General features: G+C 39.4%; 4 protein-coding genes across 24 annotated transcripts in view; 1 reads left to right on the top strand and 3 right to left on the bottom strand.

Annotated features, from left to right (window-relative positions):
* The window catches only part of CAMKMT (calmodulin-lysine N-methyltransferase), a 221,406-nt gene extending 188,367 nt beyond the window's left edge, over positions 1-33,039 (bottom strand). For all 3 annotated transcript variants that reach the window (XR_011738221.1, XM_071806088.1, XM_065833393.2), the window contains exons 1-3: positions 32,912-33,039; positions 27,247-27,410; positions 11,085-11,149 (exon numbers count right to left, since the gene is read on the bottom strand). Coding sequence is in view for 2 of the 3 variants with exons in the window: in XM_071806088.1 (XP_071662189.1) it covers positions 11,085-11,149; positions 27,247-27,410; positions 32,912-33,010 (328 nt within the window). In the remaining variant the exon portion in view is untranslated. The remainder of the gene's footprint in view (positions 1-11,084; positions 11,150-27,246; positions 27,411-32,911) is intronic.
* Positions 32,699-57,244, top strand: PREPL (prolyl endopeptidase like). Of its 14 annotated transcripts, none has more exons than XM_071806082.1 (16): positions 32,699-33,121; positions 34,056-34,298; positions 37,000-37,200; positions 37,718-37,784; positions 38,455-38,661; positions 40,621-40,744; positions 43,127-43,343; positions 43,901-44,086; positions 45,541-45,744; positions 46,487-46,662; positions 48,087-48,303; positions 48,486-48,635; positions 50,037-50,163; positions 51,192-51,298; positions 54,889-54,983; positions 56,506-57,244. In XM_071806082.1, exons 2-15 carry the CDS (start codon positions 34,080-34,082, stop codon positions 54,973-54,975), a joined length of 2,289 nt encoding a protein of 762 aa, XP_071662183.1. In that variant the 5' UTR covers positions 32,699-33,121; positions 34,056-34,079; the 3' UTR covers positions 54,976-54,983; positions 56,506-57,244. The 14 variants fall into 14 exon arrangements, with proteins under 14 accessions (XP_071662183.1, XP_071662179.1, XP_071662182.1 ...); XM_071806078.1 differs by having other exon boundaries at positions 32,700-33,121; positions 34,026-34,298; XM_071806081.1 differs by lacking the exon at positions 32,699-33,121 and adding an exon at positions 33,179-33,295.
* SLC3A1 (solute carrier family 3 member 1) lies at positions 53,964-69,579 on the bottom strand. The gene is made up of 10 exons (XM_065833391.2): positions 69,068-69,579; positions 67,600-67,779; positions 66,438-66,592; positions 65,146-65,271; positions 61,539-61,658; positions 60,434-60,558; positions 58,867-59,065; positions 57,876-58,022; positions 55,437-55,553; positions 53,964-54,628 (listed from the first exon to the last, which is right to left on the bottom strand). The coding sequence occupies exons 1-10, from the start codon at positions 69,492-69,494 to the stop codon at positions 54,188-54,190; spliced, it is 2,037 nt and encodes a 678-aa protein (XP_065689463.1). The 5' UTR covers positions 69,495-69,579; the 3' UTR covers positions 53,964-54,187.
* A 12,850-nt stretch (positions 69,580-82,429) lies between these two features.
* Positions 82,430-142,936, bottom strand: PPM1B (protein phosphatase, Mg2+/Mn2+ dependent 1B). Of its 6 annotated transcripts, none has more exons than XM_065834377.2 (9): positions 142,847-142,930; positions 125,996-126,111; positions 123,714-124,063; positions 118,672-118,816; positions 106,154-107,017; positions 104,427-104,544; positions 96,127-96,238; positions 92,590-92,647; positions 85,100-86,123 (listed from the first exon to the last, which is right to left on the bottom strand). In XM_065834377.2, the coding sequence occupies exons 5-9, from the start codon at positions 106,997-106,999 to the stop codon at positions 85,827-85,829; spliced, it is 1,431 nt and encodes a 476-aa protein (XP_065690449.1). In that variant the 5' UTR covers positions 107,000-107,017; positions 118,672-118,816; positions 123,714-124,063; positions 125,996-126,111; positions 142,847-142,930; the 3' UTR covers positions 85,100-85,826. The 6 variants fall into 6 exon arrangements, with proteins under 6 accessions (XP_071662176.1, XP_065690449.1, XP_065690451.1 ...); XM_065834379.2 differs by having other exon boundaries at positions 123,714-123,825; XM_065834378.2 differs by having other exon boundaries at positions 123,714-123,810.
* Positions 142,937-144,179: the final 1,243 nt, after the last annotated feature.

Here is a 144,179-nt window from a genome sequence, read left to right as displayed (position 1 = left end):
TGCAGATTTTCCTTTCTCTGGTGCAAGAAGCACAAACACATTCAAGTACTTCCAAAGTACCAAAAAAGCCCCCTCCCAGTCTTCCCCCCCAAAAAACCCAAACACCCAAGCAACAAACCAAATAAGCAAACAAACCACAACAGCAAAAAAAAAAAATTGTCTTGCATTACTTTACATTCCATCACATTTACAGAACCCTGGGACATGGGAGGTAGAGGATATTAGAGTAGAGGGCTATTACAATCCTATTTTAATTTTTGCTAGACTACCAAACATGTCACAAAACCAGTACACATCTCAGTGTAGCTGGAGTTCTCCTTCAGACAAAACAGTGCATAGAAACTTAGATACAATACATCTGTAGTACAAATTATTAAAACAATGGCTTTCAGGAAGTGAATGAAACTATAAGACAAAAAGTCATCAGGCAACTTTCAGTGCAGAAGACAATGTATTCTATGATCAAGTGTAATATTTCATTCGATTCATCCTCTCTCTCATCTTCACATAATGAAAAACTCAAGAAAGATTCATGTTTTTCATTCCTTTGTTGCATATTCCATGATAAAGTATAACAACAAAAAATAAATTACTTGGTTTAATTTAAAAAAACTATTCGCCAGAGCAACTATATAAGAGGCTTGTGTAGAGGGTAGAAGCAGTAGATGTCTTATAGCAAAACTTTAGAAAGTCTTTCGATAATTTCTTGAGAAACGCAGTCTAAAAATTTGGTGAAGACAGGTACAGAGCCGATAAAGAAAACAGACTCCGGAGAACAATTCTCAATTGTAAAAGCAGGTGATTTTATCAGGTGGAGTTTCCATAAATGCCTACAGCAGACTGTGCTCTGTTCAGTGTCTTTACTGATCATCTAGATGGAAGGAATTTGCTTATAAAATTAGCAAGATATCAATTTAGGAAGTCCAGTATGTTGAAAGATAGACTTCAAAGGACAAAAGCAATGAAGTGGGAGAAGTCTGGAAACAGAGGAAGAAGTTCAACAGGGACAAGTAGTAGGTATTGCACTTAGGTAAGAATAATCTGCTACTTAAATACACAATCAGCAATAACTGATCCCTTCTGAAGAGGACCAGGATCTTATGGCAAGTTAAAAGCTTAACATGAATCAGAGTCCTGCTGTTGTAAGAAAGGAAAATACAATATTTGGGTTACAGGCAGTAAAATACAAAATCACCTGGTTTACTTAGCATTATGAAGGTCTCAACTGGACTATTGTCCCCAGTTTTGACAAACACTCTTAAAGAAAGATAGAAACCAAATGTATAGAGTCTAGAGAAAAGTCAGAATCTAGCAAAAAGTGTAGCTTAAGAAGAAATTATAGATTCGGCTTGCTCAACATATGGAAAATAATATATAAGCAAGGACATGTGATGACTTCAAATACCTAAAAAGTTATTACAAAAGAAAATTTCATTTTTGCCAATGAGCAAAACAATAATAAATTTAAGCTTTAGTAAAAAAGACTACCATTAGATATCAGGAGATATTTTCTATCAGTAAGGAGAGTAGATATCAAATCACCATCACTAGAACCAGTATGTTCCGAATCTCTTTTTATGGGCTAGTCACTCAAGTCCTTTGCATGTGGGCTGCGGTCTCAATTTAAAACCACAGGACTGCGCCTCCAGTAATTAGTACAAACATACAGTTGCACACATGTTCCTCATACATTTTCCATTTACCAAACCACTTGTACAGGAGGCTCTCTTAATCCATCAGGTTTACCAAATATTAGCTCTTTAAACTTCAGGAGTAATGCCTTGACTATTTCTTTCCACGTTATTGAAAATATTTTGAAAAATTATTAAAAATTCTATTCAACTGTACTGAGACACAGTCCCTCACAGCATCCTCACAGCTAAACTGAGGAGGTGTGGTCTAGACAATAGAGTAGTGAGGTGGGTTGCAAACTGGCTTAAAGAGAGAAGCCAGAGAGTGGTGGTCAATGGTGCGGAGTCCAGTTGGAGGCCAGTATCTAGTGGAGTGCCTCAGGGGTCAGTACTGGGGCCAATATTATTCAATATATTCATTAACGATTTAGACGAGGGAATTGAGTGTACTATCAGCAAGTTTGCTGATGACACTAAGCTGGGAGGAGTGGCTGACACACCAGAAGGCTGTGCTGCCATCCAGCGGGACCTGGACAGGCTGGAGAGTTGGGCGGGGGATAACCTGATGGAATTTAACAAGGGAAAGTAGAGTCTTGCATCTGGGCAGGAACAACCCCAGGTTCCAGTATAGGTTGGAGAATGACCTATTAGAGAGCAGTGTAGGGGAAAGGGACCTGGGGGTCCTGGTGGACAACAGGATGACCATGAGCCAGCACTGTGCCCTTGTGGCCAGGAAGGCCAATGGCATCCTTGGGTGTATTACGAGGGGGGTGGTCAGTAGATCGAGAGAGGTCCTCCTTCCCCTCTACTCCGCCCTGGTGAGACCACATCTGGAATATTGTGTCCAGTTCTGGGCCCCTCAGTTCCAGAAGGACAGGGAACTGCTGGAGAGGGTCCAGCGTAGGGCAACAAAGATGATTAAGGGAGTGGAGCACCTCCCTTATGAAGAAAGGCTGAGGGAGCTGGGGCTCTTTAGTTTGGAGAAGAGGAGACTGAGGGGTGACCTTACTAATGTTTATAAATATATAAAGGGTGAGTGCCACGAGGATGGAGTCAGGCTCTTCTCAGTGGCAAACAATGATAGGACAAGGGGCAATGGGATCAAGCTGGAACACAAGAGGTTCCACTTAAATTTGAGAAAGAACTTCTTCTCAGTGAGGGTGACAGAGCACTGGAACAGGCTACCCAGGGAGGTTGTGGAGTCTCCTTCCCTGGAGACATTCAAAGCCTGCCTGGACACATTCCTGCGTGACCTCACCTAGGCGTTCCTGCTCCAGCAGGGGGATTGGACTAGGTGATCTTTTGAGGTCCCTTCCAATCCCAAACATACTGTGATACTGTGTGATATTGTGAGACTCACTAAGAGTATTTAATTTGTCAAGTTAAGTACATTAATAATAGCACTACATTGGATTTTCATCTGTTCACTGATACGGAGGTTCATTTTCATCATATTTTTCAGTCAGAACTATCATGAGATAAAAAAATTTTAAATGGATATATTTTTCAGCAAAGGTTTCAAATTATAACTTCCAGAAATATTTTACTCAAAATACTTTTGTTTGATGCAATTCTGTGAATTAAGTTGAAACCTTTCACCCCAACATTTTAAAAAGATGACGAGTTCACCCATTTGAACATGGTTTTTAAAATTAAATACTGTGCAGCTTTTTAAAAGATCTCTAAAAAGACTTGAAACAGAACTAAAATAACATGCAAGTTATGCCTAACATTTGTATGGAGAAAACGAAGAACAGGGACTGCCCCAGCTACTTCCACAGTACAGCCACTCATGGACCATATTACAATACAGAGAAATGCCTTATCTGACATGTAAATTCGATCCCACCAGCAACTTGGCATGGTAGCAAACAGAAGTTAGCTACTCAAGGATATACTCCAAGCATGGCATTTCTTGAGCATTCTTTGCATCTCATGTCTGGACTTTTGTGGAGAGCAATGCTGAAAGCATAGCTAGAACATGGTGGGTAAAGGGAATGGTGAAAACAAGATGAACAATTACAAAGAAACATGCAAGTTTCACCCAAACTGCAACAACCTAGTTCACATGAAGCTAAATGCAACTCATTTGAAACTATTTATTCCAATTATGCTCAAATTTGAAATCTTTTAAGAGAAAACTCCATGATGCATTAAAAGACTAAGCCTAATCAATAGCATAGTACATCTTAAAGGGACGCTTACCATTGTTATCTTACTCTATCTCTATTAAAAAGATGATTAAGAGAAGTTATCTAATGTAAAAGCCATTAATTAATTAAAATAATTCACAGTCTTTTCCTTCCACCAATCTAATGTAAGGTGTTACACCCTATCTTCAAATTCTTTTGAATATTTTAAACAAAAGGTCCAAATTCTCATGACAATCCATTTAGAATACACAGAATACTTCCAAAAAAGCTTCAGCTTATAGAAGGTCAACACCAGTGCATAAAGTCATACTAGCACAAGTAGTCCACTTAGAAACATGCTTATGCCAGCAATTTCTATAAAGGTTAAGACAGCAGATCTGATGCAAAAATCCAGCTCATCAGAGTGCCAAGGTACAAAACACTGCTGAGCAACACAGAAAAGTAACTGCAGTTGCTCTAATAGATTCATATATTTTTACCAAAAGGTTTCATTGGAATAGCCTGAACAGGCGAAGCAATTGTAACAAAAACTTCAAACTGACCGAGGAAGAAAAAGGGTCCAGAGAAGAGCTCAGCTGGGCTTCTCCACCTCCCAGTTCCCTGAGCTGGTGCCATGTTTGAAAGTATAGACACAGGGTCAGGTTACGTTGGAATATATTGCAGAAAAAAAAAAAATACTTTAGAGAAAACAGATCCCTGATCACAGCTATGATTATTCTTTTCACATATAGGCTCCTGATGAATAGAAGATTTTAGTTAGTGGGGAAAGGCAGGAGGTTGCAGGACAGTATTTAAAACAAACAAAGCACTGACATTCCATCAGAGAACAGTTTCATAAACTGGTAGCAAGAGTAATTTAAAAGGTACCTGCTTCTCCCCATATACTTATTTTCTGCTCCATTCCGTAAGCTTTATGCCAGTTATGTCAATGTGACTGCTTGGGATGATGCTGTAAACTGAATCAGTGAAGTGAATTGAATGGGGGAGGGGAGGGAGGAAACAGCTGTTTTTTCTTAACCCTCATCACAAAATGTTTCATTTAAAACGAAGCCTCATAGTGAATAGTAAATTGTAGGTATCATAAATACAATATTTCATTCAAAACGACATGTATCGTTGCTATCCAAACACTCTTCCAGTCAATTTATTTTTTGTTGAAGACTTTTTCAAGAGGGTGTGGGGTTCTGACACGGTAAACAATTTCAAGCTGCCACACCGGTGGAATGAGAGAAGGCTCAGAAGACAACGAGTGGCAGTTTCTTCAGGTGAGAACACCCACTGATGCACAGAGAGGCAGGATGCATATTGAAGCCGGTACGCTTTTCACTGCAGAAAACAAGACATTCCATCTAAAAAATAGGAGGAAACGTCCACAGCAGCAACCAAAAAAAGCAGTCTGCTCCCTTGTTGACTCTAAGTAATGTCACACGAAATACAGGAGCACCTCTGCTGCCATAAAGGATGCCATCCCATGCTTTTCCCCAGGCAGCTTGAAGGCATCTGTCCCTTCCAGGCACCACCAATCAGTAGCTGCCAATACCCCTCCATAGAGGAGCTCAGGTACCTTTGAGTCACGCAGAGTGAGCTCTGAAGAAACAAGCGGCTCTCTGAACACGTCCTCATGTACCCCTCACCTTCCAGTTATTTGAGAGGAAGAGAGAAAGAAGGAAAGGTTCTTTGGTTTAAAGCAGAATTTTTTAAAAATAAATTTTAAGAAGGAGTTACAAATTACCAGCACAATTTTCAAATTAATACAATCTGGAAAAAAAAAAACAAGTGAAAACTAAAAGGAGAATATTTTTTTTTTTTAAGGTGGACTTGAAATTTAAGAAAAATCCTTCCCTTGTTTTCATTAAAAATATTATATGAAGGGGCAGAAATATTTTCCAATTTAGCTCGCTCATTTGAGGGGGGGAATACATTAAAAAAAAAAAAAAAAAAAACAAAAGCACAAAAACCTCCTATATAAAACTTGTTGCAGAGACTTCAATTTCTAAAAGTAAAATCAGCACAAACAAAAACTGTTCTAAAGATGGTGATCAGGTGTTTCATAATAGTAGCTATATCAAGACACTGTTTTCAGGAAACTGTGTGACATTTTCCAGCAATAAATCATATATTAAAAAAAAAAAAAATCAAGTAAACTACTGAATATACAATGCTACTTTTTCTGGATTTCACACAGATTATGTGTTTTCCTCTATAAACAGAGGCAATAGAATGTAAAGCTATCATATTTACAGCTGCTCCAAACTGAAAGCTTAGATCTTTGCAGGATCTACTTGCCTACAGGAGCAAAAAGTTTGGAATATGTGCCTGGGTAGGTCTGTAACTGTAGCACCCTCTGCTGCTTTTTTAGTTCCAAAACATGTAATTGTACACTCAGCCAAGCAGGAAATAAAACGAATATGTATTGAACATCTTGTTTCTTGAAAAAGTTATTAACTAATGCTACGTGCAGTTTACAAGAAAATGTTTTGCTATTACTTATATTACTTATAGTATATTTGCAATTTTATACTACTTGAGCACTTTAGAATATCTAGTTTCTGTGTTAACTTGAGATAGATACTAGGTAAAAATCCCCAAACAATGCTGTATTTCACTCCTTAAAATTCTCCTTTACAGACACTGTAGCTTGCTTAGATCAGTGGCCATTAGCAAAGAGGCTTATATTTTGGCCCTTGATCATTTCCCTTAATTTAAATGTATATATCATTTTAAATGACTACGGCAGGGATATAATTATACAAGCATTTCGGTCATAGCTGCATTCTCCCACTAGGAAGGCAGGGGAAGGTGACACTCTGAAAAGCTCATTCTTGCAGAATTCTCCTTGCTTTTTGGACAGTCTATTGCAGAAAATATTTTTCTTCAGCAAGGATGAGCATGGCATGTGGCTCCTGGAGCCAGGTGATGCTGTCCCACAGTGGCACCACTGAACTGTCTGTCTTGGATCCAGCGGTTCTTTTAAAAGACTATCTCAGGACCAGAGATGGTCTCAGGATGCAACATCTTTTTAACAGATGCCATACTGTTGTCTAAAATGAACAGACTGATGCTTTTCTTCACTCTAGCCCTCTTTTCCCTGCCTTTTGTTTATCCATAGAATTAAAACTGAATGAAGTGCATTTGGCATTGCATCCTGTCTGTGTGAAGAATTCATTCAGAGTTTCCATATGGAAACTGTTCTCTCACACAGGATGAACAGGAGAGAGGGAAAAAAAAAAAATACATACTTTTCTGGGAATGGGAAAACCAATTGTAATTTGCAGTGTGAATCTTCATTAACAGTAGCAATCCTACAATGAAAACGCATCTTCAGAAATCTTTCTTAAAAAGACAGAAAACAAGTGTAGGTATCAAGTTTGAACACGACATCGTGCAGAGGCAACTTCCAGAGTTAACTCTTGGGACTCTGCAATGCACCATCTACAGCTACTGCAGCTGGCTCCGCTTTTGTCCTGAAGTCTTACTGGTGTAAGGCAGCACTTTTGGAAGCAGTCACAAGTATTCCTCAAAAAGCTGCTTATTGATATTTTATATAATGCTGCCAGCTAGTGGCACATCTTGTACTGAGTTGATATCTACCGGAAGTGTAAAAACACTGCTATTAGCTAAAGTCTGCTCTACCACTCTTCTTTTGATGGCGGATGGTGATGTGGCTGTTAAACACCATAAGCAGAAAGATCAAAAAGTTAAACAAAAAGACCAGAGAAATGCCCCCTGAAAGAGCTTGTTTTAAACAAAGGTATTGAGGAACTCTGCCAGAAGAAACAAAAAACTACCCCCAAAACCACACAAACCATGTTGTTTGAAGCAAATTAGTACATTTAACAAGGATGTCATTTGCAACATATTGTAGTTTTTACAAAATCTACTCTGTTTAACGCACAACTATTGCATAATCTAATGATCTCTAGCAAAACATTAACCTTCTTGATAAATACTCAGTATGGCAGCCAAAGGAAATACACAGAACACTAAAATATTTAACCTTTTTCTGATAACTCTGCCCAAATCATTTAAGTGATGTTCAGTGCCCAGTAAATAAACTCTGACTATGCAGTGTGTCCTAAAAAGAATATTAGGGTCTATAACTATTCAATGTCTGCCTTCACTCCTTCAGAGCATGCTAGTGTTGATGCATAGATTCAATATTGGCTAGTTCTATTAGTATTAGGTACTAGAAGAAATAATCTCATACTGTTAAAGACCATTTTTTAAATGTTTCCTTTTTTTCAGGGTAGACAATCATTTGATAATATGAAGTTCTTAAAGAACACCACAGGAACTGTAAAAAGTAGTCAACCTAACTGTAGTTAACTCTGGGGGCAGAAGAAGGCAGGTTTACTGCGGACCACTTCCACTGTGGGTTAACACAAAGAGAGCCAAGAAATCCACAGAAAAAGGTCAAAGAGCCAATTCAAATCGAGGGATAACAGTAGTGCACAAAATCAGTCAGGTGTGACACAAATAGCGCAGCTCAATAAACACATGGTTTGGGGAACTTTGCTATGATGGTATGACAGATGCAGCTACTCTGGCTTGGACATTGGGGACATTTACAACATAAAAGTGGTGGCAAAAATGTGTGATTATTACGCTCCAAGCCTGTACTGCATGCTGCCAGAAGATAACTATTTTACAGTTACCCTAACAGAGTATAATCTAAAGTGCTTAGTAAAATGGACATAAATCAGTAATATGTACATCAGTACAGACAGACACAGACACTTAAAAATGGGGAAGCAGTGAATCTTGAAATGACTTATCAAACGCTGTGTCTAATAGAAAGACATGAACCCTCAAAGCAATCCTAAATCCAAAAGGACAAATGTGAATCTTGGTATAAACAGAGAAACAGTAGGAAGAACTACAAATGTCTCACTACTTCTGCGTTAGCACTGGTGTTGTGCCTATTAAAGTCTTGTTCTACCATCTTCAATCAATAAGAAAGTATCTGAAATACTGAAAAAAAGTTAACAGAAGAGCTGACAGCACATCTATCAATAGGAAAGCATAAGAAAACTTTGGCAGAGTAAATTATTTGCATTAACACGAAAATTTGTGTGGATTGATCACAATCTAAGTACTCACACAAAGAATAAAGACTAAGAAATTTGGTTATCATGTTTAACAGAATAAGGTACACTGTCTTGATCCACTATAGGAAACACTTTTAGACAAAAAAAAAAAAATTCTTTGCTGTTCAAAATAAATACCAAAGTTGTTATCTAATGAACTAATATAACAACATTTTTTCTGGATCCAAACCCCAGTTTGGATTTTTTTCCTTTCTTTTTTTCCTATTCTGAGAATACACAACACCAAATCTCTCTAAATTCCTCCCATAATTTAAGCAAAGCATTTTCTGCAGATAGTAAATGTCTTAAATCTGAATGTTTTTATCATCCAGCTCATGATACCTACATCTGTAGCTGATGTCAGCCATAATTACAAATGTGGATTTTCTTTCTCAGCCTTAATATTATTAATTTGAATATTCATATATCCCTTAGATATAACTTTCATTCAGAAACCAGAGAACAAATTTCTCTTTGTCAACAGCTGGAGAACATATCATGAGGTATTTTGTGGCTGGACCATACAACTATCCTCAATGTTCAGAACCGAACGAAAGCTAGGAAATTTTGAAAAGGAGAATACACAGTTTCTGATTATTTTTTTCCTTTCAAAGGCAAAAGTCTATTAAAAAAATTGATCTTTTTGTTAATTAAAAAACAATGCTTATTGAAACATAGCTTTAGAATACTAAGACTGGAGTTTTGAGATGAAACATGTATATTTCAGAACAATTTTTATATAATTGTTTAGATAAAGAGGAAGAGATACGTGCATATTTCTTGAATATCTGGCAAACTTAGAATAAAGTTGGGGGTGTCTCTAACAGTTTGCTTGCTTGAAAGCAAACAAACCAACCTGAAAAATAAGGCAGAATAATCAAACAAGAATTATATGTATATCTCTAAAAATTATATAATAGTAATTACTCATTACATCAAAAGTATTTAAATATTTTTGCTCAGCTTCTTTTCCGTGATCTACCACAATTTTATAATTCAAGTCCATTAATAGAATAGATAATTTTATTAATAAGTATACTGAAGCAGAGCCATACTGGGTCAGACATTGAAGGTCCACTCACAGCTCATTTTGCCTCTCATTAATGCAGCCAGTAACTGATGCTCAGCAAGAGTGAAAGATCAGGACAAGTATATCATCCTACTGGCTCATTAATTCTCCTGACACCCAGCACTTCCTAAGCTGTAAGCAACGTCTCTGTATTTAATAGCCACCGTGACTTTTTCTTGCACCATTTTTTCCCCATTGCTTTTTGAATCCATGTCATGTCCTAGGAGTTCAAAATATTCTGTGAGGAGAAATTTCACAACTTGACTGTGCTTTCTTTGGTTTTTCTATGGTATGAGTTTGCCCTGTCCAAGCCAGAAGTATCAGTTTGCTTCTTATGTTCTTGCACTGTTGTTCCTCAGAGAGACTGATAGAGTTTATTTTCTTCCTAGTAGCGGGTATGGTGCTGTATTTAGATTTAGAATGAGAATAATGTTGATGACATAATGATGTTCTAGTCATTGCTAAGCAGTCAAGGACTTTTCGTCTTCTCATAGTGTCCTGCCAGCAAGAAGGCAGAAAGTGCACAAGAAGCTGGGAGTTTACACAGCCGGGGCAGCTGACCCCAACTGACCAAAGAGCTATTCCATACCATATGATGTACTGCTCAGTATATAAACGTGGGGGAAGCTGGCTGGGGGGGATCCCTGCTCTGGGATGGGAATCAGTCAGCATGTGGTGAGCAATTGCACTGTGCATAATTTGTTTTGTATATTCTATTATTATTATACTATTATCTCTTCCTTTTCTATCCTATTAAACTGTCTTTATCTCAACTCGCTCGTGGGTGAGAATGAGCGAGCAGCTGCGTGGTGCTTGGTTGCCGGCTGGGGTTAAACCACGACAATGGGCTAACCTAATTTTTTGTTCAACCCTGTTCAGCTGCTCTAATGTTTCCACCACAGTCACAGAACCAAAAATAATCTGCACCGGGATGACTTAAGCGTGCATGCACACAAATAACTGTGCCACATAAAAGAGTGTAACATATAAAACATTATGGTGGGTAGATCTGTACCTCTGACCACAGTAATGGTGTTTCTCAGCTAAATGAAATGGTTATTGAGGGCTCATACAGAAATATTTTATATTTATACAATTAGATTTCTATCAACATCGTACTGTATTTAAATGAACAATGACTTACAGACATTCCCTGTGTTGTCAAAACTTGTAAGAACATCTTTAACATTTAATGGTCCATCATTAAATCTGGAAGAAAACATACATAGTGACTTTACCAACACATAAACAATTAAAAAACCCTCAAAACATCTTCCCTCTTCAGAAAAGAGAGTCATTGCACATTTTAACTTTTCACAAATCCCTTTCACAGACAAGTAGCAAACAGGTACCACTGTAGCCACCAGTGGGAAAACAAGGTGACAATCACTAGTTTTCAAAGGTCCCTCACTGAAATATATGAACCAGGAACATGTTTCTTTGAAACTAATACTTCATCAAAATCAAAACATTTCCAAAGAGCAATCATTTTTGTTTAGTTGTAAAGGTCACATATAGAAAGGAAGAATTTTGGTAAAGTGACTTCTTTGAAGAGGAAAAACAAAAGACTATTTTTGAACAGCAGCTGTAGACGCATTCCTATTTTCTCCCACAAAATCAAGAACACTTCATTCAATTAATGTGAACAATGAAACTGATTACTATGTTCAGTGAACTGCATTTTCTTTGGTTTTACATTTGCATAACCCAAGTGAAATAAACATTCAAAACTGGGGATAATTAACTAACTGGCTTTCACATACCAACTGCAAATTTTAGAAAATGGTGAGCAAAACAGCAGCAGAAAGAATATGCACCGAAGTTGAATAAAAATTTGCCTAAGAAGTTTTTTCTAGATGTTATAGATGTCAGGCTAGCTGGATTCACACAAGCAGAAAAGTCAACTAATTTTTTTTTAACTATTTTTAACTATTCCCAGCTAATCCAGGCCCCAAATGAACAAGACAAAAAAATCTTACACTTTACAACAATCAGATCACATAGCTGTTTCACAAACGTAGTTTAAAAAAAAAAAGTATAAAGAATTCAGCAAGGCAGTAAAATCAAAAATACAGTCTTTTAACAACATCTCAAATGTGGCTCTTAGGGTTGTTTAGGAACATGCTAATTTGAAACACTGAAAAAATTCAAGAAATACGACAAATATAGCACATGCAAAATTAGTTCTCATTCTCTCAACTTTGCTTTCCAGAAGGAAGAGTGTTGTAAGAATGGAAAAAACAAACAAACAAAAACAAACAAAACAAACCGAAAAAAACCCTCCACAACCTATTTCCAAATACACTATTTAGAACTTCTGATAAGCATAAGCATTAAAGAGACATTTACATGTTAAATTTTGAGAAGTGCCAAACAGCAACTAGACTAATGCTTAAAAAAAAAAAAAATCAAATGGAAATCAAGTTAACAAACTGAAATGAAGTCATAAACACAGTCAATTAAAGATGTTACAAAAGATTCAAATGGACATTGCAGCTCTTCCCCAAGCTACATAAAAACAAACCAAAAATACATTCCCTAGCTGCAGTGGAAGCCTACAAGAATTCTCATGGATCATGCAGACTCAAAATGCACTTTCTTCTTTTTTTTCACCGAGCTTGTTCTCAGTCAGATTTGACAAATGATGCAACAGAATTAGTTCACAGGAAGTGACCAGAAAGTGGGCAGGACCAGTAGTTCTGCCAACAACAGAGCTGCCCTTTAAACTGTCCCCTGCTGACTCCTTAGCATCCTACAAACTCCACAACCATGCATATGTCTGGCACTGTTAGGGTCTCTTAGACAGCTGGGAACCTCTCATCTTCTAAATGAATGTAAGATAGGAGAGGAGATGCTGAGACAGTGAAGAAATATTTTAATCTTTGTTGGCATGTAGATTAGTCCAAGGATAACATGTTTTGGTTTGTTTTTTCAATCCGTTCAATTTCTTTATGTAGATAGTCCATATATAAAGGAGATTTATCATGCGAATTTCCAAGTGAAGCAAACAAAAGGCAAGGATGAACAATTTAGCAATCTAGTATCTGTGGTTCAACAGAATGCTATGAAGAAAGCAAAACAGAATTAAGTAGAGTGTCCTCCTCTAGAGAAGAATACAATTTATGTACTTCAGGGTCAAAAGGTAGACAAGGATAAAAAAAAGAGAGAGAGAGAAAAATGATACAACCATAGCACTGGCCTTAACATTATCACTAAACCAAATTTCAAGCTGTTTCCAAAATATTGGTTTATACCTGGAGATGAGAGGTAGACAGCTCCAAGTACACCGGTCCAAAGAATAAGCTAAGATTCTGCAGCAGATGCATGCCACACACTTATTGGTTTTGAGGCTGTCCTGAAATATTGGTGATGTTTTATTTAACTCAGTGAATGTTTTTCATCTACACTATTATTTTTGGTACACTTGGTTTTCATTATGGATCAGATTATAAAAGGATCTGATTATAAAACATTCTTTCCATAATTAAAGTAAACACATGCAAATTTCAAACATATTCTGACGTTTATTATTCAGCAGCCAAAGGCATGTGGTGTCTGTGTACAAACAGAACACACCCCAACACTTGCTGTCTTGGCCAGAAGAGGCATTTCGCACCCTTTTCTATTTGCCTGTAACATTCAAAGTCTCTTCCTCTGTCTCAGCAATCTCCGTCTTGCTTTCACAAACATTGTTGATGGCAAGCACATAAGTGAGCCCTAATTTAATGATGAGAAGCATTCAGCCTTTCTGTGAGCGACTTCCCCTTTCTCCTCCAGTCTTCCAGATGCCCACTCCATACTCATCGTTAGTCTGATCAGCTTGTGAAACCTTCACTGAACAAAGGCAGGGACCAAGCTCAGTGTCCTGGAATGAGAGGAGTAGCCAATATCTCAACGGCAATCTGGACAGCAAAGCCACTCTCATTTACCCCAAAAATCACATTTTGGGTCTTAACTATATTACCATTATGGACTATTATAAGACTACTCCACATTAGCAACAATGGATCTTCTAAGGTAAATTAACATGACAGAAAAATACCTGCTGTTGCTGATAAAGGCTAAAGAAGAGGCACTTAAATTCCATTGGTAACCACTTAAGAGTTAGGGAAACCAAACAGAGAAGAATTGAGCAAGTTTTAAGACTGAGGAATGCAACATTCCAACAGCTGTTCTACTTGTGAGAGGCAGAGCTCAGGGAGAAACACTTACAAACATCAATAGCCACGTTTCTCCATTTGGAGCACTGCATTTGTAGAGTCCACAGACAAACTCTGCATCAGCTGCTCCACTACCCTTTTCCCTCATAGATCTGACTTGCAGACTAGAAATTACATCCAGCTGTAAATACAAGTATTCTCTAGCCCCAAATTCTGACATAAATTTCATGCTACTCAGTCCTGCACCCAAACCCCACAGCTTCTAGTTTGGGATCCACTGCTCTGCATATACCCCCTAGCAGTTCTGCAACAGCTGCTGCTTCGCAGTCCCATCAGCTGCTCCTCCATGACCTCGCCCAGAGAAAACTGTCAATACACATCACATCTTCCTTCTGTGAATGCCTGTCACAATCACAGCTTTGCACAGGACACCTAACAAACTGCCCATAAAGAGTTTGTACGCCTTTTGCACTTGAATTATGAAAGTCACGGGAAGGTTCTTCTCTGCCCAGTCCTCCAGCCTATTCAGGTCTCGCTGTATGGCAGCACAGCCTTCTGGTGTGTCAGCCCTTCCACCCAGTTTGGTATCATCAGCAAACTTGCTGAGGGTGCACTCAGTCTCTTCATCCAGGTCTGATGACTGACCCCTGGGAAACCCCACTAACTACAGGCCTCTAACCAGACTCTGCACCATTGATCACAACCGTCTAAGCTCTGCCATCCAGCCAGTTCATGATCCATCTCACCGTGCATTCATCCAGCCCACACTTTCTGAGCTTGCCTATGAGGACGTTGTGAGGGATGGAGTCAAAAGCCTTGCTGAAGTCAAGGTAGACAATGTCCACTGCTCTTCAGTTGTCTACCCAGCCAGTCATACCATCATAGAAGGCTATCAGGTTGGTCAAACATGATTTCCTTTTGGTGAACCCCTGCTGACTACTCCTGATAACCTTCTTTTCCACCACATGCTTGGAGATGACGTCCAGAATGAGATGTTCCATCACCTTTCCAGGGATGGGCGTGAGGTTGACTGGTCTGCAGTTACCTGGGTCTTCCTTCTTGCCCTTTTTGAAGACTGGAGTGACATTGGCTTTCTTCAAGTCCTCAGAGACCCCTCGTGTTCTCCAAGACCTTTCAAAGACGATGAAAAGTGGCTTAGCAATAACATCTGCCAACTGCCTCAGCACTCATGGGTGCATCCCATTAGGGCCCATGGATTTGTGGATGTCCAGTTTGTGTAAATGATCCCTAACCTGATCTTCCTCCACCAAGGGAGTCTTCCTTTTAGCAGAATTTCTCTCCTATCTCTAGGGCCTGAGACACCTGAGCGCCAGTTGCAGTAAAGACAGAAGTGAAGAAGGCGTTCAGTAACTCTGCCTTCTCTGTATCATCACTCATCAGGGCACCCTCCTCATTCAGCAGCAGACCTACATGTTCCCTGACCTTCCTTTTGCTGCTGATGTATATTAAGAAGCCCTTCTTGTTGTCCTTGACATCCCTGGCCAGATTTGCTTCCAAGTGGAGCTTGGCCTTCTTCACCGCATCCCTGCAGACTCTAACAGCCTCCTTGTATTCCTCCCAGGTGGTCTGTCCCTTTTTCCATATTACATAAGCATCCTTCTTCCACCTGAGTTTTGACTGGAGTTCCTTACTCATCTATGCTAGCCTCTTACTCCCTTTACTTGATTTCTTCCTCATAGGGACGCATCAGTCTCAAGCTTGAAGGACGTGATGTTTGAATATTAGCCATCTCTCTTGGACCCCCCACCCTTCTAGCACCCTATCTCACGGGATTCTTCCAAGCAGATCTTGAAAAGGCCAAATTTCACCCTGCTGAAGTCCATGATTTTAGTCCTATTTATCGTCCTGCTTCCTTCACACAAGATCCTGAACTCTGCCATCTCATGGTCGCTGCATCCCCGGCTTCCCCCAACCATGACATCTCCAACCAGTTCTTCTTGGTTGGTTAGGACAAGGTCCAGCAGCACACCTCTCCTTGTTTGCTCCTCCACCATCTGTGTCAAAAAGTTGTCAGAAACAATTTGCAGGAACTCCCTGGACTGTGCATGCTTAGCTGTTCAGGTAATACAAGTGGCAGACTTTTACATGTATTTATAAACAACTGTAGACAGTAGAATAAAAATAATCTTTCAGTAGCTCCCTGTTAAGGTATGCTCTTCACCAACAATAATGAAACAAAATTAAGTTCCTACTCTTATATTATTCTTCAACTAAATGAGAAAAAACCAATACAAATAACTAAATGCATATACTAAACTTCAAAAAACTATAAAAACTAAGACAGACTACATTTCAACAGAATACTCTAAAGAAAAAAAGAAAACAAAAGAAAAAATCAACAACAAACGCACATATTGGGCAATACGATGGAACAGTCTTAGTTTGATCAGTGAATGAAAGAAATATGTTGCCAAAGTTCTTTTTATCTCTTTGCTCAATTTCCTCCTTCTGTGCCCGAGTCTTCAGGCTGCTAAATCCACTGATTGTCTCTTAGCATGCAATAAATGGAAGAAAGCATGCTTATAATATCCACATAAATTGTCCATAAAGAGTAGTTAAATGTTACTTCAAATCTGCTTCCTTTTTTTTTTTTTCTCTTCTGTCTATCCCTAAAATAAAAATCAATTAAAACTTCAAAATGTTATTAACAGAAATATCCTACAGGAATAGCCAATTAAATTCACTCCTAAACCATCTTCTAACATGCTACTTGTCACAGACAAATAACATGCCTCTCATTTCTATACCAAAGGTCTAGACTCATCTAATAGGTCCTTTCATATTTTTATCTAAAGGTTCATTCATATTCTGAATAAAGGCATGACATCTTGCAAAGAACACTTAACGCTCTTTACAAAGATTTAACCCGTCCTGTAAGCTGCTGACATTTTCTTTTAAGTTCTGCATTTTAGTATTTGAAGCATCAAATGACTGATCAATGGAAAATATTTTACCACAGAAATAACTTATTTCTTCTCTAATTGCTTAAAATGAGCCTACAATTTTAAAGTAAATCCATATCCTGAAACAGAAAATTTGAAGATATTGATTGCTCTTTTTTTAACTCTAATAAAAGAATAATTTTCCTGTCTAAAAGACAGACACCATCTTCACAGTGAGACACTGCATCTTTATGATCTATAATAACTTCATTGCTAAAACTATTCATAACAAGTTTAAATTTAAAAGCACTTTCCTGACTAAGAATAGAATTATTTAGAAATGCAATATTAAATAAACATTTTAAATGGCTCTACTATATATCTTCCTATCACCAAGAAAACATGTATTTAGAACTTGCATCATTTTTTAACAGCCAAGTAAAATACCCCCAAAGTTAAAAATAACTTGAACAAAACTAAAAAAATCATTATTAAAGTTTTATGAATAAAAACGTCCTTTTAATGGAGAAAAGATACAGAAAGCCAGGTAACATCTCTAATGAAAGACACCTTTTTTCCCACTTCAAGCTTACAAGAAATTTCACTAAAAATGAGGTTTATGTTTTTCACCTACAGACTAGATTACTTCAGTTTACTGTCTCCAAATTTGAATGTGAAAACTGCAGCAAGACTCCAGCTTGGACTGAACATGTCCACATCCTCCATGTTAGACTGCCATAAACATTCAGCCCAATTCCCAGGTTGACTTCCTGTCACACCAGGGATTTATTTTTTGACAAACATTAATTGCAAACAACACTAGAGAGTAATTTCATATATGTAGCCACTCAATTCATGTTGGAACGATAAAGGACTCAGCACTCCGATTCAATGTGAATCACGCCAAAGCCATTTATTACAGAAACATGTCTCCTTATATACGCAACTATTCTCTAAACACGAATCCACGCTCCAAGCATGGATTCGCTAAATGAGTATCATGGGCAGTCCACACGCTGGAGCCCCACCGATGATAGGTCCAACGACTCACGCCATGCTGAGGCCCTGTTAATGAAGAAACGCCCCTCTTTCTCACAGCAGATTCTGTTCTCAGCTTCTTGAAGTGGCCTTGAGATTCCTTTGGGCCTGACTAATTCAACAACATATCTCCTTCTAACGAAACCCCTTCACAATTCCCCCTTTTTGTTCTTGAACTAGTCAGGCCCCTTAAACAGCATGCTGAATCGTCTTTGAAATACACTGCAACATAGGACACGTGATTAACAACATAATTACAATTACATATAATGTAGCTAAACCTTACTTAATAAGATTAAACAACTATCTGCTTATACTCAAACCTTCATATCATATATAAAACCTTAATTCTACTTATGACAACCTTACCAACGCACTATTTTAGAATAGTCAGACAACTTAATACAATATATTCTCTTAAATTCTTAAAAGATCTATAACTGCGCAGTTTATAGAGTAACGTACTTAATACCATCAGCATATGCTAATTATTGACTTAATATCTTAAAACTTATATTAACCTATTCATATGCTAATTATTGAATTAATATCTTAAAACTTATATTAACCTACTTAAAAGATCTATAGCTTAATCTTAATATCTCTTTTAAAACCTTACCAGTTGCTAAATTAGGTTACCATGGTAGAAATATCTTATACTTTTACCTTATCTATGCATAGATTATCTAATTGTAATATCACCCTTTTGGAACTCTTACTATCTGTTCAAATCAGCATTCTCTATGGAAGGTACCTTATCTGTTTACTAATAAGCTTTTAGACCACTGGGTCTAAGAGCATCTATAACACTGAATAAGAATTCATGGTTTACATTTGAGACAATTCTCACAACTTATCTCCCTCCTGTCCTTCTGCATCTGTCGAATCTTTGTTGTCTTTATTCAGCCATGGCTTGATCCATTTCGCAGGAATCCATTTTGATCCTTGGTCTGTAATGACACAAGCATAACCCTTTCCCCAAGTTATTACTTGGAAAGGACCCTCCCATTCACCAGTAACTCCATTGCGTATTTTGACCTGACATTGATTTTCTCTAAGGTCTGTCAAGTGTCCTTTTAAGCTTGTTCCATGACGAATCATAGGTGGAATGTCGAACCCTTGCGGAAGGCGTAAAAAGTTCAAGACATATAATGCTTTGCTTAGTCTGTCATGTGGAGTAGTACAGTCAGTTCCCCCTTTTTGTTTGTCAAGCTGATGCTTGAGAGTTCGATTCATCCTTTCTACCAAGGCCTGACCAGTAGGAGAATTTGGTATCCCTGTAATGTGCTTAACACCCCACAATTGAAAAAAGGTGGCAGTAGCTTTGGCGATATAACCAGGTGCGTTGTCTGTCTTGACCTGTGCAGGAACTCCCAAAGCTGCAAAAGCAGAACGTAAATGTCGTTGCACATGTGAACTAGTTTCACCAGTCTGAGCAGTGGCCCATATGGCGAAAGAATATGTATCAATAGACATATGCACATACTTCAGCCTGCCAAATTCAGGGACATGTGTGACGTCCATTTGCCACAATTCCAAGGCTCCTAATCCTCTTGGATTGACTCCTGCACCCAGCCCTACTGAGATGCGCTGACAATCTGCGCAACTTTTAACAATACCTCGGGCTTCACTTTCGGACAATGAAAATTGCCGCTGTAAGACCTGAGCAGACTGATGGAGGAAACTATGAGAGCATACTGCTTGCCCAAACCTATCTACTGGAGGTGGAACCGAGGCAGGAGATACAAGAAAATCAGCTCGGCGGTTTCCTTCAGCTAAATTGCCTTGAATTGTCAGATGACTACGGATATGTGTTATGAAGTATCGGTGTTGTCTCTCTTCGACCAACAACCATAGTTGCTTGAACAAAGACATCAGTTGTGCATCCTGAACCTCTTTGAGCAATGATCTTTCAATGCGAGCTACCACACCTACCACATACAAAGAATCACAAACAATATTCACTGGGCTATGAGCAAATCTGATAAACACTTCTATTACAGCCCTGAGTTCCAAATGCTGAGTTGATCCTTTCAGGTCAGTTAGTATCACATCGTGCCATTTTCCATCTGTTTTCCATGTAATTGCTGCTTTCTGCATTTTACCCCCTGCGTCAGTGAACACTGTGGGTCCTTTAACAGGAAATTCTGAGAGAAGAGGGGGACCCTCCTCCATTGATCCCATATTCAAAACTGACATTAACTTGTGTGGAGGGGAAAATGTCTTAATTAAAGCTTGAGAATTTAATAACGCAATCTGAAAAGGTAAGGAGTTCTGCAAAGCCCACTGTAAATATTCTGAAACGAGGGGAACAATGATATATGCAGGCTCAGCCCCTGAAATTTCGACTATTCTCTGCCTACCTTTCATTATAAGCTGAGCAAAGACCTCAACCCTGGTTGTAATGGTTCGTTTGAGTCGAAAATGCAAAAACACCCACTCTAAGATCTTTAACGGCTCCTTACCAGTTGTCCATTGCATTATGAGAGCAAAAGGATAGTTAGTATTGTTTACAATTAGTAGTCCAATTACATAATCTGGGTTCCACCTATGCCTGAAAGCTTTTACAAGTTTGGACATAATCTTTTTCAGAGCAGCATCCACCTCAGCAGTAAGCGTTCTAGGAGAGCTAATGTCACTATCCCCTTTTAGCAGTTTTACAATTGGAGCTAAATCCTCATTAGTGATCCCACAAATGCTCCGGACCCAATTCAGATCACCCACTAGTTTCTGCACATCATTTAAGGATTGAATGACAGGCCGACATACTATTTTCTGAGGTTTCACTGTGGACTGAGAAATTTCCCAACCAAGATATTTCCACGCTGGTTGAATTTGTACCTTTTCTGGAGCAATTAGCAATCCTCTATGCTGCAATGTATCAGATACTTCATTTATCAACAAATCAGTCGAAAAAGTTTCCCCAGCTATTAATATGTCATCCATGTAGTGGTAAATCACTAACTCAGGATGAGATTTTCTGACAGATTGCAAGGCCCAAGCTACATAAATTTGACACATAGTTGGGGAATTTTTCATTCTCTGTGGCAAAACTACCCATTGATACCTTTTCGCAGGTTCAGCCTTATTTACAGAATTTATGGAAAATGCAAAACGTTTACAGTCATCAGGATGCAAAGCAATGGTGAAAAAACAATCTTTCAAGTCAATTATTAAGATCTGCCAATTTTCTGGAATCATGACAGGGGATGGTAATCCCGGCTGTAATGCTCCCATGTCTTCCATGGTATCATTAATTTTTCGAAGATCCTGTAACAACCTCCATTTCTTTGATTTTTTCTGAATAGTAAACACAGGAGTATTCCAGGGACTTGTAGACGGCTCTAAATGCCCTTTTTCAAGCTGTTCCTGTACTAGCTCTTTGACATGGGCGAGCTTTTCTTCACTGAGCGGCCATTGATTTACCCATACTGGATCATCATTTTTCCACTGTCATTTCAGTACTGGTCGCCCATCATCAATGACCACTTCTAGAAATTTTGTTGTTTTGTCACCAGAGTTGCTCCTAGTTGTCCTAACACATCTCGTCCTAATAGAGAAACAGGGATAGACATCACATTCATGCAGTAAAGAACTAAATTACTCATGTTCTTCTGTATTATCACAAAATGCACATTTTGAGTCAACGGAATCTCATGATTTAACAGACTGTGAACTTATCGTACCATGTAACAAAGACCTATCAAAATTGCAGCATTCTTAAACAGATACCCACAAAGAAAACAGGTTAATAAGGAAAGCATCTTGCAGACTTTAACAAGTTTTCTGACCTGTGTGTTATCAATTAAGTCTCTCTCAGCTTGTTGAAGTTCAAATCGCCCTGCCTGTAAAACTGTCTGAAAAGATTTAATGATTTCTTGTCCGAGTGCTTTTCTATGTTTTAAAACACCTCCCAATACCGATTTTTCAGGAACACAACTGAAAACAATCATTCCTGACCCCATCTTGCAAGTAAAAACCTTGGGGGGGGGGGGGGGGGGGGGGAGGCGGGGGGGAAGCAAAGGGCTGCTTGCAGCCTGAGTGGGAAGAGCAGGCAGAAGGTTTTATGGCGCACTTAAAAACAACTAGTGAAACAATTAACTCACATTCCTGACAAGCTGCTTGATTTTCAGAGAGACGGTACACAGGAACACATAATATGTACTGTAAAACTCGCAAATAACATGCTGATAGCAAACATTAGCATTTTCTACTGCTAATTTCAACACCAGTGCTTCCTTAACTTCTAAGTTTTCAATCTGCTTATTGATGGTCTCTTGAAGGTGGTCAATAAATTGCAAGTAATTCTCATTGGGACCCTGATTAACAGTTGCCAATGATTTGGCTGCTTTGTTGGTTTCAGGCACCTCTCTCATAGCTTGATATGGCTGACTGTTGGATTCACTCGCTAATAGCTGATCTGATCTTTCACACAGTTCTTTTGCCCAGTTCTTATCCGGCGGCTCCTTCTTTTCTCTTGTAGGCGTTAGAAGGATAGAAAGCGGTGAAGGCGGACACAAATCAGTAAAAGAATTGATATTACACTTATTTACGACTTTAGCATTCTCAACTTTCACCAGTCCTTTTGACAAATTATCTGACTCCAGTTCTTTGGACTTCTTGGTCTCTCCAGGGTCGTGTGATGGTACAGGAGGACATCCACTCGGTAATTTTCCTCCCTCCGCCCCAGACTGTTGTATCATTGGGGGTGCCGAAGGCACAACAGGGGATGGAGTAAGGAGGGTATCGAAAACACGAACTGGGTAAGCTTCACAGTTATTTTTAGAGTTCTTATCAGGCTGTAACGCTGCAAAAATTCCAGTAACCGCAGCCCGCTCAGCCTTAAATTCTTTTAAGGTGGAAATTATAAGCTTCCATGTAGTCGCTAATGATTTAGCTTCATCTCCGTTGCTAACCTTATCCCATAATTTCTGCCCTATATCGTCCCAAAATTCAATTTTAAAAGCTTTCTCAGCTTCTGACGGGTAGCCGTTAGTTCTACAACAAACCAACAGTCTACATATGTTACTTTCTTCATATTTAAGTCCTCTCATAGAGAGAATATGCAGGAGGATCTTAACTATAGCTTCTTCCTCAGAGGATATATTCTGCCCCATAACTTCACTCTTCCCTCCTCCTGCTCCCAGCCGCTCACCTTTCCCGGGGCCTTCTTCAACAAAATTTATCCGCGGAACGTCCGTACGTCTCCGCCCGGCTCTCAGTCCAGCTGAGCCGCCTCCGGCTGGGCCGCTCCAGGCTTTTCCCCGACCTTAGTGAGACGCCGTTCGGAGTATCACGTCGGGGTCACCATTTGTTGGAACGATAAAGGACTCAGCACTCCGATTCAATGTGAATCACGCCAAAGCCATTTATTACAGAAACATGTCTCCTTATATACGCAACTATTCTCTAAACACGAATCCACGCTCCAAGCATGGATTCGCTAAATGAGTATCATGGGCAGTCCACACGCTGGAGCCCCACCGATGATAGGTCCAACGACTCACGCCATGCTGAGGCCCTGTTAATGAAGAAACGCCCCTCTTTCTCACAGCAGATTCTGTTCTCAGCTTCTTGAAGTGGCCTTGAGATTCCTTTGGGCCTGACTAATTCAACAACATATCTCCTTCTAACGAAACCCCTTCACAAATTCATACCATCACGGCAAGGATGTAGTGTGTAGGAGCATGAAATATGGTAAAAATCCAAATGAGATTAATCAAATGAGACTCTGAATTATAACACAAGAAATTTCATGTTGACACACCTTTCACTGCTAACAAAAGTCACACTCAGACACTCACCCCAGAAATACTGTGAAGCAACTTAGTACCTACACAAACACCAAGAGACCGCCTTCTACCATGGATTGTTAATCTACATTTCATTAAGCACACTAGAGATTACTGTTTAACCAGAAGAGTTATGGAGATTTTTAATATGAGTCAATGGTGTTGTCACTTCATGGATCTAGTCAAAATGACAGATAAATTCAGCTTAATTTTTTTAGGTAAAATTGCCTTACATTGGTGCTTCTGGCTTCCTACTTCAGAAGATTTGTTATTAAGAATGATTCTAAAAATAAACTAGTGACAGAAAAACATTTCCAAATGTCAATGCAACCCGAATTTGGTCAGAAGAACAGCGGCTTATTAAAACAAGAAGTAGTTCGGAAAAGCAAGCACATGACTGGTAGTTCCTACCATGCTTAACAAACTGTCCCCCACATCCCTCTGGAGCAGTAATTCCAGCTAGGTCATAGCATATCTGAATATACAATTTGATCAGTTTTGATAGCCCTTGAACTGATACAGCTTGACCTTTATACTCTTTGCCAAAAGCCAGTAACAACCTTACGAACTTTCTTAAGCATTTAGTCTTGTCAAGATATTAGCTGACAATCCTTTTAACATCCAACATATGCAATGAGCTTTCTCAATAAGATGTTAATGCATAAGGAAAAACATATGTAGACGAAAATTCAAATGCACTTTTGTCAAGATTTTAGAGGGGCCATAGCAACAATTTTTTCCTGACAAAAAGATATATAAAAAGGTTCTCCTACTCAAGCACACTGTTCTGGGTTTACTTGATTGATGTTATTGTTAATAATATGGTAATAATATGCTCTTGTTATCTTGTTAAAATTGCTTCTATAGATGAAAATTATTATAATTAATATTTTGCCAATGGGAGGAGAAAAATGAAGGGAAGACTGTCAGACATACAGAGTATCTTCAAGTTTCTAACACACGATCAATTCTCAAAGATCCAGGAATGCTTACTCCACGATCTCTTCTAGATACACAAGTTTCAGCAAGAAGAACTGTTGCTCTGTTATGTACGTTAAACTGCTATGTTTACCCTCTTATATTACTGCTTCTGCAAAAACAGGGAAGAAACTTTATTTAATACAGACTTAAGGTAAAGCGGATTTTGTTGCAGGTATTTATACCCTGCCCCTGGCAGAATACACAGGTAGTTTTTTCTTGCCACCTTCACCATCCTGCAATATTCTGAAATAATAAGCATATGCTATCTATTACCACTGCTTCAATACAGTGAGAAAACATATCAATATAGACGTGGAAGTAAATTCTGACCATTATTCCTAAAACAATTAGTGCTTACCATTTTTATAGATCACTTAATATCTTCTAGAAAGGAACAAAATACAAGACGAAATCTTCCTATTCTCCTCAAAAACGGTTTTTGAAACTCAATGTGAGTCTGCTCTAATACAGAAACTGTAATTTCTATTGGGTAAACTCAGAGAAACATAAAAGGTATAAACAAAATCTCCATACTTAGAATACTATATAACAATCACCAATAACAAAATCATGCATGAACAAACATACTGGTTCACAGTTTACAGTTTGAGCTGGGTCCTATTACTGATGAAGATACTATTAGCTAAAATTAAAAAAAAAAAAAAAAATTATGACATGGGAAGTGATGGAAACAGAAGTGTGCAAATACCAAATGTCAGAGCAAGATGAGGCTGACATTCCCTTGGCTTTTGTGCTGCTGGCACATGTGAACCCCAGTTCACCTCCTTCTTTAAAATTCCCATAACTAGTAAATCAAGCAAGTGACACCTTGTGTTGCAGACCATGGTAGTGAACTGAGAAGACTGAATGAAGAAGTTCAGGAGTGCAGTGTGAAGGACTGCAGACTTGCACCACCTAAATTCTCCCTAAACAACCCACATTTCCCATTACCAGTGTGCCTCTGAAGAAATAAAACCAGACAACAGAGACACTGCACAGGAGATGAGGTAAACTCTGAGGATCTGGATCAATCTGTAGCATTCTCTAGGAGTTCACAGGAAAAGTCCATAGAGAGAAGAAACACTGTGCCTACTGATATTACAAATTGGAAAAGTTTTCTTTTGAAGTCTTCCAGCATCACTAAGTATAAACTTGGAAAATGGAAAATGAAGGCTTTATAAAGCTCTAAACAATTTCGTATTTTTCACCCATCTGCAAATCTAAGGCAATCTGCATGAAGTGTTGTAGGGTTGGGTTTTTTGGTTGGTTGGTTTTGTTTTGTTGGTTTTTGCTGCTGTTTTCTTGTTGTTTTGTTTTATAACCTTTCAAAAATGCCACTTAATGATGGTCACTTGTTTGTGTTAGATCTCAGTTTCCAAGACCGACTTTAATTTAAAGGTCCTAGTTGAATAAAAATGAACTTTACAATTTCAGTGACTCAGGTTCTCCAGCATAGAGTCTACTGTGCACAGAATACAAAATCCTACACCCTCAGCAGGGCTAATTAGGGGCTGCAAAACAAGTATTGATTCAGAAATGCTTAAGTTACTGTTGCAATGATACCTGTTGAGGAAAAATCAAGTTATAGACACGTACAAAACTGAACAAGGAAAAGATAACCAAAGCAGGAAAAAAGGGGAGAAAGAGGAAAAAAAAAAAAACAGTCAACCAACCAACTCAGAACAACACATAGTAATGAATGGGAGCTATAAACTTTTCTGTTTTGCTAAGGCTACTGAGAATTCATTAACACTCTTTGAAAGGGTTTGCGTGGGTTAGTTTTTGGCAGGTTTTGATGTAGTTTTTTTTGAGTGTTGTTTTTTTGAGGTGGGGTGTTCTTCGGTTTTTGTTCTTTTTTTTTTTCCTAATGCAGATATCTTCACATGTTTTCACCTGTTCTAATACAAAACAGATTTCTTAATCAGACATAAACCATCTCCATAGGAAGAGGAATTTTCTTATTCTTTTGTTTTGGAAATTGGCTTCCAAATTATCATTTTCAAAAGAACTATTAAGAAAATCAAGTAACGATCACTACCAAAAAGCTTTTAAAACTTTATGAATAAAATCATCTCATTAAATTCTTTTTAAGATTACCAGTGTTCACTGTTTTTACATCCTATTTATGTCAGAAAAATGTCAAAACAGAAACTTATTAAAAATATAAAATAAATGCTCCTATTTGCATGGTTTTTTGATTCAAGCTCTGCCCCTTCAGTGAAATGCATTAAAAACAATTAAAAAAAAAACAAACACAACACAAACACAACAGACAAGCTGCTTACTGTAACCAACAACTAAAGATAACACTTAACGGTTTATTTGTAAACTATGCCCTAGTTATATAAAACACTAGAAGAATTACTAATGAGTTTTATATTTGAGGCCTGTACAAGATCTTAGAAAGTACTTCAAACTTAAATGATAGTTACCTTAAGGACACACTATACTCAGGATAAAAGATGCTTTTATACTGAACCCAGGTCCCAGTTTCTTCTTTATTATGGTCTTCTGTTGAAAAGAGATTGAACGATGTGAACCTTCTTACAGACACTTGTTGGAGATGCACCTCTTTCAAGTGCTTTTTCTTCAGGACCTTTGAAATGAAGAACAAATTAAACATTAAGACTTAAACAAACACAGGCTTATTTAACTGAAGAGGCAAGTCTGAAATCAACCATAATAGCTATTCTGTTAGCTAATACCTATGAATAACTAGTCCAAGTATGTCAAGCCTGAGAAAAATAACAGTAGTGTTGATGGCAGGGGTCAAGAGAGTGGGTTATGAAGTTATTATGTCTCATATATATTATACCTCAAGAACTGTAAAGCAAATGTACTTATAAGTACACGAAGTTGCTTTAACTCCAACTCTAGTGAACTCACACATGAATCAGGGAGGCAGACTGGGTTCTTCCCTATCTCCCATCAAAACATTCTGTGCCACTCACTGTCCCTATAGATTACAAAAATCTGAGCGATACGTGTTTGCCAGGTAGATGACATCCTAGCTCATCAGCTGCTGCACACTTGCAGAACTGCTGCCAAACTTGCTGCCTGTCCCAGGCCCCAGACTTTCAGATGCCACAACTACATGGTCCCTCACCAGGGTGCCTTGGAGGGACTGGTGCATTAGCCACCCTCTGCACCATCCCCAAAATACACTCACAGCACCAAGCTCAACGCTAAGAGACCGAAGGATTCATGGCAATGGCCATTCGCATGTTGTGCAATAGCTACGTGATTAAAACACTCGTTCGGGAAAGCGAAAACATGGGCTCTCTGTCCTCCACAGTCCCCTGCACCCAACCGTGTCTTTGGGGAGTGAAGTACCAACTCCTCCATGCAGGAGAACCTGGTACCTGGCCCATTTGAGCGGTATTGATGCACAGAGGACAAGCAGCATCTCCCTGCCAGACAAAAGGGCTTATTCTTTAGGTCAGTGATGTGGAAGGAGAGACGCCCTGGGTTTAGCTTCTTTCTTCGAACACTGGACAGAATACATAAATAATTGCCATTACACTTTTAAAATGAAGGTGTATAAGCAGTCCACAGTGATAAAAAAGGAGCAGAAAATAAACTCAGCCCTATAAATAGGCAGAGCTACATGGAATAGCTCTACTTGAGTAGGAGAGCAGCACAATTTAGATTTTTGCCAACCACAGCTAAATGAGAAGCAGCTCTCCAGAATTATGAAACTTGGAATGGAAGCTTTGCATATGGGATGGGTACAACAAAATAAAGGGTCGGTCATTTTTTTGCTACACCCAACCTTTGTCAATTGCACTTTAATTAGAAATGCATCCAACAGCCTCACAATTTGGTGACATGACCTGTTATTTTGCAGAATAGTTAGAAATGCTACATATGTGAGCAGAGTAATTGTATTTGCTAGGCTGTTAGATAGTAACAGCAGGTCTGATGCATCAGGCTTACTGCTTTTGGATCTATTTTCATTGCCAGGTCTCAGCATATGAAAGGCACAAGTATTTTCATCAAAGTATTAAAAACAGCTGTGTCACGTCCACACTATTTCTTCTACTTCGGTAACACATGGGAAAAATACATATATGAAGCAAACGACAAAAATAGTAAAACGGGAGAACCAAATACAATACTAGCAGAATTAAAATCTTCATATAATAGTGGCATTCCTGGAAACAAAACAGATCAGCTTGACAACTAAAGAAAACAATCCAGATCTAATTTTCAGAAAAACATGTTGTTTGGGGGCCTTTTTTTTTTAAAGCAAAGGCAAGCCATTACTAAGAGGAAAAAAAATCCAGCAGTGCCAACACTTTTCTGTTTTCAGGTTTTTGTTCTACAGAGACACTTTCTAACCACTCTGTAAAATGCATTCTCTGGGTTAGCAGAAAGTCTCATGAGCATTTCAGTATTCAATAAAACATTCGTCCCAAAGACTCCAACTAAAATAAAGAGGTCTAAAATGCAAAAATTACAACAGCAGGTCAAATATTTTAAAAACCTAAACATAACAGAGAAAACAGAGCACAAAGGAAGAATGTTACATTATTTATATCTAACTTGGTATTTTACGTAAGGATCAAAATATTTTTTCCCTTAAGTCAGTTCCTAAAAGCATCACAATCGTGTTACAAGCTACAAAGATATGCTGCTGCTATAGGATTACCCACTGACAAAAAACAGAAGGTGACAAACTTATTTAAACTCATAATAATGTTTTGAATATATTGAAAGACAGTCTTCTCTATTTTCATGATGCCTTTCCAATGAAGGTGAAGCTCCCTAACTTCCTGCACACTGCCATAATAAATGAACAAGTCCCAGGGACATATAAAACCAGTAGCTAATATCAAAGCAAGCTAAAGGTTTCTCAGCAGAATAGACACAATTCTTGGTTTTAGTGATGGTAAAGGGAAAGAATGCTGGTGGGGAACAAATCACCAGACACCACTGTCCTTTGGCTGGAGCTGGTGGCCACTTTATCGCTTCCCTCAGTAACTTTAAGCTAACTTTCTCTGCATATTTTTATTTTAAACATTTCCAGAAGCTTTGTTTCACTCTCTTTCAGATCTTCTTTCGGTACTGAAAGGACCTGTCTTCTGCACAAGATCTTTACAGGTGTACGCAAGTGTTGGGCTTGTACACTGATCATGCATACAAATATTACCTAAATAAATAATATATTAGGGTCTGTAATGAAAGATTCTATTCCAAAAATTAGGTTCCTTAAAAGAAAAAAATTCTAAGAATGACAAAAAAAACACCCACATACGTGGAGAAAGGCAGTCACCTGAAATTCCCTGTATTTCTTTGTTATATCTCATTGTGCATGGCTTAGCTGTCCTAAAAACCAAATGCTGTAACAGCTGATGGTCTACAAACCTCCACTAAGTTCTACAGCACTGACGGGAACACGATTATTTTGTACATGCAAGAAAGTTTCTACATGATCAGCTGCAGCATAATTTACAATCTCACCATCTCTAAATATCATCACTAGGGCTGTGCATTGTTTATTTTTACATGTAGTTTATTTACTAAACTCTCTTTAATTCAACTGCAAACAATTTACAAACTCAAGGCTAAGAAAAACATGGAAAAAGATCTGCACCCTTCACACAGAGAAGCAGGAAGGGAAGAAAAATTGGTTTTGAAGTTTTATGCTCAGAAAAATAAATAAATAGGTAAGTGTGTAGATGGATAAATAAATTAAAAGAAGCCACTGCCCATTCCTCACTTTGGCTTTTATTTTATCAGTTTTGGAAGCTGAAGCACATTTGGAGGTGAGAAGAAGAAAAAGGGGACGGCAACGAGCAGGATGTCAGTAAAGCGTTCATTAAACTTTTTATAGGGAGCAAGTGTATGTACAGGTAGTGACTTCATTTATGCCTATTCCTTTAACTTCCCTGCTATAAGAACTACAGACTGGATAATGTCATCAGTTGCATAGACTGGTAGAGCTTAACACAGAGCTTTAGAGTTAGCCTTAGCTTAACTTCAGTCAGGTATAAATGCACATCACGTGTGACTTACCTGAGCATTTTGTTTTAAGCAAAAAATATTCTCCTTGAGTCTGACAAGCTAAGTTTAGAAATATTGCCAAACTTTAAACTCAGTACATACATAAAACACTCTATTGATATAGAACACATAGGTAAACAAACCCCTGGCTTTTTATGCTAGCTTCATAGGATACCTGATAAAAGGGCTTTTTTCTTAATTAAATGAGCAAGCACGCTCTCAAGCATCCTTTCCATAGCAAATCAATTTGTGTATGCACTGAATGAAAGCAAATTCAATATATAAACACATCAGAGAACTGATTTCAAGTAAGGCATTATTATAAGCAGTATGAAAAACATTTTTAAAAGCACTGTAAGAAACAGTTGGACAGTGCTTCTTGAAAGATGGATATAAAGGAAGGTTGACACCTTTTTCCAATCCACAGATAGATCTGAGCATAACTGTAGTAAAAATTGCAGAACTGATTTTTTACATCAGATGTACCAGTAAGATTAAATCGATCCTTGCTCATCGTACCATATAAAAATCAACAGAAGAGCTAAAAACATGGAAAAACCCAGGGAATCTGCAGAGGAAAAGGTCACAGGCACGTGTAGTTTTAGGAAGAAATGGAAGCCCTCTCCCCAAATGCCTACATGCACTCCCACAAACCCCAACTTGATTGTTACGAAAAGTTATTTGTTATATTAAGGAACAGCACGTTGAAAACGAATAAAAGCTTGTATAGCCATAGAGCACAGCCTAGTCTGCTGGAATGGAAAACTACAGGCAAACCTGCTATTCTTACCAATAACGTTGACATTTCCTGCTTTAGAACACAATGAAACAGAAGTTTGTCCTGTTGAACAGGACTGGGTAATTTATAATCAAAAAACACACACAAAGAAAAGGTCAACATTAACCTCCCCACGCCTCCTACTCTGTTACCCAAGCGCAGCCCAGTGCCCCTGCCAGCCCCGCTGCCCTCTCACGGAGCACTCGCCATACCATCCATTTGCACAAAACTAAACATTTAAATTAGGGCTATAAATATCACCTCCAATAACAACTAACGAAACTGATTCACGTTTTTAAGCCTTTACGCCTATGCTCATTTGCAGAGGAATCTTTTCCAACCTTGCACCGCTCCTAAAGGGTCCAAAAAAGCATGGAAGGTGGGAGATGGCAAGTGCTGCTCACCTGGAGCGCAGGTGTAACCACTCGCTACTGCTTCCTCCTCCTCACCCTCCCTCAGGCACAGCCCCCCCTGTTCACCAGACCACCCCCCGTTGCGGGTGAAGCTCAGTTTCTGCCGCCCAGTGGGGGGTCTCCCCCCAGCTCCCCATGAAAGCCAGTTGGGGAGGGTATTGGGTAGCAGCTACAAAAATAAACTCCAGCAGCACCTACGGATGGTGTCAAACCACAGCCTGGCAATACCGAGCTGGTGCCCCAGGCTGCGGGATGCTGGGGGGTGACGGCCCTCCTCTTGTTAACGCTACTTATCATAGAATGTTAGGGATTGAAGGGACCTCGAAAGATCATCCAGTCCAATCCCCCTGCCGGAGCAGGAACACCCAGATGAGGTTACATAGGAGTGTCCAGGCGGGTTTTGAATGTTTCCAGAGAAAGAGACTCCACAACCCCCCCGGGCAGCCTCTTCCAGGCTGTGAGACCATAGGCTGCTCTTGGCATCTACGGAAGGCGCACTTTAAAGAGCCGTGTGTGTATATATGTGTAACTGTGTATTTATTATTACGATGTTTACGGAAGAGGACTGCAAAATCCCTCTACGAACCCCAGCGTACTGCTTCTCGCAGTGCTCCGCCAGGGGTGCGGGCAGCTCTCCGCAGTTTGCCTTCCCTCACCGACACGATGCCCCAGCACCTCCGCCCAGGGCAGAGCGCGGCCCCCCGTAGGCGCTGCGGGTTACCGGCCACATGGACCTGCGACCGCCCGGGGCCGCGGGAGCCCAGCGCTGAGGGACAGGAAGAGATACCAACGACCCCCCCGGCACAACGCGCCGCCGCGTCAGGAGCCGGGAGCGCCGTTCCGCAAAGACGCGCCGCCGGCCCGCCCCGGCAGCCCCTCCCGCCCGGGAGCTCCCCCTACCTGTCCGAGCAGCCGCCAGCGGGCTCTCGCCGCTCCCCCACCGCTCGCCTCGCAGCTGCCCGCGGCGAGGCGGCACGGAGAGCCGGCAGCCTCGGCCATGCGGCGGCGGGCAGCGCCTGGAGCTGCGACGGCGGGAGCGCTGCTCTGGGCGGCCGGGACTCGCCGCCGAGCCTCCAGCGGCTGCCGAGCCGGCCGGCTAGGGCGTGAGGGGTAGGAAGTGGGTGGCCATCTTTGTTAAGGGCAGCAGCGTATTCCACAGCTGCCCAAGGCAGTGCTATGGGGACAGGCTGCCGGCGGGTACTCCCGGCTGTTCGGGCACACCGCAGGGGCGGCAGCGTGCCTCAAAACGGGCCGCCTGTGACTTCCGCGTCCCGGGACAAAACTGTACGTGAAACGGGAGCGACTTAAGGAAGCCGCGCCGGGACCGTGCCCCTGCGCTGACATCAGCCGTGCTCGCCCGCCGCGGCTGGCTAGAGCGCCATGCCGCCATCTTGGCTACGGGCAGTCCCGCCGGGGAGCCGCTGCTGCCCGCCTGCCATCTTCTCCCGGGCAACCCCGCCGGAGGGAGCGCGGCTCCGCGCCCTCCTGCCGCGGAGAGTCCTCGGGCAGGCGGCGGTGAGGGGCAGGGCTGCTGGGAGCGGGGCCGGTGGGAGCGGGGCCGGGCCGGCTGCTCTGGCCCTCGCCCGGGCGGGACGGGGGAGCGGGACCGCGGGCGGTGAAACACGCGGGTCTTTCCGCCCCTGCGGGGCTGCAAACCTGTCAGTTCTCCTGCGAGGGGAGTTCAGCTCTTGCTGTCGCGTTACCCTCCCGAGATCGACTGATTTTATTGTTATATGATACTTATAAAGAGGGGAAAAACTTCCCAGAACTTTCCCGGGTTTTGGTTCTTCAACATTTAAACACGGAGAGTTGCACCTTCCTTTCTCTTCACTGATAGTTTCAATAGGAGCCACGTTTTGTGGTAACAGAGCAGGTTAATATGCACGCTAAGCTGTGTGTAACAGTTACTCAGTTTTGCTGTTCATTCCCATCTGGTTTTCCTAATGAATCAGTCTCATTTCCTTGAAAGGAAGTTTTACCTTCAGTTTATGCTTCTCATCTATTTTGCACACAGTGTAAATGATCAGCAGTTTGGGATTTTCAGAAATATCAGGTCGACTGTTGAGAAATGAAGGTTAGGACGTCATGTGCTGGACTGCGAAATCTTCTCCAAGGGCTGAGCTTCAGTGACAAATACCGCTCAAAGCATAACCGTCTTCAAACAATATGTCTTTATAGTAAAATAAAACCCCCAAAATGCCACATCCTGGACTGTACATGGAGTACATGCACACACAGGACCGTGTCACCTGGAAGCATCCTGCCATGGAGATTCTTTACCTGCAAGGTATGCTGTTTAAGTACAGACTTAATGTCAACGCCCACCTTGGCACATCTGTTGGGGAAGCTGGTCATATTTTTCCAAATGTCAAGGAAACACGTTTTTCCCACAGGGTTTATAGGAGGGAGATAAATACTAGGATTTCAGTTACATTCAAAGACGCACACCATTGTTCAGCTTTTCTGTATTTTGTTGATGTAAAGCTGCATTTTGGTTGATTTTCCTGCTGTAGCAATTTCTTTAAAAAATCGGTATCTTTCAGAGAGATTTAGGTAAAGTGTCAGGAGAAAACTGCAGGGAAAGATCAGCTAGTGTAGAGGCAGAGTGTCCAAGCTGATGTCTCCAGACTTGGCCACTGTGAGCTGGCTTTTCCTGTGCTGACCAGTAAGGCGTGGTTTGCACCATGTTAAATATTAAAATATTCTGTTGACATCTCATAATTTTATTGACATGATGAACTATACTTCAGAAGGTACTTGGATTTATTACTGTAAATAAATATTGTGTAAATGGGTGGTGATGTATCATGCACATAGTCAGAAAATAGCTTGAAATCATTTCAGGTCTTCTGTGTTTCTGATACAGCGTTTCCTAAAACTGTTATAAAAGCTTATTTCAGTATGACAGCCAGTAAACCTATTTATATGCATAATGCGTAACTACTGTTTTAAAAGGTTGGTGTTTTGGTTTATTTTATATTAAACGTTTTCAGATGGATGTATGTTTGTTCTAAAAATGTTTTAAGTTTACAGTGTTTCTTCAAACATGACCCAAAGATCATGTTTTTGTAATGCACTTATTTCTAACCATAATGTAAACAGTTCCTTAGTCTGTGTGTGAAATACAAACAAATGTTTCAAGGAGAACATACGAAGTCTAGACGGATGAGAATGTGTGGTTCTCTTTATTCATTGGTAGTTCACTAACACAGGTACAAATGCTTGTCCACGACGCTGGTCCCAGGATACCAACAGGTGGTTTTCACCTGAAAGGAAACTGTGCCTGTTTGCTTTGGAGCAAATGTTTGCAAATTGGTTGTCACTTAGATCCTTTGCTAGTCTCAGAATCTTTCTAGATGCTCTTTTAGGTGACTGTTTTTTTCCCCAGGCAGGGAGGTGTACAGTAACTGTAATATATACCTCCACTGTGCCCACCAGCTCTATATAATATTTCTGAATACACACTATGGGAACTGTTGGAAAAAAAAAAAAAGGAGGGGAATCATCTTATAGTGTGGAACTCACCAAAATTAGTAATGGATGCTAAAATTTCATGTAGGTACAAGGAGAGATGATATATGTACATAAAGAGACTTTTTAAATATTCAGAAACCACATTCAGCTAGGGAAATTCCTGAGCTGAATTCATTGAAGGCAAGTGGAACACTTGTTGGGGAGGATCATCTGTGCTTGTCCCATTCTTGTCCTTCCCTAAGTATGCAGTTGTGGCCACTGTGGGGTTTTTGTTTGCTTCTAATTTTGGAAATCATGTTTTCTTAGAGCAATTTTTCCAGTGACTGGGGAGAGGGTGGTACAACTAACATATCCTGCTATTTCTCTACATTGACTATTGACAGATTTGCTCCAGAGCTTCTGTAAGGGCTTTCGTGTTTGTTTGGTTAGGGGTTTTTTTTGACTTGTGCTTCTGATTTGATACTAGGCTAGAGGGACCGTTGGTCTGAACCACTAATGAGCACTCATATGCTCTCATGAATTATGTGGTTTACAGTCATAGGGAATTTGGTAACTGGAGCAGATGTCTACTCAGAACATTCACATTTTAGATCTATTCCATTTCTGAAGACAAACCAGGAACAAACCAACAGTTCTTGATGCAAAGTGAAGATGGGGTAAAAAGTGTATGCTGCTTTTTAAGTTTAGACACATTCACGTAATACACTGAATGTGATAAAATGCTACTTTCTGTGATCTGTGTAGTGTTATGCACTGTAATATATGTTGTTAAGCTTATTATTCAATCAAATGAGATTTTTATAGCAGGCAAAAAGAAGTAGCATTGTGCTAGCAATTTTAACACATTTTCAACATTTTTGCAAGAACAGACAATTTGTTGGCAAGCAGGTAGCAGTAGTTTGCTCATGGATCATGGAAAACCAGATCCTTAAGCTTATTCCTGATAAAGTTGCTGCAGAACCTATATTAGTTTACTGCTTCACTTCATTCTGCGCCTTGTGAACATTTATACTAACACTTTCAAGGAGCTGGAGCAAGAACTGGAGCAGACTGCTAGGTCTCCTCAGTACAGGGACAGAGGTGTGAGCGGTGGTGTTATTTGGGAAAGGAAAAGGGAAATTATACTCTTCAGGCAGGAAAATTACGAGAAAACACCTCTGAAGAAGGAAAAATAGCAGAACTCCATAAAAAAAAAAACCCCTAAAAGCTAGTTCTAGAACAAGAACAAACATATTTACAAATAATCAATTAAGAACATATATTAATAGTACCATAAATTTTGAAGAGAAGACCTCAATAAATGTGTCAAGCACATTTGACAATACCTTCCTAAAAGATCAGGAAGAATTGAAAGAACTTATTCCAATGGTGGGTTTTCTTTTTAGTGGCACTTACTATTGTAATAATGTAAAGATGGTTTGGGATCTGTAGCTTGGGAAATACTATTGCCTCAGTATATTCATACTGGAATACAGAATGTGGGCTAGTAGCCATTGCTGTCTTTCCTTGCTTAGCAGGAAGGAACAAAAATCCCATCCAAAAGGAAGCAAAACACATCCATAACAACATCAGAGCTGCTGTACAAGAATCTTCTGAAATCAGAGCAGGAAAACTGGAATGACACTTCAGCAAGATACAAAGCTATGACAAAAAGAATCAAGGAAAAAATAGAAGAATTGCACAACAAGTATACATTCAATTTGAGAAGCCCAAGGGTAAGTGCAAAGAATACAGACATTTCTCATCACTGAGTACAAACAAAAGGCAGTGAAGCTATTCCTGCCATAAACTACTGTGTTACTGGCTGTTTTATGGTTGTAGTTTTGAGTTTTGAATATTTTAATAATTGTGGATAGTAACAGCGTGTATTTAGGACAGCTTATACCTGTTACAATAGTGTATTTACCTTAATTTCACCATAGGCAAAAGCAAGTAAAGACACAATAATCATCTGACTTGTGGAAAAAGAATACAAGACACTATAAGTTCTAGGAATAAGTGCAGGCGATCTGAGCCTTTTGTTAAAGGTATAGGTAGCTGAAGTGCCCTAAGTTTGAAAGAACCTTTCTGGTGCATGCGACACCTTTTTTTAGCCTCAAATATATGTGCTGTATTTTGTCATTTGTGTATGTTACAACTGTGTTCTGCAGAACAGTGATTGAATATAGGGATTCTAAGGCAACTGTCTAACTATATGTTGAATGTGAAACATGTTTGTTTTGTATTGAACAGATCAGGTTTGGAGAGAATGTGTATTTTGAAGAGAATGGCTGCATATTTCTTTCAAAAGCAGATGATGGTAAGGGTTTTTCTCTTCATAACGTGGTACAATTGTTAAAAATATTGTACATGTATCACTTAATGTACTTTTCTTATATTAAAAGCTTAATTGCTCTGTTTCTTAAAATAGCTGAACCAAAAATACTGTTATAAAATTCTTTAATGATTGTTTAGTTCTAGAATCCTGAATCTGAAAAGTTGAGCTGAATAGAGTTAGGGTATATACTGATACTAAGGCAAGTTTCTGGAGAGGAAAGAGAGAAGTCACTTTTTTCAGAGCCCTACCTTAACATTTTGAAAAAGGCAAAGCACATTCATGCTTCTTTATTTCTGAGGGGGTAGAAGAAAAAAATTTAGTAGTTGTATTCAGGAAGAACAACTGTGCTTTAGGTATATGAGCTTTCAAATTTAATACATTTACTGGAAGCCAATACTTTTAACATATTTTAATAATGACTACATGATTTTTCTTTTTTTTCTTGGAACTGTCATTTTTTTTTGTTTATTTATACAAGGTGCATTTGCAAATAACTTGCAAGACAAATATTTGGTGTTAATAAATTCTTGTATAATATTATGCTTGTGAATATTGCAGTCAGACTTGTAAAATACAGGCATTAACAACCAGTGTTCATTTTGACAGTGCCTTAATTACAGGATTTTTTTATTATCTCATTTTTTTTATGTAGCAGATGAAGGAAATGTTGACATTTTATTCAGTACTGAAGATCTGGGCTTGTCTGATGCCTTTATTCGACAGATCAGAATTTCACCAGATCAGAGATACATGGCAATCAGCTTAAAAAGTGAAAATTCTGAAGAGACAACCTGCGTTATTATGAAACTGGGTCAATTTCCTGTTGTGGAAAAAGTAATTCCTAATGTATTTAGTTTTGGTAAGTTATTTACAAATATCCTGTGGATCACACCAGCTTTCAATACAATGTTTTTGTTAGTTTACAAATAATATTAAAATACTAAAAAAAAAAAAAAAAATCAAAAAGCAACATTTTTAGATTTAATCCTTATAGTTGTTGAGTTGTTCAGTATTTAAGATATCTTCCACGCTGCTTGGTTACAAGTTACCTGATGTAGGTGAAAGCATCTGCTTTCGTCATACGAGTTTTTCTTCATTGTACAAGCAAGCATTTATGCGTGTTTGAACAGTCATGGATATCATCATTTTCGTTTAATTCAATATGCTGCTTTAAAAATGTACTGTCATAACTGCAATATAAAGATCTTACTGAAAAACGTTCTAGTTATGAAACCCCTTCAGCCACACCTGAAATCACTGGTAGCTGTAGGCATTTCACCTTGCTGAATAGTGCACGAGTGCTACCTGCTATTAAGTATTGGCTGGAATTTCAACTGGACTCAGTGTGGGTGACAATCCAAAGCCCAAAGAAGTCAGCCAGGCCTTCAGTCAGTTCTTTCGGAATAGATTACAGAGCTTTACATTGTTGTTAAAATAAGCAGAGGTAAGCTGAAGTGAACAGGATTTTTTTTATAGTACGTTAAAGAATATAGTAACAAGAGTGTAGTAGTGTGTATGCAATGTTCCGCATCCTGTATTTTGGATTATGTTGTTGCATGTCATCAAGTATATGTAGCGCAGTAATCAGTTTGCCTGGGCAGGCCAAAAATACCATAGGTAAAACATCCTAGTTACACAAATGAAGAGTAGCAAGCATTTAATGTTGTAAGCATTGGCACAGCTGAAGTTTATAATGCCCATTGAAAAGTAGACCTGCAGTAACACTATACTTGACTTGAGCATCTATCTAGGTTTGTCTAGAAGAACCAGTACATTTAAGAAATGAGCTCCCTGTTGCCCACATAGGTGTGACAGATGATGGCAGATAGTAAGAGTATAAAAAATGACTATCAGAATGGTAGAGATTACATCCATTTTGTAGACTTACTCAGGTGTGTGATACAGAGGTGAACAAGAGAATCGGGTCTTATGGCCACTTGCAAAGTGTATGTTTGTATTGCATGATATGCAATAGCAAGCAGACTAATGGAAGTTCTTGAAAATTTCCATCTGTGCTTTTTTAAACACCAGGCTATGGTAGAACTTGGGTTTCCCTTCAGAAGGCTTGTCTTCAGAGTGAACCCCCAGCTACCTGCGCACCGTGAAGCCACGTTGCTGTTCAGATAGCAAATTGTTGGCATTACTTCAGTGTGGTAATTCCTGAGGTTTTGTACTGAAAATCAGTATTTATGCGTAAGACAGCATAATGACTTTTTAAAGCATACGTATTAAACGTCATTCTGGTGGCTGTGGCAGAATAGGGAGGTTCCTGTATACATTTCTACTGTTGGTGAACACATACACAAGCATAGAAAACTGGAGAATTTTTATCCCAGTGGTACCCATGGAGCACATGCATCATCTTTTTTTCTCTAAATGGTCTGCATGCAGTCATATGCAGTGGCGCAGAGCTCATACGGTCTTTAGTATCTCACTGACTCCATGTAATCCTCTGTTTCTCTGCTCAGTTTTGAACAGTCACAGATCTCTTTTCCTGTTACCTCCAAAACTCTCACAGGGTCAAGAGCTTGCTCTTGCTGGACCATGGAACACTGTCCTCTGCCTTTTATTTATTATTTTTTTCTTTTTTTAGTATATTATGATGTTCTTGTTCTGTGGGATTCAGAGAAAACATGGAAAGACATCTTTTTGTGGCTTACCCCAGCCTCTAGGATGTAGAAGTGCTGTCCTCAGTTCCATATCAGCTGCAAATCCCCCGCCTTTTTCAGCATTGAGTCCATTGTTCTTGGAGCTCCATTTTCTCTCTGTAATAGTATATACCATTCTAAATTTGATGTGCATTTGTCTTTTTTTCCAGAATGGGCTACAAATGATGTTCTGTATTACACAAGTCAGAAGAACCTTAAATGTCAGGATGTGTTAATGACCGCTTTCACTAATCAGAAACATACCAAGTTAGTTTATACAGAACAAGATGCAAGGTAATACTTATCTAAATTATAACAATTCCTTTATATATTCTAGAGTATTTTATATGAAAATATGACCAGTTTGAAAAACAAATTAATCTGTATTATATTCCAAATGGTAAAAGCCATTTTTAAGTTGTGTTCTGCTGTCAGGAGTGCCTTATGCAGTCTGGGAATGTGCTCTCTTCTCCTCTTGATATGTGATCAACAGAGATTTAACTTTCCTTTCTTACCTCATGAGTTCAGCTGAGTTTATAAATGTCAAGGTCAGTTGCAGGTCAGGGTGTCCTTTAATGAATGTGTGACAGTTTCATACAGGGTAAATCAGACCATGGATTTCATTTTGTTTTCTCTTCTATTGATGTCTGATACATCTTTTGAAAAACATAGAAGTTCAGGCTAATCTTTGCTCTGGGTAATGGATGAGCAAAATCATTACAGCATTCCCAGAGACAGAACTATTGTTGACTGAATACCCTCTCAATAACCTTTCTTCAAGCAGTGGTTTAGGAAGACAAGAAAGCTCTTGCTAAATTGACTGCAGAACTAGTTTTTTAGCCATGTAGCATGTAGTAGATTTATACAGCATTCCATAAACGTTTGCAGTTATTCTTAAATGAAATTACATATGCAGTAAAGAAATTTCAATTATACTTTCATTAAAAAAAAATCTGCAGTTGAGATGCAGTAAATAAGATCCTTTTGTTCCAGCTGCATTTGATGCATACTTTTGGAAAATCAAGTTGCACTGACCTGACACTTCCCCACAGGGAAACTGTTGGCATAATTCTGAAGGTCACAGTCATTACAGTAAATATACTAGAAACTTACTCTAAAGGTTCATGTGCTATGGTAGCTCATAACTGAACTCACTTGTTCATCAGAGACAGCAAGACATTCTTTTGTATTGCTATTGAGCAGTTCCATTCTACATCTCACCAGCTCTTTTAGGTGGAATCAAATATTTTTTTTCTCTAGAAGCTGAAAATTTCTTTACTTCCTAAAAAAATAAATAATTTTAAAACCTACAGAGGCAAAAAATATCTAATATCAAGGTAACAAGGTCAAAGTCCTTGGAGAGAAGTGTAACCTGCATTTCAGCTTGACTCTCAGACATAAGGTCAGCAGAGCTGAACTGTTGGAATCTCTACTGAATGCGGTGCCGCAGTGTTGCCAAATTTGTGTGTGTTAGAGGGGCAGGAGACCAATTTGTTGCAGACTTTGGATCCCCCGCTGTGCCTGTGGAGAGAGTGCAATTAGAAAAAACAATAGTACCCCAAATATTGGAGTTCCTCCACCTGAAAATTATTAAAGACACTGTAAATGCTATCTAAAGCATCCTTTCTTTCACCAGTCAAATATTTTGAAGTCTAGAGGGGTCATTATTTCAGTTGTGCATCTGATCTGTATAGTCTGTATCTGTATCATCTGATCTGTATAATGCAGATTACGGTACTCAACCCTTGATCAAATCTTCTGGATCTTTGTGTTGGACAGTTTTCCTGGTTTACATTCTTAAAGATTCAAAATGTGAAAGAAACTGCTATGTCCCAAGCTGTGACATCCCCATTAATTAGGATGACTCATAGAAATTTGAATCTGAATTTCAGCCTGAACTTGTCTAATATTAGTACCAGCCATTGGTGGCTGTTCTGTTTCTATATTTTAGAAGCATTTAAAACTGCTAGATAGTTCCAAAACCAGTTCCTAGTTTCCAGCTTTATCACCGCAACACTGTCCATCTTGTCTCATATAGGCCTCTGTACTTTTTTTTTTGTCTTTTTTGCTTCAAAGTTAGGTCAGTAACACTTAGGCTTTTTATTAATTTATCTTTATAATAACTCCTACTTTTCTTTTGTTATTGCTCTTCCCACAAAATGCCCTTTATTAATTTTAATTTAATTATCTTGGTTTTTTTGGTGGAGGTTTTTATTTGTTTGGGGTTTTTTTGGTGTGGCATTTGGTTTGGTTTGGTTTTGGTTGTTTGTATTATTTTTTGTGGGTTTTATTTGTTTGGTTAGGGTTTTTTGTTTTGTTTTTGTTTTTAAATAGGGTTACGAGCTCCATAAAAAGTTCTACGTTTTGCTTGAATTTTAGAGCCTATATACATCAATGAGCTTCCAGTCTATCTCAGTGATGCAAAAACCTAGATTCAGTTGGGTAACAACTGACCTGCTTTCCTTGCAGGTTTCAGGTTCTACACACAAGATTGTGGGAAGGGTAAATGCAGCAGGAGCGGGTTTGAGAACCAAGTACTCTGGAATTTTTCCAGCCTCCTTACAGGCATGCTGTTTCTTAACTTGCCGATGGAAGCCCAGGATTCTGAAACAACCAAGATATTTTTAAAATAGTCCTCAACTTAAAGTTTGTTTGTTTGTTAATTATTCCTTACAGATTCTTTGTGGACATACATCTCACAAAAGATAGGCGTTTTCTCACTATCAACAGCAACAGCAAGACAACATCGGAAGTTTGGCTGGTTGACTGTAGAAATCCTTTTAAGTTACCTGCTCTTGTACAAGCACGAACAAAAGGGGTCATTTATCACATTGAGCACAGAAATGATGAGTTATATATTCTTACTACATACGGAGAACCTGCAGAATATAAGGTAATTTTAACTGATAATAAGATTCAGAGGATTCATACTCATTCAGATACCTGTTGCGGATCACAGAGAAATAGTGAGGCTGACTTTTAATTGTGCTTCACAGCTTACTGAAATAATTTAAGAGAATTACACAGAGAGCTCCATGGATTGAAAGACTGATAGCAGTACTGATGGCATCTCACCTGTAGCATGCCAATGTGATTCTAACTCCTTTGGCAACATCAGGGAATGAGGTTGCTTTCACAGTCATTTCCTCCATATTAAAATTTAAGTTGGCAATCTCAAGTCCATATAACCAAAACACCTACAGTTCTGCTGGGCACACTGAAAGCTCTTGCTGCATGAAAATCTTCCATAGATTAATCTATTAAGAATTGAAGTTAATTTACCAAGTGTTACTGAATTGTTCATCTATTTTGCCAAAGTAAAGGGAGTTTAAAAAGCTTAAGTTTTATTCAGGCAAAACCCCTCAGTACAAACTAATGAATAAGTCTCTAAATTTCATTTGTAACTCTTACTATGTCTTACTAATGCAAAGTTATTTTTTGTATTTATAGTTGATGAAGGCACCAGTAGCTTCCAGTGGCATAGAGAACTGGCAGTTAGTTTATGCACTGGAAGAGAAAACCAAGCTGGTAGACTTGGAGATGTTCAGTGACCACTGTATTATGTTCCTGAAGAATGCTGGTCAGCTTTACTTAAATGTGATTTCTTTTGTCTCACATTCAGTCCAGTCAATAAAGGTATGTTTTACCTCAGCTTAAGCAGCATAATATTTTTCCAGCGCTATTTAATTTTTAGCGTAACGTTATAATGAAAGCAAAGATAAATTGCAAGAAAAGAAGTGGTTTGCAGACTATAATGCTGCCAAGTTTGTCATTCCAACTAATTGTATTACCTATGGATGGTCTTCAGGATTTCATGGGGTAGTTTGTTGCAGCACTTAGAAAGTTTGAGAGCAGTTATCTATCTGATGAGTCCATTCCTTATTCGACTTATTACAGTCAGGCTCTTTACAATACAGCTGATTTCTAATGTAAAATAGGACTTGATTCCCTGAACACTCTACTTAGTTTTACTGGGCCTGGTTTTGGTTACACTCATCAATGCAAGCAAGGAAATAAGCCTGGCTCTCCCACAGAAGAAATATTAGAACATGGACAAACATGGACACTGTCCCATATTAAACGGGAAGAATTGATACTGTAGTACAATTTGTACAAAGTATTTATTTCCTTCCCTACTTGTTGATAAATACTTGTGGATTAAAAACAAAATGATTCAATTAAAGCCATCATTTCTGGAGACCATTCAGACAGAAAAATTAATTGATCTGTTTGCCCCAGAAATACAATCTGAACTACTGACAAGTTTATTGCACCAATGCTGCATTCTGTAAAACTGCTACAGAATAAGGTTTTCAACAAAATACACTGTGTGGTCTCTGAAACCTTCATTTTTGAAAATGGTTGTAGTTTATTTATTCAGAAAGGATCTGCAGTTACTCTGGAGAACTTGGACTTTTGCTGCCATTTCAGAAGGCTCTAGTAACCTAACTCAAGTAAGTAGTGGCCTGGCAGAGGGTTTGACTATGTCCCTGCTGCTTTCAAAGAATGAATCGTGATTTCTTTTATTCTTAGCAGAGTTTAAAATCTTAAATATAATAGCAGTAAGTGTCTGAGGGTGAATGTGCCAGGAAAAGGTTTTGTTCTTCACAATGGCTGGCACTAGGAACAAAGTTGAGAGGCAGGGGTTTTTAGTGGCTTAGCATTACTGAGCTAACTCACAGCAAAAGCCTAACAACTGACATGGACTTGGCTGTGTAACATGTTGAAGCAGGACTGGAAATCAGAGGGGAAATAGGATCTAAAAAATAAAAAATAATGCAGAAGCATTTCAAAGAATGTTTTAATTAAAAAAGACCCTGCAACTAATGCCCATTTTAAAGTGAATTTGGATTTTTTTCTTTTTTTATTACATTGTTGAACTTTGTTCCAATGGCCTTAGGGGAGAAGTTCGCCAAAGTCTTCTACTTTTTGACTGTTTCATTACTGAATTTGAAAGAAATACATATTGTGGTGCATACAAACTGGAGATAATTAGCTTGAAATTCAAGATCTTTTCCTCTGAATGACACACTAGGCAAAATTTACAGAAGCAGTGGAAGGGTCTCACTTGAAATGCCATGTTTTCCCAGCTACCTACATGGGCCTGTGAATTTGAATTGGAATCTCATCCTGAACATACGACCAGCACTTGCTATTTTCAGCTCACCTCTCCAGTACACCCCCCTAAGCATTTTGCATATTCATTTAAACAAAATAATCTCATTGAACAAGCTGTGCAAGAGGTACCAATTATTACGAATTGTCACACTACACGTTTACTAGCTAAAAGCAAGGTAAGATTTTTTTCAGTCCTTTTCCCATTCTCTTTATTCTTCCCTTCCTCCCACCCATTTTAAAAATGCATTTGGCAGGGAATAGAGATCAAAAAATGTAAAGAGCAGTTGGTACAGTAGTTACTAAACAGTGGGTGTTTTCTTCAGTGCTATAGAGAAGAACAAGAAAGAGTCGTGATAAGACTTTTTTTTCCATTAGCTTGGGGGTGCTAGAGGAGATAACAGTACATGATGAGTCAAGAGTCTTAGTATAGTATAACTTAGAATTGCTAGTTGATGTATGGTATCATATTCCATCATAAATGAAAAAGATGCCAGCTCTTGAAAAGAACACCGTGCAACCAGCTGCACAGTATAGATCAGGAAAGGAAAGTTTTAACAGCCCGACTTTAAAAAATTGGAGATGTTAATAAAGAGTTTGTGCTGCAGCAAGTGGTAAACTATTTTGTTAATAATAGATATTCGTGGTGTTAAAGGGGGAAGGAAGACTTGGGTACTTTGGTAGTTTAAAAACTCCTCAGGTGTTGCACTTAAATGAATTTTATACTCTGCATCTGTAAGCCTACGCAGCAGAGGTTCAGTATCTCGCTTTATTTTTCAAGAGTGCTTTGTACATTTTAAGTGAAAAAAATTACTGTAATCAAAAAAACACATTTTAAAATAAATAATTGACGTTTTCATTGCCATGTGTCATTGAGATTTCTGAAATGTTCTTTATTGTAAAATACTCCTTCATTTCCAGGATGAAACTTTAGTGCCAATTACAGTTTTTCATAATATGAATTCTAAAGAGCTACACAGGAAACCACTTCTAGTTCACGTATATGGAGCTTATGGCATAGATTTGAACATGAGCTTTAAAGAAGAGAAGCTGATGTTAATTGAGGAGGGATGGATATTAGCGTATTGCCATGTTAGGTAAGTAAAATAAAAAATGGAATTCAGATTTTGATCTGTGGGATATACAGATGTTTATTGATATGCAGTTGAAAATGTACAGAAATAATTTTTTTCATGTAGCTATACCTAATTCTTCATGCTTTTCACTTCAATCTCCTTATAGGTTTTTTTGAAAGTAGTTTTTAACAAAAAAAAAATTACCTCAGGAAAAAAAAAAATTATACTTTCAATACCAGATACTACATTTATGTTTTTTAAATCAACAAGATGGTTGTGTGTAACGTGTAATCCTTTGGAGTCTCATTACTTCTTGTCTCATCTTAGCTCAAGAAAAACGCTGATAACACGTCCAAATTGCAATGGCATGCTACCTCCCTCTCTTTCTGAGGGTATTGTATACAAATGTTCAGTCTGTGTCTTCTGAAAGCCATTTGCCTTCTACAGCAACAACTAAGCATTTAACCTGCACCCCATGTTCTTTCATTGGCTAAATCATCTTGTCTCCAGTTTAGCTACAAATCTACTAGTTTTATAAAACCACTATGTACAATGGGCTTCACATTTTCATTGAGATAATAATTCTGGAGGTAAATAAGATAACAAAAGAATCACTTTGGGGAAGAGAAGAAAGAGAGAGAATGAGCAATTGTTTGAAATACCAGTTCCAAAACAAATTCAGCATACAAATGTATTCAGTCTGCTGTATTCAGTCGCAAGTATTGTGCTCTTCTTCCTCCCACCCCTCTAAGGATGCTAAGATGCAAGTCAGTCCTAGATGAAGATGGATTCTTTATCCAAAGATGAAGCATTTTGTCAGACCTCTCAGCTAATTAATTTTAAACTTGAAACCTGAATAAGGAAACTTCAGGTGGCTTAGAACCAAAACTGCGGTTGTGTAGAAAACAATATAAATAGTTTTTTAAATTCTGTATTAAAAATAGTATTTGAAATTCACAAACTAGAAAAATTTAAAAAAACCAAACATTCTCAGAATTTAAGCAATGCTGGAGACAAATCTCAAGAATCTCAGTTTGGAGCAGAAAAGGACTATTTTACTGTTTTTAATAAATGCTCACTGTTAGTGATATAAGTATTGACAATGGTTTAGATATTTTAATAGTTTCCTGTATAAAAAGATAACGTTAGTGTCTGATTTTGTATTGCCTCCAATGTTGCCTTCATTTCCTAAGGTGGTGCTTATCCTGTGAGTTCCAGGACAGGAGCACACAAGAGCACGGAGTTGGGATTTTCACCAGTCATCATGCAGGGATTTTTTTGGTTTGCATGTTGTGTATTTTAGCCATAAAGAATAGAGAGGAGTTAATCGGGAAGGCGAACTATGTTTTTCCAGCTCCGTGGCTGCTGCTCTCCTTTTATTTTCTGAAGCTTCACCATGTAAAGTTTTCCAAAGAGACTCCAGCTTGAATTGCTTTAAATTTCAGGGGTGGAGGAGAGCTTGGCCTTCGCTGGCACAGAGATGGATGTCAGCATAATAAACTCAACGGTCTCCATGACCTGAGGGCTTGCATCAGGCTGCTGCACCAACGAGGACTTTCTCAGCCAAAATACACAGCACTAGCAGCTGCCAGTGCTGGAGGGGTTCTTGCAGGAGCCCTGTGCAACACTGATCCAGAACTTATCAGAGCCATAGTTTTACAGGTGAGGTGCTGTAGACCTTTTATGGCATATGTTAAACTGTATTTTCTGTTTAATTCTACCAGTTTCAGAACTGGAAACGTTCAATTTCAGAATTTACATTCCTCAATTGTTTGAGAAAACTTGGACCAAGGCATTTGAGGTCCTGTGTCCTATTTGCTAACTTTTTTTTAATAACTTCTAAGGCTCCTTTCGTGGATGTTCTAAATACAATGAGGAAAACTCATCTCCCACTGACAATTGAAGAACAGGAAGAATGGGGAAATCCATTAGCAGATGAAAAATGTATGAAGTTTATCAAAAGCTATTGTCCATACCAGAATATTAAGCCACAGGTAAAACTATGCTTTCTGTGTGGAAAACTACAGTAATAAAGTATAGCAATTTATAAGAAAACAGCAGATAACTGGAATTTAAAAGAAAAAAGTCTATTTTACCTTTTCAGTCCTTTAGACCCCAGTATTTTAGAATTGTCATAGCTGCTGCTTTGTGTTAAAATGAATAATCAATACAAATATAGACAATTTCCTAAGTAATCTTAGCAATATTTAGAGTCGTGAGTACTGAAATTAACCAAACACCTTCTACTAAATAATGAATAGATTTCAAAATCTCTTTTTGTTATGGGACTGCCAGGAAGTAATAGATAGTTCTATCGTATAACAAACATCAACATGTAAAATACTTTCTCATTTTGCAGGGGTTTCTGTTGTTCTGCTGGGTTTTGCAGAGTTTGTTGCAGGAGGAAGGAGGTGTTTCCACTGATTAAACATCTTTTCAGAGGCAAACAATGAAATGAAAAGGATCTATAGCTTTGACAGTGTCATCTAGGAGGAAATCTTTATTTGAAATAATATGCGTTAGCTGTGTTGCATACTATATAAAAATACTTATTATGCATAGAAAGATTGCAAAACTCAACTACTGTTCTAGGGTGAACCATTCTGTGATTATTACTACTCTTTTTTTTTTTTTTGTAAACATCAGCAAGCAGACATCACAGAATCACAGAATGTTAGGAACTGGAAGGGACCTCGAAAGATCATCTAGTCCAATCCCCCCGCCAGAGCAGGAACACCGAGATGAGGTTACACAGGAATATGACCACCCCCCTTCTAATACACCCCAGGATGCCATTGGCATTCCTGGCCACAAGGGCACAGTGCTGGCTCATGGTCATCCTGCTGTCCACCAGGACCCCAGGTCCCTTTCCCCTACACTGCTCTGTAACAGGTCGTTCCCTAACTTATACTGAAACCTGGGGTTGTTCCTACCCAGATGCAAGACTCTACACTTGCCCATGTTATATTTCATTAAATTTTTCCCCACCCAAGTCTCCAGCCTGTCCAGGTCTCTGGATGGCAGCACAGTGGTGTCAGCCACTCCTCCCAGCTTGGTGTCACCAGCAAACCTGCTGACACTGCACTCTAGTCCCTCATCCAAGTTGCTGATGAGTAGATTGAATAGTACTGGTAGAGCTTTACTAGTGGGGAGAGGATGTATTTTATTACTTTTTGCAAGTGTATGACCCCTAACATGAAGTAATTTTCCAGACCAAAATACTTTTGAAGTTAGAGTGATAAAATTACTTTTTTAAGAGCAGATAATTATGTAATAGATGTGGTTTTAGATAAACCGTAACAAGTAGTACAGTAAGGTAAACAGAGAAGAATTTGTTACTTTATGATAAAAATCAGATGTCAAGTATTTTAACTGGTTTTGGTTTTTAATCTCAGCCTTATCCTTCAGTTTTTATCACGGCGTATGAAAATGATCAGCGGGTACCGCTAACCGGAATTTTGCGATATGTTCAGAAACTGAGGAAGGCTGCACTAGATTATGCCAGCAGAACAAGTCAGAAAGGTAAGAGTAAGAATATTATAGTCATGTAATTACACATCACAGAGGTTGACTCCTCCCTAAATCTATTCATTTGTACAGTATGATCCGGCTTCTAAAGCTCTGAAGTAATTTCCATTATCTGCAAAGACAAGACAAGTGGTCATACTGGCAGACAGATAAACCTCAGCTTCTCAGATGTACTCTACAGAGCCTTAAGAAGGACCAGATGTCTCTGTGTTGTACACCTGCCTGAAAACAGTTAAACCCACATTTGTTGAATATTAATAGTGACAAACCACAACAGGCTCAGGAAGCCCTCTGAGATGAAAAACAATGAAGACTGGGGTAACACAAGTTGGGCGCAGCCTTTCCTAGGCCTCAGCATATGGCAACAGTTGGACAGGGTCAGGTGAACCCACACTGTCTAATCCAGCTACTGATACAGTCAGACTGCAGCTCTCAACAACACATGGATAAAAATCTTATTTTTGCTGCTCTATAGATACGTACTCTTCCCAGTTTGCTAAAACTGCAGGTGTTAGTCCAAATCACAATGACAACAGTGCCAAGGCACAGACACTTTTATACCTGAAACTTAACAGTAGCTTTGGGACTGCTTCCAGCAAAAGGTACATTCAAGCCTTATTATTTTCTAGTACCATCTAATCTGGAGAGAAGCATTTACTGTCAATACCAAAATAGGTTTTGAATTAGCTTTTCTAAATGTCATTATGCCCCTTCTCTGCTAGCAGCATAAGTGCAGTGGTTGAGAAAGGATAGCAGATGCGGCAATTGCTGCTGCAGTCTTTGCTCAGGAAGAAGAAAGCATGTCTTTTGAAAAAGCCTTAGAGAGAGAACAAACACGCTAAATATATAAAGATTTTTCAAATACATAGTTAACAGAAATACAAATAGTTCGTCCAGCAAGCCCCTATATGATTCTTTTCATTTTTATTAAGGAACAATAAATTACGTCATGACAAAAGGCAGAATTACCTACCCCTTAATAACTCACATCCCCACTTTTTCCTCATTCATTCAACGTCAAGTGATCGCTAGCTTCATTGTTCCAGGAAATCGGATCCCTAATATCATCTTAGACATCCAGGCAAGCGGCAGTCACTGTGATTCGTCTTGGGAGGATTCACTGAATGAGGTATGTTCCCTTTATTACACACATCCATAACAGCTTGGAGTTTGAAGTATTAAAACAGAAAAGAACCAACCAACCAACCAAAAAAACAACCACCAAAAAAAACAATCGAACAAAATCCAAACAAAACAAAAAAGAATAATAACTGATGGAATCAAGGTTGCTCTTGCAACCTTTTACACACATCGCAAGAGCATCTGATGGTTTTAGATATATAGATATATATATTTATATTTGTATTTTCATATATATATATATATATATATATATATAAAAAAAACCCAGCTGTTTTCTATCATAGAATACTTTAGGTTGGAAGGGACCTTCAAAGGTCATCTAGTCCAACTCCCCTGCCATGAGCAGGGACATCTTCAACTAGATGAGGTTGCTCAGAGCCCCATCCAGCCTGGCCTTCAATGTCTTCAGGGATGGTGCACCTACCATGGCTCTGGGCAAACAGTGTTTTACAACCCTCTTTGTAAAAAATTTCTTCCTTATGCCTACCATGAATCTCCCCTACTTTAGATTAAAACTGTTACCCCTTGTCCTATCACCTACCTTTATATATTTATATAGGTAAGAATGCCAGTGACAGAGCCAGATCATTGAACCTCATTGTACCATGAGCCTCAAAATAGTATTAAACTCCCACTGTAATGTGCCAAGAGCCTTGAATGAAAGGTTCTAAGTTGTGCAAAACATTGTTGCAGCAAGAAAAGTCATGTACTGGAGAGTATTAAGTGCTCGAAATTGTCATACTTGCTATTTACTTCCATCTTCCTCATGAGTAAAACATACACAATGGGTTTGATCTTTACATTTGGAAATGTATGAGCTGTTCTGTCAAAGGACGCAACTAGAATTCAGTTTCAACATTTTGCACTATGTACAAGTATGCACGCTAAAAGCAACATGCTGCCAAGACCTGCAATCTTGTTATTGATGTCTCCGACTGTCACAAATACTAATTTTATTACTGGTAATTTTAACAAATTCTGGCAACATGTGGCAGTTACTCCCAAAGTGAATTCTTTCAGGAAGAAGATTAGAATAACCGTGCAAGAACCCAAAGGCTTATAGTGCAAAGAATTTTATTTTGTAATAAAAAATTTTCATGATTCCAGGTTGCAAGACACCTTGCTTTTCTGAACAAAGAACTTGAGGAAGTATGCCATCTCCAACATCATGAGAAATCCTGCAAGTAGCTAATAAACACATTGACCACCTGAAGAACTTTGAGTCAGATTTTTATTTATATGTAAAGCAAACACCTTCTCCAGAGGATCTGTCCTCTTGGATCCCTGCTTTATGGGCACAAGGAGACAAGAAATTCAAAGTTGTATGTTTATAAGGTAATGCCAGATACAACTTAAGAGCTGGATTTCTGCCCTGCCAGACAGTACAGAAGTAGCTGCCTGCACTAGTCAATTTGTTCAGTATAGTTCTGGTCACATAATCAAACAGTGCAGCACTGTGCGAGTAGAGCTGAAGCACAACAGTTGGTGCTTAAAGCCTAAACACATGAAGTTCAGACATTTTATACAAACAGCCTTTCCACTCTAGGCCCTCTCTTCTAAGACCACATTTTACACAAAGCAGTAAAACTTAAAAGAATTTAATTTAAATTGAATTTAAAGTCTAGGGTCTTCTAAAACTAATTCCTGTATCTAGGTGATGATGGCTGTTGCCCTTCCTATACAGCAGCCATAGTATACTGATGACATGGTGGGATTGAACAAACTGCCAAGAAGAAATGTAGTCTCAAGAACAGGAATTTTAGCAGAACTCTCTCATTTGAGTAGATTCAAAATCTTGCAGTTACCTTAACTAGCATAGTAATCTTAAAAAGGAGGCACCAGAGTCCCTGTGGAAGACAAGACAGATGCTCCAGAAGGAGATGACAGAGTCTCTCCAGAGGATAAAACAAAAAAAATGCCCCTACTAAAGCAACCTGATTCATGACTTAGCTGACCTCTGAGCAAGGCATGAAACAGCCACACATTGCCCGTTAAGGTAGATGCATGGCATACACCTAGTAACTGGTACAAGCAGTTGGTGGAAAATACCCTGTGTGGCTATAAGGTCCTCAAACCAAAAACAGAGTCCCCCCCCAGATCACCCGCATGTCCAAAACAGCCTGCACCAAGTCAAATGCTTGTCTCTTCCTTTTGTGTCACATAAGCCACTGTAGGTGCACTAAATGGAAATCAAAGCATGTGAATAAGCATGGCATTGAGAAGAATTGTTCCAGTTGCTTACTCTGAACTAACACATGCACACCTCACCTCAATCTAGGGTAGAAAAAGAAATGAGAGAATGCAAATGTGTTCTAACTCATTGGGGGGAGGGAGAATCAATGGGAAATACAGTCCTGAGTGCAGAATTTGATATACTAGCTATACTTCGTTCTCTTTCTTACTGACTTTGAGGATAATCAGAGCTATTCAAGTTGAGACCAGAGATAAGCCATCACAACTTTATATATTAGTCTTGTTTGCTTTTACCTGTTTTAACCCCTTTAGAATAAGTTTTACCAATCTACAGGCTCCTAAAGAGTTACTACGAACTGCCACAGGCTTTGGATCCCACAGCAGCTCTTAATGACTAGCACCTGTAAGGGAAAGCAGCTGTTTTCTTTCCTCACAAAAATACACACATATAAACAGGACAGGTTTTCAGAACAGGTTTAATTTTCTTCTCCATAGACCCTAAGGGAGGGTTTACACCATACTTTCCATCACTAATACAGATGCAAGACAGTTAGGTATCTATTTTTCAGGATGTTTATTTTGTATGGTTTTAAAAGCCAAAGAAATCTAAAGATATTTAGCATTTCCCTAAACCCAACATTTTCTAAATTAACATGAAAGCCTGGTTATTTTACTCCTGCACTTAACAGCTCATGTAGAGTAAATTGAAGGCACTGGAATAACAAGCTTTTTCTGCCACGAAACACTTTCCTTGAAAGGCTTGCATGGTATGAACAGGCTTCGTTGTTTTATATTCAAGGACCAGGCCTTCTCCCCCTTCAGTTTTAATTAGTTTGGTATTGACAGCTTTACCAGCATTGCTAAAATTAGTACTTAGTCTTATAATAGCTTCAGACGGAAGGCTAGGAACTATAGCTTGCAGGTCTATTGTCGATTCCTGCCCAAAATTGAGAACCATCATAAAGACTCTGTCTAAGCCATCCAGTTCCCGCACATACACAAAGATGTCACTGTCGTTCCAGATGTAGCACATCCACCCCCGATGGATGGGCAGCTCATTGTTGCGAAGTGCAGTCAGCTCTCTGTACAAATTCAGGGTCGAGTTGGACCAGGCCATCTGGATCTGCAAGAGTTGCCATTAACATGGTCATTGCTTTGCACTGAATGTAGGAAATAGCACTTCCCTCTCTCACCCACGCAGTCTGCGGAGAACACACCTGACAGAATCCTGTTTTGACAATTATCTCTGTTCAAATTTGTCTGCAAATTCCACTGAAAAACTGCTTTTGCTCATGTGCGTCCTTGGCAGTTGTGGAGTGGCAGAAACTGGTATTAGGCAGGACAGAATTTCCCCAGCACTGATGCTATTTCTTTTTCCCACAGCATCCTTACAGTACCATTTATTCAGGAGGAAGCCACAGCCATTCAAAGCTCAATACGGAACTTCATTCATTGGGTCTAATCTACTGAAGTCACAGGTTTTGTTTTGTGTTTTATTTTTCCTGTCTGCGATTATTTTTTTTTCTTCAATTCTGGTCAGCATTGTAGATTTACTTATGTTAGAGATGGTCTATGTTAGGTTCTTGTTACAAGGCCAGCACTTTCTATATTATAATAATAGAAGTGAAAGACCAGATTTCAATTTAGTATTGACATCCTTTTAATAATTTTAAAGAGTTAAATTGCCACATCTACATTATAATTGCAGTTTCCCTGCTTGAATGAATACAGTGAAGTGGCCTCCTTGCTCTTGCAAGGATTTCCTCTTGTAATAAAATTTGTTAAGATTCAATGCCTTTTTATTTTCCTCGCTTGGGTTTGTTCTTACTAGCTACACTACCAATTCCCACTAAGTAAAAGAAGTCAGAGCAAAATAGACACATTAAAATATTGTAAACCAGTAGAGTTAGTCCCACATATAGATTACCTACTTCAACATTTACACTTTGATAGTCAGAGTTAACAGGTAACCAGCTACTGTTGCCTTCAGTAAAACCAGCATTAACTTTGCCATCCCACTGCATGGGGGATTTCTCTGGAAAGGTCACCTAGAAAAATAAAGTGGTGTCAGAGCCATCACCAACAAGTTACCCGTTTTATTAGTATATTAAAAAGTTATCCCTTGAACAGTATGTTCTCACATCTTCCAAATGATCATGTCAGTATTGCTTTCTTCAGTTTAAGCTGAAGTTTAGTAAGGAGGATGTAATCTCACTCCAAATTGAAAGAGGAAATAAGAATCAAGGCAGTTCCTGAACTGGAGGAGAACGGATGGTCTCGTGGGTACAGCATTCTCAAATGACTCTAGGAGAGTTGTCTCCCCTTGAAGCAGATGGCTGGATAAAAGTTTACCAATGACAGCCAAGATATTCTTATAAATATCTAGACATGCAGTGAGTAAATGTATGAGGTAACAATCAGTCTTAAGAAAAGATGCTGTTAAAATGAGAGTAAACAACTAGTGAACACTATTCAGTGTCTGTTCTTTTGTAACCATCCTGCTTTTCACCTTAGGACTCTTCAAGCTTGCATTTGCAAGGCCTACAATTTGGACAGGATTGTTTGTGTTAGAAAGATAAATTATTTCCAAGTGCTAAAACTTTATTGAAAACGAGCTTTTAGCTGATTAAATAAAGTGTCAATGTAAAAAGTATGAAGTTCTCATTTCAGAATTTTTCTGAATTCTAAAAAAGCTTCCTCATTGTTATTGAAGAGCTTGCCAAAAGTTCTGACACTTGAATTTAATGACATAAGAGGGCATAAAATATTTTGCACATAGTTTGAGTGTTTGTTTTCCATTAAAACTGTTTTTCATATAAAGGGCACTTTTCAATACAATCTGTCAGAACAGCAGCTCAACAAAAGAAATTGTCACTTTGCTTTGTGACATTATAAATAACGGGTTTCTCCTTTTAGCATGTTCTGAAAAGCAGGGGAGAAGAAAAAAAATCCTAAGTTTTCAACACTGGTAACACTCCCTTTCATCTTTACTTCTTTCAGCTTCTCCTGAAGTGTTTCAAATACTGGGGCTATAAACTGTACCCCCAGCAAAAACTCTCCATCTCTCTAAGACACCCATTAATCAAGGATTCTTCCTCTCCAGACTGAAAGAAGAGTGGTTTTGCATGGTTACAAAGCCACGAGCCACAGGGTGGCCACTAAAAGAGAGTGAACCCCGAGGAGCCAAGGGCAAGCCACTTCTCTGAAGAGTATCATTTGTCAGCAGTAATCAACAGCAGGAAGAAAACGCAGGAGGTATTTTGACCTTGGTGTTTCTCAGAGGAAATGAGATTTCCTTTTAAATCAGAGAATTATTTCCTCACATCTGAATCAGACAAACCTGGCAATGACCCTGTGCATCTTCAAGTATCTCTCTTCCTTTGGGACAAAGGTAGCCAGCCCTGCTGGTAGCAGTTATCAGAGCCTGTCTCTTTCCCCCTAAGAGGCTTTCCACAGTGAAAACAGCATCCGCCATAGGACCACAGTACTCAAAACTGGTCGTAAGAGGCAGAGCTGAGCTGTTTCCTTCTGACTGTGACCTTTTCCAGTCATGCCCATACATCTGGGACAATGAGACACAACGGAAGTCAGGTATGATCATAGAAGAGACATGGAATTACAGGGGCCGAATGTGAAAACTTTTAAGTGACGTAAGTCAGCACAGCATGAAAGGAACAGATGCTTTGTTTTAATCCCTTGACCTTGAATAAACTTCTGGGAATTTCTGTAGTCTAAAAAACCACAAACGTCCTGTCACATGTTACTTGTAGGTATGACCAAGTGAGCTGGGCACTCAGTTCCCAGCCTCCGGTGCCTAAATCCTTATTGGAAAAGGATCTAAAAGACAAGTCAAAACCCTGCGTGACAAGCAAAAGCTACTTTTGCTGGCCACCAGGCAATGCTAAGCACGAACTCTGATTTCCTTTACATGGTAGCCAGGAAATAATGGACTCTGACATAGCAATTAGGGTACTTGTGTGGGAGGAAGGAGATGGTGACTCGGTTCCTCTTGCCTTGGATGATGGCAGCACACTCTCCTAGCCACCAGCCCACTTGCTGCCCCTTTCTGCCGAAGCGAAGCACAGCGACACTGCTGCAAACCATGCCGGACCGATCCGGCAGAGAACAGAAACCAGGGACCAAAATCACAGCCTAGCAGTTCAGACACGTGTCAAGGACCTTTGTTCTGGTCTCTGGCCTGGCCATTTCCACATGCTGTCCAGTGGTTTTGCTCTGGGGAACACTGAAAGCCATCTGAACAGTGAGAAAGACTGGGTTTGGTTAACTAACAAAAGTTCTTGTATTTTTCAAAGTTCTGTTACTCGGAACTGAACAAGAACAGGATCAGAGTTTATGCGCTCTTCACTTACATTTTCTGATGCAATGTTCTCCATGCCTATTTCTTCACCATAGTAAGTCACGGGAGTACCAGGGAGGGTTAAAAGCAGCATGTTCATAACATTGATGTACTGCTTCCCAATCCGAGATGAAATCCGAGCAGCATTAGGGCTTCCAACCTGAAGAAAACATAATTCTGTCAAACACAATTATAAAATTCCATGCATATGTGAAACTGATTAACTAATTTAACAAGGCAGTAGGTTTGGGGTTTGGTTTGTTTGGTTTTTTTTATTTTTATTTTACTTTTTTTCTTTCCCCCTCCAGGCCTGCGAAGGCAATTATATTTTTTATCTTGGTACCAGTACAAACTTTCTGACCCAGATCATTTAGCACACAGCAGCCCTGCAAGCAGCACACAAGACAAAAGTGAGAAGAGATGACAAAACACCTCCCCACAATTACAGGTCACTCAGATTTCTGGCATTTTCTCTGCTGTGTGAAGGTGGTGCTTGTTTTGAAAAGATCTCTTGCATATCCTAAACATGCTTCCTAGCAAAGACCAGCGAGGTTTTAAGGTAACTGCCCTCAGCTGCCTGCTCTGTTCTTCCCTGGACCTGGGAGGTTTCCAGAACACATTGCACTGAGTCAGTTAATGGCCAAAGATAATTGTCCCAGTCCCATCCTCATTGGTGACTGAAGCCAATGCCACACACTGCACTGGAGACACCAAGGGAGAGGCATGATCATAAATTCCTTTCTGTCACCCTTGCACAGGCAGTGTAACTTATCAAAGGGCAGGACAGCTGGCTGGTTGGCCAATGCCAATGGCTTCCGCAGCTGAGAGTTCCATCTGGGTATCTACTACAGCTCAGCCATGGGCTCAGGCTGCTGCTGGTTCCACTGAAATCAGTGCATATGTGCAGAGGAGGTTTCTATCTCGGTAAGAGGAACTGTCACCTATAGGTTTCTATCACCTACAGAAACAAGCCCTTCTTATTAGAGTTGGTCTAGAACTCTTACCGCCCAGTTTGCCCATTTTCCTGTAGGCATGTTTTTCATCCACAAGTCGACAGCTTCAAAAATACTGTTGCCTGATAGATTTTTCATGTTAATTAGGTTGAAATTGAAGGGAAAATCTGCTTCTTGGATAAAAGATGTTCCATAATACATCATTGTTGCTTCGATGTCTTCATTCTCATCACCATCAGAACCCATAAACCTACAAAGATGTACACAAGTACCTTTCTTGGCTCATTCTTGGTTCGCACAGAGTGGAAGGAAGGTGTTGGACATACTCAGAAAATAACACATCAAGAATTCTGTTTGCTTCTCCCCATCAAAAAAAGAGTAATACAGAAAAACAATGTTTTTGTAAAATAGACAAGTAGACAAGGAGAAATATTTTGTGGAAATTTCTGGGCAAAAAAATAAAAAAATCTACAAGAGTCAACAAAAGGCTGTAAGTATCTGACTGAACTCCTATCTTTCTGAATCCACATCCACAGCCTCCATTCCAGCAATTTCCTTTCACAGAAAAAGACTCAGCGGTCCCCCAGGTTGAACATGAGCCAGCAATGTGCCCTTGCAGCAAAGGTGGCTAACAGTGTCCTGGGCTACATGAGGAGGAGTGTTGTTTGCAGGTCAAGGGAGGTGATTCTTCTTGACTCTGCAGTGGTGAGGCCACACCTGGAGTGTGGTGTCCAGTTCTGAGCTCCTCAGTAGGAGAGAGACATGGACTTACTGGAGAGAGTCCAGCCAAAAGCCACTAAGACCATTAAGGAACTGGAACATCTCCTATGAGGAGAGGCTGAGAGAGCTGGGACTGGAGAAGTCTCAGGGAGGGAATCTCATCAATATGTACAAATATCTGAAAAGAGGGTGCAAAGATGACTGAGCCAAGTTCTTTTCAGTGGTGCCCAGTGCCAGGAGCAGAATCAATGGGCTCAAACTGAAATACAGGAGATACCCTCTAAACATTACGAAACACTTTTTCACACTGGCACAGGTTGCCCAAGGGAGGTTGTGGAGTCTCCGTCGTTGGAGATGTTCAAAAGCCATCTGAACACAATCCTGAGCAACCAGCTCTAGGTGGCCCTCATGAGCAGGCAAGTTGGGCCAGGTAACAACCTCCAGAGGTCCCTTCCAAACTCAACCATTCTGTGATTTTAACAATCTCTGACCATGTGTCTGACATGAACTGTACTATTAATATTATACAACAAATCAGCCACAGGGCTGATTAATTACAGTGTCTCTACAGTCCAAATGGTTGCCCATTCTGCTTACTTATGTACAGTCCATAGATACAGCAGAATTACCAGGGCAAATTCATTCCCTTTCCCTCAGACACTGGGGAAGAGGCAATACAGCCTATGAACCACTATTTGCATTTGAAGAATAAAATATTTTTAATAACATTATATGCCATTAAAACAAATAAACAAATAATAAAAGAAAAATACAAAAACAATTAAAAAACCCAACACCAACACACAAAAAGCCAAAACCAAAAGAAACCATACCATTTTATTGCTAGCAAGAGGGTGACAAATATTAGAGAAAATTCACTAGCTGTAATAATGATTACCTGTATCGTCCAGGTTCCCTGCTGAACTGATCCATAGTTTGACGGAAGCTACGGATGATATCATGCATACCAACTTGTGTGGTTGTGTAGTCATGGTAGAGCTGGGAATAGGCTGTGATAGTGTCCTTGAAGAAGAATGCAACATTTCCCATTAGCTCACCAACACTTTAGATTGCGGAACTCTCCAGATGCCGCCCATCCTTTCCTGAGACAATGCACCAGTCCACATAACTGGTTATGCATACCAACACTAACAGTGCAGATCTGAGCTGCACTTGGGGAACTCTGGAGATAGGACAGCAGAGGAATGGTTATTTTGGATCCCGTCTTGCAAGAGGGAGAGTCCACCCACAAGACCACCCAACCGAGCCTATCTGAAGCAGTAAGCACAGCAAGTGCTGGAGCCACACCAGGCTGGAAAGACAGTCAGTGTTTCTGTCATAACTTACTAAGGCAATGATACTTGCTTCATGCAATCCCCAGCTCTGCAGGGGATCAGTGTCTTAGCGCTTGCACTACCTGTGAATGTACCCGAGTTCACTGCCTCAGCAAAAGAAAACAGCATAAATAACAGGGCACGTGCTTCTGAACACGTCCAGCCACCTCTCACTGTGGCGTGCTGCCTGTATAGGAGGGGTTGGTTTTACTCCAATTTGTACCAGCAGTGCAGAAGAATCACATTCTAGTGACTGCCAGGGGATCCCAAGCAAGCAATCCCCCTGTAGTGGGCTCCCCAAAGATAACCAATCCACTATTAAAATCACCAGACTGGTCTTTTTAGAATATAAATAGAAAATCAAATTATTTTAAACCGAAGTTTCAAAGCAACTGTGTCAAAACAGAAATATAAAGGGTCTGTGGATAATTCTCCTCCCACCCACAGAGGGGGTGCTTGCAGGTGTCTCACACCGACCTACACGCTCAGCCCAGGGGCTTCTTCAATGTTCTTCTTCTGCAGAGAGCACAGGAGCCACCTGCCTTCCAAAGGACATGACTGACTCGGTCCTCCTAAAGCCACAATTAAGACCCAAAAGAGTAGAAACATACACTCTCTTGCCCCAGTGGGAAACCCAGAGAAAAAAGCAAAGACAGATGTAGAGATTACCGAATTCTGGGACTTGTTCACTTGAGGCTCATCCCGTAGATGTGTTGCTTCTAAAAGAAATTTAACAGCACTGAAACTAAATCCATCAACTCCTTTGTTGAGCCAAAATTTGATAATATCCTAGACAAAGGTAAAAGTTGAGAATTCCAAGTGAGCTCATCCTATTCAAAGCAGTACATACTCAAAAAGAAAACTAAGCCTGTTAGTAGGTATTAATATGTAACAATTTCTTTTTTAATTTGTACTTCAGATTTTACTAGAAGTTAAACTGAATCACGTTGATCCAAGGTCAAACCAATGTCTAAATAAAGCATGTCTTATTATTTCTTCCAGTATAAATAAGAAAAAGACTGCTTTGTAGCTTCTCCCATAATTGATGTGACCAAAGCCAGGGCTTGCCTCACTAAAAGCCGTTTTAAATCTCATCCATCAAAACGACTGGGCTCATGCTAAGCACTGTTGTTGGTGAACACCCGTCACGGCTGCACACAATTAGAACACATTGATTCAAATATGCAAGAATGTTGTTCTGCACAGACCTTGAGGCACCAATTTTCTTTTTACACAATAGAGCTCTGAAAATGTTTTCTCTCATGTATTTGACTGATGTGAATTTTTTTAGTTTTATTTTCAGTCTTATTTGCAAGAACATGAAAAGTTATTATCCAGGTTAGCTTCTATCGATTTGTAATTTCACTATCAAATTCATAGTTTAGTCACTATCAGTGACATTATATCCTACTTCAGTAGCTATTATATTACTATAGTTTTAATTGCTCTAGATTTAACAAACAACTCTAAAGTTCAGTCCCTCCTGAGTGGTTTCCGCAACTGTTCTTTTAGACCAGATACGTCTCTTTCTCTGAGAACAAAACTTTTTTTTTTTTTTTAAAGACAGCTATTGAAGCGCCTATTTAAAAACAAACAAACAAATAAAAGGCATGAAGTACACTTGCCTGAATAGGCTGGAGTAGAACCAGTCCACACTCAAATTTTACAGAATTTTGTCCAGTAAATAAAGACTCCACCTTATTGAGCTGTACTTTCTCACAGAGCCATTGTGAAAGCATGTGTCTGGTGCCTGTCCGGTACTGATTCTACCAAAAATTAATCCACGCTTATCATAGAATCACAGAATGTCAGGGATTGGAAGGGACCTTGAAAGATCATCCAGTCCAATCCCCCTGCCGGAGCAGGAACACCCAGATGAGGTTACACAGGAATGTGTCCAGGTGGGTTTTGAATGTCTCCAGAGAAGGAGACTCCACAACCCCCCTGGGCAGCCTGTTCCAGTGTCTGTCACCCTCACTGAGAAAAAGTTTCTTCTCAAGTTTAAGTGGAACCTCTTATGTTCCAGCTTAAACCCATTACCCCTTGTCCTACCGTTGTTTGTCACCGAGAAGAGCCTGGCTCCATCCTCATAACACTCACCCTTTGTACATTTGTAAACATTAATAAGGTCACATGCTCATCACAAAAGCAACACCAGGTATCAGCAGTGAAAATATCAAGCATGGACTTGGTACTCACTGAGGCCAATCTACTTTTATTTACACAAGAAAGTTACAACATGCTGCTCAGTTCCATTTCTCCCATGTACCCTTTGGCTAAACCAAAGACCCGAGCTCCTCTGCAAGGGTAAGTTTGCTTCCTGCTCAGTCCCTAACCTCCTGAAACAGGATTTTGAATTAAAATACCAGACAAAGATTATTCCTTAACATGCGGGAGCAATTCGTGTTCATAAGAATTTTACCAAAGGTTGGTGTTATCAGGTCCAACTTACTCACTTTCATTTAATTTCTTTGCATAGGAAATCCAGCATCTATATGCTACTGGAACTTGAGTAATGTATCGGATGCCATAAAAAAAAATAGCCAGGACTATTGAAAAGTATGTGCAATGCTAGGAAAAAAAATCAGAGTGGAAAGACGTGGAGTCAAGGCAAGTATCAAGACACAGAGAGGTTACTAGTGGAGTTCTTCAAGAATCAGTCTGGAAAGCAAGTCATATTTCATGCTTTAGGTAACAAGTATGGCCAAGGAGCATTTTGTTTCTTCACCCGCATGCAGCACCTGCGGTGGGGAGGAGAGAGGCCCCAGAGACAGCGAGAACATCACACTCCAACTGGGCAGCTGTGGAGACTATTGCCAAAGAAATACAGCAAAATTCAACCCAATAAAGTTGAAGAAAACACTGAAGGATCAAAACACTTGAGGTAGCTGTACTACTTGACAGGGGACAACAAAACAAAACAACAAAACACAAAACACCCCACACAAAACAAAATGGCAAAAAAAAAAAAAAGCAGCAGTTGTCAGGTTCTCCACATTCAGGGCCAGTTCCCTATGTTTTACTGAATTCTGGATTGTCTGCTGGGGGACACGATGCAGACAGGCATGAGGTTTGAGCAGAGCACCACCTTGCCCTGGTGAAGGCACTCTGGCCTTGATGGCTGTGCATTTGTCTCTCTCACCATGAAGTCACCAGGGATGCAGACACATCGAAACTCACTATCTCCCCCTTATCCACAAGCCCAAGCATTCCGTGAAATTCAGATCAGCATTGCCTCACTTCCCTGACAATGCAAACATCTCTCTGCTAAAACAAGGTGCCATCCCCACCTTTGCCTGGCTAATTAACAGCTCCTTGTACCAACAGAGATAAAAACTTCTCTCCACTTGGGTGATTCAACTCTGTTTCAGCACAGGCTTCAATGCAAGGGATTATTTGACTACTAGCACCAACTTCAACGCAAGTAACAGCAATCTCAGGACACAGAGAGAATTACAATACCCATGTCACTCTAAAATATTCTGCCCGGGCATATTTTCTATTGAATTCATCTCATTCTGACCATCCACATTTGAGAAAAAACTTCAGGTTGGAAGCACTGTGAGGAATGAACAGCAGCATCCCACTTCAGGGAAGATGGGACAAGCCCACCCCATTTAATCTAGTTTAATGGGAAGCTGAAGGGGGATGTTGTCAGAGTTGAAAAACAGATAAGCATAAACAAGGGTGGGAAAAGCTATTTCAGCTGAAGGACAGGTTTGGTTCATAGAGAATGAAGTATGAACAGTTTGCGGACAATGTTAGGCTGAAGAGTAGAGGGTCCTGAAGCATCAAAGAAATTTTAAGATAGCCATTCGTGGGAAGTGAAAGGGAGGTTCTTTAAAAGCGCAATAACCTGTTCCAAAAACTCATCACACTACCTTCCCAGGCCCCTGTGTGAGCAGTGGACTTAAGCCAACAAAAAAAGCAATAGTTGTACTTTCTTAAAATCCAGAGGATTGCAACACCACCTCCTGTCAGTGCTCCCACTCAAGGCAATTTTATTTGGATTTTATTTGTGGTTGCTTGTTTGCTTTTAAATTAAAAGGACTTGAACAAAGCTGCTCTGATACTGGAAGCATCACAAGCTAAAGCTTGAATTTTGCTTATTAACATGTTTGTCTAGACATCTTTTTGTTTCAACAGTTCACATAAGATGCAGTCCTTGAGTTCCTTCCAACTAGATTGGAAATTGTGCAGCACAAATAATAAGAGAAATTAAGTGTAGAAATAGCTGCTTTGCTGCTGGTGCAGCAGTAGCGGGTTATATACTCACACTGATTTCTTGTTGGACAGCAAGGCTGCGAAAATTTAAGTCTGGCTGTTCCTTCCCAAACTGATGGAAGTAGCACTGCTTTCTCACATCATCAAACTGCCAGCTGGAATTCCCAAAGACACTCACCTGTTCATATAAGTGGGGATAATCAGAACTCTTAATTTAACAAACATTTACTCCTGTGCATACTTGTGCATTACAAGCATAAGATAAAGCAAAAAAAGCCCAATCAATTAAATTTTGAGTAGATTTCAATACTTAGGTTTTACATTTCCTCCTCCCATTAATTGTTCTCCCTTTAGTCGTACTTCACTATGTGCATTCCTTGTTCAATGTTCTGTTTCATTGTTTTTTGTTTGGTTTTTTTTTGTCTTTCAAATAGACTTACACGGGGAATTATTCAGAATAGGGTGGAAAACATGGGTAGGAAAATTTTGTTTGGAATTGTTTTCCTTAAAGCTTATCAAAAATAAGTTTAGTTAACTCAGTGCTTTCTGCAATCTGGTATTATCCCTTTGAAGTGCCAACAATAGTCAGCATGTTAAAATGTTAACTTTATCATCTCTATAATAAGAGATTCCAAAAGCTAAGATAGCTCTTAAGTCTCTATGGTGTTTTTGTTTGTTTGTTTGTTTGTTGTTTGGGGTTTTATTTTGGTTGGTTGGTTTTTTGGTTGTTGTTTTTGTGGTGGGTTTGTTTTGTTTTTAATTCCACTGTAGCTGGTACAAAATATTAATTCTTGAGTTTTCAGAATATACAAGCTACTAATCATGCACTTCTCAGTTCAAATTTTAATATATTTGAAATAGGACACTCACTTTCTGGCCTGATCACCTTCAAGAAAAATGGAAAACCAACCAACCAAAAACAACAGCCAAGAACACACTGTTTTGTTTCCCTCCCCACCAACTATGATTTCAGAGAAGCTGAGATGAAGTTTCTGGAGTTGAGTATCCAGACACAGAGGAGGGCACATGTAAACAACTTGTGTACAATTTGTGCACAACTATCCCTTTTTCTTTTGTTTGTCTAATCAGTGAAGAGTTAACACTGAGGGAAAGAAACAAAAGCCATTTCAAAAGTTCTGTTGAAAGTAGGAATCCCTCCACCCTCTAGCTGGTTTAAATCTTAATCTACACTAACTCATTTAGTAACACCAATAACACCAGTCTGTACCACTCAACAGCCACTTACAACCCAGTGTACACCAGGACAGCTCTGTCACAGCTGCTTTTGCTCTGTGGCAACCTGCACCATGCCTGGCATTTGCAGGGGTCCCTGCCCGTGCTTACCCAGTTGTTTGGAGGAGTGATGGAACCGGCAGCCTCCCCACAGTCCTGCCAGATGTAGTAGTCCGTGTACTTCCCCGTCCGATTGCGACTCAGCTGAAACCACTGGTGTTTGTCACTTGTGTGGTTTGGTATTAAATCCATTATCACCTTTAAGCCTTAAATCATTAAAACAAACAAACAAACAAAACAACAAAAAACCCACATAAATTTCAGCCTTTTATGACGAAGGTCACTTTTTTCTTCATACAGCATCAGAAGCAGTTGGGCTTCTTCCTTCCCAGAGGTCTGGTAAAGAGAAAGGCTCCTGCTGGAAGGGCTTAAGGCTTGAGGGACTGGTGGGCACATTACATTTTGAGCCCCCTTGTCTGCTGATATGGGAATGCACCAGCACAAACAAAAAGCATAAGGCTGCTGATGCAGTTAGTCCAAGGAGAAGCTGCAAGGAGCTGCAACACATCTTGCTGGTATTGTTTCCTCCTGCCCATTGCTGGGGACAGAAGGAGAGGAGAGCAAAATCAGATTTCTGCTGTTACGAACCACCTCCACTGACTGACTTCCACATCTGTCTCCCACCAGGTGGGAAAGGCACTTCACCAGTCTAGCATCAGTGAACACTTATTCCTTCTCACCCTTCTTAGATGCTTTTCGAAATTCCATCCAGCCTAACAGCTATAAGGTGAAACACCTGAGCAAACATTTGGTCTAAGGCAGAACACACCAGTCAAGGACGCAATCGTAGGAAGAAAGCCCATATTCCCTCCCAGCCTCATAGTTTTCTTCAGAAAGCAGCCATCAGTTATAAAATTCAACCAGAAATAACTGCATGTCAGCCTTGATCCCCCAGACTACTGATATCCATACGTAACAGAGAGCATGGACAGTATGTCAGAGCCCCCATCCATGAACACCCTGCGCAGGGACCGTTCCTCACAGAGCCCGACACTGCTGCTGGAGCTCCCCACACCCCCAGTGTGATGCTGGGGGGGTTCACCCGTACTCTTCACCATCACCTCCATCCGCTCCTGCTCAGCACCACCATGGGGGAACTGCCAGACGCACCAACTGAAACCTCAGCTCACAACCCAGCGCAGCAAGGTACACCTGTATAATGTGAGTTCACATCTTTTTAACAAGAGTTATTTTGCTCGGAACTGTGACTTACCTCTATCATGTGCAGCTGCAAGCAGATTGTCAAAATCACTCATTGATCCAAACATGGGATCAATATCATAGAAGTCTTCAGCTCCATATCCAAGGTCTTTTAAGGGAGACTTATAGAAAGAGGTGATCCAGATAGTTTTTATGTTCAAATACGTGATGTGGTCCAGTTTTTCTTGGACACCTGTTTAAAAGAAAAGGGCATCATCTGTTTAAAAAATGCAAAATATTTCTCTTGAAATATGTTTGCCGTGGGCTCTCAGTCGAACATGGTACACAGGTCCCTTTGACACACAACCATCTGTTTCCACTGATCTCAGCTGGCAGGGCAATCTTGATGTTTGTTCACAGATAACGTGAGATCACAGAAACTATTCAAAGCCATTTTTGTAAGGAAGATAAAACAAGAATAAAAAAAAAATCAAAGCAAATTTCTATTCTGTACTATAAAAACATTTACAATTCCATTTAATAAATTTAACACATGCTTCTGAATACAAACTCCCATATTTTCTTAAAATGCAGCAATGGCATTGCTTCCACATTTCAAAGAACATCTATCAATCCTCAGACCACCCAGAAGAAATTGCAATTTCAATGCAAAGATCCCATGTTTTCCTTGCCATTAGGAAAAGTCTCTTAAGTTTTCTTTTGTTTTTATTTTGTTTTAGGACACCTTAGATGTTTTGGTTTGTTGTGGGGGTTTTGTTTGTTGTTTCGTCAGTTGTTGTGGGGTTTTGTTTGTTTGTTTAGGGTTTTTTTGTTGTTGTTGGTTTTGGTTTGGTTGGTTTGGTTTTGTTTTTACCTCAAATCTCTTCTACCTTCACAACATGTCACTACTGGCATACAATAATAGAAACAGTTTCTTCTCTTGCTGTTATATTACAGCAAGTGTTTCCTGTCCATTATGGTGTTGAACCTTCCTCTTCTGGAAACTCAGTCTCAGCTAAGCTACTGAAAAGTGGCATTGCCTCTTAGTACCAGGTACCCCTTCTCATTGCACTCATAAGAGCCCAAAACCACCCAGACTGTGAACAAAAAGTAACACATCGTTCTCTGCTCTTTCGCCATTTTATTTTTCTCATTTTTTCTTATGGAGATGCAGGTGACCAAATATGACAGAGTGCTCAGCACCACTTTTCCTCCAGGTTGAGCTCAGACATTCCATTCTAATGGCAGTTGTGCTCTAATTCTAATGGCTCACTCAGCCCCACCTCTGAACATCTGTTTAGCTCCAGGCTTTGATTTAACAACTTGAGCAAGAAGCTCCTAGATCTATTAATGACAATGCAAATTGCCATTAACGATTAGTCAGACAACTTTTATTCCCCTCTCCAGTAGAGTGGCTTTCTCTACCAGGAGATTTCTCCATCTATATTTAAGTATATATACAAGTGTATATACACATTTACGTACACACAGAAGCTACTTCTACACAGCTTTGCACATAGCAAGAATGGAAATGCACTCACCTTTCAGATCCCCATTCCCATCCATGTCGCTGTCCTTGAAGGAGCGAGGATAAATCTGGTAAATAGGACTGGCCTGCCACCAATCAAGACACTTTGGCGAGAGCGCAATAATCGTGATCGTAGCACACACCAGCACGGCGGCAGCAACAATTATGAGCCAAAAGAGAATCTCCCTGGTGACTCTGTACCGGGCTTGGCTGGAGAACTTCAGCAAGACCTCCTTTGGCATCCCCGCGTAGGGCTTCAGCGCCAGCTCCTCCGCAGCCGCTGTGTCTACATCAACATTGCATGTTTTTGGCGTTTCTTCTTGGCTACTGGTTTCGGTCTCCTTCTCATCAAAAGCCTCATTTTGAACAAATCCGTTGTTCTCCACACCTCTTTTCTCACTCAGCTCCATAGGTAAGCTCTTCGCTCCCTCCTCAACCATTTTACTTTGTGGATCTTGTCCTGGAGACTCCGGCCACAGCAAAGCAGCATGCCAGTGTAGCTTTGTTCAGTGAAATGAGAAGCACTGTAATTAGCACCTGGGTTTATAATCAATCCTGACCAACTGGTCAAAGTTCAAAAAGAAACAGAAAGGGCAAAGTGCTCCCGCTTTTCAGCATAACAGGCATCTTTAGCAAGATATCAAAACACTACAAGGAGGCACAGTCTTCCAGGGAGACAAGCCTATTGCTCCTACCACCTGAACATGGTTATGTTGACTGCTGCTCCCTCCACTACACCAAACTTCTCTCCTTTTGACAGCAGGGAAAAAATTAGGTTTGTTTTTTTTTTTTTTTTTAACCAGAAAAAGGTTTAGTAAATATGCAGCTTTCCAGATTGGTCATTGTCCCCCCTGTCTAAAGCAGTCTGAGCGTTAATGAGTAATTTAAACATGGACAGCAGGAACCAAGGAGGTGTTGACAAAAGCAACAATACAAACTAAGAAGTGAAGATACAACATCCCGTTGCTCTTTGTTTCCCACAGCTTAGAAAAAACAAAACCCCCCAAACTAACCCAACCCAGCCCAGCCATAACTCCGAAGCGCTAACCACCAAAAGGCACATACCAGTCCTGTGATTCACAGCATGTGACAGGTTGCTACACCCAGAGCTGTCTCCAGGTCAGGACAGGACAGCTCTGCACAGGCACAAGCAAGACTCAAGAGAGAAAAACCCACTGCCCACTATTAATACATATATTTAAAAAAAAAAAAAAGGACATAAATAAAGGAAAGCGACCTTTCCCTTTTCTCTCTGCCCCCTTTCTACTATTCTAGCCAGGTAAAAGCATTGCCCAAAGTCTGCACAAGTGTGCACAGATTTTCACATCTGTGTTCTCAGAGCCCCACTTGCCCTACAGCCAGCAAACCCACATCCCTAAGAGCCCCTCCAGCCCCTGCCCTCCGCCCAGGCATCCCAAAGCAAACACAAAGCAATTTGCATTTGCCAAGGAGCTGCCTTATCACCCAGAAAACCTTATCACACACATATCACACCTGCCCACAACCACTGGGTGTGGGTCCCAGGGAAACTCCCACAGACAACTGCCATGGAGAAAAGGTTGGTTTTGGCCTCAAAGAAGTATCTATGATGTTTGCCTCAAACCATGAAAGAAGTTTATAAACTAATGACTAAAAAAAATGCAGCACGCAATATTCAAATGATTAAAAAAATGTGCTGTTACTTCAGCAGCTGAGCAAAGAGGCAGCTGTTTTCCTGAGATATTTAATCCTTTTCTTCCCCTTCCCCACAGCAGCGCCAGGCACCAGCCTCAGCCCGGGCAGAGTCAGGTAGTTGCTAGAGCATTTTATATAGTGGCAACAGTTTCAGTGCCGGTAATTCAGCATTGCCAGGAAACTATTTGAAAGTCTCCCTTCTAATGACTTTGCAATCTTAATATCATGGTATCTGTAAAAGTTTCCAGGCAGGCACAGTACACTCTGGTAATATGTTTGGTACTTGGTACCTGGTTTGAATGTGTCGGTCTGTTCCCTGCATACTTCATTCATCTTTTCCACAACACCAACCACTCCGCCCACGTTAAATCACTTCATTTCAGTGACTTCATTCCCGATTAAAATAGCAAAGGTGTAAATACAGAAAATTTTTAGACTGCATCATGTGCTCCTCAAGTCCTTAGTACTACCCACCCTGCTTTTTATCCAAACTCAGTTTTAAACATGCTCATGGCTTCCTTCCCAAAAGCTCCTTCAAGCCCCCAAGCCCAGCAGGAAACAAAGCAAGTCAGAAGCAAGAGCAAAGGACAACCAAAACGCAGCTGCCCGCTACGGACTTGTGGGTCAGCCGAGCCAAGGGGCTTGGGATGGTCGGGTACAGAGGGGATCAGGGAAGGCCAGGAACAGACTTATAGCACCCTCAGTTGTAGGCTGCAGGATTTTGTTTGTTTGTTTTTCTTCTTTGTTTTGCTTTGCGTTTTCTTTTTCCCTCCAGACCATAACCACATTTCTAAATTGTGTGGCTGCCACAGTACAGAGTGGCAGTTGAGAATATGGATCTATATATTAATAGATATTAAAAACATAGGTACAGAATATCTATGTATACACATGCCCAGCAATGCATGTGACCCTCCAAAATCCTGTCACTCACCACAAGAACAAAGCCAAGTCTCACAGATCACAACATCGTGCATAACCAATGCCTATAAGATTAGGCTTGGGTCCTGCTGCAATGTTTAGCAAGAGAGAATTAAGTAAAAAAAGTCTAAAGTCTTTCCTACCAGGCTAATGGGGACAACCTCCCTGCATTTGTAGAAGATACAAAGGATGTATTCATGCTAGAAGACAACTGCACAAGAAAACAGCAAAGCATTAACAGTGACATTTAAACAGATTTTGGCACTTTTTTCCCCTTTCTCTATTTCTAACACCACACCTGACACACGAGCCCACAGAGCCACAACCAGCAGTGCTGTCAGCCTTCCCTCTAAGCCAGAAAACTTAATGGTGACCATCACCTGCATGGACATGTGTGCCCGATCTAAACATACAGGGAGGTTACCCTTCGCAGAATCACAGAATGGTTGGGATTGGAAGGGACCTCTGGAAATCATCTCGTCCAAGCCACCTGCTTAAGCAGGTTCACCCAGATCAGGTTGCACAGGAATGTGTCCAGGCAGGTATTGAATGTCTCCAGAGAAGGAGACTCCACAACCCCCCTGGGCAGCCTGTTCCAGGGCTCTGGCATCCTCAAGGTAAAGAAGTTTTTCTCATATTCAGATGGAACCTCCCGTGCTTCAGTCTGTGCCCATTGCCCCTCATCCTATCATTAGGTACCACTGAAAGGAGTCTGGTCCCATCCTCTTGACACCCATCCTTGAGATATTTATAAGCATTGATGAGATCCCCTCTCAGCCTTCTCTTCTCCAGGCTGAACAGACCCAGCTCTCTGTCTCTCTTCATAAGAAAGGTGATCTGGACCCCTAATCATCTTCATAGCCTGCTGCTGGAATCCCTCCAGTAATTCCTTGTCCTTCTTAAACTGGGGAGCCCAGTACGCACACTTCCAACAACTGATAAGGCCCACTGAATATTTCGGTAGTCAGTAGCTGCCGCTGCTCTCTGTGCACATGGCTGGGAAACCACAATTTTCCCCTTATTCAAACACCTCGCAAGGCCCAAGGCCTGCTCTGCAAACCTGCCTTCCAAAGAGCCCCTTGTGTCCTAACTTAATCCTTAAGTAACATTAACAGCTTATTTATGCCTTAAGTAGGACAGATTGTGTCCTAATTGCTAAGGGTCTGGCAGAAAAGCAGGGGCTTACGCTGCTGGGCAGATAAACACAGTGTGCGTAAAACAGGGGCCAGGTTTGGATGAATCTGCATGTGGCACCTCAACCTTCCTCTGGTGGCTACAGGGAATACAAAGATACAGGAACGCCATTATTTTAAGGTTAAAACAGAACATAAACCACCCTAGAAACAACCAGGTCACTGTCTGGGTGAACATACGGCTTTTACATCCGGACTGGCTGTGCTTACAGTCAGATTTCGGTCATATTTCAGATCAACTCTGTGTTGCTATGTCAGAAGAGCTGCAGGACATGCAGGTACCAGTGGAGCACCGCTACGCTTTGGCTGGGCATCTGGACCTTTTCTTCTGGAGGAAAACGTACAGCCAAGGAGCTTACAATAGGTCTGGACAAGCAACTACCATAGACCGTGAAGAACAAGGCCAGGAGTCTAGTATCCCTTCCTATATGTTTTTCCTCATAGACTAAAAATGAAATCACATGGGAATTTCTATTTTATTACAGACCTTTTTTTTTTTTTTTTCCCCTCCTCATCTTGAGGAGTCGCTCACCTTAAATTAATTGATAAAGGGAAACTGTAAGCTTCCTCTTAAGAGAGGCAGATCACCAACAATTCCCACTGGGCTTTAACTTTTCCCTTTTCAAATACATTTTATGTATGCAGGCATTATGCTTCTGGTTTGCTATCAGGCAGTTCTGAAACGGTTCCCTCCTGAGCAATTTCATAGTTTAGCAGGAGCAACTAGCCAATGCAACTGTTAGCGGAATCCACTGAAAAGCACTGAATAGTAAAGAAAACACTTCATACTCTGTGCCAGTTGCTCTGTTTACCTCGGGGTTAGATAGGGAAACAAAACCAATCGGTATGTGGGCAGTAATAGCTGCTATCTCCACACAGATTGCCATGGTTATTTCTGTAAGATGGAGGGGTTAATTTCCACAAGTATTTCTTATATGTAATTATTTAGATGCACAGGCTGACTAAGTAGTTTGCTGTTTGATGCTATACAAATGCCAAGCAGCTTGCCAGTTATTCGATACCATACATATTACACCAAAAACCACACACAGGGGTGATTAAGCACCCTAATGCGCTAAGTGTAGGAAGATGTTTACAGTTAAAAAGTTCTCTTGCTTAATGCTTTTTCATTTAATGGTTTGTTACCACTGGAACTGATCTGACATAATGCACTTAACCTCTAAATATAACCTCATTATTTACAGAATCAGGGCCAGCTTTACACACATGTAAACAGGCAAACACCACGGCTGTCAGTTTTCCCTCAGTGCCTCTTCCCACAAGACTGATGGATAATCTGACCTTTAAAGCTACATTTCCTTCAGCACTAAGGAGGTCCTCCCTGATGTGGAGGGCAGCTGTCAAGAGAGATGCTCTGGAGGAACAAGTTTCTGACATGATACCTTTTTACCCTGGGCAGCCCTGAGCATGAGGTTTCTGCCATCAGCCTGAAGTCCTGGGGGAGGGTGGCAAAATGTAATTGTGTGGGACACCGTGACATGGCTTGGTGTGGTTTTTTGGTTGTTTTTTTAATGCTTAGTCTGCTAATGGACTATGTGATTAAAGGTTAACGGCATTATAAAACACTGTAATTAGCTACTGCTTGGCTCACGTGACGTTTCAGGGGTAGGTTTTGTGGGAAGGAGACACCTAGCCCCTGCTCACCAAGAGTAATCAGCATGGCTGGCTTTTCCCACTATTTTTAATGAAAAGAATTATCCTCTAATTCTTGCTGTTAGCACAGCTGCAAGGACAGCGGCACGCAGTCAAACACTACACTGCCATATGTCCATAGAAAAACTTTTAAATTACTTTACTTTAAAAACTCCAGGTTTGTTGCCTCTCCAGGAGGAAGCTCACTCACACAACTGCACCCTTCTTCATCTACACTGTTACCACTCTTCCCTTTACAGTATTTGTCCATCACATTTCTGTTCTAGAGGATGGTAACTTTAAAAGAATTTTCTTTTCCAACCTAGTACTTAAAACCTTTGCTGGTGAGAGACCCAGACCTCACTTTACCCTTGTATGAGGCGGGGATGTTCAGCACAGTATTAAAGTATCAAAGAAAGACTACTGCTGAAGTTTTGATGGCTATAAATTCAAGAATGACTTGGTGTTGCTGAAATATCTTCAAATGGGGAATTGATAATACAGACAGCACAGCTAGGGAGCACAACAGGAGGCCAAACAGAAGCTCACATATAAATATGACATTGCACTGCATCACTACCACATCCATCCTTGGGTAACTAAGAGACAGCAACCATAGCAAGCAACCTCTATCCATACCACAACTTACCTCTTACAGCAATTTGCTTTCACTCAACAGTAATTGAAAAGCAAGTTTTGGTCTGTTGAGCACTAAGCGCTTCCTCCTGTGGAAGCATTTTCCGGGAGGAGCTGTCAGACAAGCAATACTGTGTTCTGCCCCTGACACTGCGTGACCACAACTCTTGCCATATTTCACAAGCTGTGCTGCTTTTCACAGTGCCTCAGTTTCCCCACCTGCAGGTATTACACACATAGTATCACACAGTTATACACAGCATTCCACTGAGCCTCATCAGAGCTCAGAATAATGAGTTTAATCCTTCCTTGTCTCTATCAGTGCATCTAGACAGGTCTGCCTGCAACTAATTTGCTCTTTTTCACATAGATCACATTGATGATACCTACTCAGGCTGTGTTCCCCTGAAACGATTTCCTGCCAGAGAGCTCAGTTTAGATCAGAAATCTCCAGTCTTTGCACAGTTTCACTCTGTACTACTGAATTGTGTCCCAAGGCCTCATTACAACAGCTGCCTGTGACCAACAGGTAACTGGTTCCACATCAGACTGTAACAATCCAGCAACAGGAACATGTGTAAAACATTTTGGTAAAACAAACACCACCACATTTCTCCAGCGGAGCTGGACTGACCCAGCATGCTGCATGGCAAGAGCTGGCACGTGCAAGGTTCTGTATTCCAGGAAGGGGCTCTCTGGCCAGCACAAACTAGACACCAAAGAAACATTTCACAATTATAAGAAGCCATTTCCAGACATAATAAAATCTTCACCTTAAATTTCCTATTAGCCTGAGATTACAGAGAGTAAAATCAAACACAAATCATGCTTTCCAGAAGTTAGCAGAACCACTAACTTCTAACTACTGCCCTACAAATCTCCCTCACAGGCATTAACTCCTGGTTCTGTACTATCCCACAGCTGCTCTCCCTCAGCCTTCCACCTGTGTATAAAACACCTCCCAATCACACATCTGTGGTTGCAAAGCCCAAGAGCCAAGGGAACACAAGAAGCACACTTGCCACCACTAGGGACATGCTTGCAGGACATAAGCAAGTACTGTTCACAGAGTAAGCATGTCGACAGACAGCTGTTTGAAAAGCACTAGACAGCAGCACACAAAAAACCTTCCAAGAGGCATCTCCTATGCAATCCATACATTCTAGGGTTTTATCACTATTAAAAATTGGTTTTAGTTAATTGAAAACTAAATTCTTGTAGTGTTGCAAGAGTCGCTAGCCATATTTAATTTTCTGTATTGTCTTTAGTTTTGTGTGTGGATTTTTTTTTTTTGTTTGGTAGCTTTTGGGGTATTTTTCCTAACTATGCTGTTTCTGTGCATGTATTAAAAATACAGAATGAACTATGCTCAGCGTGGGAGGGTTGTTTTCTTCATACACCAGAAATGGCACAATTGGGCACAGAACTCGGGGCAGATTCCCATTTCCACACAGATCAATACTGCAGTTTTTCCAAGATCTGTCTCCCTTTACAAACAGTACACTTCCCATTAAACCACACAGTCCATGTCAGATGCCACAGGCACCCTACCACTATATAAAGGTACCTATAGTGTTGACAAACAACCGTATGTGACTCCATTTCAGCAAGGCCAAACCAAACCTGCAGTGTTGTAATCCTCTCCAGCTTTCCAATGCTATCATAGATACTACTGCCACAGGAAGGAAAAGAACATCCCAATACTGGACATTTTTAGTTTTAAGGTATTTCTCCTCTCACTGCTTTTGGAAAGGAGGAGTGCGGCACCACTCTCCATCAACAGATGGGGAACAGAAGCCCAGGAGCCAGAAAAACTCATGAAAACATTCCCAAGTTCCAATCTGAAAACTGACTATGCTTTCCCTGGACAACTGTATTTACTCGGCCCAACACCTACCTCTTTCTTTGGAACTCCCTCAAAAACCATTCAAACGACGTCTCCTATAGCAAAGCCCCTGTGAGTTGAGTTTGCCTCTTCCTATGCTGGCTTAAAGGGACTCTGTCCTAAAATAGTCAATGTAAGTTTTTTCAGGGGTGGGGTTTAGTTTTTAGGTTTTGTGTGGTGGGTTTTTAATTAATTTATTTCAGTTGGGTCTTCACCATGCTATATCCTATTCAGGATTACGAGCTATACTGGGGTACTAATTAAGAGGAAGCTCAACATGAGCCAACAGTGTGCCCAGGTGGCCAAGAAGGCCAATGGTATCCTGGCCTGTATCAAAAATAGCATGGTCAGCAGGACAAGGGAAGTGATCCTTCCCCTGTACTCTGCATTGGTGAGGCCACACCTGGAGTATTGTGTTCAGTTCTGGGCCCCCCAGGTCAGGAAAGAGATTGAAGTGCTGGAGCGGGTCCAGAGAAGAGCAACAAGACTGGTGAAGGGACTTGAACACAAGACCTATGGGGAGAGGCTGAGGGAGCTGGGGTTGTTCAGTCTGGAGAAGAGGAGGCTTAGAGGTGACCTCATCACTCTCTATGACTACCTGAAGGGAAGTTATAGCCAGGTGGGGTTTGGTCTCTTCTCCCAGGCAGTCAGCAATAGGACAAGGGGGCATGGCCTTAAACTCTGCCAGGGGAAATTTAGGCTGGATATTAGAAAGAAATTCTTTACAGAGAGAGTGGTCAGGCATTGGAATGGCTGCCCAGGGAGGTGGTGGACTCACCGTCCCTGGAGGTTTTTAAACTGAGATGGGACATGGCACTTAGTGCCATGATCTAGTAAATGGGCTGAAGTTGGACCAAGGGTTGGACTTGATGATCTCTGAGGTCTTTTCCAACCCAGTCGATCCTGTGATTCTATACTATAATCCTCTGCCTTGACGGGAAATCTTGAAGCGAAACCAAGCAGCTTTTCTCTGGCAACTGAGCTGTCACATTACGTACCATTCGAATGCACAAGCACAAACAGTTTGAAGTTTAGTTTCAGAAGCGCCTGGCATTCAAGGATCCCTGTATCAGGGTCAAAGTGCTGTTTGGTGAAAGGTGAAGGAAGCACTGCCTGCAGCGAGTACGAGGCTTCCCATTTTGAACTTAATGAATCCACCGAACTGCGTGGGCTTTTCAGGTGCCGTATGCCACGTTATACATCTGCATAAAATAGTTTCAGGCATCTAGGTCGCCCGTACGGGTGAACTAGAGAAAAACACAATCCCACATTCATCAAGTATCACATAGTGCACTTAAATTCCAGTCCCCACAACCCAGTCACTCAGAGAGCAGAGCGACAGCTATCACACACAGCCTTTCTCGCCCACCCCAAGGATAATCAAAGCAAATGTCTGTCTGTCTGTCCTTGCATGGTGCGGTGTCTCACCCTTCTCATGCTTTTAGCTCTGCCTGGCTGTCAAGGAGTCTGTAGCACAAAGTACAGGGGGCTCTAATCCACTCAGAACAAAACCAGCCTGAATTTCAATGACAGATCTCCCACATATTTCAGTACTGAAGGCTGAACAGAAATACATACAAACATCTTTACACCAGTGGCAATACAATACCCATCTTGTATTTTTTTTTTCCTCTTTTCCTTTAATTTCATCCAAACCCTTTTATGTAATGCAATTCAAAGCATAAGGGCTACTAAGGCCATATTAGAAATCATATCTTACAGATAGAACTTCTATTTTCTTCTCACCCAGTGTACAGAAGCAGCACTTGAAACACAGTAACAACATTTAAAAAACAGTTGCTGCAATTACTCATACACTTGGATCTCTGCAATTTTCCCCCTAAGTTCAGTGGGCAGTTAAATGCAATAATTGTAATATCTGAAGCGAACGTGTGGAACTTGCTAAATGTTTGTAAGGTAAGGATGAGCAGCAATGAAGAGATGAACGTAAAATATATTTCACCTTTTTAAAATTTCTCACCCACTACAATGAAAAAAGGTGTCCACGACTAAAAGCAGAGACTGAAAAGTTGTTGTAAAGCACCACACTTCTCATCAGCTTGCACATTGTTTGCATTAGCAGAGTACTTCCTACAACTATATCTTTTCAAATAAAATGCAGATTAAGGAGAGCTGAAAAAAAAGTATTTTGGTTTAATTTCACACATTATCTGCTCCCCAAACGGTAACATTATTATTTTAAACACACTAGAAAAACACATCTGCTTTACACACCAGGCCAAAATTGTGCCATTAAACTTAGATATGTTTATGAACTGAAGATGAGCACTGGAAAAAGGATCAAAAAACCCCACAAAGCCTCAGAGCACAATCTCCAGTTTCTCCTAGAAAGAGCAAATTAAATACTGTAGATTATTTGCCCAAGATGAAGCAGAGATCCCTTTTTTTTGCAACCTGCCAAAACAATATTCACAGAGTGAATTTAATGGAGATAGTGTTAAGAAGTTTCCTTAAAAAAAAGCAATGGTAAATATCTTTCCCTTAATGCAACCAGACTTTAATATGTAGGCATTTACTTCAAGGTTTCCAACTAACTTCTAAATGTAGGATATATACTAAACTACATGTCTATCCCCTCAAAAAAGTAGCTAAAATCCACCAGTGTAGATTTGTGTTTTCACCATAGTTTCTCTTCAGCATGTATTTTAAAAAGACAAATCAAATTTTTCAAGGAGAAATTAATACTCTTGCAATGAATATAACATACCCAAACATTTTTGGGTACGCTTTCTAACTTCTGGATACTAACTCCTGAAAGCAGTACTTTATGTCACCAGACAGAGAATTTTCATTCTATGAATTTCTGCCCAATTTCTTTCACTTAAGCTTTGCAGCTCTTTCAAAGTGACAAAAGCAAATCCCATTTGGTCATTTTCTGATGTAACGTTGTATAACTCTCTGAAAATTACTTGTTTGAAAACATCCCATAACCAGCCAACAGAATCCAGAAGCTGCCTGAAAAGAATCCAGAAGCTGCCTGAAAAGAGCCAGAAAATTAAGTATTTCGATATTTACAGACTAGATGAATTTCCATGATCATCATGACAGACTCATGAATTGGATTGTTTCCAACGTTTTAAAGGTGAAAGGCAAGGTCCCTACACCACCAAACACTATTACAACACGGCCTCAAGTTTCCCACAACTCACCTTAGATTCCACAAGTCTGAGAAAGCAGAAAACCAGGGCAACAGTCATTTCCAAAACAGACTCAACGGGTAGGAAAATTATTTCTAACACCACCGTTCCAGTGAGTTGCCATGAGTCTTCAGAATGTGTCTTCCTACTATAGTGATTTTCTTCCTTTATTAGCAAAGGCAACTGCTTTAACAGAAAGATATCAAACTGATGGAGAATGGCAGTGGTGTGTTGTTTTTTGTGGGGTTTTTTTGGTTTTGTTTGTTTCCCCCCGCCCCATGACTTGAATCCTTATCAGTCTGTGGTAAGTTTTAAAAGCAGATGGTGATGTAATCATTAGTTGATGTCAATCCACAGTCACTAACCAGTGACAGCACAGCAAAGCCGCTTCTGTTGGAAATTCCTAGCCAGGCTGCATATAGACAAATAAGGCAAGGCAAGGACTGAAGCTGGAAGTACCCATCAATGGAGAAGGAAGTCCTCAATAATCCATATCAGTCTTTAAATCCAGGCATCACAGCAGAGCTTTAAGAAGGTTTCTTGAAGAAGGAAAAATGAAGGTATTTGGGGGAACGTGACCCTTCAGATGTAAAAAGCATAAAGCGCAGCAGCACTGATTAAGCATGTAACAAAGTGATGGAAACGAGAGATGACCTCAAGCAGTGAGCTAAACACAAACCCAAGGTGCAGTCATGCCAAAATGCAAAAGCCACCTGTGTTTCGATCAAGAGCAGATCAGCTAGTTGGGAATATCACAAGGCATGAGCAAAGCACAGCTACATCAGGTCTGTACAGCATCGGGCCAAACAAACATGAGCAGGACAAGATTGGCACCCGAGAGAAAGGGGTTACACAGACACAGGAGACCCCAAGGGGAGTTGCAACTGCAAGAACTGCACACTTACCTGGACTTCCCTGAAAAAGTGCAGTGACTTGGTACTTTGTTGTGGTTTTGTCCAATTGCCTTCATCTCTGGTACCATCCCATGTAGTTGCTCACCTGGACCAGTGCAGCTCCCTCCCTCTGACTTAATTTTAGAGCTAAAAAACAGCTATAAAGACCTAAAAGCAACATGCTTTCAGTAGACAAACTTAAATCTGAAATTTGTTTTTTTAGCCCAACAAAACCCAAATTATTTGACAGATTAAAAACTGCTTGGCACTGTGGCTTTTTTTGCCAGAATATACCCGGTACCTAATGTTAGGCAGCATTGCTTTCTGCTTCATCTTCCAGAAGTAAAAATTGCCCACTAAAGCTTAGTTCAATGTTGCCACTAATCTTCAGTTCCTATTGGTTTTGACCAAACTAAAAACATTATTAGAATTCTGAACCCATTTGATCTATGAACGGAAAGCAGTGCTAATTTAGGAAAAAAGAGGTCTTGATTTACCTTTTTTGTAGCTGTGCAAGCTATGGTCCTTCTCTTAGAAAAACCTATACGCACTTCTAGGCAATAAAAGCATAAACCCTTTATGTCAGGAAGAATATCCACATGATAGTAAAAAGCTACACGTGAAAGTGTTCATAGGACTGAAGCCTATGGATTACAAGAACTCTTAGAGGGGAACAAGGTATTAAAATCATGGTTCATGAGGAAAGCATGCAGGGGCTATGCTGTACAGGCAGATCCAGCAATGAAGTTTAAAGAACTAGTAGACTTAAAGAGCTTATAAAATCAAAAATCTAGAGGTTGCTCACAAATGCACCCACCCCACAGTAACACTAGGTATTCAGACAAGTTACTATCATGCAGTATCAATAACAGAGGATTTTGTTCTCCTTTCCCACCCAGCAAAACAACTTCATTAATAAGTTAAAAAAAACAGGAGATGTTTTAACGTGAGTGTTAACATTAAAGAAATTTCTATCCAAAACACTGTAGGAAAAGTCAAACTTCATAGGTCTAACCTCAGATCTTTAAGAAACCTGAAGAAATTAGTTGACTAAAAAGTCAAGTTTAATCTGAATTTTTAGACTTCAAAAGAACGCTTTCCTGTAGCTGGAATAAGACTCATTCCAGCTGAACTTGGGATGGATTTGCTCCAGGAGCTCTCCATGTTTTTTGTTCTCTTGTCTCCCACAGAGCAGCCCACTCATGGACTTCGATTTTATTGTGACAAGGAGCCACATTCCCTATAGAACAAACACAAATCCATCACCAAGAGACACCTCATAAATCCTATTTGATTGCCTTTTTACATAGAACACTTGCATCTTCTTGATAAATCCTCCTCAAGAAAATATAAAGCATCTCACACTGTTTTAGCAATCCTTTATTGAAGATAACAAGTTGGTTATGTTCACTGTATTGTATGAAACATCACAATATCATACTGGGAAGGTACTATCAGTACAGGGTTGGACCAGAGCGGACAGTCTGAACAATAAACCATTTTGCATTCTTCATTCCCTATCTTTTAACAACCCCCAAAAAAACAGTAAAGGGACAAATACCTGTTAACATCATCATTTAGAACACTTTAACTTACAAGGCTAAAATCTAATGAATAAATAAAATATACTGTGGCAATAATCCTCTCTAGACCAAAGGAAAGAAAAAAATCAGATACACAGTGAATCAAAATGATTGGGAAAGCTGGCCTTCGGCACCGCTATGAGAGAGCGTGTGGTTTTTACAGACTCACCATGGGGATAAAGTTACAGAAAAGTACTATGAATTCCATTTCACACAAAACCAGTTGATGACTGTCATTAGCTTAAAACTACACACAAGGGCAACTACATCCTCGCTGAAACACAGTTTAAACAAATAGGAAAATGTTTACAAGGCATCCACAGCATGTAAATCATGTACAGATGGATACATTCATTGTTTCCCCTCCCCAATAGCTTTTATTTTAGATAAATACTTTACTCTTCCCCATTTTCAGCATTTACTGGACTCATTACATGCACAACTCAAAGAAGTCAGAAAAAAGTCAAGGTTATTGCAAAAATAGAATTAAACTAAGAATCTTCAAGTACCTTACATGACAGCCACTCTGTACCATGCCCATTGCTTATAAAATGAAAGGTCATTGAACCCATGAAAATATCTCTAATATTTTCTTAATTTAAAATAGATAATTTTAAGTGTATTTATAGTAATCTCAAAGTGATAATTTGAACTTTGAAAATAATGCAAACAATTAAAAATTATACCCATATTACACAAGACTTCTGTCTGTATCTTAAGCTGAAAAAAAAAAATCAAAAAACTATAGAAAACCACATATAGAACAAAAAAATAATCACAATTTACATTATAATAAAGGCAAATTTTCAGCATTTTTTAAAAAACCTGCAGCTGTGAGATGTCAAAGCAAGTCACTACTAACTAAATTCATCAGTTTGGTTTTAAAAGATTTTCTCTAGCAAGAGTTTAAGGGTGTGTTGTACACATGCGTAAAATTCTTACTGTTTTTAGATGCCTAGAATCTTCATATATTATTGCCAAATACACTTATCTTTAAGCAAGCAGTAGGCAACATATCACAATTTGGACACCGCAGGGAAACCTAACTGGTCTGGTAATACAAGTAAAACTGGAAAAAATAAAAACAAAATACACATCTGAGAGCATACTGCCCAACTGAAATTACTTCCAAGCCACAGAGCTGCAAAGCCTTCCAACTTGGTAAAGTGAAATAAGTAACGTATCAAACAATCACTTGTACTCTCTCACGCTTGTGTGTTGCACTTTTCGTTTAGCCATAGAGTATCTTCTGAGTACACCTACAATCCCATGCACCTCAGGTACATGCACCGATCTGCTGAGAGCATCCTTCCTTCCTTCTTAGGGCCAAAGTTCATTACAGATGGAATCAGACTGCCTGAGGCTGGTAAAAATACTGTAGTACAGGCAATGCTAAGAGTGGCAATATCAGAAAACACAAAAAATGAACAATGATGGAAAATTCTAATATCTTTCTGCCCATTTCACAAAATGTTGGAAATCCACCAGAATTTTTCCCTTGTATTGAAGAAAACAGATTTAAAAGTTTTTTCCCCCTTTCAGAATCAAAAGCATTTTAGTAGATTTGTAAGGCTACCACGGATCTTCTAGATCTCCAGCACCCTACAGGAAAAGAAGAGGAGACATATTACTACTCACCAACACAAATGAAAACATTTTGTTGCACCTTGGATTTAAGTGGCATAATTAAGCAGAATACTAATGTACAACAGATGACATTTTCCTTTTGGTCATATCTGCCCACTTCCACGCACAAACATTCTCTGTTCCTCAACTTCATGAGGAAATTTACTTCTATAAAACATGAACCCAGTAAAGCTATTTTAGCATAAAGACGTAAAAACAAGTACTATCTAAAATTTACTACAACATAGCTACTGATAGATACTACATCTACGGACTACAAAAAAAGAAAATTCTATAAAATACTGAGGAACTCAGCTCTTCAGGTATTCTTGGTCCACAAGAAATTCCTGCAGGCTCTTTTTCATTAAGGCAGTGAAATTTGTACCTATTTTGAACAATGATATTTTTGTGCAAGTGTTATATTATGAACTGACCTCCAACACAAGAATTCCAGATTTAACTTACTAGCAGATTAGCTACCATCACTGTAAATTCCCAGTATTACCACTGATCTACCCAAATGCACTTACATACATGTGTTGTGCATCAAAAGACAAAGAAAAGATTGAGTAGAAGGTAAAATTAAGCAGAATAGCCAGTTTATTCATTTATATGCTTGATGTTTAACTGGAAACTGAGAAATGTTGCCCAAATAGAGGACTATGATGAACGTACCAAACCCAAAAATTTCTCAAATATCTGTATCAACTAACGAATATCACGAGTTAATTTCAGAAGCTATATAAAGTTTCAAGTCATGTCAGAATGACAGAATTTCAAAAGTAGTTCACTACTTGCTTAAAAGAGTCAATATGCATACAGATATTATTCCACAGCATATTCTTTATTTTCACTTAAACACAAATTTTTAGAACTTGACACTAGGTACTACGTCTAAGTACATTTTCATTTCTGGATACGTTATGCTACAACCTGGAAAGTAATAATACAGTCTTCTGGAAAATAGATATTTATGATGAACAGCAGATACAATCTAAATTGGAACCAAATCAAACACATTTCACGAAGAATAAGTGACAACCTGAAACGTAGTGACTTCTGTAATTTAGTTATAATATAAACTATACACAATTCAAATACAAACATGCAGTATTTGATGCTGAAGTAAATAGACTGAAGAATTTCTATAATTCAATTAATTTGCATAAAATATACAATTATGAATAACTTTACAATGAGCAAACATACCATCAAAATTATTATTTAAGAATGTACTCAAAAGAAAAAGTTTTAGAACTTATTTTTGCATTAGCATGTTAGATTTCTATTGTTGGTTTCACAGGATTAAAAAAAATAAATCAAAACCCTTAAATAGGAAGTAACTGCTTGCTACATAAAATAAGATGCAATTACTGTAATATACCACAGTAGTTGAACTTCTAAGGAAAAAAGAGCTTTGTACAAACAATCTGTACAAATAACTAAAGTAGAAACAAACAGACTACTAGGATAGATGTGACAAACGTTGAGATATAAACAAAGGAAAATATGCCAAGTGAAGCAAAGCGTTAAATCCGCTATGTAAAACATTACGTCTGTTTATCACTCATCCCTGAATCTTCGTTTGAGCTCTGGATTTCAGCAAGGTGATGCCCAGATTCTGTGGGAGTGTCTGGCACGGGGTCACTGGGTCCAGCACGAGTATCTGAGGTAGATGCTGCGGCTGATTCAGCAGTGGACTCTTCTCCCTGCATCTTAGCTAGCCTGTAACTACTCAGCATCTCTTCCAGGAGGTGGCGGTAGTTCCCCCTATGATTAATTCTCATTTGCCTGAGCGCTTCCACCAATTTTCCCTGCGATCCACTGTCCTCGGCTTCGCCAGGGTCCTTTTTTTAAGATTCAAGACCCCAAAAGAAATCAGTAGTTAAACTAGGATATTGTCTAATGACAGTTAAAAAAAACAAAACAAAAACAAAAACACAAGCGAACAAAACAAAAAACCAAAACCAAACAATTTTTCTGACTGAGAAAACATTAGCTTTGCTCTATTTGAATCTAAACCACCTTATTAGCAAGGTACATCTTAGAACAATATCATCCATGTTTCTCTACTCGAAACAACGTAATAATTTAAGAAATGGTAACTATTACAACAGCATGTTTAAGCTTTTCAGTATTTTGAGCCAGACAGTATCAACATAGTACATCTTCATAATTAACTCCATCTTGTTTTAGTGTGTTTTGATAAATAGAGCTGATATTTCCCACAACTGTGGTCAGTTGTCAGTGAAAAAACAAGAAAATTTAAGCTTCTTTAGCCATCAGGTCACTATTTTTAACTGTGAATTTCTGCACATCCAATAGCAACAGTCCTGTGAAAAACTTCAAGAGAATAACTAACTCCAGTGCTAGTAGTTTGGTTGAAGCATTGCATCAAAATAAATACCCAAAGTGTTTCAGAAAATAATTCCTCTACATTAAAGACTGATTTTTGCACGTATGATGCTGCCATGAAAGAAATGCACAGCTACCTATCAGCACCAGGAGTGGTGGTGTTCGAACAACATCAGACACTATTTTCAGCACATGTGCATATTCGCTGGAAAAATTAACACATAGAACAGTTATTAAAAGTAAAATCTAAAAACCTACAGCACAAAACCTGAATAATAAGCACTGATTTAGGAATGGAGGTCTCCTTTGGAAAACAACTTTTTGGCTACAAGCCTTCAGTTGAAAAAAATTAGGGTTTTTTTTGCAATTGACTTACACATCTATCACAGTGCTGAGACTGATTCTAGATATTTTAAGTGTTAAAGCATTACTGTTGCTTTAAGGGAACAGTACATTTTAAATCATTAATATCTACCAAGTTAGCAAGCTAGACAAATGGAACTGTATCTCTGGAAGCTGGCAGATTTTGCAATACATTAGAGGCAAAATCCAGACAGCCTTTTTCTCATTTCATTGTAATCTAGTCCAAAAGCTTCATAAACTACAAGTATTGCAGTCACTCATTTACAAGCCTAATAGAAGCATTAAGACAGTATCTTGGATTCGGTAGGATTTCAGATGCTGTAATGTTCCTGGAATAGAAGTCCCAAGACTGATCAGCACAGGCAAGTTAAAAAGGAGATAATTTTACCACAAAAATGCACATTACTGCATATAATGCCAACCGTCTAAGTCTATTTCGTTGCATAAACAGATAAACAGTTCCACTGTGGTTCACTGGTCTTAAGTTTGGGATGTTTTGACACCCATGTACTAGCATTTTCATATTCAAATAGCTCTTCAAGAGCTCAGTGAGGAGAAGCAAGTTAAAGGAGGTAGTTTTAACGTACGAAGCGAGACTCACGAGCACCAAGTCCGCGAAAACGCCGGCCATCAAGACGCGGTTTTGGATGTATCTTACTTCTTAGGTTTTGACCAAAAAATACTATTTAGGTATTTATCTAGCTAATATTAAACAAGGCAGCATAACTGAAGAATTCCAGTCTTTCAAAGTTTAGAGAACATCTGAATTCCTTAGTTCCTCCAGCCTATCAGTTTTGCTCTAAGGTTGATGTTAGCAAACACACACCCTGAATCTCCATATTTCACAATATTCAGATCTTTAAAAATTCTTTTAGCAGATTGAAGTGAATACTTTTGCTCCCATGCAACACTGAAGAGTAAAAACAACAAGCAACATAATAGCAGCTCTGAGACTCCTGAACAATTCAAAGGCTAGTAGGAGTTGAAGGAACAGTGTTGTTAGTGTTTGATATTCCAACTCGCACCTTGCTTTGCACTCTCATTGATGGGGGGCTATTTCGTGCTTCCCTTATCTCCCTCAGTGCTGGCAGACAAGAAACCCAACAAACAGTAGGACAGAAACTGCCTCTATATGTTGTATATAGGCTATAATGCAGATTTCTCTCTAATGATGGGTGGCTAGATCAGGTCCCTGAAAGCTATGATTACTGTGTTAAGTTAGCAGTTGTCTTTCTTCTTGTTCTAATTCAACTTAGTGCTACTAACCATAAAAACAAGAACAAATTTTTGCTAGCTATATTTAACATGGCATTCACACTTTTTACACAAGTTCTGTTCTGTTAAATTAGGTATATAAAAAAGGCTACTACACAGTAGGTACAGGATTTACAGTGTTTAAGGGTGTAGGAATTCAGTCCATTTACATTTTTAAAATTATCTATAGCAGCCCTTAATGACATATGATTTGATTTATCAAATTGTCAGAGTATAGTATTAGTAAGAGAGGAAGATGATTGGTTTCCAACAAGATACTCATACACAGTTTTGAACAAATGCCACTGAAACTATTAACACAGCCCCTGCAATTTTAACACTGTTCCTTGTGTTTACAGATACCTATACACCTGAGTCACCTAACTGGATAGTAGCCTCCTAGTCTTAAGAACACATTAAAAAAAATGGTTGAAGCAGTAGAGCGATTAGACAAAGAGTAATACTTCAACACGTTAACTGGAACACCGACTTGGTGGTATCATAACATTACAGTGGTAACAATTACTTAAAAATAATTTATTTTAAATTCTCTTTAAAAATCTGAACGTACCAAGTCCCAATACATAACACATTTCTTTGATTTCACTTGCACTTGTAAAGGCACAAGCCAACACATTTCTGGCAAAAGTCCCTAGGCTGAAACACTGGCGACATTGCTCTTTGAGAACCCATTGCAGGGCTCTCTCCAGCCCTGGATTTACTAAGTACTTGTACTCTGCTGAGATGTCTAAAAGAAAACCAAAGAATAACCAAAATCTATGACTGTTATAGCCTGAAGCTACACTAGTGATCTCTGAATAATGCTGTAGTAAGGATTCTTTCACTCAGTCTCTCACCCTGCACGTCTCTTTATTTAGAATACATTAAGGATCCTCAGAAAATACAAGTGAAGAATTGGACGAAATTAGTCTACAATCACTAGTTTGGATAACAAAAAAATTCTAAGCACAATACGAACTGAAATGTTTGCAGTGCTGAGTAAAAACGAAGCTAATCTAGAAAAAGATATCACCTTGGTTTTGATTTATATACTTTCTAAGAACTTATTTACAAAGCTATTCTGATGCAGTTCACAGTAACTCAGGGTAACTAGTTTAAATTTTTCAATGCTAAAAAGTTCTCTTTAGAAGGAAGTCATATTCTTAATTGCAAAAGTTTATCTGGTTGGTTTGGGTGGTTGTTTTTTGGGGGGGGGGTCCTTTTGCAGTTTTTATGTTTTTATTATTATTTATTTTTAGTTTTTACTCATGTGCATTAATATTTTGGCAATTAATTAGACTATTTTGTTAAGGTTTAAAAAAAAAATTGGTTTAGCCTTATATAAAATCATCAGATGTAGATGGCTGTCACAGGCAGACTTTCCAGTAAGTATAGCAGTATTCTGCTCTGCGCTCTACATAGACACATGTACACTGTTAACTACAGACAGGGAAAGATTCTCCAGTGCAAGTCAGCACACCTTCATGCTCTGCAGACTCAGCATCTGTGTACGAAGAATTAGGAGATACAGACAGAGACCCGCTCTTCCTTCATATTAGTTTAAACAGGGGCATTATTAGTTATATTTCAGTCTCACTCAGAAATGTCATCATCAGGATGTACCGTATGTTTCCTTCCTACCTTTGCTTCCTGTTTAAATGCAAGATGTGTAGCAACATTGTCAGAGCATGTAGACATTGTGAAGCATATGATGTTGAGTAACAGGACAGCTTCCTTCCCTTTTACCCTCTCCATGCACTAGAGTACTGAGTTCAAAGGACTAGGATCACCACATATATACCTGGAGTTTATAAGTAAGACTAGCAAAGGAAGTCATGTTTTCATCACCTCAGGGATGAGGCCCACTAAATTCATCCACTTCAAGGACATCAAGATAACAATTCCTACTTGGGGGAAGTGCAAACAGGAATTGCATCCTTCACCCAGTGGCACACCCTCCTCTCAAACTGCTCTGGGTCAGAATCACTTAGGATAAAAAGAAGAAAAGGTACTGACTGGCAAGTAATCACTTACCCCAAGATCAAACTAAAATGTAATCATGTGTATTTAAAGCATCATCCAAACCATTACTGAGATTTGCACTAAATACCAACAGAAGGTAAACTTCACAAAGTAGTCTGGAGTGTACTGCTCACACTTCATATTAAAGAAGCCAAATTAAAAGGACTCAAGACAACTATCCAGGGATTCTAATAGCAATAAAGGTCAAAGCTATTAATGGTAATACGTGTTAAAGTTCTATTCTTTTATGATTCACTTGCATATTTGGTTGAGTTACCTCATTTTATTAAATCATAGTGGATGATGTTCAAAAATTTCCCAGAAGGAGCCAATACACAAAAGGATACTATACTGTATGTAGGACTTCCAGCAAGCTTGCATGGCTATTGAAAAGTACATCTGGAGAAGGTACATCATAAATGCAACTATGGCATGTGATATTTCTAGAAAGTTGCCATTAGACAAACTTTTTTTTCTTAAAAACCAGCCAACTTATAAAACTGATGCCATAATCTTCAAATAAGCCACTTTCACCAAAAATTTTAACCTCAAAGCAGAAACAAAAGTAAGGCTAAATATGAAAAGCAGTAGCAGGCTGACAGAAGTGCAGAGTTACCTGAAGGACTAAAGAAGCTGAAAAGAGGAAATTTTTTTCTAGCTTAATTTAGGGTACTGCTGCACATTTATTGAAAGTAAAATGAAAAATGGATACTTTATCACTTCCAAACTAAAAAAAAAGGAACAAATCCACAAATATAAAAAAGTTTAAAGATTTCTTCTCTATTTGTACTCTAACAGAATAGTGTCTGTTTCCATCTACACAAGCTTCCTACCTTAAGAGAATAAAGCAAATATAGGCAGCCAAGAGGAGAAGACAGTGGGAAAACCACAATAATAATTGTGGTGAGACTGCATATTCACAGTCTCAAGGCATACAACTGATCATTTCAAAGTATTTAAAAGAAAAGTTGAGATCACCCCAACACCATTCATTGTAATGACTACCTGAGGAGCATGTAGCCATCTCAGAAGAGAAAACATATGACAAAATATTTACTAGAAAATCAATGTTACCTTCACAGATCAGTTCACATAAACTGACAACATTTGTACAAACCAGTGATTTTTTTATCAATTCTTCAGTTTTCCAGAGATTTTTTTTTAAAAAAATTTAACCACAACTGATATAACAGCAGTTATTACTCTTTATAATAAGGACCACCAAATAATCAGGTCATTTTAGAAATTGGAACTGAAGTAACTAAAATCACCTCAAGCTCTCCTTAGTACACGAGGATATTAAAAGATAGTGTAAGCTTGAAAAGAGTAGTCAATATTACTCTCGTTATCTTTTATGTTCAGTGTCCCAAGGTCTTCTAAACTTACAGAAGACAACAGGCAGTGTGTTTGCCCACTCTTCTACTAGATTTCTGGACAGCATACGTAATACTTAGTTAAGTAATGAATAAGTCAACCATAATTTTTGACAATACTAGACTATAATTAAGAAAAACCCTCTGCATTTTTGCCTGTCCCAGTTTTGGCTAGAACAGAGTTAATTTTCTTCCTAGTAGCTGGCACAGTGCTATGGTTTGGGTTTAGTATGAGAAGAATGTTGATAAGACACTGATGTTTTAGTTTTTGTTAAGCAATCAAGCACTTTTCAGCTTCTCATGCCATCTCAGATGCACAAGAAGCTGCAAAGGAGCACAGCCAGAACAGGTCACCCAAACTGGCCAAAGGAATATTCTGTACCGTATGATGTCCCACTCAATGTATTTTGGGGGAAGCTGGCCAGGGGACCTACTACTTGGGAACTGGCTGGGGATTGGCTGATAGCAAGCAATTCCACTATGCATCACTTGGTTTATATCTCCTTTTACATTGTTATTATCATTATTATTTTCCCTTTCAGCCCTATTAAACTGCTTTTACCTCAACCCACGAGGTTTACCTTTCTTCTGATTCTGTCCCCCATTCCACTGCGGGGGCGGGGGCATGGGGGGAATGAACAAACAGCTGTGTGTGGTGTTTAGCTGCTTGCCAGGTTAAACCACAACATTGCCTCACAGGTTTGACTGCAAAAGCAGCCATCAATTGAAAAGTCTTTCAGAATTGGCTGTCAGTTTAATGTCTTTTTGAAGATGAAGTTCTATATCAGTTCCATCCAAAACAAGGTCAAAATGAACTGTATGCTACAATATATATTTTGTGTTTATAATCCTTTATTGGCAGGGATACACATTTTTGCTTAATGTATGACACTAATTTTGTCACTGTCGTTAGCAGAGAGGTGTAGCAATCAAAATGGGAACTTACCGCCTCATTTTCTCTGTGTGGATTCAGCCTACTATACACAGCTTCAATAATATTACGCCTAAAAAGAGAAGTGTTAAAAGAATTAAGCACCATGGATTTCAAAACACTGAGAGTTTAAAAGTTTAAGCACAGTAATAATTTCAAAGTGTTTAAGGTGTTTTTCTTTTAACCTGCCTCTTAAAATCATGAAGCCCAATCTCAGCGTCTTTACTCACTTTCAATATAATGTTTGGGGATTTAGCAGTAAGTCAGGATTTGTAAAGACTAAGCAAGGCAAAGCATTTTCTTACCTTACCCTCCCCACAGTCGACTCCCTTTACATCTTCAGAAGTTCCAGCTTCATAGTCAGATTTTGCCAAGAGTAACATTTAAATCTATATTTTGTTTATTACAACAAAATTCTTCAAGTTGCTGGTTTTCTCGTCTTATTTCTGGATGTAGAACTTTAAGACAGTTTGGTTCTTTTCCCCATTTTTATTACATATACACAGATTACTACTTGCCTATGAACTTTTGAAGTGTGGTGCCCAGAGTATGCAACCCCTGAAATGTGTTGTCCAATGTCTATTCACACTGTAGAAATTAAAACCCAAATGCCACTAGCTAGACATTTTTCTGGCAATGCCATAAGGCCACGCCATCATAGGCAGGCAAAACAAGCACAAAAAGCTACTCAACAAATAAAACCCAAAGTATAAACAGACTTCAGAGAGGAAAAAGGTTATATCTTCAAATCATAGTAAGAACTGAGAAACATTCAGACAAGTATGATAAATATGATCAAAATTATTGACACCTTCAACAAAAAAACTGCTACATAAACTAAGACTCTCAAGTCTGGAAGTGGCCAAGATCTACCAAAATGATGTCTTACAGAATGTGGATAAGCATTGACTGTTGACTTTTCCAAATACAGAGCACAAGGGCATCAAACGAATACATCAGTGAATGTCTCAAAAATACACAGTGATGACTCTTGGTGCAACAGAATTTTCTGGCCCAGAATACTGAGGATGCTAAAAGTTTGATGAGGTTCCTTCTGAAAATATCTAACTTGATGGAAGATAAATTCTAAGTCACTAAGTACATAAAGAACAGCAAGCACCTCAACTGTAAGAAGCTGAAAACCAAAATAATAACGACAGAGGAAGTATTTTACATATTTTCCTCATTTTATGTTCTTCCCTAAGCACCTACTTCCAGCTCTCCTGTGGACAGGACACAGAGCTAGAATGACCCCTGATCTGATCTAGTATGACAAGGTTCTTATGTTCACACCAGGGGAAAAAAAGCACATTCAAAACAGAAGAGTTTGGTTTTTTTAGAGGAATGTTGCAAGTGTGTCAACTTCTGAGACAAAACAATAAATCGGGCAATCTCAGTACCTAGTGTCCAGCACCACAATACATTTTTTTCCAGTCATGATCCAGCATTTAAAACAGTACCTACTAAAATACTCAGAACTCTGGGAGATGGTTTGCAGGTCAGTGTATGCAAGTGACAGTGCATCAAATCTCAGGATGATCACTAACCTAAAACACTGAAAAGATGCTGTCTTATCACATGTTCAAAGGCAATACCTGTTGATGATGAAATCAGAATTTACCAAGACAAGCAGAAGGTAGGCACAATGGATATACATGACAACTTGAAGCCTCAAGACAATGTGGTATATGTAATTTGTCCTTGTTCACACACAAAGGTTCTGGGCTGTGTCTCAATTAGTTCCAGAAAAGAAGTTCAGAATTAAACTGATAGTGGCATTTCCAAAAATTATGGTATGAAAAGCCTACCAAATAACACAACTGCTCCAAAGGCAAATCAAGTTAGAGTCAAAGCTTTAAGAATTCTGCAAAGGTTGCATGGCTGAGTTATCGCGTGGGATCCATCAGCACTGAAAGAAGATTTTCCTAGAGAAAAGTAACTGAATCTTTATGCTGATGATACAGGAGTGGAGCTACTTCAGAGGTTCCTGAGGTTTGCAAACATAGTCCAGTCAAGGTAACATCACACTGCATTTCTCCAGTTTATACATACTAAAAACTATGAGCAACTATAACTGCTGCTAAAATCGCAGATGTCAGCCACCAAGGAGCTCTTTCTGCAACCTGTTTGAGCCAGGTCTTGGAGTTCAAACAGAGGACAGAGTGTGCATTCTTCATGTCCTGGTAACTTCACAGGATTAAGGATCCCAAGACCAAGAACACTCTTGTTATGAAAAAAAAATTAAGTCATGCAGTATGTGGGTTGGGGTTGTGTAGTCACACTTTTCCAAAACTTCCATTCAGGAGGTCAGTCCTACAAGTAAACTAAATATGTGACTGCCTGACTTTGTATAAGTTTGAAGGACAAGAAAATGTCACTAAATGCTGTGTGATATCCTCTTAAAAGAAGCTGCAGGTAAAACTCCTGAAGTCAGTTTTCTGCAACACAGAACTTTAAAAGGTAAAATGGAGAGAAAGGGATCAAAAGACATATTCTGAACCTAAGCCTATTAAAAAGTAACACAGGTCACAACAAATGAAAAAGAAAAAAAATTATACGCAAAGGTTCCAGAACAATGATGCAGTGCACTACACAGTAATTAACAAGCAAAACAATGAAACACACCAACTCATTCAGCAGTTGGGAGGCACTAAGAAGAGGCACACCACAACTCTGAATGCCAGGAGTGTACAAAAGTGGAGAAAAAGGCCAGGAATGTACAGGTAATTTCAAGGCTAGGAAAAAAAAAAAAGGTAAACAGTGCCCATTAATAAGCACACACAATGAAAATGGACGTATAAACAAATGCTCAGAAGGCAGACTTCATATTTTGAAAAAATACAATAAGGCAACATGACATATGCCAGGGAGCAGCAATGGGTCCCACTGTTTGGGGAATTCTAGATTAACAATTGTCTACACTATCCTAAATTCTGTTAATTAAAATCCTTAAATTATAGGTTGTTAGACCGTCACCATTAGTCTCCCCAGAAAACCAACGTAATTTCTGAATGTTTATGAATGTTTATTCCAACCAAGTTTTAAAATGCATATCCCAGTTCAATATTCTTGCTTATCTAACATTCAGTTTAAGATTAAACAAAGAAAAACAATTTTCTTATGAGAATGTTTGCTGAGTAAACACGCATGGACCCAAACTTATAATGGACACTAGGTGGTGGAAGGAACATGACAACAGGAAAGTTGAGCTGGTATTTTGATACTCTGGCTGGTTACATTATTGATAGTTCTTAGCAAATATAAAGCAGCAAAAAGCCAAGAACAAGTATTTTTTATTTCTTAAAACAGCCACATGGAAATAGGAAACTAGTATGTTATGTACCAGAATGTGATCAATCTATTTCCTTTTACCATTCCAGAAGGTGAACAGTAACACAGATGTTTATGTAGTGCAAAAGTAAACTAGCTTATAATATAAACCCCAACTTTATTTAAGTATAGCCATAACAATAAGAAATTTTTAAAACATTTAAAGATAAGTATTTGTTTCAGTGAACTAAACAGTTCAAGAAATTCCAGTACTGTACTCACTTGCCAGCTAAGCCACCTCCTGGTGGTAAATTAGGGATATTCTCCGCAGTTAAAATACGAATAACATGAGCGAGATCAGGCATTCCTTCTTCACCCGATTTTTCCATAATTTCTAATTTAAAAACAGAAGAAATCCTTAGATTACTGAATTAATACCACCCATTCCTTAAGACATGAAAACATAAGATACTACCACTTTTTAAAAGAGACATTATGAAAGAGTTACATGTAAACAGGAAAACATTCTTTACATTTTAGGTGAACAGTCTTTGCATGGTAGAAGAGGGCTGCTGAAATCCATAGCCTGCCTTTCCAGTGTGCTTCTAGCAATTGTCTCTCAGAGAAACTCAGATGTAGACTGTGAACTGGATGAAATATCCTGGAGAGAGCAGCCTGTTGCCCTCCAGACAGATGACAGTCTGTTTCAGTTACCTTCCCATTTTGTTTGAAAACAGTCAGAAGTTACAAAACATATATAACGCCAGTGCTTCCCAGGAATTCAGTTATTCTTCACTGTGAGTAAAGCCTTGCATTCTCAAAGTCCTGAATCTCCAGTGCATAAACACTAAGACCATCATGCAATAAAGAGACATACATAATGGCCCATTATCACTATAGTGGCCAAAACACAATATAGAACTGGCAACAAATAGTTAATAATACAGTATTCCATTTTCAAAGCAGAAGTATCACAAAACAAGTCCAGTGCTATTAAGTTCTTCCGCCTTGGAAAAGAACTGCCTAAGCTGAAGTCAATCTTCATAAATTCTTATTCATCAAAGCTGCTCTAAGGCAAGTGCAGCAGGTGCACATACATTCATTCAGGTATAACAGTACCAGTTTCCAGTCGTCAGCCTCTAGTCATTCAACTACTATCAAGACAGAAGAAGATTCACTAAGTTATTTACAAATTGTAGCTGTATGCATGTGTCACATTTTTAAGAAATAATCTTTTTTTCCTGAAAAATTAGCTAAATTAAGGAATGGCATGCCATTTCCTGTAGACATTGTTCTGTTAATAGATGAAAGCTCTTTGTCTGAGCTACAAAATGGAATAATTAAGAAGAACGAATCCTCTCAAAATATCATACTAAAAACACTTCAGTCAGTCTGTATCTCAGCTACTATCCAAAGACAAACAAATCACTTCAATATCTCACAATCAATTGATTGTATTCTGAATGCCTAATTTGGAGCCTGCAATTAAAGCCAGAAGCAGCTACAATTTGAGTTTCTGAAGGCAGTAGAAAAGCACCTATCTATTTTAAACACTGCATCCCAAGTTTCCTGGTATTTAACCCTCTATTGAGTCTTCTCAGGACTACTGAAAACCACCAAGTGCTTGCGAGGCACTTGCTCCCTCTATATCAGGGACAGCTGTAGGAAAGCCCTCCAAAAGCAATTCTATTTTTACAGGATTTTTACTATCCTGTAGCAAATAAGGCACCATGCTTCTAAGCTCCCATTTTAAATGAGCACAATACAATCTCTGCAATGAATAAGCTAGGAATACTATCACTAGAATTCATTGAACATTCTTCCATGAAACTTCATATGTATTATCATCCATCCATCAAGAACAAATCATTGCTAGCAAAGGGAATGACAGCTCAATATGTATGCTTGAATCTTAGGATTTTGATCACTTCTTCCACACACATTGTCACGCAAATCAGCCACAAGTCCTCTTGCACATTGTGTCCTTTCATGCAGTTCTACCTAGCTAGAGGCAGATTGTACAACTATCATTTTGCTGAGCCACATCTGATAGGAAAGGTGTCTTATGCATATGCTGCTTTTAGTACCAAGAGCATATCTGGTTCTGTTTATACTAAAGGTAGACAGCAAGAATAAGTAAAGCTACAAAAGTAAGCAATTACTAAATATTACTGTAAGCAAAAGATTTTTATATCTTCTTAAAAGGGAATTAAAGCAATCACAACTAATGACTGTTGCCACTTCTTGGTACTGGAAACTTTGACTTTATACTATATAAACACTTCTCAGGGAACACTGAACTGAGCCACAAGCACCTTCTCTCCATATCTAGAAGGTGCTAAATCAGGGATGGTAGGACTAACCATCTCCTTTCACTTTTCCTGATATCAGGGTGAATAATCTCATCCAGAACATGTCCCCTCTCCTAAAAAATAATAAAAAAAAACGCTTTCTAACAGCAAATCCGAGAATAAAGCAAATGACCAAGCATGACCTTTTTTCATTACACATCAGTTAGCAGATGCACACTGTGGATTTGTTTGACAAAGGCCACTAGAGAAAGAAACCAAATGTTTTCAGAAACAGATTTACAGGCATTTACGAGGTTTTCACCTTCATCTCTATGATATTAAGAATAACTCCACAATTAAATATTTTTCCTTGAATGTGTATAACATGATAGCAGAAACTTCTACATCTGTATTGCTAATATAATTTACTTAAAAGAATAACTTCCTGATATTATCATATATGTAAATCCATGAAAGTCCACTATGAAGTCTACTATTTTACTGCTTTACTCCTAGAATACTTTTCTCTTAAAAGCTTAACATTCAACTCAGATATAAGCATTTTGAAAATTCATACAAAATTTTATTTCAATTTTGTATAATGCAAGGCCCCAACCAGACAGCATTACAAGTTCTCTATGTTCCAGCACTGCCTTTGATTTCCAGCTATAAGATTATGGCAATTCAGTTTTATATACAGTAAATACTCCATATATGTAAAATGCACCATCTAACCATCTAACTGTATTGAGAATCTACTTTTAAGACTATTTAATATGTGCCCCTGTTTATGACTTCGGGAGTTAGCATGGGTTGGTTTGGTTATTGTTGGTTCACCACACGCACACCTCTGGTACACTCTTAAACTGAAACGTATCAGAGAAATGAATTTACTTCCATGCCCAGCTCTCTCTTGCTGTAACCCAGCTTATTCTCTCTAAAAAAAACCCCAACCAAACAAAAAAAAAAAAAAAAAAAAAAAAAAAAAAAAAAAAAACCACACACACAAAAAAAGGAAAAAAAAAAAGAACAGAGAAAGAGAACAGCAAGTAGCATTTGAAAGTGGCAGTAAGAAAGGACTGATCTAGAGTAATTTAACTACTGCCTAACACATCTGCATTACTTTGGAAATGAACCAATTAAGTGACTCAAGCACAGCTGTGCTCACCATCCTAAATGACTCAATCCCAAGCCATTCACTACAACCTTGTAAGTATTTCAGAACGCTCTTGAATTGGCAGCTTTGGAATGCAGTTAAACACATTCTGTCAACCTCAAGACCCAAACTAGCAAAAGAGTTTTGGGATACAGTTCTTCCACTAGAGATCTCTGTAAACTATCACTTGCTGAGTTTTTTAACAACTGTTTAAAAAAGCCCTCTGTTTTGGTATTCAAACAATAACTCTGTTTTAATAACTCTGGAAAGATATTATAGAACTACTAACTCAACTCATGGTACAAATACACAGGATCTCAGCATTCTACTTTGGAATGTATAATGACAGTCTAGAAATATTACGTGTGGGAGATCGAATTCGCTTGAATTCATATTGTATTGTGTGGAGCCCATGAGGTTTCGCCCTCGCAATTACGCATCTAAGTATCAAATTGCTTTTCAATACAGATTTTTTGGCATTATTTTTAGTTTTTAAAACAAACAAAAGCATGCAAACAACACCCTTCTCTCCATGCCAAAGCTTAAAATGCACAAGCATAGCAGTGAAAAAAACCTGTTGTCTAAAATGTTTGATGGGTTAGTCTACTCAGCTTTAAATTTCAGGTCCACAAGAGAACAGGAAAAAAAATCCTTTATTGAACAGTGTACATTCATTGAAAACAAATACCATCGATCAAACTCAAATTGCTTCAGGAAGCCCAAAAGGATTTTTCACTAAGTGCCAAAGTTGCCCTGATTTAAATTGGTCACTGAAAGATGAGAGTACCTAAGAGAACTCATAGCTGGTATTTTTAATGACATCTATGTCTTTGCAGATCAGTAGTTCCAAGACAAGCTGTTTTTTTTCAGAATGTTTTTAATAGCCAATAAAACTATTGGCTAAGAACCAACTACACGCAACTTGTGAGCTGTTAATTCTTTAACAGAGAAAGAAACATTGTTGCACACAATACTTGAACTAAGTCCATTATTTGTCTTTCAAAAGGAACAGTCATCATCTAGTCTGTTATTTTAAACATTAGTAAACCTACTACAGATTCTTACCATGTACAATTACTTGCTGTAACTGAACACAGACACTTGCCAAGTCAAGAGCCTCGGAACACAAAAATTACAAGTAAATTGTAATAGGCTTCCTCGAAGACTATCCTAAAGTGTAAACTGTATTTAGAATACATCTAAAGAAATACAACTTGTGTCCTTTGAAAATAACTGGAAGAGATGATAAAATCTGTATCATCAACATCACAACTCATCTACCGGGCTTTATGTTTCTAGAATTAAAGGCAGTTTAACTTTTCAGGCACAGCTCTTATGCACCATTTTCCAGACCAGACTTGGTCTAAAGATGAACACAAAACTGTGGCAGTTCTCTTATCCTGATGAAAGTTGTTTCCACCATCCAAGCCTTTTCTTTACTACTGCAAGACTTAAGATCACGCTTTTTTGTGTTGTTTTTTTGTTTTGTGTGTTTTTTTTTTCCTAACGCAAAGTATTTCTGCTCCCTACTTAACCTTTTAAACAGAGCACTTTTTAAAAAGAATTCGACATATTTCTATCCAATTCTCTCGACACTGCTTAGTGGTTTGAAAAAATTTGTTCATGTTTCTCTATAATTTCTGAACTAATAACACCAAAGGCACACAGGTAAGGTAAAAATCTGCAGTCCAACAACTTTTCTTTTTAAGGATACTGTCAAAATGACAGTTTCACAGAATTTGTTATGAACACAGAAATTTGTTAGAAGATAGGTAAATATTTTAAGTTCTTCTGAAGTCTGTTTCCTTTATTTTTTCCACTTCTAGACAGAATTTACTCAAGTATGCTAACTTTCATTCCTTGCTAAATACTTGACATTAAAAGGCCTTGCACCCCATCCAATTAGCAGAACACAGAATGAGACAGGGAAGTCATGCAGAAAATAAAAATACATTAAAAGAAATCAAGAAGAGCTGAACCAACAGAAGTCTAGGCTTTGAAGCAACTCACTTCTCTGGCATACTTAACAACCTTTGTGTTACATTCGGAATGGCTCTGCATCAGTTCCGACTACAAACTCTCCACTTGTTTTGGTCCGTGTAGTATTTGTTAAACACGACAAAGTAGCTAAAATACATTTCTGCTAAGAAGTTAATTTGATACCTTAGAGTAGTAACTCAGTTATGCGACAACATTGCACTGTTACTAGCAACTAGTGCTTCCTACGTCATTCTCAGTTAATCCAGTCACTCTGATCAGAAGTGATTTGGCAGCTTTTCTATTAATCTTCTTAACCCTCACTTATGAAAGCAATAAAATCCACTGTGGTTTCATCAATTTTTTCCATATTTGCTAACTGAGAGAGGAGGCACCATAAGCTGGGAATACTGACAGGTGAGCACTGAGTGCACACCTGACTGCTGGCAGAGAAGGTAACTCCTGGCTCTCTCCCAGAGGCTATTAACAGCCTCAGACATACGAAGATAATAGGTATTTATCTTAACTAGTGTCATCTAGGAAGCCTGGGATGGAAGCCAAGTTCTGAGAACCCTGCCTGGAGCTCACATTTGAAGTGACCATTAGCTCTCTGATCTCAACAGAAACTACAAAAATACAAGCTGTTTCAACTCAGACCACATTTAAACAAGAGGGAAAGACACCACACACAACACCAGTACATTCAGAGATAACTTGTATTGTGGCCTGAAGGCATTCTTACGTGTATCTAAAAATTAAGCTTGGTTACATCAACTATCTTCCATTACTGAGACACTGACGCAAACACAAAAAACACTTAAGTTTATCTCATTTGTCTAAGAGTGCAATTAAAAAAGGTATCTACATAAAGAACGATTTTCACAGTTGTTTCACACCAAGGAAAAAATGGTAAAATACACAGCATCATTCGTCACATTAGAATAAGTTTGAGAATTTTTGATACTAAAATGGTCAAACTAACAGGTGTCTACAGCAAGTTACAGTGGCAGCATGTACATTTCCATGTCTCTGTTGCATTTTACACTGAATCATTGTTAAGAAAAGTTGTGAATGGTTAGCTGTGGAATTTTTGCGGTTGCACACTCTCAGAAGGCTCCTGATCTCAGATCTACAGATTACTTCTCAGTTATACCTAATGGTACTTACTTGGATATGAACTACTTTCTAGTAGAAGTATATCCAATCAGTTCTTTCAGTACCCATTACAGCATGTTAAAAAGCCAGTGGGTGTCTCAGATATTAAAATAAACCAAAACCAACAAGAAAAACAGAAGCAGCATGTATCTCCTACGTGATAGTGCTTGAGTGCCGCATTAGTAATTCTCATCATGCTCAGGCACCTGGAAAGTTTCCGGATCTATGTTAAGAAAATTTGGTCAGTGACACCTCTTTCATAAAAAACGCTCAAGCTCAGGCAGTCAGTGGTCAGGGCTGTGATTTATGTCACTGAGACCTTGTTAGAGTCTGAAGATGGCGGCTTCATGTAGATTCTGACCTGCAAAGTCCCAAGCATCTTGTCACCCAGATTTAAATTACTTTCACAGAACTCTGCTGAACAGTCCTTTAGACTGCCAATATCACATTTCTTCAATATGAACAGAGACATACCATCAGGACAGCAATACTACAGTAAAAAGTGAAACCACTACTCTCAGTACCTGGAACAAATACATCTAAGGAGGCTACACAACTCATTATCATCTACAAAGGGATCACCTCTTCATGAAGCACAGTTCAACTTGGATCTAGGGAATATTCTAGTCCAAGGCTGAAACAAGCCAAAAAAGGGTACAAGTTATCTCAATCAGCTTTCTCTTCAGTAAACCCCTTCCTTTCCGTGAATACTGTTGCTGTAACTGGTAGCTCCAACAAGTGGGTTAATAAACTGCATCACCATAAGTGGCTGACAGTGGGTGACTCTTCTGATGAGATTACTGAAGTTTAAAGAATCCCAACAACAAAGTTTTCAAAACCTCTGACGACTGCTCCTCTCCCAACGATGCTACTTCACAGCATTATCCTAGCAACATTTGTAACAGCAAGACAAACTGTTCCAAGAACTCAGTTCTTTTCATGCCTGGGTTGCTTCTGCAAAAACCCTGTGCCAACATTAAGAACAATACTACAAAAACCACGAGCTTTCAGTATCAGCCCTGAACTTCAGTCAGTGCTACCAAAACTGAGCTGTACCTCGATCACTAGCATAATTAAGAAGACTGAAGAGACTGGCAGGCCACTACATATAGCGGTTCTCAGACTTCAGAACAGCCCTAACCAGTGACAAAAGATTTTAAATTAGAAGCAACAGTTCGAAAGCCTGCCTGAGATTTCAGTTTTTCTGACATTAAGAACATCGCAGAAAAGGAATAAATACACAAGGGCAAGCCTTTCATTCCGAGTCAAGCTAACTCTCCTGTAACTGCTTCTGCTTAAGGGAAGAAGATGCATTCAAACTATTGGATAAGTGTTATCAGATCAGTGACTAAATGAAACTGGTTAGAAATTAAGTTTAGTCCTCCATGAAAGTTCTAGATGATTATATTGTTTTTATTCACACATACATACACACCAGTGAGCATTCAGAATCCAAAGGGCTCTTGCATTTGTAAGTATTTTGATAATTTATATTCTGTTAAGTTTTTGCAAAAGCTGGCTTAACAGAAAAGTTCTCAGTGTGATAAATAACTAACAGCTATGTTAAAAAGCAGTTAAAAAAGCCTGGACAATTAGATGAGTAACTTGTCCCTTCATAAAAAGTCAGTACAGCTTTTTCTATTTGTCAAAGCTGTCACAAAAAAGGGACCAAATATCACAAGCATCTCAATATTTTATACGCAAGACATTAATAATATCACTATTCACTTCACTGATGTAATGCTCTGCAAGGTCAGTGGTTGCATTTTGACCTGTGAAGACAGAATTACAAATCTAAAGCTTATATTTAGAAAAAGCTAGCAGAATACCAGGATGAACTAACCACATGTCTTAAAACATTTTTCCTCACACATAAAAATTCAAAGTTGTAACCAGGCCTGAATTTGACCCAACACATAATGGCATGATGGCTTTCAGGGTTTTTGTTTTCAAGCTCAAGAAGGCTATGACAGCATTTCTACTGAACAAAATGGATTTCTTACCTTCAACCCGTGATTCCAAGTACTTATCCAACTCAGCATCTTTTTTCACTGCCTCATCTGAGACCTTAGGAGCATTTGAAAAACACACTAGTACGATACTCATGTTATCACGACTCCCCTACATGACAAAGAAAAAAGAAGAGTTAGGGTCTTTAGTCTTATTTTTCATTTTTCTATTCTAGTCACTTTTACTTGTTCCAAATATGGTACTACAGATACACCTGGAAAAAAAGAAACCTTGCAATAAAACTGTATTTTTATTAATAAGAACCTCTAAGTTTCCCAACTAAACTACTTGCCAAAATTTTGCTGATTTTTATTGTATTATTCTTAGTGTTAAAGTTTAACGGACTTATTTACATGTCAACAGTTTAAAAATAATATCAAGAAAATAGGTCAGAAATTAAACAGTCATATAACGTTACCTTAAGCCAAGTTAAAAAACAACTCATGTTGCAAAGTGGCATGCAGAATACTTATCCTAGATTTCTAGAATAGTTAGCTCCAGCTACTACTTTATTTCAGCTCAAAAGCATTCACGTAAGACATTGGCTTAATCTCAAATCTGTTTATCAGAATGCACCTGCATCATATGTAGCACATTGAAGTACAAAATGCTAATTCATTTAGTATGGCCAAGCTGACATTACAGACTGCCATGTGCTCAGCAACCTGAGCCAACTGCTTTTTCCAGATATGAATTTTAATGACAGTTTTTCACCAGTAAGTTCCAATACCACTTTCCTGCTCACATTTAATTTTAAACAATTACAATCCAAAGCCAAATTTAAAAACACAGTGTCTAAGTCTCTTGCAAGGAGATCCAGCAAAACCATAATTTAAACTCCTGGTTTGAAATTAAGGTCTTACTGCAGACACCAGGATCTGACTTTATAAAATAAATATGAGGTCAGGGCTCAGTTTTACTGAAGGTATATTAGAGTGAGTATCCTTTAACAAGGCTGATCAAGTGCTTGGTCAGAAAAGCCATGGCATTTAAACCAATCACACATCATATGGCATATGCTGGAATACAATTCTATTTCTGAAAAAAATAACTTACCCTTTAGCGTTAGAATACTGAATTTTAATGTTTTCCTCAAAATGGCAAGTTTGCCATGTGGTCTAATAAAGGAACCCTATTTGCACAAACAGGAATTGCACTTTTCAGGGAATTCTGGTAGTAGTATACCTATGAAACACTTCCAGACGGACCTGCAGTTGCTCCAAACAAATTCTAAATTTGAGGAGTGCAAGCAAGCTCAGGTGCAAAAGAAGTGCTTCTCCATCTAAGCTACAACAATAAGCTGAGGACACTGCTTCAGATGACAGACAAACCATACCTTGATGAGGAAATGGTACAATGACTTTTATGCAAAGGATATGAACACTGCCCAACTTGAATGAGCAAAAAATAATCACCCCAAAATACCTCACACAGAATTTATTAGTTTTAAAAATTTTGTATTTGGAAATATAGTTCAGAACTGAACCTATATGGAAGAGTTATTTGAGAAAAAGAAATCTTTGGTTTTGAAACAGCTATCCCCTCTCCAGGCACAAAGGATGAGGCTGTATATTCTTCAGCAAGGATATACAGTTGAACGGAAACAGAGAGAAAGGAAGAAAGAGAAGAGGAAGAGTAGGCCAGGAACTGCTGATAACATCATACCCATCTAAAGAGAAGATCATTTTAGAACAGCTGCTTGGAGAAAAAAGTTACATACCTTATGTAAACAAGTGTCCACTACCCAATTGCACACTTTTTCCAGGTCATCTGATACTTCAAGTCTAGACTTAACAAATTCACAGAGCTCTTCATTGCTCATTACATCCCAGATTCCGTCACAAGCCAAGATGATAAATTCATCTTCATCTGCCCTTAAAATCTCACAAACCTCAGGCTCTGGAGAAACAAGTTGTTCTGTAGGGCCTTTACCGTCAACACATTTGTAGTCATAGTCCCCCAGAGCTCGAGAAACTGCCAATGAACCATTAACACGCTGAATCATTACACTGCCTCCTGCATTCTGGATTCGCTCCTTCTCCCTTGGGTTGCAAGGTTTGTGATCCTGTGTTGAAAAACAGACTTGTCCATTCCTATAGAGAACAGCCCGTGAATCACCACAATTGATAAAGTACACATGTTCAGGTGAAATCAAAACTCCCACTGCTGTTGAGCCACTTCTGTCCATTCCATTTCTGAGGTCTGAGAAATTGCGCATATACTCATCAATTTTCAAAAAGCCAGTTCTGATTCCACTCTTGACATTTTCCACTGAAGGTTCAAGAGCAGATCCAGGTTTTTCTGTCGCCCTAAAGTCTTCATTGTTAGTGATGTGTTCTAACAAGTGCGTGGAGCAATAATTTGCCACACGAGATCCTGCGTGACCATCATAGACAGCAAAAAAGGACCAGTCCTCTAAGCCGTGGGGAATACCTACAACAGCTGTGTGAGCATCTTCCATTTCCACTCTCCATCCCTGCATACTGCTGAGGCCGTAACGCAAGCCATTTCCTGCACCATGAGCATTATGCTTTTCAGTTTTTGGTTTATCCAAAAATGCACCCATGTTTATGCAGTACTGAATCTGAAAAACAGAGAAGAAAAATCTTATTTATAAAACCACCATTCCATATAAGCTTTGTTCTCCCTTTCCTGTGTTTCTTCTTCATAAACAAGTGATAAAGCGTGCACTTGTGCAGAAGTCAAAAACTGTAATGGGGGAAAAGTAATTAATGACACAAAGTGTGAACTTCCAGACCCATGTTTGCACTGTTCTGTGTGTGGTTTATTTTGTTTTGTTTGGTTTGTTGTTGGGCTTTTGTTTGTTTGTTTTCTGGTAAGGCATTCTGTGTTTTGAAGAGCTGTTTAATCAAAATAAAGGCTCTCCATATGAAGGCAGAGCAATCCACATACCTTTGCAGTGCTGCAAACTTCGTTATTCTCTGCAGAAAATAATTCATGCTGGAAAAACAACCACGTCACTCCTATTATCTTTCCAGCTTTATTGTGTCATGAAGAAAAGCTAATACTTCATAAATAAGGACTGGTCTCACTAGCTTTGCATGCACTGTACTACTTCAGTATTCTTGTATAGCAAGGCCAAAGTGACAACAGGGGAATGTAGACCATCTGCCAAAGGAAACAAGAAGGCAAATCCTACTTCACAGAATCACAGAATCACAGAATTGGCTAGGTTGGAAAAGACCTCAGAGATCATCAAGTCCAACCCTTGGTCCAACTTCAGCCCATTTACTAGATCATGGCACTAAGAGCCATGTCCAATCTCAGTTTAAAAACCTCCAGGGACGGTGAGTCCACCACCTCCCTAGGCAGGCCATTCCAATGCCTGATCACTCTTTCCGTAAAGAACTTCTTCCTAATATCCAGCCTAAACTTCCCCTGGCAGAGTTTAAGCCCATGTCCCCTTGTCCTATTGCTAACTGCCTGGGAGAAGAGACCAGTTCCCACCTGACTATAACTTCCCTTCAGGTAGTTATAGAGAGCAATGAGGTCACCTCTAAGCCTCCTCCTCTCCAGGCTGAACAACCCCAGCTCCCTCAGCCTCTCACCATAGGTCATGTGCTCAAGTCCCTTCACCAGTCTTGTTGCTCTTCTCTGGACCCGCTCCAGCACCTCAATATCCCTCCTGAACTGAGGGGCCCAGAACTGAACACAATACTCCAGGTGTGGCCTCACCAATGCAGAGTACAGGGGAAGGATCACTTCCCTTGTCCTGCTGACCACACTATTTTTGATACAAGACAGGATACCATTGGCCTTCTTGGCCACCTGGGCACACTGTTGGCTCATGTTGAGCTTGCTGTCAATCAGTACCCCCAGGTCCCTTTCTGTCTGGCTGCTCTCCAGCCACTCTGTGCCCAGCCTGTAGCGCTGAAGGGGGTTGTTGTGGCCAAAGTGCAGGACCCGGCACTTGGCCTTGTTGAACTTCATCCCATTGTAATCAGCCCATTTTTCCAGTCTATCCAGATCTCTTTGCAGAGCCCTCCTGCCTTCCAGCAGGTCAACACTGCCCCCCAACTTGGTGTCATCAGCAAATTTGCTGATGGTGGTCTCAATCCCCTCATCTAAATCATCAATAAAGATGTTAAACAGGACTGGACCCAACACTGACCCCTGGGGGACACCACTAGTGACTGGCCGCCAGCTAGATGCAGCCCCATTTACCAGCACTCTCTGGGCCCGGCCCTCCAGCCAGTTCTTAACCCAGCAGAGAGTGCACTTGTCCAAGCCATGGGCTATCAGCTTTTGAAGGAGTATATTATGGGAGACAGTGTCAAAGGCTTTGCTGAAGTCTAGATAGATCACATCTACAGCTTTCCCCTCATCCACTAGGTGGGTCACCTGATCATAAAAGGAAATCAGGTTGGTCAGACAGGACCTGCCCCTCCTAAACCCATGCTGGCTGGGTCTGATCCCTGGTCCATCCTGGAGGTGCTGTGTGATTGCATTCAGGATGATCTGCTCCATCACCCTGCCAGGCACCGAGGTCAGGCTGACAGGCCTGTAGTTGCCAGGGTCAGCTTTGCAGCCCTTTTTGTGGATTGGGGTAACATTTGCCAGTTTCCAATCATTTGGGACCTCCCCAGTGAGCCAAGACTGTTGGAAGATGATGGAGAGCGGCTTGGCGAGCTCTTCTGCTAGCTCCCTCATCACCCTAGGATGGATCCCGTCTGGTCCCATAGACTTATGAGGATCCAGATGGCTCAGTAAGCCACCAACTATTTCCTCTTGGAATACAAGGGGACTATTTGGCTTCCTATTCCTGTCAACCATCTCCAGAGGCCAGTTATCCTGAGGGCCATCTGTTTGACTGGTAAATATTGAGGCAAAGTAGGTATTAAGTACCTCAGCTTTCTCCTCATCTTTGTTAACTATATTTCCCTCAAAGTCCAGTAGAGAATGGAGGTTTTCCTTGCCCCTCCTTTTGTTATTAACATATTTAAAGAAGGACTTTTTATTATCCCTAACAGAATTGGCCAAATTAACTTCAAACTGCACTTTTGTTTCCCTGATTTTTTTCCTGCACGATCTAGCTATTTTCCTAAATTCTTCATAGGTAGCCAGCCCTTTTTTCCACAGTCTGTAAACTCTCTTTTTATTTCTGATTTCCTTCAAAATCTCCCTGTTTAGCCAAGCCGGTTGTCTTCCCTGTCGGCTAGCCTTTCGGCGCACTGGTATAGCCTGATCCTGTGCCCTCAAAACCTCCCGCTTGAAGTATGTCCAACCCTCCTGGGCCCCCTTGTTTTTAAGCATCCAAGAAAACTTCTACCAGGATTCTCTTACTAAATTATACTTAGCCCTTTGTAAAACATTTCCATTTTTACCATCCCTAAAAGATGTTTGTGTCCTTACATGTGGTTTTAAGCTCAAAGATGCACTGATCTTGATTTTTAAATGTATCCAGTTACAAGAGATATGAGCTATCTAATAGAAGAAAATAATCCAGAGGAAGTAAAGAGTTCTTCAATATTTGAAGATCTACCTCAAAATATATAAGAAAGAACCACCTCCAGAGATCAAGCTTGGAGGTAAAATGTGCGTAATCTGTGTTGAAGCTTGAGAGGACTGCTGACTTCCTCTCCTGTACTAGACTGAGTTGTCTTAAGCAGACCTGAAAAACTACCTTGCACTTTACAGAGTCAGCACAAAACACATTATTTAATTCACAGATCCCATAGTACCTTTCTGGGAACTTCAGAAACTCAGACACCACAACCTCTCATCATGCTAAAAATGACTGCCCCATGAAAGCCTTAGTGACTGGATGTGGAAATTATAGCAACCTTAATCCAAAAAGAATTCGAGAGAATCCTGCCAGGACTGATCCTGGCAGCCAGTCATTAAGTCTCTGACACACTAGTACCCAGCAAGCCTGCAGAGTCATGATAATACAGTTGTTGTTAAAGAGTTTGTTACCAGGTCAGAAAAAGAGGCTGGAGAAATCCTTACTTCTGCCATTCTCCTCATCTAAACACATTTTCAGCATTTATAACTTACTCTGACAGAAGAGATAAAAAGAAATAGTACAATGCAATGAGGAAGAGATTACAGTCAGATTCCACACCCCATCTCCCTTTCTAAGTCAAAACTTCAGGGCTTTCCTCCTGATAATTCAAACTTTACACTACCTCTCCACTACAGGGACCTCTGTAAAGTGGCAAGGATCCACACTATTACACAGACCCTACCTGTCTGCTTGCCAGTTATGCCTCTTTTGAAATGTGTCTCTTAAATACAAATTTTGACAAACTTCCCCCAAATACTGCAGCAACTCCATATCTGGTTTACATTTAGTCTAGTTTTACTGTCAGTTTTAATTCAGGTTTAACAGCCATTGATTCAGCCACTACTAACGTTATGCAAAAGGAACAATGCAGTTGTAAGAAACTGAACATCGCATAACTTGATGTACTTTTTCCTTAAAAAAAAAAAAAGGAGGGAGAAAGCACCTAAGTCAAATCAGCTGAGAAATGCTAGAATTCAAACAGCTCTTATGTTCAAGTACTATGCTATGTTCTAATTACAAGCCTTCAAATTATCTGTTCTGACACAGAATAAAACACTAATGAGACTCCAGGTTTAGAAAGATTTGCTAGAGAGGATGATTTCTTAAACAATCGGCTAGAAATTAAGGCTTTGCACGGACAACATAAACGCTAACACTGTGCAATTACTCCCTCTAGTTCAACTATGAGATTTTTGACCTTTCCCAGTTATAACACAAATCTTGTACTTCATAAATTGTCTTAAGTAGTAATTAAAAATTAAAAAAGGAATTGTGTAGCACCAAACAAAATGTCCTGAGTCTTTTATGCTCTCCAAAAAGGGCATTCCATGTACAAGGTACACATCCTCAGCTGCAGAACCTATAGTAAAAACAAATTATTAAGAGAACATGCTCAAAGGTTGCTGCCAATTTGCTTTTACTCCACATAAACGTAAAAATAATCCTCAAACTGGATTTTACAAAGCAAAACCAGAAGTACCAATTTCACAGATAATGGCATATCTAATGCAAAAAAGCAAATTACAGACTGACTTCAAAGCTGCATCTAACATTCTCAAAATACTTTCCATACTTCTAGAAACTTGAAAAGTCATCAAGCCCTTTCAAACACAAACTATCCATCCTAAACTTCACCCACCTTCCCAATCAGTTGAATTTTATGATATTATCTAAAGAATCTCATGCACAAGAAACCATAAATATTACCTTTATTCTTTATCTCTGTAGTCACCATCCACTGGCTGCTAATTATATTATCTGGGATAGCAAAGATGATAAAATGACTACACAACCTTATGTTACACACTGTAAGCTTCACACTGTATGTAATCTGCAAGTGAAAGTAGTAAGTTACATTCTGTCTACAATTAGTTGCATCATTATTTTTCTTCTTTTTATCTGAAGAGTGTTTGCAACACTATGAACCAGTGGAAGCTACCTCATTTCTGTTGCTGTGTGTTTTCATTTCTTAGTGAGATACACAGCCAAAATGCTTTTCACAGCCCTTTCTCTTGAAAGATCTGATTTTACTTTGAAAAAAAACAAAAAAGAATCAGTGTCATATGGTGTTATAAAAGCAAAGCGAGGCTACAAACAAGTGCTTTTAGTGCTCTCAACAACCGAATGTTCTAAGTAAAGAGCTGAACAAGTTTCATAGCTTAATAGGTGAACTAACATCAGTAAAGGAGATTCGTGAAAGGATTTAAATGGCTGATTACCACTCATTCACAAGTTGCACACAATATTATAACTTCATTTCAGAAACTGAAAAGATGATACTACCCAAGATCATATTCTTGATATTCTAAATATCCTATTTAATATTACAAATCTTTAATAAAGGATGCAGATATTGACTTGCAATCAGTAAGAAAACAGTAAGTTTCGGAATCAGCTTATCACTCGTCTTATAAAGGACACCAAACACATATAAGAAGAAATCTTTCTATCACTGTGTATATTATGTAGACTATAAAAGGCAGTAACTGGTTTGAAGACAATCTGAAAAAAAATCAAGCCATTTCAGTGAGCATGGAAGAGAAACAGGGATTTCACTGACTCATTGAAACCTCAGGTTTTCCATCAAGATTATCAATGATAGGCACAAAGAAGGCTTAAAATGGATGAATGCCTGTTCTGTTAAAATCTTTGTTTTTAACAGTAAAAACTTTCAGCATTTTAAAAGTACTAGGAAGTTACAGAAAACAACAAGCAAGTGACATGGCATACAGGTGAGTATAGTATATTCCTACCAAGAGTTATGCAGAAATGTAATTTGAATTTCACATCTACAGTGCAAACACACACAACTATTTCTAGCAGTAAATTCAGCTACGTATTTACCTATGTACAAATTAGTTAAGGAAATCAGAGTTATTTTAATCAAATTTGTGGCATCACACCAAACTTTTTTATCAAAACAGCTTTAAAAAACACATGAAAAAAACACATGAAAAAAACACAAACAAAACAGAACGCAACAAATGAAATGCAACTTGTCTTCTCAAAAACGAAAGGTTATAAAGAGAAAATTCCACTGAAAAAATAGTACCCTTGTACTCACATCTATTTTTGTCCCTGTCTTAACATCTCAGTCTAGATTAGTAAACAGACTTGAACACCTAAATATGGGACTCAGTCAAACTGACCTGCAAAGATCCTACAGAATGCCCATCATAGGTCTAACCTGATTATTCTCTCTCTTATTTTAAGCACACCAGGCTATGTAGAAGTCAATCTTTACACAAGCACCTAGATGACATTTAAGTCAGGTCAGAATTCACAAGTTGCAGAATCACAGAGTAGTTCCTGTCAGAGGAGATCTCTAGAGCTTATCCAGTCCAAACCCCTATTCAAAGTTCAATCAACATGATATGCAACACCAACGATGGCTCAGGCTGTTCAAATCCTTGTCAAGCTTTGAACGTCTGCAAGGATGGAAGCTTCACAGCCTCTGACCAATCAGTTCATGCCTGTCCACAATGATAATGAAAACAAAACTCCCATCAGTGCAACCTGAGTCCTTTGTCTCTTAGTCTTTTATTACACATCTCTAGGAAAAATATACGTCTACCTTCTCTATACCCTCCCATTACATAGTTGGAAGACAGCAACCAGATCTGCTCCTTGGTCTGAGAAAATTCAATTTCCTTCTGATGAAAATATTTACCTCACTTAAGATTATTAGCTGAAACTTTAAAAATCTGCAAGACCACATCTACTGCAACTCCCAAAACTTTCTGGGAAATGGAGAAGGCCTTAGTTCTCATCCATGCTCCACACACTGTTCTCTAAAACTGTACCTGTTCTTTAGATCAAGAACAGAAACGTAGAATTCCCCTCTTCCAGTAGTCTCTCCATCTTTTGGGGAGGGAAAAAAAAATATATATATATGTATACATACATACATACTTGGTAAGTGCCAATGATCACTAAAGCTCAAATGCCTTTAGAGGAAGAAAATCCTGGCCTTTCTCCCTCCCTGGCAATGGAAGAAACTGAAATGGAGCAATATACTGCTACAGCAGCAGCTCTAGCTACCACTCTTCACCCCTAGTTTTAAATCAACAGCTAAGCCTTTTCCAAGAGAGTTCAGCGCTGTGAGTCTCTAACAAAAGCTGACAACACTTTCCCAGAGCAAAAATGTAGCCCAAACCTTACTTCTCTGAAGTCCTAACATATATTCTTCTCTGATGTTTCCTACCTCACACAAATCCTACATGAGGTCCTTATCTCCTATACAGGGAACATAAGCAATAATGCAGGCTCAGGAAACCAAAGACATCTACACTTTTGAGGTATGGAAGACAAAAGCCTGTGACACAAAATCAGTAATAGGTATCCCTCTCCCTACAGCTACATAGTGAAGACTTTCTTTGGTATTGGACCAGCCACATAGTAAAAGGTTGTTAAATCAGATCTGTGTTCAAGTTTGAATTTCTCTACTTAAAAGAAAAACAGCCTCAACCACTGATTTTCTACTTACAAGACAGCAAATGGTTCTTGCTCAGTTACAGATATCCACAATTTTCTACTACAGCGTAAGCTACTTTAAATGAAAAGCGTGCTCCTTTCCATATAGATTTATATTTAACAGGCCAGAAATATTTACTTGCTGGTTGTCATGAAGGCAGTCAAAATGTAATTAAATTCTAAAACTTAAAAGCCATAATCAAAGTTTTTGTAGATATTATAAAATAATTTTCAGATTACACATCCGTTTCAAAGAGAACATCAGAACTAGACAAACGTCTTGATGGCCAACAGTCCCGAAGGCAAAAGCTTATCTTTCCATATAATGAGAATACGCCAACATGAATCTTTTGGGTTTAGGTCATAAAAATGTATCATAAAATGTCTCTTCCTCAGAAGGATTCAGTCAATGGACCAGTCACGTTTAATAAGTCAGCACTGTGGAAAAAAAAAACAGTGCTACAGTTTCCTGTTACAAAACACATGTGTTCCTGCTATAAAAAAAAAAAAATTATGTAAGTGACAAATAAATAATCAAAATATCTGTGACAAACAATCTCAAAGCTTATTGAAAATGCAGAAAGAAATAAGTTTTCTGATGTAAGTAAAAAATTCAAACTTGGTAGAGATGTCCTCTATCTCCATCTATCTCTCTAGTGTGTTAGTATGTGCATGCACACACTTTACACATTCTATGTGTCTACATACACGTTAGATGGTTTTGACATTCATAAAGATTCCCTGTAAACTTGTATTTACACAAGAAACAGAGTGACAGAATATTCTAAGTAATCTGTCTGTGATCTTCTGTCTATTTACAATATATTATCATTATACTATCACCACAGTTATACTATCTATTTAGACTATATGTATTCTAAATACAAGTTCATTCAATAAGTGAAACCAGATCTTTATTTCTGATCCCCAAAAAACTGGGATTGCTTTTGACATACTGACATTAAAAATGGTGGCACTACATAAGTTTACATTAGGCAAATACTTACTGAATTTTTGAGCAAGAGCTCTCCTTGAAGCTTGACTGTAACAGCTACTCTAACTATGTACTCACAAGTACTGGCAGAGTCAAACCACAATAACTGAAATCTAAGAATGAGACCTCAATATTTCACTTACACTTAAAAACGAACTACATAAAAGGATAGTGATTATAATTCATGTGCACTCACTATGAGTTTTATTTGTTTTGAGGGTTTTTTTGGTTTGTTTTCAAATAATCTGTGTCTGAGTCACCATCAGAAAGGATCTCAGCTGGCCAAAGATAATGACACAGAGAAATTAAGTATCAATATAAACCTTTAATATAGAGCCTACTAAAAAAAAAAAAAAATCCTGCAAAGATGACATGAAAGAAGCCCAATAGGATTTTAAACCAGGCATTTCAAAATTTTTGCAAGCTACCCCCATCAGCAAGTAGAATACAGGTCTAGAAGCTACTGCTGTAACTTTGAAATGAATTTCTGCATCTTTAATCTCACAACAGTTGAGAGAAAAGAAACAATAACAAAGACAAACCAAACACGCAACATCCCCCCCTCCCCCACCACACTACTTTTAAACCAGCAACTTAAAAATAAGATTATTTCAGAATGTGTTTCAGCTACTTTAAACTAGTCTGAAGGTACATCGGTATGATTTAACACTGTGGATTCACATCTGTTTTCAATGTCAGTAGCAATACCTGCAAACACTACTACTACTCCTCTGCCTCAGCTACTCAGAACAGCTGACTGAAATGCTTCTGCCCTTACTCTTTGAACTGTTTCACTGAAGAGGCCCAAAGTTAGTTTTAGTATTTTGAAACTTTGTGACTTTGACTGCAGTGGGTTTAGAAGCCAGCAGCTTAGACAGCAGATCCAAGTGGGAAGTAACCTTCAACAGGGAAAACAGTAGGAAAAGAGAGAAGCACCAGGATCTAGGTTAAGAGCTATAACCTTTTTAGTACGTTGTTAACACCAGAAAAACATGCATGCTCATGGCCTTTTCAGAAGTTCATAATTTGCATTCTTGCACCTCATTAAAACATGGATGAAGCTGGGTAAATTCAGATCTTCAAGCTCAGCTTATACGGCAACTGCCTGTGTACAATTTGCACACTTCTGTGCTGTGGTTTCTTATTTTTCTGGAATGCAGTCTGGTAGTTGCAAAGTTCGAGATCATACTTCAGATATTCAAGGGGAACTTCACAGAAAACTTGAAAGTGGACTCAGAATGTAGCTTTGCAATCGCAGCATGTAGTACAAGGCCAGCAGTGCCCAGGCTGATGGATTTTTACAGTCAAACCTTTATCAAGCAGCATCACCCGTCACTACAGAGAAATGATTTTTCCCCTCCAAGTTCATAGCTATTTCCTATGTAGAATATTTTTTGTTCTTTTAATTCAATAAGAGACCAACTATGTTGAGTTAAATGTAGTTTGCACCTTGTCAATCACTAATCATTAATTTAACCACAACCAGCCAGGTTTTTACTAAAGAAATAGCACCTAAGATCTTGAAGAAAAAGAGCCAATGTTTCGACAATGCACTATTGGTATTAAAATGGAATAATTGTTTTTTACTCATTAGCATGAAGCAGTATGCCATTAAAAATGAGTACTCCCCTATTCTAAATTTAGACATTCAAGACAACTTATTTTCTTACCTTTCTCAATGTTTGTTTACCAAAAGCTTGTGACGCATTTTAGTGAGAATAGGGCAGCAATGAATCACCAATTCGTATCATTAATAAATGGTTCCTAAACAGGTCTGAAAGAGCAGAATAAGTTGTAGGTCTGCTGAACCACTAAACCATTTATTTACATAATTGAGGGGTGACTTGCTGATTCACACAGAAATCTGAAGAAGTCAGACACGGGCTTGGCTACATGAGTGGTAGAAGTCCATGCCAAGATAGATTAGTCTATGACTTGAACAGTCTAAGAAGAGTTGTGTCTTTTTTCAATCTGTTACATCACTACAAATTAAGTACAAACATTCAATCCAGATGAGAGTTATAACAACAACAACCACCCCACCACCAAAACCAAACCAAACACTAATTTGAACCCTTCTTTCACTGTAGCAGAAGAACACTGAATGCAACCTCCTTGGCACAAACCTGTCACTGACCTATGCATCACCCAGAGTAAGACATATTAGACTGCTTGATACCAACAGTCCAGACTGCTATACTGCCACTATTGACAAATGCAGCCTAAGGCAAACAATTCTTTCTGTCAAAGATACCAGAACAGAAATCAAGACCAAAAGGCCTTATCTTTATAATGATTCTGCAAATTCCGCATATGCAATAAATCTGTTTCATGGATAGTCTTCAAAACACATACCACCTGTTTAAAAACAGAAATAAATTATTCAGAAACATACAAACCAAAACATGCAATCTCTATGACAGGTATTTGTGGTGGTGTCGTTTTGTTTTTTTTTTTTTTTTTTAATTAATATAGTTTTGTAGTATTTAATCTATCTTAAAAAAAAAAAAAAAAAGAAGAAGCCAGAGTAAAAGAATTCGGACTTTTAGTTTCCTACACAAGTTTAGAAGGTAGCGACTGAGTAGTGAGAGAAGAGTTCTCTCCATCATTGTCAGATAAAGTTATGATGCAGAATCAGCAGCCAAAACACTTTCACTGACCTGGAATCAGACACCACCAACCTTTACCCTTGGAAAACGCAATTCAAGAGTTAAAGCTACAATTGGCTTGTAACAAAAATTTACATATTTGCTGTAACTGATTAGAAAAGGTAAGTTAAGCAGTACTGCTGCTACTACTGCATTTGAGGAAATACAGATCTTGAGGGGAAAAAAGTCACACACAGATGGTAAGCTGATATCACCACAGTGGCATAACACTTCATGACTTCTACTGACTGACACCATACAGTCTTTCGTGTGAGAAGATACCTTCCTAAAAATCTAGGTCAGCACACATTTAGGTGTTGAAAAAAATAGGTTTGGTTTTTTTTTTCCCCACTTATTAACAGTGCTTTGTACTATAGCAGAGAGAAACTATATTTTAAGTTATATTTGCTCCTTACTAAAAAGAAGATTGAGCAAAAGCCAAATGCATTTAAAGAAGAAAAACCACATCTTTTTATCCAATCTTTTCTGAAATTCCTGTTAAACTCCTGGTCAATTACAAACTGCAAATTAAAACAGTCAAAGTAAAAGCAATTAAACCTTCCTATAAATTTCCAAGTGGCAGAATTTGTTCTTACCTGTAATTGCAACCTTGTCAAGGTTTAAGTCCAGTGCTGAAAGAATTAGTTTACATTCCTGCTGCCAAGAAGGACAAAACAGAATGACTTGCAAATCCTTGAGATAACAGTACAGGACCAAACATCTGCTTTATTTTGGTATTTCCTAGAAAGAAAAAAAGAAAGTAGTTAGCTAAACCAGACGGTTTACAACAGATTTATACATTAATTTTTTCATGAATACAACATTTTCCTAAATAGGAGTGCGTGAACTAAAGCTATGGTTGGATGTCAGATCCTTCAGTACACTCTCTCAACATCATATTAAAGATTCATGCTAACAAAGAATCATATTTTTTTTTATTTCCTTTAGCAGCACAGACTAGCACTTAAAAAGTCATCTAGCTTATTACCTGGCATTCAAGTTCCTAAATTCAGTAACAGAGTGAATACCTTTTGCATGCCTGCATGCTTACATGTACAATTTGTAAGCTACTTATTCTGCTTGCTTAGATGTAAAAATGTGTAAGAGTTTAAAACAAAAGCAATAAGCTTCAGTTTCAAAAGTATTTCAGTTCCTCTGAAATAACAATCATGCTTCTTTAGAAGTCTTTTCTATAAAATTCACCATAAATTCAGCTTAAAATGTAAAAGTAGCAGATAACTAACAGTTCAGATGTGTCTATCTACAAAAGCATCTACCCTTTGTTTTGAACAGGATGCAAATGCCCAAATCCCTTCATGGATCAGGGACTACATATTTAATCTTATAAACCACTACATCTTACAAAAGTTGCCATGACAGTACACTGGTAGAAGGAACTATCACAGGAAGAATTTTGGACAACAGCCAGCTTTGTCTGGGACATGAGGGAAATACAAGCTTTATTGTAATACTGATGATTTTAAACTGATTACAGCACTCTGATGAGCTGAATGAGTGATAAAGGGGACATACTGTAGACCTTTAAGCCCACTGGTTGAAAAACAGAGCTATGACAACATTTCACCATGGCTTGCCTCTTCCAAACACTAAATAGTGCTTTTCAACTACCATGAAGCGTCACAAGCAAGAAATTACTCAAAAGAAGGAATACTTTACTATTGTTTGAAGAATTGTAGGGGTCCAGTAAGCTTTATGCCTGTAACTTTACACTGCTGCAAGCTTTGTGTTTTCCCCAACATTCTCTCTCTCTTCTTAGGAACCACAACAGGACAGACAGTTTCAAGAATCAAACTAAGCCAGAAACAGTCAATGGTTTTCTGCCACTTGAGTCTTTGAACCAGCTTTGGAAATGCAGGATCAAGCGAGTGCCAATGCCAGAAATGCAGAACCAGCAGCTGCTGTCGATTCATATTTGCTCTGAGTATTGTGAAACCACACCTTAAGCAGCACCCACTAAATTACTAATGAACTCTGAAAAAGTATTTTGAAAGAACTAGACAGCAAGTATCCTAAATCATTGTATAGGATGACAAGGCAAAAGCTCTTCCCAAAAAAGCTGAACAGTTCATCAGTAAAAAAAGCTGTTTCCACAGCCAAGAAATTATGGAGGAAAAAAAACCAAAAACCAACAACAAACTAAAACCCACACAACACCACAAGCAGCAGAGATTCACAAAGTTGCACAAAATACCTTAATTCCCTCTTTTTAAACACACCAGTGACTAGAGCATGAGCAGTGAATGTGTGAGCAGAATGCTCCCTTCAGGCACTGTCTCCCATCTTCCGAAGAACTCATTAACTACGAGGATACAGGGTGCTTGTATGACGATGAGGATATCAGGTGCTTGTATGATGAAGCGCTCAGGAGCCTCAGTTCTCCTGATGCTACTCCAGTAGCCTTCACAAGCTGCTGACTCACAAAAGCTGACCAGAAGACAAGAATTACGCTTTCCAGAAGTAAGAGCCTTGATCCTTGTGAATTCTTCTACTCCACAGAGAATGTGAGAGCTCAGAGACAGGTTGCTGACAGTGGACTCAAAGGCAGATATTTTGGGCTAAGAGCAGTATATATTCCTATTCACCCAAATTCTATCTACACTAATTCTCAGAAGTACAAAATACTTAGTATTTAGTGTCGCAAAACACAAGAATACCTGATGATATACACTCCACCACTGAACACTGCACAAAGAGGAGACAATGCTTGTACATACTTCTGCACAGTAGTGACTGTTACTTCTTCAAATAAGCTGCGCAACTTTTTTCCACAGGAAAAGACATTTAGAGTCATGATATATCTCTGGCATAACAAGCTATTAGATCCAGTCCCCAATAATTTGCATGTAGAAAATGCTCACATATACAAATGAAATGCCTTTGCCCAGATTGCTAATCATACATTACATCACCAGAATAAAGCTGAATGCTTCCTATTAAAAGCTTAACAAAATTGCAAGATGTATTAAACATTTTATTTGGGCTCCTTAAATCTTCAGGGTATGTAAACTCATAATATCTGAGTAAGACTAAGTTAGTTCAGTAAACTTTTATAATTTTTGCTATCAAAACACAGTAAAATCGAGCAAAACTTAAACACTTCTTTGATAACAAAGAATCTGAATTTCACCATGTTTACAGTATTTTCTTTAGAACAGAAAGACTATGCTGCCAAAGCCATCATAAGTACATCACCAGTAAAGAACGTAAACCAATATTTAATTGTAAGCACATGAGAACAAGTTATTCAGTTATGCAGAGAAATTTGAAGAACCCTACCATGTTATTTTACAGAAGGGTAGACATGAAATACTGGTCTTCCTGAAGATTAAAAACATAATAATCATGTTTAAAAGAAACAAAACCCAACACAACATCCAGTCCTTTGCAAGTTTCCAGACTCTGGTCGAAGGAGTATCAGAAAAACACTGGTTTTATTCCGCTCCACAACCAGCTACAACTATGACCTTTAACAGATCACCAAATCTTTGCTGCTTTTAAACAAGTAAACAAACCAACTATCCCCATTCCTGAACATCAACATGAAGTTATAATCTATACATCATAATTAACCTTATGACATCACAATACTACCACTGCCAACATCATTCCCCAGAACTGTAAATTGTTCCACACAGATGATAGTAAAGGATTTTGCAGAAGCAAAAGGTAGTAGGAGAGAGAAGGAAAAGAGCAACAGCGTAAGCTCACCATAGTCTAGCTGGTGTACCGCCACCTCCTAACCACATGTTCCCTACATAGGGTTAGCATAAGACAACATCCCTCTCCTGAAACAAGCATCCAGCTGGTTACCTGATTTTTCCAGAAATATGAGGACATACCAAGGGAGTGTGCTAGTCGTGCTGTGAGTTCACACAGTAGTTCTCCCTTGCTCTACATATATGACAAAGCCCAAACTAAAACAGGAGTTAATTTCTATGTAATTACTTGAAACAACATACAACTTTCACCCAGAAGAGAAAGTTGTTCATCCTTCGTAATAAACAGATAATGAATTCTCACTGCATTTGCCAAGTGGTTCTTGGTTCTATACAAAAACATTGTGAATTAACCAAGACTGGGCAAAGCCCTGATTTGTGTTTTTGTGGGTGTGAGGTGTGTGTTTGTTACAACAGTTAAGTGAAGGAGAATGAAAAAAGTTGGAAACTAAAACCTCTAAAACCAAGTCAGCTTTTGAATGAAGTCTGGCTACCACCACTGAAGCCAATACCAACTGTATCTTCAATACCACATCTTATATTTCTGATGCTCCTGACCAAAAAAAAAAAAAAAAAAAAAGCCTAAACTCTGCTTCTTCAACATGTCTTTCTGTACAGATACTGTATTCAGAGCAAATATCCCACAAAGGATTCTCAAAGGCACAACAGCAGATCAAAATTCCAGTATTTCAGCTGGCACCAGGTACAGAAAATACAGCAAGAATTCTCTAATATTGATACATTCGATAATGACAGAAATCAAGTTGTATCAAATTTATGTGGGTGGATTTTATTTCTTTATCTATGATACTGATGATTAGGGGAAGGACTTCCCCTCTCTCCAAGAATGCAAGCAAGGTTCCTCCTCTTCCCTTATCTTCTAAGGGTAAGTCTTGAGATACAAATGAATTAAACCTGAGCCATCAGAGCAGGTTAAAAAAAAAAGTGTGGACATTGCTGATGATCCTGTGCAGACAGTTACAGAAGGCATAAATTCTCTGTCACACTGCTTAACCACTTGGATCTATTTGTGACTTTAAGCCACATGCTTTATTTATACACAAAAAGAGTAAAATTAAATGCAAAAAAGGACATTCGACACCATAATAAAGTCACCAGCACACATTCAAATCAGTAACATAAGAACACCAGTACTACAGGCTGTCAAACATTAACACTTACTATGCTATAGGCATTTTAATGTTTACTGCAAAGCACAAAACTTGGAGATAATTCAAGCATCTGTTATGTCAACTAACAGCTTACACACACACAATCTTCCAAAAGAACTAATTTAAATAATAGAGGAACTGAAGCCTCCAAATAGAGACTGGTAAAACACAGTCATTTTTACACCTCAAATACAGTTTTAGAATATTTTCTTAGTCTCTTCCATGTTAAGAAGTTTTTTCCACCTAATAGCAAAGTTACCTCAGTAACGGTACTGCATTAGTATGAAGAGAATCAGCACTTAGAAATGTAAAGACATTTTCAATGGGGTCTACTTCCTTAGAAATTTACCCCCTTATTGCTAACACAGATTTATCATCCTCCTAATTCAATCCAGTTGAACTGATTTAGTTCATTTCAAATAAGGTATATCTCAAAGTGCATAGATAATATAGATATAAACACATGCTTAAGAGAAGCAGCTGATCCTACATATGTAATGATACACTGCCATACTGTAACATGACTACTATACCTATAATCACATGACATATACTATTCAATCCACAGTATGTTTCAGATCACAGATGGCTTATCAGACTACTCCAAAGAACACAGTACTCCCCCACGCACTTTCAGAGTATGTCCTACTTTTCCATCACGCTAGAGAAACTTTTTAGGAAAGTCTGAAGGACCTCTAGGAACTGCAGAGTGAAACAAATTTCCATTACCTTTTTTTCTGGCAGCAGTCTCCAGTATCGTTGCCTGGACACATGGAATCTTTTCAGGTGTCTGCATTGAGGCTATCTGAATTGCTTCACTTGTCATCTAAACAGAGGAGCACTTGGCAAGAAGCAGCCATTTAGCAACTTGCAAGCTTAAATACTCAAAGTTTTATCCAAATTAGTACTGCAACTTCAGTTTCAGAATAAATCAGTCTGACTCACTTTTAATCAATACAGTTTAAATTCTCTCGATTTGCGACATGTATTTCAATGCTGAAGTTTCAAATGTATCTATTGAGTAAAAATTGTTTTAATTTTGCCACTGTGCAAGTATCACTATACATGTCGAACTATACCTGCAAAAATTCAAAGGGCAGTTTTATCAATAAGAATATTAAAACTAACATGCAAGAAGACCATGCCAGTTTTCAATAAATCAATAACAGACAGAGTGCTTAAGGGCATCATAGGCAGTCAATGCAATAATGATAGGTCTACATGGACTTGACAGCAAAAAGCATTCCAGGAAGCAAGCATGTTAATAATTCAACACTCATTTTATGTAATTCTTCAGGTCAGACATCGGCTGCAGGCGAATTTGGGTAACACAGATTAAGACAGCATCTCCAACTCCACCAAAGGTTACTGCTCCTGTGTATTACTGGCTGCAAGACATGCCCTTCTGGACTGAACAGGGATGGAACATCTTAGCACAAAGATGCATAAAAGAAGACATTAATTGTACCAAGGGGGCAGACACCCTACTCTGTCATCCCATTTATAGAGGCAACACATCAAGATATTTTAAAAACATTTCTATCTTTCAAACCTCGCATCTCAGTCTTACCACTTTACTACACGTTAAGCTCAACCTGCATGTATTCTACACTGGGTTTAACAAACTGCATGGATTAAACTAGGTAGCCATAAATTTAAAAAAAAAAAAAAAAAAAAGATCTGCTCACAAAGGAATACTCGAGTATTCAGGCTTTTGCAGAATTACAACTGAAAGAATTTGATGAATTTAGCAGTTTAAAAAGAAAAGTAGACATTCAGCTTGGGGATTACACAGATAATTCAGTAAAACCTACTACATAAAAAGCAGAACCACACAGTCACAACAAATTAGAAATAGGTACATGAATAGAAGACTGCTGACCTGAGCCTTCAAATAGGTGCTGAAATGAGCACAATGAGTGCCAATTTCAGCAGGTCTCCACCTCCCCAAAACTGAAGAGCTAGCATTAGGCAGCTGTTTGCCTAAATGCTACCCATACCTTTCAGTCCCCAAAGCATCTACATTCTTTCGAGTGACTCCATGTGAATGTCTCCACTATCTGTCCTGGGGCTGGATACTTCGGCCTTGTATTCTTCTTACACAAAGTACCATCTCCGCGACGGACAGCTATGTGCCTCTCCATTCATCAGCAGCACTTTTTCAGTGCCTCCCTTTGAGTGCCATGAACATGATCCTAGCCCAGTCAACAGGATGGTCCATCAAGACTGGTCCCACCGGAGGGAATTCCACTTTGTCTGCTACTGACTTTACCCCCTAGTCTTCGTTATATGCTCTCCTCTTCCCTGGGGATGGTGTGGGAACAATGCAACAAACATTATTAAGCATTTTGTTAAATTGTGCATGGAAACTGAAGGCAATGGTATCACTCTGCTGAATGATGTCAAAGGCTCCTACCACTTGATCAGTGCTTTGCCTTGCAGACAGATGACAACTGCTTGAAGCCATGGCTTTATTAGAAGCAATGCATCCACTCTTCCTTCCAAAATGCAGCAAACCTGCCCTCTGACTGCCAATTATTTCCTGGTATTTTGAAACTGACTGGAATTGTCACTCAAGAGCTGTAATATTGCATTCACAGAGAAAATACAACACGCTCAGCACAGGACCTTAAAGCAAACCAAAACCAGTTAATAAGATGCTGCCAATTTAGTAAGACATTCCATTTTATATCATGCAACTTAGTGTATCAGTTTTACAAGTGGAAACACCTATACTACCCAAAAGACAGCTTTGCATAGTATTAATACACACTAGTCACACACAGCAACCTACTTTAACTATTTTAGTTAAGGAACACAGCCACAGGTAGCTGATATGCCTCTAACCATTAGTGTCTTTACACAGAATTATGCAGATACTTAATAAATATCCATAATATCTTCTGTAGGAAGAGCATAATATGCAAGAAGCCAGGAACTCAGTACCATCTTGCAAGTCTCAGTATTCATGCTTTTTGCCATCTGATTGTGGACAATTTTGAAAGTCTTACCTTGAAAGCAGTACAAAAGTCACATTTCTTCCAGATCTTTGTCCTTCTGATAAAGATTCACTTTAAAACCTCTTCCTTGTATATTAGAGGTGAATAAAACAGAAACGCCTGTGAGTCTGAAAGCAGTAAGATGGAAGAATTGACCAATTTCTCTCCTAGTTAAACACAATATTCAATAAAATCTATAGCTCAAAAACTGATTAAAAGCAGCTTCTAGAGTGGAACTAATAAAACACATGAACCACTGGAAGTGACGAAGTTAGTCAGGAAGTTCCTATTTATCTAAGGTAATGCAGTAAAGATCACGTGAATGCCTTGCATTTGTTAAGAGATGAAAGTATGAAGTGATCAAAGCTACACCATTCAATGGTCACTATTGGTTAAAAACCCCAACTACCAATATGTACCACCTTCACAGAGCTGTGAGCAAACCTACTTCCAAACCACGAATACGTACAGCCACCTGACAGAGAGAGCCTGCACATACTTCTGTGTACGCATGCATGTTTAAGCGGAGAGGGTGGAAAAGTCTGGCATACTAATGCGGTTGTTTACCAGAATATATCCAAATCCTGGACTCAAAGGAAGACTAAAAGTAGAGATTCAAGCTTACTCTAAAGCACAGAAACCACGACAGAGAAGCCTGTTCATAGCCTCTACAGGTTTATTTAAAAGCAAATCGGAAACACACCTGACTATTCATCAAAATTACCTTGGTTAAGAGAAAGAAATAAAGTTGCTTTTCACACAAACATCTGAGAAGGGCTATCACAGGTAAACCCACCATGCCTAGATTGTACCAGTATATAATATCTGTAAGCATGACAATCTGACTAAAGACTTCTCTGTTTTGAAGATGTATACATATTCTATAGCATCTAGGATGACAGCTTCTTTTCATAGGCCTGAGCAAAGAAGGAAGTGAACCAATCTCAGAGAAACCAACATTTAGTTTCCATTTCCAGCATCTTTCCCTCTAGTAACTTCAAACAACAACTGCTCTACAATTTCCTTTGTTTTACTATAAGGTTCAGAATAACAGGTGAGAGTGAGAGACAAAATATACTGATCACTGTAAAGCTCTCAAACTTCTTTTTCCACACCAGCAAAGATTTATTTTTTCCTTCCTTTCTTAGATGAAATGAGCTTATTCAATGAATGTACCTTACTTATTCAATGCTTACTCAATATGCAGATTTCAAGTAACTAATGCCTAATATAGAAAATAGCCATCAACAGCAACTGATTATGTTCAAGCTATTTTATTTAGTAGCAGTAGAACGAAATGTTATTTACACAAGGAACCAAGTTTCCAAATAAAACTTAATGTATTTATTATTTTGGCTACTTATGTTCCTGTCGTGGGTGATTCTTCTAAGAACACTTCCGAGTGTAGGGGATCCAGGGGGTCACCCAGTTCACTTTCCTTCTCAAAGTGCAGTCAGTTTTGAACTCAGTCACTGTTGCTTAGGGCTTTATCCATTCAGATCTTGAAAACCTCCACAGAGTCTCACAGGTTCCTTTCTATAACCTCTTAACAACCACCCTTACAGTAAAAATTTTTCAACATATAGCCACTCATTTCAATTCATGACCACTGCCTTTTGTTTTTCCAACTTGCATCTCAATAAAGAGACTGGCTTCATCATGGTATCCATTCCTGTATATACCAGATGGTTTCTACTGGGTCCCTCCCAAGTGTCTCTTTCCCAGGGTAAACAAGGCCACTATAGGCCCTCAGCATGTCCTCACAGGTCACATACTCCAGCCCTCCTGACCATCTTGGTTGACTTGCCCTAAGCTTATCAACATTGTTCTTATTGGGGGGGTAGGGAAAACAAGAGCAAAACTGGACACACTGTTACAGATGCAGTCTGGGAACATCTGGAACAAACACCAACTAAAGGAGAATAACACTGTTTCATTACTACCAGGGGAAACCGCTAACTTGTATTTAGCCTACTGTTCACCAGAATCATGTCCTTCTCAGTAGAGTTACAATCCAACCAGTCTGTAGCCCTACAGGAAAAAACATCACAGCAGATGCTTGAGGAGCTCCAGTTGTAACTGCTGTCCAAACACAGTATGAACCACTGTCATCCTTTGAGATGACTCTTTAACCAGTTTTCACTTTCCTAGTCATTCTCCCAGTCATACTGTACATAAGACTGCTCTGCAGGATAATATAAAAAGCCCTCCTAAGGTCAAAGTGAAAAAAAAAAAACATCCACTGCTCTCCCTTCCACTGAAGGCCTAGGCATTTGACAGAAGGCAGTCAGGCTGGTGAAGCATGACAGACCCATGGTAAAGCCATCCTATTGCCAGTCACCTTCTTTTTCAAGGGCCCAGAAATACTCTGTTACAGAGATTGATATAAACTCCTTATTGATAGTGCCATTCAAGTAAAGCAGCATAAAATGCTTTTATCAAGTTAAATAGAAAGTTTTCTTTATTATGTAACATAAGAAGGATGTCTGAAACAGTAAACAGGAACCATCTCTGGGCTTCAATAATTTGCAGAATTCAAATGTTCCAAAGCCTAAATATAAGAACTCTGTGCATAAAAATAAGCTGGTCTCAACAAGTGAACACAGCCAAACAATTGGAGTTTCTGGTTAATTTTAAAGGTAACTGGCAACAAGACAATAATAGCAGAGGCTATAAAAGGAAAAAAATGGGTGTTTATAACTCTACCTAAAATTTATTATAGAAACTGGAGGCAAAGAAAGGGATCAGAAAGGAGTGGAAAAGAATAGTAAATGGCCAAGAAAACTTAACCATCTTTCATTAGGCACATTAGAAAGAATTTCTGAAATTCAGATTGCTTACAACTTTTCAGATGGTTTGAATTTCTCCCAGATTGTATTGAAAGAAAATCCACTTTACTGAGACCTTTGAACTTGAACAAATTTAGGGACTCCTGGAAACAAAACCAGTCACTGCCTGACAAACAACTGCAAACTGTAGTCTCTACAAGTGATGAAATCACTGATGTTTCATCCAAAATACTTCAGTCCCTTTGCAGTTCCTCAAAACTTATACTTGAAGCAGGGAATAGATAAGATACTCTAGCTCCAAATTAAGCAGTGAACAATGCAAACAGCCCAGAGGCAGTCCTCTTATCCCCTAAGGAAATTTGCAAACGTGACAAAAAGCAGAGAAAAACAGCTTGACTCGCTCAGGAACTTCCTGACAAACTCCTTAGCATGACCTCTGCTATGTAAAGTTTTGGTTTCTGCTGTATCTCATGTGCCTACAGAATAAAGATATTCTTGTCAGCAAGTGATGATATTTATTTAAACCTGAATAACTGCCGTGAAGGCAGTCATATCAACATCTGTAGCAAGCAATGCACTTGGGGAAAATCCAAAAGAAGATATGAACATTTTTAATTTAGTTATAATATTGGTTTTAATATCATTTAATTGCATGTTCTTTTGCTTTAGAATTGCAACGTGGCTGGTGACACTACTAACACTGTAACAGTTCCATGATTTCCAGTATGGTCTCCTCTTCATCAGCAGTAACCTTCCCAATAAATTTAGGACTTCCACTCTCAAGATAGGTCATCAAGTATCCAAGCCATTCGTTTGAAAAACTGATGTTAGTAACCACACCTTAAAAGAACCTTCTTTGAAACATCTCAGAGTACAGACAAGTTAGGCAAAGCTAAACTCATACCTGCTATAAGCCCACCTCCTGCCACATGTACTTTCTACTCCAACTTTTGCATCAGTAGTTGCTTTCATACCCTCATGTAGCAAGCTGATCCAAGAAGCTAAACTAAAAGAAAATTAACCTCAGCAATACATACACAACATACACATATTGCTTAACTCACACTCACCATGGGATAAGACACAGCCAAGTATCAGCATGAGGAGGAAGAGGAGCACATGGTCAGAGGCAGAAGACTGCAGAAATACAGCAGCCCTAACATACTTGGGTAATTATATTGGAACCTCTTCCTTAATGAAAGTGTCAGGATTATGAGTGAGTTCCAGAAGCAATTGCGTGAGTGCACGCAGAGGCCTAACAGGAACTCTTTGCTGTACTGTATCAACATTGAAAATTGGTGAAAAAACAAATTATTCTAAGGACCTTTAACTAAAGAGAGGGATAACAGATGCTCGCCAACTAAGCAGCATGTAGCAGAAAGCTGTTTGAGTAGACGGAATGAACTCCCCATAACTAAGAGAAAAAACAAAGCTATATCGTGTACATTAAGTGAGCCAGCTTCCAAGATGTTAGGTCCACTGTTTTTAAAAAGCTGCAAAGAAATAACAACAGTGCCTGCCTGACAAAGGAAGCAGATGTATCTAGTGCCCAGCACTCTCACTGAGGTAGCTAAGATCTCATGACTAGAAACCAACATGGAAGAAATTCAGAAATATGAAGTCAGCTTCAAATGAATTACATGCTATCTACTCCTTTAACTCTGCTGGGTTTACCTTTGTCCTGTCTCTAGGGTTTTGAAGGCACTACCCTTTGGCAGCCAAACCTAACAAGCTTTATTGCTTCCCCCCCACTTCTTAAAGGAAAAATTATTCTGGTTCACATCAACCCACTCTGATTTTCCTTCTCTGAACATCGCAGTTTAGTCCAAGTACATCCTTTCAGCCACCCAAAGACCTTCTAGGAACTTTTGCTTCCTCAGCAACACTGATACAAGTCTACCAGTTCCATGCAACCTTAAATCCATCATAAGAACAGATCATGCCATGCATTAAGTCTTCCTCTGTCAGCGGGTTTGTTTTTGTACAGTTCAGAATTAAAGAAAAAAACCCACCTTTTACACAGTTCAGGAAAAAGCACTTTAGACTAAAGCTTCTTCTGTTCACCCCCATCCCTTCTCAAGAAGGGATACAAGAAGAGAGAATGAGTTTAAAGAAACCACATGTTAACAAAAATGAGGAGAAAGAATGAAGAACAATATAAAGAAGCTTCTCCCCATCCCACCTAGCAATACAGATGTCAGTGGTCAACTTACACTTGTTAGTTTTTACCCATGCCTGTGACGATACCTCTGAAAGGCAAATAATTCCAGTAGGCTAATGGCAGACAGCAGAACTTGGTAATAAAACGCTGCATATTTGTTGATAACAATCTTTCACACGATGAACAGATGAATGCACAAAAACCAGATCCCTGTGATAAGAGAACAAGGAAGAATACTACTTGACAGATAGTGTGCTCTGCCTACTCAAGTATTCTCTGGATTATCTTAAATTCTCAGTGAATTTATGAATTCAGTTCTTTAGAAAGCATTGTACGTTTTTTTTTTTTCCTAAGAACACTACTTTTCATTTGCTCTGCTGCCTCATTTCAGTTTTCCTCCTGCAGTAACAGTATCAGACTTTGACCCAAGGAGAGGATAAACACTAAGTGGAAAGAATCAACAGTTCTGAAATCGGAACAAAATAAACTGTGCAGAAGAAGGTAGTCCAGGTTCACCAAATCTTTTTGTGTTTCTGATAGCTTAAGACAATTACTAAAAAGAAGATACTAATAAATAGCAGAAAAGGAAGGTGGAGATTCCAATACAGTGTTCTAGGACCATCACTTCAGAAAGGCTTCAAGCACAAATCTGAATGTTCAGGACAGCTTTAAGCTGTCCTGTTTGCTTTGTATGCAAGACCTTTTGTTTTAATCAGTGCTTCAATAAACAAACAAGATCTATGGAAGAAGGGACAGCATGGGGAGACACATTAAGAAGTTTTCCACATTAACTTCGTATTCTTTGTGAAACTGATGAAATAATGAGGTCCTAAGTCCGGACAAACGTTAAGACAGTCTTCAAAAAAATTAGTTCTTACAGAATTACTACCCCTATGTTTTTGTTTATACAAAACACATTTGAATCTGGTAACCCTGAACAAAACAAAGGAGTGAAAAAAAAAATCATCACTTCAAGTAGTAACTGGTTAGTACTTTTCCTCCATGGGCCTCTACTTTCCATCTGTACAGATTCAGAAATACAGAAAACTTTAGACTAAAAATAGCATGGTCATGAAACATATCTGAGAATATACAGGACTTCCCAGGGAAAATATTTTCAACATATAAATTAATAAAGGGTTTAAAAAACACAATTTCAGAGTATGTTCTCCAGTGACATTTTTCTGACCATGTTAAATTCTAGTCCTTGCCATTGGCAAGAGCAGCACACAAGCTCATTTCAAGAAACTTGAACTATAATGGAAATTCATTTATGCCCCTCTGACTCTAACAGTCAAGCCCCATTTCACTTCATGGTTAAAAAAGGCACAAACAAACAACAAAAATAAACAAAGAAAAACACATGGGGGGACACACACCCCCCGAATTGTTTCGGCAGTAACTTTGTCCCCTTCCCTCCAAAACTGAGACATTCTAAGTTGACAGCATTCCTTTTTTTTCTTTGAATTAAAACAATACTGCAACAGTAGTCAAAACCACATAGTAAGCTGTTATGGTTAACAACAGCTGCTATTTTGAGTTCACTGAATATTTTAGAGAAGTTCTTCTCTGGCCTAGAATTATGTTTAGTGCATTCCAGTTAAGAAAATGAAAAGTCATCCTATTAGTGTGTTACAAGCCAGATATTGACCTTCAACAGCTCTTAAACTTCAGCAATCTTACACTCAAATATAGTAATAAAACATATAGAAGCACAGACATGGTTCAGCATAAGTCAAACTAACAGGGAAAGAGAAGTGAAATAAATTCTATTGTTTACTATGATATAAAAGTAGGATACAAAACACCAGTGTCACCATGGAAGAGTCCGAACAACGCTTTTCTTCCCCATCAAACACAAGCCTAGTTATTATTTCATTTTTAAAACACAGGAAAATGTTAAACTACAGCTTTTACCATTTAGAAGAAAAAAATCAGAGGAGCTCTCAAGGACTGCCTACAGAAGAGACTGCAGAGCTATTTGACTCCAGCAAACATTGTGAAACATTCTCTTTCTGATGCGATTGTCTGAAAAGGTGGTACTCTCATCTTTTCCGTGATCCCACAAATGACTGCTAAGAGAGAGTCACCTGAATCTGCTTCTAGTTTCTTTATATTGTAAGAGATGCATATAATCTAAAGGAGTGTTGGTTGGATAACCTCCTGCAAAACAAGTAATTGCTATTATAAAATCATATTTTAAAAGATTGAATGCTATGAACTTCTGGGTTATCTTTTAAACAGCAGTTCAATTGTGGTGTACTTAGAGAGGATTTACAGAACAAGTTTCACTCACCCCTTCTCCAGTATTAGCTCTAGCTATTGTTTTCACAAGTTTGTTTTCATTTTGCTTAAGTATAAAACCTCTACTATTTGTAGTTTTATGCACAACCTCCTACTAGTTTTGAAAAAGGGCTCCTTAGAAATGTAACCTAGACTTTGGACGATTCCAATAAATCTGTCCACCAGCCTAAGCAATCAGTAAGGGAAAGAGCAGGAAATATCTAATGCTTCATCTGGATTTGTTATTTTATTATTATCGTTAGTAGTCCAATAGTATTTTTCACATTTACACCCCATAAAAGAACATTAAAAAACACACCATCTCAGAGAAAAGAAAAGTGAAACAAAAAAATCCCTTGCCCTAATACATCTCCTAGAAAAGTGGTAAAGACAGAAAACATTACAAGCCGGTAAATGGATAACCATCACATCTGAGGAGTCAGTTTGATACACATATAGGTAGCAGTCCCACAATTACTGGATAACACTCACTAAAGATGCCTGTAAATCCCACCCGTAATTAGACACTGTTAATAATCTCATTAGAGGCATCACTTTGATTCTTACTGATGACACCCAAAGTGGAGCATTTGTGAGTCTTAGCAGACTGTACTGTGCACTGGGGCTGTATTGAGACAGACAGAGTTTCTTTGCAGTCTAAGATGTAGGACTGATCACTACCTAGGTCAGCCTCGGGTCTGGATTCAAGTTCTACAACAGCTGAAATAAGAACAGCACGTTTGTCTTGAATATGCACACCAAAGAAGAGCGCCCTTTTCTTGAAAAATCAGCTATAAGCAATTTCTGTCAAATGTCCCACAGAGAATCAAACTCAATGTTAGACAGTAGAAACTAGTGTCTGCAACTAGTACTATATCTGAAATGAGGTCTTGGGCACCAGCTGGTATGCAGAGCGCCTTTTGAACAGAATGAGATTTTGTTGTTCAGAACAAAAACAAATAAAACAAGTATTTTATACTATGCTAGGGAAACGAAGAGTAGGAGTAGAAAGGACACAGAAAGAAACCAAGTAACATCTGTGCTAGGTTCACTTTTTGTACCTTTACAGAAGCTCTCTGAAGTCAGTGCTTTGAGTATAGACCCACTTAAAACAGAAGTAAAAGGAACAATTTATTTAGCTTTATACACTGAAAAGTGAACTCTTAGAACTCAGCTTGCATTACCACATAGCTTCAGTACACTATTTCTCATTGGAAAAGTTTCAAAGCATCTTAGAGTTTCAGTAGCTTTTCAAGGTCACAGGGGTGACTACAAACACAAGTCCCTGCCCCCTCCAATTCCTAATCCACCACCCTCAAAATGCAATCTAGCTGTACTTCACAGGCTTCAATACATCATTCACTTGTCTAAGAATCATGGTCTGAAACTACTGGATGTGGTACCAATGCATATTATAGCATGTGTTGGAGAAGGCTACAATATACATCAGAGGCAATGTCAGACTTGTCTGTATTTATTTGAAGGTGAATTAAAAAGCAACTTGGATACACTCAAGAATTGCATCTATCCTCTGGATAAGAGATTTTTAGCACCCTTTTAAAAGTTGCTGTTAGAAATATAATCTCCTGCTTCTAGATATGTTGCCTGAAATGCTGGGGGGGGAAATGCTTTTAATTCTTCTGGAAGAAATTTAAAATACTGGTAAACTGTGCTGGTTTAACTGAAAACAAGTTAATTTCCTTCATGCAGTTAGAAACCTTTCTTTTCCATAGCTAGCACAGTCATTATTTGGACTTAGTCTGACTGAGAACAAGAGGTAACATCCCAGCATGTTTTTAATTGCTCTGGTCTGAGAGCCAAGGACATTCTGAGCACTCTGCCCACAGGTGTGAGGCATTGAGGAAGGGGTGCATGGATGGGGCAGAGCTTGACTGACATCCAGACAGACCAATACGAGTACTCCACCCATTAGCATCGTGCTTCAGATTTAAGGAGAGTCGGGATCTTTCAGTCTCTCTCAGACATATGATCTCTCTCACGTGCATTCTTCTTTGCTCTTTTTGTCAGAGCTGGGGGAGTTCAGTTCAGGACGTTTAGTTCAGCCTTCTGCCATTCTGCAGAGGCCTTTGGGCCTTTCATCCCTTTTTCTGTTTTTTCCTCTCTTTGAAATCAGCTGTTTGGGACCAGGTACTTCTTCCTGGGACTGGCTGCTTGGTGTCGTCAGAGTTCATGAAGATTTGCATTGAGTATCTTTTATTTTATATTCTATTCCTATTTTGTATATATATTTACTAGTAGTGCATTAGTATTTTTCATTGTATTAAACTGTGTTTATCTCAATCCAAGTTTCTCCCTTCCCTTTTAATTCTCTCCCTTATTGGGGGGGGTTGCAGGGAAGGGGGACAAGTGAGCAGCTATCGTGGCTTTATTGCTAGCTCGGGTTAAACTACAACATAAATATAAAAAGACAATAAAACAAGAGATAGCATTAGTGGAAAATAAATAAAACACAAGCTTGGGAAGCCAAGCTACAGCGTGTGATTCCCCCAGCCTCAAGTTTTATTGAAACTGGCCATTATTCAGAAGTTAACACAGGGACAAATACTTCAGGGATAATCAGGCCCTATGAGTTTTGTGGAAATAAACAGGCAGATCAAGAAGAGACATCTAAACTAGTGCCCCTTGAGGACAAGTGCAGCAGGAGCTCAGCTATGCTACCAGAACCAACTTCACATAAGGAGCAGGACAGACAGAGCCCCGAAAACACGAAAATACTTTCAGAGCTCACAATACAGTACACCCAGAAAACCCCACCACAAGACACAAAGCCACAAGAACTCAGGCTTCATAACCTGTTGCTCACACAGCTAGTTTCATTTTTGATTAACTGAAGTAAAACCATGAAAGAACTATTTTCCAGAATTTATTGTAGTTTTAACATCAGTCTTTTTCAGACACAATTTCAAAACTAGGGACAATAATTTGGGAAGAGATTCAGTTACTAGTTGAGATAAACAAACAATCCTTACTTTGAGAGCAGTAGGACAATTTCTGCAGTCCAGACAACATCACTTAGGAGGCAAGAGAAGGCAGAATCCAGTCCCTCACATAGCTCAACACCCTTTGCAACGCTCTGTGGTGTCTTTTGGAGACCCAGTCAGTCCATCTATATTAGCACTTCAGTTTGCATTAGGAGTGCACTTTTGACATGAATTTCTGTCACCCCACTTACTGTGCTTTGGTTCACATCTCAGAGAAGTTTCTGACTGCATGATCTAGACCTCTCTCAGATAAACCTAAGCCAAAACTCTGGGAAAACACCTAATAACCCAGTAATATCTGGAGTATACTCAGTCCACAGAACTAGACTACAATTAGTGTAAAATAAAGCCCCATGAAGCACACACATTGTCGATATTGGGTCTGCCTAACTTATTGCTTCACTCTACAGTCTTCAATTGCAGTATACTGCTTGCTAACGTAAATAAAATCCATGAGGCAGATACTGCACATTCATTTAAGAGAGTCTCAAGCAGCAGTAACTAAACCCACAGACTTAAGCTGCCAACACACACCTCACCAGAGTTAAAAAGGAGGACTGCACTATGAATTTGAGTGTTCCTTTTCCTGGAGTAACTATAGCAGCCGTGTCTTTTGCTTCTACCCCTTCACAGTCAGGGGTATCAAAAGCTAGTGGGATGTATCTAGGAAAGTTCCCAGAATAAAATCTTGGGAAAAAACAACAACAAACACCACCACCACAACACAGCAACAACAAAAAAAAAACCAAACACATCACATACCAGCAACAAAACCCAAGATCTACACACTTCATACATCACCAACATGTACTGTTTTATACAGCTTTTTAAATAACACTGAAAACACAACTCAATAACCCACATGAAAGGCTCCACTGTAGCTGGTGATAGCAAAGGAAGAGCAGCATGTGCTCAGTAATGCTTTATATTACTTGCACATCAGCTTAACCAACAAAGCTGCCCAGATAAGAGGTTTTTTTGTTTTTGAATAAGCTGACCAACATAATATTCATTGTTTCAGTTTTCTACTTGAATCAAAATATCAGTTCTTTACAAATAGTTCCATCATTTGAGATTTTTCTCTCCAGTCACTAATTTTGATTTTGCTATACAAAATTTAAATACAAGGTAATGAGTTTCGAACAAATAATACCTGGCTTTAGCAGGACAGACCAAAGTGATATTGCATGAATGAATCACAATAAAGTGTTACCTCCTCTATTCAACAAACCATCATCAACTTACTTCATTACCTCCTTGATAAAAATTATTAATTCATATACTAACAATGCAGAGCCATGTTTGGTTTATATTCAGTAAAGGTCAACTCCCTACACGGGGTGCAGACACAAAAGTAGGATTCTTGAAGACAACACTTTCTGTTAACATACTAACCTCTTGAAAACTGCAAAGAAAGACAAACGCTTTCCTTTGTGATTTAACTGGAAGTTTGTAGCCATTGACTTGTCATTACCATACACACTGAAGAGCCATCTTAGGCTCTCTCCACTAGCCTAGTTTGAAACATTCTTAAGAGAGATGTTTTTCTGACCTGAATTCCTGTTAACTCTTGTGAAAATAGATTTAGAGCATCTAGTTGCACTATTTATTCAAAAGAAAACTCAATGAAAAGGTTATTTCCCAAAGATGCAGAGAACCTATGCCATGAGATAGCAATGTACTAACATCATAAAATGACGCACTGAGGCAATGTTAAGAAGAAACTAATGGTGCATGAACAAAAACAGTTGTGGGTGACTTATTTTTCATAACAGAACAATACCTGGGCCTGAATAATTTCCTCCTATATTACAAGAAAGGCTGTTGTCCCCTGAAATACAGGGTTTTCCCTTTCATCATTTTCTACATTAAAACATCATTGTGCCTTCTCTCCCAATATAAGGTTTTTTTAAGAGCCAAAAGACTAAATTAATCTACACTCATTGGCAATCCTCAGGTTTCATCATGCCAATAATTTCTCAAGAAGCTGAGATGAGATGAACCTCTTATCTCAAGAAACTGAGTTGAGCTACACCAACTCAGTTATTTCTTACCATCTCATGCAAAGCTTTTCAGACCAGTTTTCTTTTCAAGTGACACCCATTAATTCTTCAGAAGTGTTACTTGGCTTTAGTACATGATACAGATAAAGATGTGTAAGATATATTTAGCAAATTTTCAGCAGTTTGGCCAAAGTTTCCCGTGCCAGATATCTACCAAGGACTGAAAGATGCCAGCCAGACAGTGGAGGAGTTTGCAACGTCTGTTAAAGAAAAAGTTTTTACTATCTTTTTGGAAACTCAGCATCCATGTTCCTGCATTAGGAAGACATCTTTCACTGTGTGTGTGTGCAAACAATTAAATCCTTTCTGGGCTTTTATAGTCTGATATTATTTGAATTTGGATGGTTAAAATAAAAAAAAAAAATAAAAAAAATTAAGAACCTGCAACAACTTAGCCAGATTTTTAAATTAAATTCCCTGAAGACTACATGCATACCAGTTATGCTGAAAACCAGGACTAAACAGACCCCTATTGAAGTTTCATAAAACATTTATCTTGCATTCACACTGCTAATAGACAGTGAGAAGGAAGAAGCCACAGTTCATACCCTCTACACCTATAAGCCAAATATTGAAAATAATCAGACATAAACTGAAGCACACTAACAAACAGGCAAGGTACAAAGATTAATTTTTTTTTTACTTTAACAGTTTGCCAAAGAAATCACCACTGCTCTCCTCTAGTTCAATGAGGAGATCAATATTCAGATCAAATCATTTGGGTTGCTAAAAGGCTCGAGGATCCGAAGTACACTTCATTTTCAGAGAGAAACACTAGTGCAGCACTGAATTCAGAGAGAGGGAAAAAAGGTGCTACACAAGGTGACAAGAATTAAAAAAATACAGCATACATGATACAATTAAGGCAGTGAGGTGGTGGGCAGAAAGAACTGATATTAGGGGGGAAAAAAAAAAGACACAACTATGGACACAAAGATGTACATGACTTGTAACAGTAATCACTCTCCACAATCCACATGTAGATTCTAGAGTTCCAATTCATTTGCCAAGGCCTTCCCATTCACTTGGAAGAGACCGTGCTTGCAAAAACATGAGGTTAGCTAGCTATCTCCTGGTGCTGCCTGTAAAAGAGCAGCTATTTACCTCTTAATAAGCTACAGCAGTAGAGCTTACATCTGCTGGACTGATGACCCAAGACACTACTGAATGGTCATTTCAATTTTCAGTGTTTTTTGGAAAAAATGAAACAAACAAAGAAACTATTGAACCAAACCCAACGAAAACCACATGAACAAAATACCCTCCACACCTCCTCAGGAACATTATGGTAGCATTTAGCCACCATTTGGCATTTAGCTAAGTACGCTGCAGTTTGCTTCATTCAAGATGGACAGTATCCTCTGAACAACACTGTTCTATGTACAACCCCATCCCTTGCTGCAGTCTAAAAAAAAACCCTGCTCCAAAGAGCAATATTCATTATTATAATACAAATACTTCACAGACACAGATTTTTACATCCAATATTAAAAGCGGATTTTACCACCTTTCCTTTTTTGGAGGCAACACATCCATGTAAGAAATATTCACTACTCTCAGTCGCCCACTGAGAGCAGTAGTTCTTCACACTAAGCACATTAAAAGACTATGTTCAACACACAAACTTCACAAGCTTTAATTTCACTTGTGATGGGTTTACCTTTCTGCAAGTCAGAGTCTCAAGTTTAGTAAGTCAGAAGCATATATTAGTGATCACCATTGAAAAAGTGTAAGTCAACAATGGTAATTCCACCCCAGAGAAAAGGAGGGAACTGGCTTATCCAGGATAACTACTATGAGACTGCTCTTTTCTTTAGTTCCATAACTCACTAAATGACTCCCTCACAGCTACTGCAAGAAAAGAAAAATGGGGTTTATGCACTCTCTCTACAGCCCTCTCCATACTACATTAATTTTGTTTCCCTCATCTTGATGTCATGTGCCTTAATTAAATCAACATATCCTTTATAACAACCTACTCTAAATCAGTGCCAAACAAGAGACAAGGGGCTATGTAATACTATCACAAACCTGCACAACATGGGATACACATGTGTAATTTTTCATTTCCACCTGAGCCAAACAGCTTTCCATTCTAAATGCATCACCTTTTCACAGATCTCTGGCCCTCAAACGTTTACGCACCAACCCTCTTTCAAATATAAGCATATGTCCAGAACAAGACAGCTCATATCTTCTGAACAGGTGTACTCAGGTAAATTGTTAAGGTATATACAACACATATAATAAACATATATAATAGACACATTCAAGCCCCTGAGCCCACACATACATGAGGTTCATCTACACCACATCAAGTGCTTCTAGTTAGCTGCTGACCTGTAAATGCCAATGTGAATGCTAGTTTCAGCAAAGGTTTACCCTTAGAGTTAACAGTGGAAGGAACAGAACAAAAAGTGTCTTTAACAGAAACCTGTTGAATATTCTGTAGCCTCCTTTAATTTGATAATATTCATAACAGTCACAAATTACCTCAACTTCATGCACTTTTTTAGTTTCCACTGGCTGTCACAGCTATAAAATACTTCATACAGAGAAGAACAAAGAATCCCCACAGCCTCTGGCCTGCTCAGGACACATGTGAAGCCCCAGACCCAGTTCATCGTCCCACTCCCATGTCATTTCAACTTTTCATAGCCTCAGCCAAAAATGCTGCCTCCTCTCTCCATACACAGGCTAGAGTTCCCACTAACTCAGCAATACGAAAACTCCAGTCTCCCTTTTGCATAAATACCATTCCCCTGATACACACATGTATACATAGCCTAAAATAATTTTCACTCTGGATGTGCATAATCCCCACAAACTCATCCTACCCCCCTGCTCAAATGTACGCAAACCTTTTAAGGCTCCACCATTCATTCCTACTTCTAAATATCCACCCAAGCTTCCTCACTTTCCTATAATCCACGTCAATCCCTGGAAATTTATCCCCAAGATGAGTGCAATGATGCCCTTATAGACAGAAATTTACACTGCTTGACACCTGTCACAAATATAGATACCTACAGCTCCTCAGGACACACACAGACTTTTCTCCAAACAGCGCTATCATGACCCCAACACTTGGCAATTGCTACGCTTTTCCATTTGTATCCCATGGCTCAAACAATAAATATCCAGCCTTTCGATTTCATCGCAGCTCCTTACATGTTCCCAGGACACTAACTACTTTGTCTGCTGCCTTAACCCATCTCAACACACAAGTAACAGGGCTTGCTCAGTTGGTGACAGCCAGTTCTCTCAATGTGAGCGCCAGACAACCCAACTTATACGCAATAAGAACATGCATGCCTTTCTGTCCACGTACCATCTCATATTACACACGAAGGTCTCACACATTAAGTCTAACCACACTGGCCACCAAACAAAACAAGTTCAGAACCTTGTAGCAACCTGTTACCACTTTGCCTGTAAGTTGTACATAGGCTTACCACCCAAAGCCTGCCTCCCTCCTCCACATCATTTAGAAGCCAACCAACTTATCACCGTACTTCTCACAACACACACAAGATTGTTTAGCTAGCACTCCTAAATTAATATGCCCTCATGTACCACTATCCCTAAATACACGCGGTTTCACCCAACATCTGCATCCCCACTATATAAACATACCCCTCAACCTACTACAGCACACAAAACAACACACACAGATTTTTCCAGCTGCATCCAGTCCATCAAAATGACTCTCTCCCTTCGACTAGCTACAAACCACAGTAAAAACATACCCACTGGGTTGGCAGGGACAGCAAGCTCCAACCTACAAGGCAAAGCTGCCTTCAACTTCTTTCCCCTTCCCCACTGAAGACGCCCAGGCAAGGCCCATCTGCCAGTGACTTCATCCACTCCGCACACCACCAGCTCGTCACAGGCACTCAGGCCTAACGACAGCTCCTGCCTCCAACACCAGGGCCTTACCCGCAGCTCGCCACCTCCCACCACCGCACCCCGTCGGTAAACACCGGGCCCCGCCGAAGCACGTGCACAGCCCCGGCCCGCCGCCCGCCCCGAACGCAGCCACCGGCCCGCCGGCACCTCCGGCTCGCGCACGGAACTGCCCACACGGGGCCCTGCCCGCCGGCTCCCCCACCCCACACGCAGCGGTCGCCGGCTCCCCTGCCCTCGGCCCGCCCCGCCATGGCACACACAGGGCGGGCCCGGCGGCCCCCATCCCCGGCTACACCGCGGGGCTCGGCTTCCCCGCCACTTCCTCGCCGTCCCTCCCCCGGGCGCCTGCCCTGGTTCCCCCGCCGGGAGCCCGTGTGAGAGCGGCCCCCGGCTCTGTTTTCCTTTCCGCCGGGAAGAGGCCGAGGCCGGGCACTCCCCGCGGACAGACAGGCAGCAGGCCCTGCCCGTCACCGCTCCGGCCCCGCGAAGCAGGCCGGCAGTGCCAGCCTCCGCTTTCCACGGCAAGTGCGCAGGCCCTACCGCTCAGCAACACGCGCGCCCAAGCCCGGTCCAGCCTCTCGGCCCCTTCCCCTTCTCGGACCGGCGCAGACACGACCCTCTCGCCCGTGCCCCACGGTCGGCCCTGATCCCTCTACCTGTCGGCAGACGAGCGCCGGCGTCCCCCGGCGTTCGGGCCCCAGGCGGCCCGGCAGGGCCCGGCCCGGGTGTGAGGGGGCCCGGCCCGGGTGTGAGGGGGCCTGGCTCGGCCTCAGGCGCGGGCTGTCCAGCGCTGACCGCCGCCGGCCACAGTCGCTGCCTGCTCGCGCACTCCGAGCGCCGCCAGCAGCGCGGACATGTTGGGAGCCTCTGTCCCAAAGGCCGCCGCTAGGCCCGCCCTCCCCGCCGCCCACGTCAGAGCGCTCCGGGAGGGGCGGGCGGGGCACGGCCAACGGCCCCGCCCCCACCGCCCCGCCGCCGTTCCCGCACGGGCCGCCGCACGTCTTTCTCAGCTTACTGGTTGGTGCTGCCGTCGCTCATCTCGTCCCGCCCCCTTCCTGTTGGCCATTGGCCTTCTGGCGTGCCGATTCTACCGTTCCCCGGTGTCATTGGTCTATCCATTCGCTGCTCACCCGCCCGCCCCGCACAGAAGCCTTTTTCTGATTGGGCATTTCCTCTCTGCTTGGCAACTATTGGCTGTGGCTCTTGTCAGCCAAGACGCTGGCGCACGGAATCTTTCTCCGCACTTTTTTTTACCCGGCCTCGTAGCCTAGCCTGTCACTGAGCGCCCTTGCCCTTCCCAGCCCCTTTCCATCCGCCGCATTTTTTTCCTCCCGGCGCGGTTTGCCTGCAGGCCACTGGCTCCCAGCGCCCTCACTCCCGCAGCCTTTCTCGCCCCGGCTGCCTCTCGCGAAATGGGCGTGAATCGCCCGGTGGATGTCTTCTCCTGATTGGCCGTCGCTCCTGCCAATAAAGCGGGTGCAGGGGCAGGGCCGCCGCGACCGCAGAGCGCGTCCCGCTCCGCGCGGCGCTCGACATGGCGATTGGCCGCGGGGAGGGGGGAAAGGTGCGCGACCTCCCCCTTGTCCCACGGGGGGCGACAAGGGGTACCCGTATGTTCGCGCGATTACATCACTGCCAGCCAATCGGGGAGTGCGGGGTCCGTTGCGGGCGGGGTCCGGCGCCTGCCTGCCGTTGCGCTTCACGCGCCCATGGGGTGAGGCGGGGGGGTTGGGTTGCCGCCGGCTCCCGCCTCGGTGGGCGGGGCCGCCATTTTTACCACAGTAAAGGATGAGGCTGCGGTTGTTTCACTCATCTGTGTTCGCTGTGCGCCGGCAGGGCTCGAGCGCCGTGGTCCGCCTCAGGGGACGGACGCCTTCCACAGGGTTGCCCGAGGGAGTCTCCTCGGAGCGGCCCTTTTCGCCGCCGGGCCCGGGCGGGTACGCGGGCTCGGGGGGAGGCAGCCGACCACCGGCACCGGTGCTGCTGTCA

Source organism: Patagioenas fasciata, chromosome 3 (genome assembly GCF_037038585.1).
Source record: "Patagioenas fasciata isolate bPatFas1 chromosome 3, bPatFas1.hap1, whole genome shotgun sequence".
Classification (NCBI taxonomy): domain Eukaryota; kingdom Metazoa; phylum Chordata; class Aves; order Columbiformes; family Columbidae; genus Patagioenas; species Patagioenas fasciata.
Note: the sequence above shows the minus strand (reverse complement) of the source record. Positions and strands in the feature narration are given on the sequence as shown.

What these genes read in the sequence shown, in the direction of transcription:
- PREPL (XM_071806082.1), top strand. Translation starts at nt 34,080, where the DNA reads ATGAAGGTTAGGACGTCATGTGCTGGACTGCGAAATCTTCTCCAAGGG. An exon ending in TCAATTTGAGAAGCCCAAGG is followed by an intron (nt 37,201 to 37,717) that starts GTAAGTGCAAAG and finishes TGTATTGAACAG; the next exon opens with ATCAGGTTTGGAGAGAATGT. An exon ending in TCCTAATGTATTTAGTTTTG is followed by an intron (nt 38,662 to 40,620) that starts GTAAGTTATTTA and finishes CTTTTTTTCCAG; the next exon opens with AATGGGCTACAAATGATGTT.
- SLC3A1 (XM_065833391.2), bottom strand. Translation starts at nt 69,494, where the DNA reads ATGGTTGAGGAGGGAGCGAAGAGCTTACCTATGGAGCTGAGTGAGAAA. An exon ending in TGGGAATGGGGATCTGAAAG is followed by an intron (nt 67,780 to 69,067) that starts GTGAGTGCATTT and finishes TCTTTTAAACAG; the next exon opens with GTGTCCAAGAAAAACTGGAC. An exon ending in GAAAATGGGCAAACTGGGCG is followed by an intron (nt 58,023 to 58,866) that starts GTAAGAGTTCTA and finishes TGTTTTCTTCAG; the next exon opens with GTTGGAAGCCCTAATGCTGC.
- PPM1B (XM_065834380.2), bottom strand. Translation starts at nt 106,999, where the DNA reads ATGGGTGCATTTTTGGATAAACCAAAAACTGAAAAGCATAATGCTCAT. An exon ending in TGGACACTTGTTTACATAAG is followed by an intron (nt 104,545 to 106,153) that starts GTATGTAACTTT and finishes TTTGTCATGTAG; the next exon opens with GGGAGTCGTGATAACATGAG. An exon ending in CTTGGAATCACGGGTTGAAG is followed by an intron (nt 96,239 to 104,426) that starts GTAAGAAATCCA and finishes TTTTTAAATTAG; the next exon opens with AAATTATGGAAAAATCGGGT.